Below are 121,896 nucleotides of genomic sequence, written 5' to 3' on the forward strand. Positions count from 1 at the left end.
TCCATAGGGCTGGCTTTTGGTATTCTTTGGAGAAATAGGAAGGACCTGACATCTGACCCTGTGAGGCAATCAATTCTTTGGTTTTCTTTTCACATTATGACACAAATCCAGATGTACCATAGATAAATCAGGACCTCAAATCATTGTAATATCAATAGCTGACACGTATTGAGGGCTGCCTACATGCCAGGCGCTATTCCAACGGCTCTACCTATATTAAATAATTTAATTCTGACAACACTAAGAGGTAGATATCTGGTGGTTTCCATTTACAGATGGAGATACTGAGGCACAGAGAAATTAAGTAACTTGCCAAGGTCACTAGGTTTGAACAGGGTAGAAACAGGCTCTGAACTCAGGCAGTCTAATGCCAGAAGCCATTCTCTTGGTGCTTCCACTGTGGCTGTGTGAAATGAAAACACTGTGGCCTCATTGCTGTTGACTATTCCTCAATACAGCATACATAAAGGGCTCTCCCTTATCAAATTTTATGTGACCTTTTAAAAAAAGTTTTCATTATAGAAAAACGTGTCTTATTTAAATGAGTCAGGGAACACTGTGAATAAAGGTCACTTTCTTTATTGACAAGCTTTCCAAAAAAGAAATTTGCATTTCTGATAATAAAAACTGTATCACAGATACAGATGATTGTCCACAGTTTCAGCAAATAAGTGTGGGGTGCCAAGCTAAGCTTAGCAATGGAAATCTGGGCTTTCCTCACTCTTTGAAGACCAATATTTCCCCTACTGTCTCAGGGATGCCTACAGACAATCTTGAAAAAGGTACATGAGTCTAGAAAATGTGTTCTTATCTATATAAAAAAAAGATCAGTCAGTCCTTATCTTTTTGGATATAGTATCTAAGAATTGTCTTTCCTATACAAATAAGGGGTTCTGGTTGCTGTGGCCTTCAGCACCTGGAAAAAGCAAAACATGATTTAAAAATAACCTTTGAAAAGTTTTAGATCCCCTTCACCATTCCTGCTATGACTAATTTGCCTTAGACCCTACTCCCTAACCCCCAAGTCCCAAGATCCAACTCCAACTTAGGTACTGTTATAATAACACTTGAATATCAGTAGATGAACCCACTAGTCACTTATTTCCCACTAATATCATGTCCAATGCCAGGGCTCTTGCTCAGCAGGAGGCCTTCAATAACCTCCCATCTTGAGCTAGGCCCTTGGGGTCTAGGAATGAAGAAAGAGACCCGGTAGAAGGCACATTTGCTTCTTAACCACGTCAGCCCAGAAGTGAAAAATATATTTCCACTCCCATTTTATTGATAACAAGGAGTCAAATGGCCACCCCCGAAGGCCTTGAAAACGGACTCCCTAGCTGGGCAGCTGCTTTCCAGCCACAGCTCTACATCATGGAGGGGAAGGTCGGTCCTGGTAGAAGATGCTCTGTGGAAGGATAGAGCACTGATCCTATGTTCTCTGCTGATGTGGATCACAAGTTCCCAGGCTGTCAGTGGCTACCAAAGTGAGGAGAGAGCTATCTTTCCATGCACTGAGTATAGAGATCCTAGGAGAAATCATGGTCCCAGATGGTTTGATCATAAAATGAGCACAAAATAAGAAAAGGAGTTTTAATGTGGCATGTAGAACAAATACGTATAAGCGGGGAGGTGGGATGGTTCATCTACAGGCACTGACTTAGTGAGCAGCATAAAAACTTCTTGATATTTTAGAACCAAAACCAAAAAAACAGATGCTTTCTAACCACGTGGCCTTGTATATGACATTTGACCATTCTGGGTCTTAGTCTATGCAAAAATGATGATGTTGGCCTAATTGTTTCAAAAGTGTCTTCTATGATCCTATAACCTACCAACTACAGAATGTTAATGAGAACTTCCGGAGTCTTCAGAAAAGCCTCCTGTTACATATCTTGATCTGGCTGGTAGTTACACAAATGTGTTTACTTTGCAAGAATTCATTGAGCTGTATACTTAGGATTTGTGTACTTGCTTTTATGTGTGTTATTCTTCAATTTAAATCATTTACAAAGGGGGAGAAAAGCTTATCACCTTATCCACCTCTCTTCAAAAATGGAGGCTAATGTAGTTTTCAAAGTCTAAGAGTCATCAAAATGGTAGAGCCCAGGAAAGACAGCAATGAAGCCATAAGCTGCTAATGAAGAGGCCCTCCCCCAATACCATTCCAGCTCCTGTGAGGCCACCCATGCTGCCATTCTTGCTTTTCCTTCTAGATATAAGCACAAGATCAAGATTACTCTTTTATTTAATCTCTTAGTTACCCCATCCATAAATCAAGGATAATAATAATGCCTACTTCTCATTGTTTTATAAAGATTAAATACATTAATACATGTAGAACACTTGGAATAGTGTCTTGCACATAGCTTTTCAATAAATATTTGTCAAATTGGTAGTGAAGAAGATGATTATTCTCACATGTGCTCTTGCCACAAGACCCAAGGCAACCAAGAGTGATTTTCTGTTATTTTCAAACAAAAGAGCCGAATTATTTTAACTGGTTATTTTTAATTCCAAAGTATATGAATATGTATCAATTCCACTCTGGCCTTTCCTCCACTCATAACTTTGCTTCTAAACATAGTCCAGTGTCCTCCTTGGAGCTGTCCTCTAAAATAGTTGATTATCTAGTGTTGTGACTATTAAGGCCTTCACCATCATATGAAGGTAGCCTATAGATATTTTAGGAATTAGAGAATTTGTGGCAAGCTAGAGGCATAGGAACCAAGCAGTAAAGAAGGAAGACATGCTAGATATATGGATTTAAATTTGGAATGTGAAAATAACTTTTAACCCAAGTGGTAAGCTGGAAAATGTGCACTCAATTGACACAATATACTAATGTATGTCCTCCTCAACCGAAGCCCTGACATCTTGAAGCCTGCCAAAATGCTAAGTTGCCAGGACTTCTGGTAGAAGATAATTGTCTTAGACTGGGTTCCTCCAGACGCTAACTCAGAAAAAAGGACTTAAGTACATGTGGCTGATTTGAGAGTTGGTCCAAGGAATCACCATAGAGGAACAGGAAAATGAAACAAGGAAGAGAAGGCAGCCAGTGAAGAGAATGGTATCAAGCCAATTATCACTGTGGGCAACTGGTGTTCATTCCCCAGCACTTCTGACCTGCTGCATGACAGGGTTGAGCAGCCTTCAGGGGCCAGAAAAGACAAAGAAATGCAGGATCTGGCAGGTGGAAGTCAGGCTGGAGGCACTAAAGTGGTAAGGACAAAGGGACACAGCAAAACCCTGACGGTGTCTGTTACAATAGACCAGACCTCCTTTGAAGATGTGGTTATGTCTGCACTTCCGGGGACCAGGCTGACAAGCTGCAATGTGTCATTTTACACGTCATTTGGGTTGAGACAAATGTGGTGTTTCTCCTAAAATGGTAATTGCATTTTCCTGGAAATCAACACACGTTTGTTTATATACCACTTGTATGTTGCAGCACATAACACATGCAGATCTTGAACATTTTGAAAATGCAGTACAAGACCCCAGCATAAGTCTGTTCATAGACCTGCCTGGACAACACCAAATGGTATGTTATTTCCTCCTTTCAACTGCATGTCACCAGCAAAGAAACCCTGCATGCTGGAAGTGATGCATTTGGAGATCTCGCAGCAGGCTACAGATGTGAGATTTATGTCAGTGGAAGGTCTGGCATACTTTCTGCAGTGTGTCAGTGGGGTGGATCAACACTCAGGACCAAGAAGGTTGCTATTTTAATTTACATGCCATTGTTACCGATTTTGGCTGGAATACCCAGAATGCCCCAGATACCTATTTGAACAGGAAGTATTCCATATTTGTAAAACAGACCATCTTGTAGAAATTGGTGTTTTGTCACTTTCCTGAACAGTGTGAAGTTAAGAAAATGGCTTGTAAAAAAAAAAAAAAGAAAATGGCTTGTGTGTTTTGTTTGTGTTATAGAATTCTAGCATTTTTTTCTCCCTTTTTTTCTTATCAGCATTTTTCTCAAGGGAGTTAAGTCAAAGGATCCTTTTTACCATTTTTCAGAACCCACAAAGCATAAAAAAGATAACCTGTTATACTTTAATAATTGTTTGCAAAAAAACTATCAATAGTTTAAAGCCATGATTTCTATACATTATCAAAATTGCTTGGTAGTGCCCTGGATGGTGTAGCTCAGCAGATTAAGCACAGGCTGTGAACCAAAGGGTCACAGGCTCAGTTCCCAGCCAGGGCACATGCCTGGGTTGCAGGCCAGGTCCCTTGTGGGGGCCATGTGAGAGGCAACCACATAGTGATGTTTCTCTCTTGCTCTTTCTCCCTCCATTACCCTCTCTCTAAAAGTGAATAGATAAAATCTTTTAAAAAATTGCTTGGTAGTAATTTGAAAGATATCAAAACCATTTTCGTTTTTGAGAATTTCTTGTTTTTATTTTTCTCTTGGAATATTGCTATATTAAATAAAAGTTGTCCTTTGTCAAAGGCCCAGTATAATGGTCTGATTTAGATGTTTACTCTTAGAAGCCATATAATTTCTTTTGTGTTCTAACTATTATTTTGTAACATATTTGTAGGCATTATTGAATTATCACATTCACAGTTTATTTTTGCACAAGGAAGTTTGTTTATAAAACACTTAAATTGCCATATATAATATACACCCTTATTTACAATGATAAAGAGAAGCATTCAAAATTCCAACACAAGTCTCATATAATTGTGGCAATGTAGTAGAATATAATGCAATAAAAAAGTAATTTATCCCAAGAAAAATTTTGGCAAAATGCAAAGGTCACTGTTTTCTGACCCTAATTTTCAAGCTACTGTCTGACATTTACATTGTATATCATTAACAGCATACACACATATATCATGTCTTTTTGAGGATAACTTTACATAAATTATGTGCCTCTATGATTTGTTTGCATGATAGGATATTCTGTCTATATTAGGAATGTCATGTAGATCATCCCCCAAGCCAGTCCCCCATCACAAGAATGTTGGAAGTAAATCAGAGAAAAGAAACACTAGAGAGTTCTTCTTAGACATTCTAGAAAGAATCAAGAGCGGACTACTTTCAGCAATAAGACAGACTGAGCTTATGAGTAAGACCTCTCATTACTAACACACAGAAATGCTGGAGGGAAAAAAAAACATATCACAGAATTAAAATATGTAAATGAGCTCAGAAAAGGGTAAGAGGGGAATTCCCAATGCCAGACATGAAGAAAGGAATAGATGGAGGCATAGGTAGACACACTGTGCCTCCTCGCACAAACAAAAGAAGAAGAACAACAATTTAAAAACAAAAAGCAATCAGAACTGACAGAAAATCGAACTGTATGGAAGTCTGACAACCAAGGAGTTAAAGAAGAAACATTCATCGAGACTGGTAGGAGGGGTGGAGACAGACAACTGGGCAAGAGGACTCGTGGCAAGGTGGTGGCTGGAGGTCCAGGGCAGGCAAGGTGGTGGCTGGCAGACCTAGTGAGGTGGCGGATTGTGGAGCGGGACATGCAAGGCTGCAGCTGGCCGGCAAGGCAGCAGCAGGCAGACCCAGCAAGGTGGCAGATTGTGGATTAGGCAGCCCCACATTCCTGTGCAGATAAACCAGGAGAAATAACTTGGGAGTGAGAGAGACCGAGCAACCCAGGACCCCAGTGCAGAGCAATAAAGCCTCAAACCACTGATTGCAAACACCTATGGGAGTTGCGGAAGCGGAGAAACTCCCAGCCTCGCAGGAGAGTTCACTGGAGAGACCCACAGGGTCCTAGAATGTACACCAACACACCCACCCGGGAATCAGCACCAGAAGGGCCCAATTTGCTTGTGGGAAGCGGGAGAAGTGACTGAAAGCTGGCAGAGAGTGGAGCAAGTGCCATTGTTCCCTCTCAGACCCCTCCCCCATATAAAGTGTCCCAGCCCAGTGACATGGGCTACCCCACCCAGGTGAACACCTAAGGCTCCACCCCTCACTACATAACAGGTGCATCAAGACAAAAAAAAATAATGGCCCAAATGAAAGAACAAATCAAAGCTCCAGAAAAAATACAACTAAGCAACGAAGAGATAGCCAAACTATCAGATGCACAGTTCAAAACACTGGTAATCAGGATGCTCACAGAAATGGTTGAATTTGGTAGCAAATTAGATGAAAAAATAAAGGCTACACTAAGTGAAGTAAAGGAAAATATACAGGGAACCAATAGTGATGGGAAGGAAACTGGGACTCAAATCAACGGTGTGACTAGAAGGAAGAAAGAAACATCTAACCAGAAAAGAATGAAGAACCCTGGCTGGCGTAGCTCAGTGGATTGAGCGCGGGCTGGGATCCAAAGTGTCCCAGGTTCGATTCCCAACCAGGGTACATTCCTGGGTTGCAGGCCAGAACCCCCAGCAACCGCACATCGTTGTCTCTCTCTCTCTCTCTCTCTCTCTCTCTCTCTCTCTCTCTCTCTCTCTCCGCCCCCCTCCCTCCCTTCCATCTCTAAAAAAAAAATAAATAAAATTAATTAATTAATTAATTAATTAATGCTTAAAAAAAGATTTAAAAAAAAGAAAAGAATGAAGAAACAAGAATTCAGAAAAATGAGCAGAGGCTTAGGAACCTCCAGGACATCATTAAATGTTCCAACATCCAAATTATAGGGGTACAAGGAGAAAAGGAAGAGCAACAAGAGGAAAAGTTGTTTGAACAAATAATGAAGGAGAATTTCCCCAGTCTGGCAAAGGAAATAGACTTCCAGGAAGTCCAGGAAGCTCAAAGTCCCAAAGAAGTTGGACCCAAGGAACAACACACCAAGACACATCATAATTACATTACCCAAGATTAAAATTAAGGAGAGAATCCTAGAAGCAGCAAGAGAAATGGAGCCAGTTACCTACAAAGGAGTTCCCATAAGACTGTCAGCTGATTTCTCAAAAGAAACCTTACAGGCAAGAAGGAGCTGGAAAGAAGTATTCCAAGTCATGAAAGGCAAGGACCTACATCCAAGATTGCTCTATCCAGCAAAGCTTTCATTTAGAATGGAAGGGCAGATAAAGTGCTTCTCAGATAAGGTCAAGTTCAAGGAGTTCATCATCACCAAGCCCTTATTTTATGAAATGTTAAAGGCGCTTATCTAAGAAAAAGAAGATAAAAAACATGTATAGTAAAATGACAGCAAACTCACAATCATTAACAACCACACCTAAAACAAAAACAAAAGCAAACTAAGCAAGCAACTAGAACAGGAACAGAACCACATAAATAGAGATCACATGGAGGGTTAGCAACAGGGGAGTGGGAAGGGGAGAGAAGGGGAAAAGGTACAGAGAATAAGTAGCATAGATGGCAGGTAGAAAATAGACAGGGGGAAGGCAAGAATAGTATAGGAAATGTAGAAGCCAAAGAACTTATATGTATGACCCATGGACATGAACTAAAGGTGGGGAATGTGGGTGGGAGGAGGTGTGCAGGGCAGAGGAGAGTGAAGGGGGGAAATGGGACAACTGTAATAGCATAATCAATAAAATATATATTTTTTAAAATGTCAGAGCAGTAACACTGAACAGGTACCACAGGACCATGAAGATTTCACACCCAGGGTTCTAATACCTGTGTAGTATAGGAAAACAGGCTCTAGACCTTGATGATGCAGGGAAGCAGGCATCTCAGACAGCCCTCCCATCAGGTTCTGAAAAGGGGACTGGAAAGATTGCTAAGGAAGCAACTGTGGCCTGGGGAAGCTACGAGAGGGCTGGTGTCTGGGCCTTTGGGTGGAAAGAAGTCATCTATAGGAAATGATAAACCCAGGACTTTACCCCACTCAATGTGGAATTCAAATCCATGCTATCCGTATGGCACAGGAAACCCAAGCAAAATAGCTAACACAAAAATTGTTCTAGAACTTTTGAAACTTCCAGAATTCCCAGTTGAAACAAATGCAAAACCACTCTTCAGGTCCATTTTTACAACTAGTGGCTCACAAGACTCTAGGGGGAAAAAGGAACCTGCTAAAGAGAAATTCACAATAAAAGATTATAAATGTATAAAATAATGCATCCATTGTGAGGGACAGTTAGAAAACTCAGAAAACAAGACTCAGCACCCCAAAGTGGATACAATAGAATAATCTTACAGACACTTTAAAATAACTATATTTTGAATAGTTGAAGACATAAAACAGAGAGGAGAAACCAAAATGAAAGCCCATAATAATGAGGAAAAAAGCAGAAAGAACTAGAGTTTCTAGTAATGAAAAACAGAGTGATGGAAATCAGTGGACAGGTTAAAAAGCAGTCTAGACTAAGGTGAAAAGAAAATTAGTGAACTAGATGGTATATAGGAAAAAAAATTGCCCCAAATATGTGGTACAGAGTTGGAGGCAGGGGTGGAGAGAGGAAATGAATTATGAAAGTGATTTGGAAGATGTTCTGACATATGTTTAATATAAGTTGCAGGAAAAAAATTAAAGGGAAATGGGGGAGAAGCAATATTTCAAGCAATAATGGCTGAAAATTTTTTGAGAACAGGAAAAAGACTTGAGTTTTTAGACTAAGCAAAGTATACTATGGCTCAAGCAAGATAAAGTAAAATATATCCACACCTAGAAAAATTTAAAACTACAGAACGCTCCAGTAGGAAATAAAATCTCAAAAGAAATCAAAAAGGAAAGTAAATAACTTGTGAAGGAATCATAGAAGTTATTATTCAGTTTTATGAACAAGCCAAACTTGTAAAAGATGCTTGGAAATGTAATCAGACCATGTGTTTGAGAAGACGAGAACATGGTTTTTGGAGACCAGATACCATTTCTACTACAGTACAATTATGATCTTCTGAGTGTTGGGCTCAGACCTATGGGAGGACAAGGAAGGAAGGAGGATGCTCTTGGGAGATGAAGCCTTTCTGACTATTCTCAGGTCACACTGCACAAAGCACTAAACTTTCTTTTCTGATATTATTTTAGCTTTACTGTTTAAATGCTGGTGAAAGAATTCCTGCACCCAGATTTAATATAACATGTTCTAGAAATGTATCTTCTCTAACTTAAACTCACAGAGAAAGGCAAGAATTTGTGTTTGTTCCTCAAACATTGAGCTGGTTGCTCATAGAATAATGAACTTACAAGAGCATGTAAAGATCTCAACGAGTCATCCGGGTTAGCACCTGGACAATGTACCAGGAGTAATGAGAGTCTCATTTACATGTGTCACAAAGCAGAAACTCAGGAGCAGCCTGTTGAATCCATTCATTGATTCTTTAACTCAAAAAACATTGGATGGCCAAACTGAGCCATTGTTCTAGGTCTGCACTGTCCAAAATGGTAGCCATTAGTCATATCTGGCGATTTAAATTTAAATGAACTAAAATGAAATTAAATTAGTTCAGTTCTTCTGTCATACTACCCAATTTCAAGTGCTCAAAAGATACATGTGTCTAGTGACTACCGTATTGGATATCACAGATGTAGAAAGAATATCTGCATTGTCACAGAAAGTTCTACAGGATAGTGCTGTTCTAAATGCTAAAGATACAGTAGTGAACACAACAGACACATTTTCTATGTTCATGAAGCCTAAGAGCTACATCAGATGGTGATTAAACCATGGAGAAAAATTAAGTGAGAATGAAAAATAGAGAGTGAAAATAGAGGGAAAGTCATTGCAATTTAAAATATGGTAGTCTGGGACAGTCTCACTGAGAAGACAACTGTATTAGTTAATGTAATGCTAGCTGATATAACAAGTAAGTCCTGAAATATCAGTGCCTAAACACAATAGTTTATTTCTTGCCCCAGTCTCTGGGTTGTGGGGAGGGACTATAGAATAATTAGGTGAGATCTATTCTATGTAGTTATTCAGGGCCACAGGCTAATGGGGGCTCTGCCATCCACAGCACAGGGCTTCCAAAGTTTGTCTGGGTGTTAACATCAAGCCAGCATATGGGAGAAAAGAAGTAATAGAGGACTGTTCAAGAGATTTCTGTGGTCTATGGGTCAGGCCTAGAAATGCTGTAATCATTTTCAACAGCATTTACTTGGCCAAAACTCAGCTCAGCTGGCCATAATTTGTCTATACAAAAAAGAAATGATGAAGATCTTGGCTAGCTCCTTTAAAATTCAGATACACAGTCTATGGCCTTTCCCTGGTTTGAGTTGAACAGCCTTATCAAAAAAAAAATTAACCAGCAGGAGTTATCAAAGCTTAAACTTTGAGGCCCCTCACCTGCACAGACCCATTCTGAGCCCCTGGAAGGAGCCCTAGCAACATGTCATATGTCATGTATTTTTGCAAATTTTCAAAAATAAGATATTCTAAGCACAATTGGTTAAGTCCTCTGTCTCAAGAACCACTTTCCCTCTGTCATACTTTCCTTCAAATCCGGTGATGTTAAAGTGGCTAGAACACTTTTGAGATCAAGCTGAGGGGAATTTGAGTTGGGGATACACTTAGGTTTAGCTGTAGTGAGAGATATTTATGTGGTTCACAGTGCCTTGTGTGCATAGCTCATTTATTGCTAGCCATCCCAATATGGGTGGCTCTGGAATCTTCCCACTGTGCCAACACATGGCAGCATTATGACACAAAGACTCAGGACACACTATGATTCCTAGCCATATTGAGATATTAACTGGACCTATGGCACCTAAGACCAGAAATACATGGGTAGTGGAGGAGGAAGAAAGTTTGGAAAATATACAACTTGATGTGGAAAATTCTTCCTATCAATAGGCACAAGTGGACAATTTGTGTCTCATTGATGCCTAATCAAAATGGAAAGTCTCCTGGCAGGGATGTGCTGGGTTGAAGACTGTCACCAAATTCATGTCTACCTGGATCCTCAGAATGTGATCTTATTTGGAAATGGGTCCTGGCAAATGCAATCAAGTTAAGGTGAGGTCATTTGATATACAGATGCTCATGCAATGGCAATCTTCTCCAAGCTTCAGAGAGAGGCTTGTTAGGATTGTCATCATGGTGAATTTTGCCTATTATCTGTCATATGGGGGATGCAATGATTTTAGGGATTGAGATAAACCATTTTGGCTTTGGTGCAATAGCATTCCAGAAAGACAGACTACCTGAGATAAACACACAGGGGTGATCCAATCCTACATGGTAAAATTCTGTTCCATATCTGCAAAACCAACATCTGGTTCTGGTTCCAAACCACTGAGTTCTGGTATGTACCTAGACTGTGCCAGCTCAGAGAGTTGGAAGGTGATGGATACCACTTTGTTTATGTTTAAAAATGCCATACCCTGCACTTGCACTTGTGTATTGTATAACTCCAAGATTAATGAGGTGTACCTGCACCAATGGTTTGAGTTTTCCCAGCCCAGATGCCAGACTATGTGAATGAGTGAGCTTTCAGATTTCAACCTCAGCCACCTGCATCCATCTGAGAGATCCCAGGCCAAAACCTGCCCAACCAAGCTAATCTCAAGTTCCTGACCCATTGAAACTGTGAGAGATAATAAATTATTATTATTGTTTGAAGCCACCAAGTTTATGGGTGATTTGTTAGGCATTAATGAATAACTAGAACAGGTACCCACGTGCTATCTCAACAGAGTATCTAGTAATCAATGCTTTTTATGAGTTACAACTTCAAGGGAGAGCTCAATGCTGAAAACAATAGTGTGGGGAGAATATGAATGTACACGGTGGTTAAAAGGGGCTGAAGATGAAACCAGAGGTCAATACATCCATGAAAAGGGTCAGAGAAGGACAGTTAGAGAGTTAAGCCTTGGTTTTCCAAACCCTGATGTCTTATAGCTCTACTCTTTCTCACTGGCCATGGCTTCCAAGTCTTTGATGCTTTCTTCTCATTTATTTGGCCTCTAAAGTATGGAGTCCCAGAACTCAGATTCAGGCTGCTTCTCTCCTATTTATATTACCTAGGCAATATTATCTAAACTCATGACAAAATAGTATCCATGTGCTGATGCCCCCTCACTTTGATTCTCCAGATCTAATCTCTCTTTCTAATGCACATGTGCCCAACTGTCTGCTCTACATCTCCACTTGGAGGCTTACTAGGAATCTCTAACTGAACATATCCAGCACCAAACTCACAACTTTCCCCAAAACATGCTCCACTTTCAGTCTTTCCCATTTCAGTAAATAACGAATCTGTCATTCAGATGGCTCAAGACAAATTTGGAGTCATGTTTGGATCCGTCCAATCATTTTTCATGTTTCATCCATTAGCAAACCCTTTTGGTTCTACTTTCAAAATAGACCCAGAAACTGCTCACTTCTCATGATTTCCACACTCCTTCCTCAGTCAAAGTCACTAGTGAACCTTATCTGGTAGATGACAATGATGAAGAGCGAGTGGTACAGCCAGAATATAATGATTCAAAACATGTTTATTTTTATGTTTTTACTAAATTAAATTTTTTATTTAAGATAATTTTAGATTTCCATGCAGTTAAAAATAATACAGAGAGTTCTAGTGTTTTCTCCAGTGGTAACACTTTGTGAAGCTATAGTACAATATCACAGTAAGGATATAGATATTGATATGGTCAAGATACAGAACATTTCCATCACCACCAAGATCCCTCCATTGACCTTTGATAATCACATCCACCTTTCTTCCACCCCACCCCTCACACTGGCAACCATTACTCTGTTCTCCACTTCTAAAATTTTGTCATTTCAAAAATATTATGTAAATGTTATCATAAAGTTTGTAATTTGGAGGACTGGCTTTTTTTTCACTCAGCATAATTCCCTAAAGATTCACCCAAGGTTTTTTTTTTCTTCAGTATATGTGTCTCAATATTTCATGCCTTTTTATTGCTGAGTAGTACCATAGCTTTTTAAACCATTCATCTGTGGTAGGACATCTGGGTTGTTTTGAGTTTGGGGCTATTATGAATAAAGCACTTACGGATATTCCCATACAGGTTTTTGTGTGAACATATGTTTTCCTTTTTCTGAGATAAATACCTACTAGTACAATTGCTTAATTATGTGATAGTTGCATGTTGCATTTTTTAAAATAATTGACAAACTATTTTACTAAGTAGCTGTGCCATTTTAGAGTCCCATCAATAGTTTATGTCATCCATTTTCTCTGCATCCTTGCCAGCATTTGGTGTTGTCAGTATTTTTTATATTAGCTGTTCTGAAGGTGTAGTGATATCTCACTGAGGTTTCATTTTGCATTTTCCCAATGGTTCATGATGTTGAGCAGGTTTTCCTGTGTTTATTTGCCTTCTATACATCCTCTTCAGTAAAATGTCTGTTCAAGTCTTTTGCCCATATTCTAATTGGATTGTTTGTATTTTACTATTGAGTTTTGAGAGTTCTTTATATGTTCTAGATAGTAGCACTTTGTGGGTATTTAGGTTGTAAATATTTTCTCCCAGTCTGTAGCTTTCATCTGCATGCTCCTGCAGGGTGCAAAATTAAGAGCAAAAGTTCTTAATTTTGATAAAGTCTAATATATCAGTATTTCTTTTTATGAGTCATGGTTTTGCTGTCAAGTCTAAGAATTTCTTGTCTAGCTCTAGCAGAGATATTCTGCTATGCATTTTGCTAAAATGTCTTATGGCTTTACATTTTGCATTTAAGTTTGTAATCCAGCACCAATTCTTTTAAAAACTATCCTTCTTTTGAATTGTATGTGTACCTTTGTAAAGAATCATTTGGGCATATTTATATGGATTGATTTCTGGGTCCCCTATTATGTTCCATTGATCTATGTGTCCATTTCTCTGTCAACCACACTGTTCTGATTATGGTAGTTATTTATTAAGCATTAATATTATATAGTATTCTTTCTCCCATTTTATTCTTCTTTTCCCAGAATGTTCTAGTTATTCTAGTTCCTTCACATTTCTACATATATCTATATCTATAAAAATCTTGCTGGGATTTTAATAGGAATTGCATTAAACCTATATATCAATTTGGTGAGCACTGACATTTTTTCTATATTGAATTTTTCAATTCATGGGTAAGGTATTTCTCTCCATTTATGTGTATTTTTTAATTTCTTTCATCATTGTTGTGTAGTTTTCAGCATACAAGCCCCACACATTTTGTTAGATTTGCACATAAGCATTTATTTTAAGGATTGTAAATGATAGTGTATTTTTAATTTAAGTGTTCATATCTTCATTGCTAGTATACAGAAATGTGAATGACTTGCATGTTAATTTTCTATCCTGCCACCTTGCTGAGCTCACTTACTCATTCTAAGAGTATTTTGTAGATTTCTTAGGATTTTCTACATAAACAATCATGTCATCTGCAAATAGAGACATTTTCATTTCTTTCTTTTCAAGCTCTCTATGACTTTTATTTCTTTTACCTTACTTATTACACTGGCTAGAAATTCCATACTGTGTTGAATAAGAATGGTAAGAGCAAACATCCTTACCTTCTTCCTGATCATAAGGGGAAAGCAGTCAGTTTTTCATCATTAATATAATGTTAACTGAGGTTTTTTGCTGGATGTTCTTTATCAAGCTGAGGAAGTTCTCCTTTATTACCAATTCTGAGATTTTTCTTTTATTATGAATGGGTGTTGAATTTTGCCAAAGGCTTTTTCTGCATCAATCGATATGATCATATGATTTTTATTTTTAGCCTGTTATTATGGCGGATTACATTGATTGCATTTGAACAAGCCTTGCTTCCATAGAATAAGCCCCACTTAGTCACAGTGTATAATTATTTTTGTATATTGGAAAATTTATTTGCTAAGATTGTTGAAGATTTTTGTATCTATATTTATGAGAGATATACCTTTTTGGTACTGTCTTTGGTACTGTCTCAGGCTAATAATTATAGTTTAAACTATAATACTATAGGTTAATAAAATGAACTCAGAAGTGTTCCCCTTTTACTTTCTGGAAGAGATTGTGTAGAATTTGTATTAACTCTTCTTAAAACATTTGGCAGGATTCTCCAAGGAAACCATCTGGGCCCGGAGATTTCTTTTTAGGGAGTTTTAAAAACTAGATTCAATTTCTTTAATGGTTACAGAACTATTCAAATTACTTATTTCTTTTTGGGTGAGTTGTACTGGTTTTCATTTTTTGAGGACTTGGTCCATTTCATATAAGTTGTTAAATTTATGTGTGTAGAGTTTTCAACATTTCCTTATTATCCTTTTGATACCTGCAGAGGGCATTGTGATAACCTGTTTAATTCCTGATATTGGTAATTTGTGTCTTCACTCTTTTATTTGTCAGTCTTGCTAGAGTTTGGTCAATTTTATTGATTTGTTTTTCAAAAAACCAGCTTTTTGCCTCATTGATTTTTCTCTATTGCTTTTCTGTTGCCAATTTAATTGATTTTTGTTCTTATTATTTCCTTATTTCTGCTTGCTTTGGGTTTCTTTTGCTCTTCTTTTTCTAGGTTCTTGAGGTGTGTGTTTATATTATTAATTTGAGACTTTTTGTCTTTTCTAATATAAACATTTTGTGCCAAAAATTTCGCTCTCACCTTTAGCTGAGTTTCACATATTTTGATATATATATTTTAATTTTTATTCAGTTCAATATTTTTTTTAAATTTCCCTTGAGACTTCCTCCTTAAACATAGCTCATTTAGAAGTGTGTTTAATTTCCGGACTTCCGGCAAGATGGAGGAATAGGTGCACGCACCGTGCCTCCTCGCACAACCAAGATTAGAACAACAATAATTTACAGATAGAATATCACTCAGAACTGATAGGATTTATCTGAATGGAAGTCAGACAGCCAAGAAGTTGAAGTAGACCCGTACATCCAGACCGGTAGGAGACAACGAGCCGGGCGGGCGTGGGGCTGGCGCAGGTCCGTGGCGTGCGGAGGTCAGGGAAAATTTGGCGCGAAATCGATGTGACAGCCATCCGGGGTGCAAGAACGCAGCGGTGATCCCTGAATACGCAAGCTGCGGCTGGCGGACCTGTGGGGCAGCGATTGTGGACCAGGGCAGAGCTCGCAGCCCAGGATCCCAAGGAAGGGCCTGAGCCCAGGAGAACAGAACCACCGCCATTGTTCCCTCCCACTCCCGCCCCCGCCCACACATAAACGTCACAATCTAGCGACCAGGGTGCCCAGCCCCGTTGAACACCTAAGGCTCCATCCCCCACTGTAACAGGAGCGACCAGAGACAGGGAAAGACATAAGACATGTTTACAACAGAACAGATCAGTCCCCCAGGACTCATCCTTTTGAGCGACTAAGAAATAGCCAATCTATCAGATGCACAGTTTAAAACACTGGTGATCAGAAAGCTCACAGAATTGGTTGATTTTGGGCACAATTTAGATGAAAGGATGCAGGTTACCATAAAAGAGATGCAGGAAGATATGCAGAGGAGAGCCAATAGTGAAAGGAAGGAATCTGAGTCTCAAAACAATACAGTGGACCAGAGGGAAGATAGAATCAACCAAGCAGGAAAGCATGATGAAATAAGAATTCAAAAAATCGAGGAAAAGCTTAAGAGCATCCAGAACACCTTTAAACGTTCCAACATCCGAATTATAGGGGTATCAGAACAGGAAGGAGAAAAGCAACAGATGGAGCACGTATTTGAACAAATAATAAAGGAGAACTTCCCCAATCTGGCAAAGGGAACAGTCTTCCAAGAAATCCAAGAAGCTCAGAGAGCCCCCAAAGAAGTTGGACCCAAGAAGAAACACACCAAGGCACATCATAATTACATTAGCCAAGGTAAAAACGAAGGAGAGAATCCTAGAAGCAGCAAGAGATAAGGGGACAGTAACCTACAAAGGAGTTCCCATCAGACTGTCAGCTGATTTCTCCAAAGAGACCTTACAGGCAAGAAGGGGCTGGAAAGAAATATTCCAAGTCATGAAAGACAAGGACCTACATCCCAGATTGCTCTACCCAGCAAAGCTCTCATTTAGAATGGAAGGGCAGATAAAGTGCTTCTCAAATAAGGTCAAGTTAAAGGAGTTCATCATCACCAAGCCCTTATTTTATGAAATGCTAAAGGGACTTATCTAAGAAAAGAAGATAAAGAAAAGACATGTATAGTAAAAGGACAGCAAACTCACAATTATGAACAACCACACCTAAAGCAAAACCAAAAGAAACTAAGTAAACAACTAGAACAAGAACAGAACCACAGAAATGGAGGGCACATGGAGAGCTAGCAGCAGGGGGGTGGGAGGAGGAGAGAGGGGGGAAAGGTATAGAGAATAAGTAGTATAGAATGTAGGTTGAAAATAGATAGGGGGAGGGCAAGAATAGTATGGGAAATGTAGAAGCTAAAGAACTCATAAGAATGACACATGGACATGAACTAAAGGTGGGGAACGTGGGTGGGAGAGGGGGTACAGGGTGGAGGGGAGAGAAGGGGGTAAATGGGACAACTGTAATAGCATAATCAATAAAAGACATTAAAAAAAAAGAAGTGTGTTTAATTTCCAACTGTTTAGAGATGTCCTGTTATCTTACAGTCATTGATTTCTAGCTTGGATACATTATGGTTGAGAACGTACTTTCTGTTATCCTAATTCTTTTAAGTAAATTAAGGTTTGTTTTATGGAAAGATATGGTTTATCTTGGTATATTATTGTGGGCACTTGAAAAGAATATCTATTCTTCTGTCGTTGTATGGGGTGTTGTATAACTATATATTAGGTCTTATTGGTTGGTAGTGGTGTTGAGTTCTCCTACATCCTTCCTTATTTCCTGTCTAGATGTTCTATCAATTGTTGAAAGAGGGGTATTTTAGTCTCTCATTATCATTATGGATTTTTCTATTTCTCCTTTCAGTTATATCATGTTATTGCTTCACAGAACTTGCAGCTCTGTGATTAGATGTACACACATTTAGGATTATTATGGTGCTTAAGGGTTGACTCTTTTATTGTTATCTAAAGTCCCCCTCTGTCTCTTTGCTCTGAAGTCTACTTTATCTAATATGTTAATATAGCCACTTCTGCTTTATTTTGACTGTTTGCAATATACATATTTTTCATTATATTTAAAGTTAATTTCTCATAGACACCATATAGTTTGTGCCTTGATTTTTAATCCACTATGCTGATTTCATTCTTTTAATTGATATATTTAGACCAGTTACATTTAATGTAATTATTACTATGGTAAAGCTTAGGCCTGCCACTTTATAATATTTTTTCTATTTGTTCTCTGTGTTTATCATCTCTGTTTTTTTCTGTTTTCCTATGGGTTACTTGAACATTTTTTAAATTCAATTTTGAGTTATCTGTAGTGTTTTTGAGTGTATCCCTGTATAGATTTTTAGTAGTTGCTCTAGGCATTACATTATATATACACATTTTACCAGTTCTAGTGAAGTACAGAAACCTTACCTTTCTTTACTGTCATTACTTTATAAGATAATTGTCTTAAAGATTTCCTTTGTATACATTTAGAAACACATCAAACAGTAAATTTTTTTTTGCTGTAATCAATGAAACAAAGCTTAGAAGACTGAAAAGAAGGAACATGTATTTCCTATATTTTTACTCTTTCTGTTTTTCTTCCTTCCATCCTGATATTCGAAGGCTCCTTTTTCATTTCCTTTCTGTTTGAAGAACTTCCTTTAGCCATTCTTTTAAGGTAGGTCTGCTGGTGACAAATTCTTTGTTTTTCTTTATCTGAGAATGTCTCCATTTCTTCTTCATTCCTAAAGGATATTTTCACTGGATATAAAATTCTGGTTTGACAGTTCTTTTTTCTGGTAGCACCTAAAAAATATTGTTCCACTTTATTCTGGCCTCTATGATTTCTGATGAGATATCTGCTGTTATTTGAATTGTTTCTACCTATAGAAAATGTTTTTCTCTCTCTCTGCTTTCACAGTTTATCTTTGACTTTAGTTTTCAGAAGTTGGACTATTTTAACTTAATATGGTTTTTTTTTTTAGTTTTCCTATTCAGGGTTTGCTCAGTTTTTGTTTTCTGTTGGTTCATGAATTTTTACCAGATTTGGAGAATTTTCAGCCATTATTTATTTGAGCACTTTTCCAGCTGCATTTTCTTTCTTTTCTTCTGGTGTCTCAAATCATACAGCTATTAAATCATTTGTTATACACAGTTCCTTGAAACTGTTCATGTTTTTTAGTCTATTTTTTCCATTGTTCAGATTGGGTAATTTTTATTGTTTTTATTTTTCTTAAAGTTCACTGATTTTGTCCTCTATTCTCTCCATTCTGCTATTAAGTTGATCCACTGATTTTTTTTATTTTGTTATTGTATTTTCAGTTCTACAATTTCCATTTTGACTCTTCTTTATATCTTCTCTTTTGTGAGACTTCCTATTTCTTTGCTGAGAATTGCTACCTTTTCATTTGTTTCAATCATGTTTGTAATAGCTCACTGAAACATTTTTATGATGGATGCTTTTAAGCTTTTATCATATTATTCTAATATCTTTGCTATCTCTGTGTTGGCATCCATTGATTGTTTTTTTCATTCAAAGTGAGATTTTGCAGGTTATTTGTATGATGAATGATTTTTTATTGAGATCTCGGCACTTACGTTATGACACTCTGGCTCTTATTTAAACCTTCTCCCTTAACTGACTTCCTCTGACACTGCTCTGCAAGTAAAGTAGGAGTGCCATTTTGTTTCTTCTGTGTGAATATAGAAATCCAGGTTCCCCACTCAGCCTCTATTATCATCATACGGGAGTTCCAACACTCCACATAGCCTTCACTGACACCTGTGATGGTTGTCTTGTTACCAGTGTATGATGTTGAAAGTTCTGACTCTCCAGTATGCCTCCACTGAAATAACCCCAGTAAGGAGTAAGAGAGGGAGAGGTTACTCATTACTGCTAGGTGGAGATGGGTATCAAGACCTCCCACATGGTGCCTACCAATGCTACAAAGGGAGTGTGTTTGTTACCACCCAGCAAAGATGAAAGACATAGTTCTGTACTCAGCCTCCTGTGACACCACCTTTGTGATGGGTGGGTGTCACAGCCATGCAATGCTGTAAGCCTAGATTACAGTTCATTCTGTACTGTTTGGCTTGAATAAACTGGTTGTTTTCTAAAGGTTTTGTCTTGTTGGCATGTCCCTTTCCTAGTACTTTGGCTGGAGAAAGCAGACTTTTGTTTGGACTTCTTTGGTGCACACCGATTTGTATTCCAGACTGTCAGTTCTAATTCTCTAATATAGGAGGCAGCTCCAATTATGTAATATAAGAGGTAAAAAAATTCAGTGAATTTCCCCCCCTATTGTTTCTCAGGTCCTGAGGTCCCTAACCAGTCTGCCTTCCTTGATCCACTTTTCAGAGTCTTCTTAAGTTTCTTATATATATAATATCTAGGGTTTTTAGTTGTACTAAGTGGGAAGAATAGAGAAAAATACATCCACTCTATCTTTCTGAAAGTGGAAGTTCCCCAGAAGGATTTTATATAAAGGCAGAGTAACAACAGTTTGGAGGGAGGGCAGGTGGGTGATGATGATAATCTCCATGAAACCCAGTTGGATAAACACCATCTACCTACAGGAGCTTTGGGAAGTAGAGCTTTATGGAAGAGCCAGATAACAATTAGCACTAGGTGATGGAGGAATGACCATGCACAGGACTACTTCCTCTGTAAGAGGGTATTGGGTTTCTAGTAGACACTTGTAAATGATTGGGAGGGATAGGAAGAGCAAGAGAGCTGAAAAGCTGAGCAAAAATTCCTTAGCTGATAGTATAAGAGGAAAGAAAAGGCCCTCAGGGGGTGACAGAGCTGGGACAAGCAGAAGCAACTCCCTTAACAGTCACAGATAAATTTGGTGCCTTGTCAGAATCCAAGTACACTCTTGGCCTCTTAACAACTATGAAATGGCTCTTGCTACAATGAAGTACAGGTAGGTAGGAGTAGGAATGGTCCCTCCAGCATTTGGGGTCCATATTCTCATAGGCACTACCAGCCCAGATACAAATAACCTAAAATGAAAGGTTTAATTTCCACAATGTTCTGGAAGAGTGGTGGACCACCCATTAACTCAATCCCCACCCCTTAGTTTCTCATTCTAATAAGGTTCTCCAGCAAATCAGTATTATTACTTGGTATAAATTTTGGAAAAATTGAATATTGAGGTTGTCACTTTAAAATAAATTGTTGTTGCTCCAGCAGCAACAACAATAATAAATTTATTGAGTGCTTGTTAGATGTCAAGTACTGTTCTAAGTGCTTGACATGTTTTAAGTCATTTAATCCTTGCAAGTATCCTATAAGGTAGATACTAATTATTGTATTAGCTCCATTTTATGCATGAGGAAACTGGGAATGTGGAAAAGGACTTAGAAGTATGTTCAAAACCTCTATTGAATTAAAAACTGGCATAGCCATCTTCTCTGTTACCACATTCATCATATGAGACTCACAAGGAATGATGTTTTCCAGCACTTTCCCAAATAATTAATATAATACAGTTCTTGTATTTATTTCAGTTGTTGAGATAAAAAGTAATAGGTGCTAATCTCATTTATTTCATCCCTGGCAAATCACTTGATCCATTTTCCCTACTTTTTTCTGTCTTTAAAATTGGGGCATTCATAGCAGGGCACCACCCCTCTAGCCAAAGAGAACAAAAGCCATAAGATTTTATTGCAAAACATTTTGAAAAAATGACCTTGTATTAAATTATCATTCAACCTACAGGGAGCTGGGTGGTAGCTAAAAAAGGAGAAAAGCATAAAATGGGAGAAAAACCACAGAAGAAAAGAAGGGTTGCCTAGTAAGGTGGAACCCAGGAGAACAAAGGTACAGGGACATTTTGAGATGCCAGGGGTTTGTTTTCAACCATCCCCAGCCCCACATTGCCTCACCTTGGGGCCTCACAGTTGGCTACATCAATGTTAAATAATGACTTGAGTCATTGAAAGTGCTTTCTTGGACTATTTCCCAAGTCTTCACCCTTGTGTCTCATCTCTTCTTTCATCTACCTTTCCAAAAGTTCCCAACAGATGGTTTTAAGGTTGGCCTGTACTGATTTTGCTTCATCAGAAATGTGCCCAAGCATCTCAGAGCAGAACTCCTGACTGATGCTTAGTGGGATGCACATGTGTGTCCTCAGAGCACAGTTCTCTTGCCTGATGTAGAATCAGTCTCTGATTGCATTTATCTTCACAGAGGCAAAAAAGGAAGAAACTTTCAATGTGATCTTATTATAAACCATTTTTAAACATTGAAAATTCCCCCTTAGTGATGCACTGCCAGGGTGTGGCAAATTTGGATCTTTTTTGAGTCAAGACTATAAACAGAAAATTCCTCACTCCTGGGTTGAAGGCCACCATGAATCAACTTACTGCTTGAAAATCAGCAGATTCTCCTATCAGATTGGCATAGATTCCAAGCAGACTTGAGGATTTCCATGCTGTCGTCTTTTAGGAAAACTTGAATAATGGAAGACCAAATTTCAAATTCCATTTATTTGCCCCTGTCTTCATTTCTAAGAGGAATACTGGCCCAAGCTTCTCACCAAAATTCAACACCCCCCCCCCCCAAAAGAAGCACTTTTTTCTTTACCTCAATTTAGGAAAACAGATATATAAAATAGACTTTAAACAATTTAAATAAATTCATAAGCTCTTATATGTCTTTTTTTTTGCATTTATCTCTTTCCATCTCCCCCTGCTCCACAGCATGGAATATATTACAAACAGATTAAAGTCCTAAAATAAGGTTCTCATCATGTGATGTCACTACTCAAACACATTCAATGATCCCAGTTAAATTGAACTTGTTCTGAATACAGATCACTCCCAGTTAAAAATCCCAGGATAGTTCCAAAATTTTCAGGTAGATCTTTACATTATTTTCTCCCACTATTCAGTTATGCAGTCCCTTCACTTCAAAATCCTAAATCTGTCTTTCACTTTTCCCAGCCTTATTCCTCTTAACACTTCCTTATCTCAGCCCTTGACAGCTCTTTCCCTTCTACATATCTAAGGTCCTTCAGAGAAGTGGTTCTCAAAGTGTAGTCCTTGGACCAGCAGCATCAGCATCACCTGGCAACTTGTTAGAAATGCAAATGCTCAGGTTGCACCACAAACCTACTGAATCTGAATCTCTGGGGGACCCTGCAATCTGATTTAATAGTCCAGTTCTGGAGTACATTCAAGTTTTAGAATAATTTTTATCTCAGATCTCACCTCTTTCTGGATACTTACCTGATCACCATGGCTTTGATCTTAGCTCTCATAATGTCTCCATTATGAGACATTTGCCTGTTTGTCTGCTTCATTTGGCAATCACCATGCACAGCGTTGTCTAAGGTTAGCTACCATTGAAGGAAGTCAAGGATGGTTTCTCCCCCTCTCTCCTTCCTTCCCTCCCTCCAGCCCTTTCTAACTTAATACAGGCCCTAGCACAATCAGTCAGCAATTGTTGATTGAGGTTAGATGGCTGAGCAGAGTTCATATGTTTTGGTAATACTGTTTCAGCTTTGAAGTCTGTGAGAAAGACATAATCTTACAAAACCTGTCCTTTGGCTTTCCTGGCAAGAACAGAATACTAGGACAAATATCTCGTGGTCCTGACTCTTCCAGCACTTCTTGAAGCTTAATATTCTGGAGACATTATAAATGGTTGATACAGACCATTGATGTGTCAACTACCAATGGATAAAATGGATCCCAGAAAACTCTTGATTTAGCAAACTTTGTTGGCTCAGTTTTGGCTACCTAGGACAAAAGGTGGGTCTATTTGGGGAGAACTGCAAATGAAGGTAATTGTTAATAACATGTTTTAAATTATATCCTTGACAATTTATATTTTAAACAATCTGATTAGTATTCATTACTTTATGTAATATGGCTGATACTGAGCTACTACTAGAGTGGGAGGATTGTCAGCTCTGCCATTTTTCTATACTTTCATGAGCTTGAATTAATGGTAGTATCTTGATCTGTTTTTTAGAAGGATTTTTAAAGTTACTTGCCAAATTTTGAGAGAGTTATTAATTAAAACTAGATAACATAATTTGTAATGTAATCTAACCAGGGACATATAAACTGTAATACTTTGCAATGTGCTGAAAGGGATGATCACATGAGGGATCCACTGTTAACTATTCCCAGTATGGAACAAGGTCTCCAGGACATTTTGAAAAACACATAGGGCATATGACCTTCTTGTATAGACTGAGAGAGGGCACTGGTGGCAATCTATCGATTAAATATTATAGTACTAAAACTGAGACTATCTCTCTGTTCCTTCTAACAATTGCTCCCTATACCCCAATATATTATCTCACTCACCCCGGGTGTGATCACTATATTTTGAAAATCACTGCTCTAAAGAATATAAGGCCATGTCTAAATAACCAAAACCAAATGGAAGATTGGGGCCAATAAACAATACTCTATCTCACAGAAAATCACTTACCTCTGGGGCAGAGGGGGTGTGGTAGTGTGGGCAGTATTTCTCTGAATTGATGTCCATGAGTCCTTGAGTTCTTGAGATCTGTGTCTGAAAGAAAAAAGAAAAGGAGAGCCCTGGCTGGCGTTGCTCAGTGGATTGAGCGCAGGCTGCAAACCAAAGTGTCACAGTCAGGGCACATGCTTGGGTTGCAGGCCACGACCCCCAGCAACCGCACATTGATGTTTCTCTCTCTCTCTCTCCCTCCCTTCCCTCTCTAAAAATAAATAAATAAAATCTTTAAAAAAAGGAGATACATGCATAAAGTGTGCATGTAGAGAAGGGCGGAGAAATTGGAAATGAGGAAAAGAGAGTAGAAGGGATTTTTGTTCTTGCCTGGTTTGTCAGAATGGTTTTGAGCCTCAGTGGAGAGAGGTAACATTAACATCTAAAATAAAAGGAGGCATTTTATGATCCATTCTAACATGATTGAACTCAAGTATTTTTGCTTTGGGGCTCAGGTGACAAAGAATATCACAGTGGAGAAGTGAGAGATTCTCTGGACAGTGGCCCAAAACAGAAGGTCTCATTGTTATTGCATCATGGACCATTTTAAGAGCAAAGCAAGAGAGGGCATTTGGCAGAGAAGTTGGGATTCTCACCATGTGCAGTACCACTGGGACTCTAAGATCCTCACTCCACTTTTGAGCAAATGACACTGACAAGGGGAAACCGTTGCAGGAGAGGAGGAAAACTTGATCATAGTAGATGAGTGGGGCCTACAGCTGCCATGCTGGTTCATGCACTCCCTGTGAAATACCTTCAGGGACAACCAGGAATATTTGGTTGGGAGGAGGCTTTTTAAGAAAGCTGTCTGTATGGGCTACTATAACAAAAATAACAGGAACTAGGAGGCTTATAAATAACAGAAATCTATTTGTCACAGTTCTGGAGGCTGAGAAGTCCAAAATTAGGGTGCCAACATGGTCCAGTTCTAGAGGCCTATTTACATGTTACAGACTTCTTACTTCTCTCTGGAGGGGTAAGGGACTAGGGAGTTCTCTGGGTTCTCTTACAAAAGCACTAATACCATCAGGAAGGCTCTGCTCTCATGACTTAATCACTTCCCAAAGGCCCCACTTCCTAATACCATCATGTTGGGGATTAGGATTTCAACATATGAATTTTGGGAAGACATAAACATTCCAACCATAGCACTGGTGACTCAAATACCAGGTGGAGTTAAGAGCCAAGATTTTTGGATTAATTTAACCTCATTCATATACTCCAGGAGACATTCAGGTCATGGTAATGATTTTGGTTCTTTACTGTGAAATAGCCAAACTATTATTTAACATCAAATACTCATTTTTCCACTTTGCTTTGGCACTGCAGAGCCAGCCACACTGCAGAGAAAGTAACAATGACTTTTCACCTGTTCAGTTCACATAAGGGCAGTATTGAGTGTAGGGGAATATTCTTAAGCATCAGTTGATGATATAATATTAAGGAACAAATGGAGAGAACAAATAATAGTAGTGCTTCTTCTAAGCAGGTTTGTGAGGGCAGATTCACTTCCTGCTGTCCTGAGTTGCAGAATTATAGATGTTAAAACCTGTCCTATAAATAATGAGTGCATTACTCTTCTGTGTGAATCATTTGTACATCATATAAATGATATTTTATGACTATAATACTTAGATTCTTGCAAGTTGAATAATAATTTTTACTGTTGGATGAACTCTTGCACCTGTAACTTATAAGCCTGATCAATTCTACCCAAATCCTTGTCATTTCACCTTTTCATAGATTCATGATTTAATATCTCTGATTTGAGGCAAGGTCTCAAATTACTAAAGCATTGTAATTTTCACCACAAATACTCTAAGACATGTAGGAGGAAGCTAAGACCTCTGAAACCAGTTGCACCTCAAGTATGAGTGACAGCTAACTGGAAGATGGACACTTTGGGAAACTTGGTTCACTTTTTCAGTATGCTAGGAAGCCATTTAGTGTGCTGGAGGAAATTTTTGGGTGGGTGAGATGGCATCTCAATGTCTTCAAAGTATTAAGAGATCTTCTAAAGATACGTTAATCTATTTCCAGTGAATAGTTTCCTAAGGATCAATATAATAAATAGTCAGAGTGCAATTGCACTTGCAAAAATATGTAGACTTTTTGTACTGAGCAGTGAAAGTCTAATTTTCATCCAGGATGTTCTCTGCAGTTTAGTTTCATTTGGGGGATATTGGGAGTAAGGAGGTCTCTTATCTTGAGCTTCCTTTTAAAAAATTGTCTCTTTGGAAAAAGTGTAAGTAATTTATATCATATATAAATATGTTTTTATACATAAATCATATATAAATGTCTTTCATTAAATTTCTAAATATTGACCCTGAAAAAGGCAGGGATATAGATATCATTATATGGAGATATCTAATGAAAGACTCAAACACATTTCATGAGAAAGTGGTCAACTTTTATCTGAATTCCTGTGTATACTATTAGGAACAAAAGTTTAGCTTATAAGGAAGTGACCATGGGCAAATGAAACTCAGAGAAAAGTGACATATAAGAAATTTGTATGGATAAATTCTACAAGTCAGAAGTTTAAAGAAAGAAGTAAGAAATGGTTTCACACACTTATCCAAATGCCAAATATAATTTAATACTCTCCCTCTAGGAGTAAGCACTTTATTGGTTATTATCTTGAAGTGAATTTATGAACATTAATTAAGCCCCCTCCAAGCAGGATGATTAAGAGAGAATTAATAACAGATATTCCCTACTAGTCAAATTTAGTAAATATTTGTTTCTATTGAAATTTTTTGTTCATTTGCCAGTTAGGCAAAAGTTACTTGACTATTATATATATCTTCCAGCAAATGTTGTGCCTAGAGTTTGAAAGCAGTACCCTGGGAAACAGTGTGCTGTTACCATGGTCTTGGAATGTCATAATCCTGAATTCTGCAACCATGCTGCAGTCAAATGCCAAAGCAATTTTGGACAAGCAATCTAATGCTTCAGATCCTCTGGTTTCTAATCCCATCAAAAAACAAAAGTAATAATAACCTCTCTCAGCTTCTTAACACTCTTTCTACCCTTGGCTCCAAGGCCCTGCTTAACAATCTTTCTAATCTCTCCTTTCACTTTGTTCATTCTCAATGGCATAGCTAGTATATTTGACACCTGGAGCAGATCATTTTTTAAAATGCCCTTTATTTCTGTGCCAAAATTATTTTTTGTATCAATCACATAACTGCAATGATTTTTCAACTATTCTTTAGTTTTAAAATTAAAAAGTACAAATTTTAAAGAAATTTTGGTCTGCACAAGATGGCTTAGACCATTTTCCCTGCTCTCCCCTGCTAAGTACAACTGTAAACACTGTAAAGAACTTAAGAGGCAACCAAAGGAGCACTCTGAAAGGTAGGGAGAGGAAAGCAAGCTGGTTTGGGATCCCGAGACAGAATGACACTACAGCAGGATGTCTTATATGCACCTACCCAACAAATTTCCAGACCCCCAACCTAACAACACAGGGCTGCTCAGGTAGGTTTATTCTTCTACCAGATCAAGCATTTAGCTCTCAGACACCAGGTGAGCCTGACAGTGCTTATAAGGGGAATGGATCATGAACCCCACTAAAAACAGGCAGCTAAAGGAAGTGCTCTCCTCCTTGCCAGACCTGAGACTCCCTTCCTTTACTGGGAGACACTGAGTGGCAGGCTGACACTGGCAAGAGAGATTCTGCCACACATAAGAAGCTGCCTAGTCCAGGAAACAATCTTTATCCCTATGAACCGGAGACTGCTTTCTTCTCCCTAGAGACATCAGTTGGCCCTCTCTAGGGAAACCCCTTAGGTAGTTTCACCAGGGACCAGTGGGGGTCCCAGTAGCACCAGATAAACCAAGCACACCAAAAAAATACTGTAAAAGCTCTGAAAAATAAGTTATTATTCAAACCATACTACACAAAAGTAGGTTAGGACCTGCATGCTAAACCTAAACTGGTGACTACCTGCTAAAATAAAAGATTTAAATAGGACCTAGAGTCTCAAACATAATAGTAAAAATGGCCAGGATACAACTGAAAATCAAAAGTAAGGAACATCACAACTTCAATGAAAAAACACAATAAACTGATGCCAACACAAAGATGAATCAGATGAATCAGATGTTGGAATTACCTGACAAGGAGTTCAAAGTAAGCCATAACAAAAAACTCTCAACAAGCAATAACAAATTCTTGTGAAATAAATGAAAATATAGAAAAATCTCAGAAAAATATGAGGTATGAAAACAATGAAATGGAAATCTTCTAACCAAAGCATATAATACCCAAAACTTTAAACCTGCTCAATGGACTCAATAGTAGAGTAATTTTGTCAGCAGATAGAATCAATGAACTTGTGGACATATAAACAAAATTTAACCAATTTGAAAAAGACAGAAAAGAGATAAGAAAAAAATGAACAAACTTTCTGGGTCCTGTGGAACAATAAGAAAAGATTCTTATCATTGGAGTCCCAGAAAAAAAGAAAGAGATTGGGGCTGAAAAGATATTAGAAGAAATAATAATGTAAAACAATCCAAATTAGTCAAAACAAAATGCATAGGTACATGAATTTCAGCAAAGCCCAACCAGGAAATATCAAATAAATTCTTACCAACACATCATAATTAAACCTCTGGAAACTAAAGGCAAAGATAAAATCTTAAAATCAGCCAGGGAAAAATGATGCATTACTTAAGAGAGAACATCAATTCTAATGACAATGGATTTCTCATCTGAAACCATAGAACACAAAAGGAAGTGGTACAATATTCTGCAACCTCTGAAAGAACTGACAACCCAGAGTATCGTTTAGGTGTAGAGGGGAATCAAGACATTTGTAAATGAAAAACTGAGAGAATTTGTTGCTACCAGACCTAAATATTGGCTAAAGAAAGTTCTTAAAGCAGAAAGGAAGGTATAAAAAGAAGGAATCTTGAAGCATCAACAAGGGAGAATGGCCCAAATCTGGTACACTGACAACACCAAATTCTGGGAGGATGTGTTCATTGCTGGTGTGAATCAGAATGGTACAGTCACTTTGGAACATTGTTTGATGGTTTCTTGCAAAACTAAATATATTCTTACCATAGGATCCAGCCATCATACTCCTTGGTATTTACCCAAAGGAACTATAAAGTTGTGTCCACCCAAAAACCTGCACAACAATATTTATAGCAGCTTAAAAAACTTACAAGCAACCCCCTGGCTGGTGTAGCTCAGTGGATGGAGTGCCGGACTGCGAACCAACGGGTCGCCAGTTCAATTCCCAGTCTGGGCACATGCCTGGATTGTGGACCAGTCCCAGTGGCAGGCAGGAGAGGCAACCACGCATTGATGTTTCTCACCCTCTCTTTATCCTTCCCTTCCCTTCTCTCTAAAAATAAATTTTAAAAAAACTTACAAGCAACCAAGATGCCCATCAGTAATTAAATGGGTAAATAGTGGTACATTCAGACAATGCAATATCATTTAGCACTAAAAAGGAGTGACATATGAGGCTATGAAAAGACATAGAGGACACTTAAATGGATATTACTAAGTGAAAGAAGCCAATCACTTCATGATTTCAACTATATGCCATTCTGCAAGAAATAAAACTATGGACATAGTAAAAAGATGAGTGGTTGCCAAGAGTTGGGCGTCAGAGGAGGGATGAATAGGTGGAGCACAGAGGATTTTTAGGGCAGTGAGAATACTCTATATGATATTATAATGATAGATCATGTCATTATACATTTGTCACATCAGGAGTGAAACTTATGATAAACCACAGGATTTGTGTCATTATGATGTGTTAGTGTAGACTCATCAACTGTAGCAAATGCACCACTTTGGTGGGGATGTTGAATATGGTGGAAGCTATGCATATGTGGGGACACTGCGTATATGGGGATGAGAAAGTGTCTCCTTTGTTAGGTGGTTGTGAAGATGGCCTGAGAGTAACTCATGCAAAAACAGTGTATCATGAGCACTCAATATTATCTTTACTATTGTGAAACCTTTAAGGATCCAGAAAAGGCTTGGGAAACTCATAGTTCTGACACCTGAATAGGCCCTAGATGATCACAGGGATTAATTGGTCAGGAAATCAAGTTCTGGGACATCACCTAGGTAGAAGGAACAGTCAGTGGCCTGGCTGAGGCAGGCATGATCTGCAGTCTGACATGTTGGAGGGAGTCAGCAAGGTCTGAGGGCTCCTTCACCCTGCTTTGCATGGCCAAGCATGGTCAAGCAGTACAGGTGCTCCAGAGCCCCAGCTATACACTTAACAGGCAGTGTTGCTTGGTCAGGGAAGAAACTGAGGTACCTGAAAGGAAAGAATTGTATTAGCTAATTATGGGAGCAATATCCAATAATAATACCACCTTACATTTGCATAATGGTCTACAAAGGATCTTTGCAAATGTTACCTCACTTAATCCCTTGATATGTAAAATGGGGCCAAGAAATCTTATCTCATTATCCCCATCTGCATTAACCACTCTGAGAGGCTGACTTGACCAAGGGTAGAGGGAAGGTAACACAATGAGTCAAAGCTATTGGTGTGACAGGGTATTTGCTAAGGTAATAACAGCTACTCTAAAGACACCAAAATGTCAGGGACATCATACACCAGCAAGTGTTTCTGGGTTCCAGAATAATCCAATGTAGGTATATCCCTGTTCACTGAGGAAATCAGGGGTCCATGTGTGGTGATTCAGGGATCTGGGTGCTTGACACTTTGTGGCTCTACCACCAACACATGGCTTGTCTGCATGAAGGAAAAAGAGTGTGACAGAAAATATGTGACAAGTTTCTATGAGTCAGGCCTAGAAGTATTACATAAAATTTCTGCTCACTGTCTGCTGGCCAGAACTCAGAGATATAGCCACACCTAACTATAAGAGAGCCTAGAAAATGAAGACTAGCTGTGTGCCCAAGAAGAAGAAAAAGGAGGTGTGATGAACAACATTGGCCCATCTCTGTCACAGCCAGGAATCCACACCACCTGAATCCGAGCCCAGAGTTATTGCTATTAAAGTAGGCTCACACGGCAATGGGTTTTTAATGAACTAACAGATGTACATGGCACAATTCAAGGCAGAAGGGACACCTCTGTGTTAGGTTGGAGTCGCTCAAGAAACCAGATGGACGCAGAGAGCTAAGGAGCAGGGTTTATTAGAGGGGAATGAGAAGAAAAGTGGAGCCAACCTAGGGAGGTTGGGACTTGCAGGGGAAAGTGGGGAAAGTGGAGCCAACCAAGGGAAGTTAAGACTTGTGGGGGAAAGTGAGGCCAACCTAGGGAGGTTGGAGAGCCAACCAAGAGAGGTTAAAACTAGCTCGGTTGTTCTTAGGACAGGATTTTTAAGCCCAAAAACCCTCAAAGGGTAACTGGTTGGGGTGTCAGAGTCTGATTGGCTAGAGCTGGTTGCTGGGTGCCATTTCTGCTAACCATTGTTTTTGATACAGCTTGTCAGGCTCAAGTTAAAGCTGCATCCTGTTATGCCAGATAGGCCGACCCCAGACCCTAATCTTAGCCGGGCATCTGTCTGTTCTGGGTAGGGTCAGCAGGCAGTTTCCCAGGCAGGCATTTTTCCCAGGCTACAGTTTCCCAAGGTACAGTTTTCTTGACTGGTGATTTTCCATTCGTCTAGGCCTGCCTAGGTCTGTCACTCTGCAGACTCTAATACAAAGATGCATTGAAAGTTGGGAGATCCCTGGCTAGTGTGGCTCAGTGGATTGAGTGCCAGCCTGCAAACCAAAGGGTTGCCAGTTCGATTCCCAGTCAGGGCACATGCCTGGGTTGTGGGCCAGGTCCCCAGTAGGGGGCACATGAGAGGCAACCACACATTGGTGTTTCTCTCCCTCTCTTTTTCCTTCCTTTCCCCTCTCTCTAAAAGTAAATAAATTGAACCTTAAAAAGAAAAAGAAAGTTGGGAGAATGCAGACTAAAAATGTCAGTAGCAGGTTGAAGACATGGTAATGGCTTATGCCAGCCCTGAAAGAAGCCTTCTTAGTTCCCAGGAGTTTTTGGAAACACACTTATATGTGATGTCAATAATGTTGGGTCAACAGGTTAAGGCAAGAGTCACAAAATTACCATAAGGTAATCTCTCTGCCTTATCACCACCTAAATTAGGACAAAATGTGAAGTGATGTCATTAGGCAAGAGGTAAATAGGCTCTGGCTTTTGAGTCAGAATATCAGGTTCTAATAAGCTCCCTGAGGTCAAGGATGAGGTCTTTAATCCTTCAAACTTTAACACTTTGCACACAGCCCACATAAAGTAGCTTCTCAATAGCATTCTGTTGAGTGAATGACAGAAGGCAGAAATAAGTGAACATTTAAGTTTATTTTGTTTCTGTGTTCCATTTTATCAGACACAGCACTCCACTTCTGAATCAGTGAAAATGCTTGAATTCTTACTAGTGTCAGTGAGTGGGTACCATCCAAGTCCATTTAACAAATGACTGAGAATTAACAATGATCCCAGTCAACGGTGCTGTATCATAAAATGAACTTTTCATGTTTTGATAAGTGCAATTTAATGTGGATTATTTATTATATTTTGTGGTGCATTTTGTAAAAGTAATGAAGATTTAGCAATGTGAGTTACTGCCAGCTGAGTGCTGGTAAATGCTGTTCCATGACTGTGCACTCCCTCCATCACTGACTTTTACATGCCTGACTGAGGGACAGCCATGTGCAGAGACAAAAGGTAAATACTGGAGTACAAGGACTAGAATGGCAAAGTCAGAAGGAAGTGACCCACCCTAAGGACTGTTTACTGTGTTGACTTCTACTCCACATCGTGTACTTGAAAAGTGATTTTTGTAATCTATGTTAATAAAGGTACAATGGTAAAAATCTCACTAAAATGAGTCTCCTTGGAACCCACCCATGGTACTTTGTGGCAGGAGAATTTTTCACTAATGACTGAACTGTTTGAAAATCACAGTCTAAAAATATAGTCTTTTAAAAAAATCAGTGCAATATATCTTATCAACAGAGTAAAGAAGAAAAATTAGAGAATTAATGTTAATTGATGCAGAAAACAGTTCACAAAATTCAACACTCATTCATGATGAAAACTCTCTGATTTGTTCTTTGTTCTCAAGATATCTTTGGCTATTTTTGGCCTTTCATGGTTCCATATGAATTTGAGGATTTTTATCTATTTCTATGAAAAATGCCATTGGAATTTTGATAGGGATTTCACTGAATTTGTAGATAACTTTAGGTGGTATGGACATTTTAACAATATTAATTCTTCCAATCCAAGAACATAAGATATCTTTCTATTTATTTGTGTCTTCTCCAATTTCTTTTCATCACTGTCTTACAGTTTTCAGTATATAGATCACTCATCTCCTTGGTTAAATTTATTCCTAAGTGCTTTATTCTTTTTGATGCTATTGTAACTAGGGTTGTTTCCTCATTTTCAGATAATTCATTGTTAGCATATAGAAACACAGCTGATTTTTCTATATTGATTTTGTATCTTGCAACTTTACTAAATTTGTTTATTAGTTCTAACAGTTTTTTTGTGGAGTATTTAAGGTTTTCTATATACTGTACCATGTTATCTGCAAACAGAGACAATTTCTTCCTCCTGGTTTTGGATGACTTTTATTTATTTTATTTTATTTTATTCGTTTATTTTTAAAGAGAGGGAAACATCAATATGTGGTTGCCTCTCATGAACCACCTACTGTGGACCTGGCCTGAAACCTAGGCACGTGCCCTGACCAGGAATCAAACTGGCAACCCTTTGGTTCACAGGCCAGCACTCAATCCACTGAGCCACACCAGCCAGGGCGTAGGTGACTTTTTTTTCTTTTTCTTGCCTAATTGCTCTAGGTAGGACTTCCAGTAGTATGTTAAATAGAAGTAGTGAGAGTGGGCACCCTCATGTTGTCCCTAATCATGCACTGTTGCATATGATATTAGCTGTGCACTTGTCATATATGACTTTCATTATGTTGACATACATTCTTTTTATACCTAATTTGTTGAGAGAATTTATCAAAAAACAGTGTTAAGTTTTGTCAAATACTTTTTCTACATCTATTGACATAATACATGGTTTTTATCTTTCATCCTGTTAATGAGATGTATCACATTTGTTGATTTCTGCATGTTGAAGCATCCTTGCATCACAAGGATAAATGGATCCCAAATACCCAAAAGACTCAAAATAGCCAAAATGATTTTGAACAAGAAGAACAAGGCTGGAGGCATGATACTTCATGATTTCAAACTATATTTCAAAGCTACAGTAATCAAACAGTATGGTACTGGCATAAAAACACATAGACCAATGTAACTTAATAGAGAGGCCAGGCATAAACCCACACATATACAGACAACTAATCTCTGACAAGGGCACCAGGAATACATATAGGGAGATGATATTCTCTTCAATAAACAGTATTGGGAAAACTGGATATCCACACGTAAAAGGATAAAAATCTTACATTACACACACAACTTGTCTCAAAACAGATTAAAGAGTTAAATACAAGATCTGAAACTGTAAAACTCCTAGAAGAAAACATAGGGGAAAAGTTCCTTGACATTGGTCTCAGCAATGATTTTTTGTATGTGACATCAAAAGCACAAGCACCAAAAGCAAAAATAAACAAATGGGACTACATCAAACTAAAACATTTCTAGCCAGCAAAAAAAGCAACCAATAAAATGAAAAGGCAACCTATGGAAAGGAAGAAAAATATTGCCAAACCACCTATCGAAGGTATATAATATAAGAGGTTAATATCCAAAATATATAAGGAATTTATACAACTCAATAGAAAAACCCACAAATAACCCAATTTTAAAGTGGGCATAAAGACCTGAAAAGGCATTTTTCCAAAGAAGACATACAAGTAGCCAATAGGTATATGAAAAAATACTCAACATCACTAATCATCAAAGAAATGCAAATCAAACCACAACAAGAGGCCTGTCTGGTGTGGCTCAGTGGACTGAGTGCCGGCCTGCAAACCAAAGGCTCACCAGTTTGATTTCCAGTCAGGGTACATGCCTGGGTTACAGGCTGGTCTCTAGTTGGGAGCATGTAGGAGGCAACCACACTTGATATTTTCTCTGTCTCTTTCTCCCTCCCCTCCCTTCTCTACAAAAATAAATAAATAAAATCTTTTAAAAAAACACAGTAAGATATCACCTCACATCTGTTAAAATGGGTATTATAAAAAGATAACAAATATTGGCTAGGTTGTAGACAAAAGGGAACCCTCCATGCTGTTGGTAGGAATGTAAATTGGTACAAAGAGTATGGAAAACAGTATGGAGGTTTCTCAGAAAATTAAAAATAGAACTATCATATGATCCAGTAATCCTGTTTCTGAGATTTATATGTTGCTATTATGATATACACTAATTTTGTATTAAATAAAAGACACATAAATAAAATGCAAACGCTATGATTTAATTAAGTGAATGAAAGCAATAAACTACCAACTCTCTTAAGTAAGCAAGTAGAAAGCACACAAATAAGACCTGCCTCCCTAAGTCATTAGTGAAATATAGTTTAATAGAAAATGAGAAATATTTTGGTCTAGGCTGATGAATATCCATAAGGAGAGTATTGTCAGAGCTCCTGTTTGGAGTTGTAAGTGGAACATCCTTTTTAAAATCAGATTGGAAACATGTAAATGTTTCCATGTCTACCCCAGAAATATTACAGCTGTGTATTTATTTTGAGAAATAATTATTAGTGGAGAACATTAATATACACAAAGTTAGGAATTGCAGAGTTCTTTACAACAGAAGAATTGGAAAATAGCCCACACTTTCAACAGGAGGGGAAAAGCTAAGTATATGGTGATGAATCCACTTAATATAATTGTTTATTGAACCATTGAAAATGTTTACTCTTATCATGTAATATTATTAGAATGCTATAGGAAGTGCTTATTACTTGAAGATATTAAGAGATAAAAGCAGGACTAAAATCATAGGTAATATTATTTCATTGGGGTAAAAGCTATAAGGAGAAAAACTTGAAGGGAATATACAGATCACTGAAAGTGGTTATGACTGAATGTTTATCCTGAAGACAGAATAGCCTTTACTCCTATATTTAATTTTTAACCAAATTTAACTATAATGAAAAATCCTTTTGAAAAGAATAAATTATGTGTATTATACAGTATTTCTAAAGCAATAATGTTGTAGTTTTGAAAAGGTCACCTGTATTTGCAAGTAAAATGTTTGTACTTGAAAAAAACAGTCATTATAAACCTTGAACAAGGACCTATCTAACAGAAGGGGTAGAAGACATTGAAAGAGATAATCCAGGATGGCACAGGTTGGCATTTATATAACAGTCCTGTCAAGTTTTGTGACAGTCCCTTTTTAAGGCAGGGCTTCAGTGAATGAGAAACCATGCAGAGTGCAAAGTGAGTTTCACAGATTGATGGAGACACTTGGTAAGTGGGTTTAGGTGGTGGAACTACATTTCCAAAGGAAGGTGTGAGAGCTATGAAGAGAAACAAACCCAGAACCTTACACCTAGGGCTGGGCCAATGTGGGAGAGGGTCATGGAGAGGACAGCTGGAGAATGCTATGTGGCTAAGTGATGCCTCAGGAACACGAGGAGCTCTATGGGGGGAGGCCAGCTTCATCTCAGATCCAGCACATTGGGTGGCCAGGCTCAGAAATTGGGCGGGGATCATCCTAGGGGTGAAGAGCATCAGGAGCCCCCTGAGAGGGGCTGAGGAAGCAGGGGCTGACAGGGAGCAGTCTCATGAGAGCACTTGGATGTTGACCTGGCAGAGTGAAGCCAGACTTGCAAAGGACAGCAATAAAAACTGCTAGCCATCCTACCAAGAGAGCTTTTGCTCATGCTCTCTTTTCCTCCTATAAAGTTGTTCCAATCATAAAATTCTGAGCAGATTCATAGATATGGGGAACATTTTGATGAATTCCAGATGAGAGGAAGGTTGGGGGAGGGGAGAAAAAGGAATTAAAAAGTACAAGTTGGTAGTTACAGAACAGTCATGGGATATATAGTCAATAATATCCTAATAACTATCTATGGTGCCAAGTGGGTATGAGATTTATCAGGATGATCACTTAGTAACTTATGTAATGTCTAATCTCTGGGGTGTACCCCTGAAATGAATATCATAATGTATGCCAAGTGCAATTGAAAATAAGAATGATTTTAAAATGGCAAAAATAAAATAAAATTCCATAACTTGAGAAATTCTCTTAACTGGAGAAAACTGATTAATATGATTAATGTCCTGTTCAAAAACAGGTGACCTTGCAACTCCTTTCACCTCTAACAGGTATAGCAAGAGAAACCTTGTCCATTACGTGGGAGAAACCTGCTGCCACATGAATCAGGACGAACCTGACCCATCACCCACCCACTGAAGGTTGTGGGAACATGCAGTGCATTTTGTGACACTGACCATTTGTGAAATTGACGACCACATTCTCCTTTGTTTATACACTGCATGCTAGCTAGATCAGATAGGGTGTATCTATGGGAGAGTTAATCATTTCCAGCAGTCCATGGGCTCCATGGCTGAGAAAGTCCTCAGCAGCCCTTCTTCTAAGAGACAACTGCAGAGATAGACTCTTGCCCTCACCCCGTGCCAGGCACAGGGGGGCCGCAGTTTCGGCGATTGGAGATTTGGGGGGGCCACTGCTTGTTGTCCCCTTTAACATTAAGACTCCTGCCTTGGAGTGTCTCTGCAGCTATTTTTAATGTTTGTTTGGGACAACATTCTCATTGTCACTGCTTATTACTCCAGGGCCCGTTTGTGAATGAATTTTTAAGAGAGGAAAAAGTAACCCTGACACCGGGAAAGAGGACAGGACTTGATATGTATAAAAGTGTGTGTGTGTGTGTGTGTGTGCGCACACGTGTGTGTGTGCACCCATGTGTGTGTGTGTGTGTCCAGTTCTTGTGCCCACCCCTCTGTGATCATCATTTTCCCTGTGGGAAGGCTAGGTAGTAGGGGGTCACCTCTGAGTGAGCCTATCTTCAGTCCTTTCTGTGCCCGTATTTCAACCACAATCACGCTGTAGGAGGCAAAATAATTCACCTCTCCAAAACCAAATCTGGGTCTATTTTCCACTTAACCCAAACCTACTGCCTTATTATTTCATGCCCCTGACTCCAAATCTCCCTCCCAGATATACGTTTTGTTTCTAGTCCTTTTTGGTGAGCTGTATGGACTCTACTCTGTTTCATGCAACCTGGCTTCTCACTGGGCTTGTGCAAGGCTCTCCATGGAATTGGACAAAGCCTGATAACCTCAGGCGACAGTCACATGGCTCCAACCCCAAACCCCCTCTGTCCCCATCCTCCCTCCACACAGAAAAGGAAGGTGTGTTTCATGGTTACAAGACTTGAACAAGATAAGGGATATTGAAGCTCCTCGGGAGTAAGAGACCACAGATGTGAGGGCAGATAATCGTGAATTCCACCATTAGTTACTGAGGGCAGGTTCTGTGGGAGATGCACGCCATGGTACAGTCAAGTCAGAAAGACTAGACGCAACATCGGGGGAAGATGGCTGCTGCTGGGATAAGGGTTCCAAGTCCACAGAGAGAAAGAGCTGGTTCAAAGCCACTCAGACAGCAGTGAGAGAGCAGGAGACAGAGACAAATGCCCCTGACTCTGGACTCTGTCAGAGGCAGGAGTGTGCCTCTCCAAGACGCCGATCCAGTGACAACTGCCATGTGCACAGTGGCCTCCAGATTCAGCCCAACCACGTGCTAGTTTAGATGATTTCCTTCACTTGTCTCTAAAGTCAGATTAAAATACAAACCCTGACCTTCTTCCTCCCCCCAACTTGTTTCTGTTACATCTGTTGACTCCAGAAGGCCTTCACTCCATCTGGGACTAAACCAAAACAAAACCAAAAAGCAATCCTGCAACTGCATATACGCCTTAGGATGCTTTTAATTGCAAGCAGTAGAGACCTGACTCAAAGAAGCTTAATCTATAAAGCAGTGTAATAATTTATGTAACAGGAAGTGCAAGTTCAGGTGGCTTCAGAAGTGATTGGTTGTTCTATCAGTTCAATAACATCATCAGAGTTCCAGGTGCCTTGTCTATTTTTGTGGTGCTGCCTTGAGAGCATCAGGTTCCATCTAGGCCTAGCTGCTAGCATCATAGTTATCATCCATCCTGGTTTGCTGGGAAGACCCAGTTTATGGCTTATACCCTTACATAATTAGTAATAGCAACCCCTTTTACCCTCAGTAGTGTCCCAGTTTTGATAATCAAGTGTTAGGGCAGCTGCATTGTGTTTTTACTGCCAGTTCCAAATGAGATTTCATTACCGCCATGTTCATTGGGAAAAGGAGGGTGGTTCTCCTGGAAGAGTAAGAACTTACTCGTAATGCCCCCAGCAAATCTCTCCTCTCATCTATTTGGTCCAAATTATAGCAGGAGAGATGCATCTGCTTCAGATCAAATAGATTCCACTCTAAAACTAGGATCAAATTCTAAGGTCTATGGTTTTGTAGGAAAAGAATGGATACCTGAATGTTGTTGTTCTTCTGTTAGGAAGAAAAATGGAGAATGCAGAATGGAGTAGCCACAGGAAGAACCCTTTATAATGAGCCCACTTCTGACTCTTAACAATTTCTCAATTGTCAAGCATAAGTCAGGGCCAGTACTTTATTACCCTGTGTGTCCCTGCTGCTTGGGATATGCTTGTTGGTTGCCTAACTGAAGTACTAAGGCACATATCCTTTTATTCAGTCTTGCTAAAATTAATGAAGATTTCATATGAATTCTATTATGCCCTTTGCATAAAATCAGGGCATAATATAGTTCACATGAAATCTCTAAAAAAGAATACAGAAGCCCCCATGCCAACCACATCAGAAAAACTGGGACAACTGTAATACCATAAACAATGAAATATAATCAAAACATAAAAATAAAAAAGAAGTTTTTGTTCTATAAAAATAGTTAAAACCTTTCCCTTAACCCATGGGTTCTGACTATTCCTTAGCTAAAAATGTCATTCTTGCTGGACTGTTTCTCTGAATGGTTTCCATCCTTGTTCCCTGAGCCTACCTAGGTTTGATCTCAGTCCTGTGTGTTTTAATTATGCCTTGCATTTTTCCCCCTGTATATATCCCTTTTCACTGTGATTATGTTTTTAAATGCCCAGCTGCATTCAGTCACTCAATAATCTATAAATATGATTGACTACAATATTTTGAAAAAACAGTTTCCATTTTAAATACATTATTCAACGTCAGTCAAATATAGACCCCTTAAGACGTTCATGAAAGCAATGGACCCTTTTCCCCAGATACATTCTGGCATTACAACTTCAGGGCTTCCAGGAACTCCTGGAGAAATTCACAATGATATTTATGCACATCAGATCTGATCAAGTTACGTTGGCTTAGCCAAGGGTAATGAGCTGAGCCATCAACTTAAGTCCCATGTGTCTTCTGCAGAGTTCATCAACACCCACTGGTCAACCAACAACTAGATCCCAACAGCTACCAAATCTAGGTCTCCAGCTTCGCTTTTGATTCCACACCTGCTCTTGCAAATGCCTATTGGACTTCTCTGTGACTAACCAACAGATACTTCCAATCCAAGATGTCCTAACCAGGACTCTCTGTTGCAGACACTGACAATGCTCCACCCATATCCTTTGGATGCTACCATTTCAATGTAATCTGCAGACATCTAAGCTACCAGCCAGTATCCTTTCCCTATACCTCAGAAGGACTCTCTGCCAATGTTGGGTGGCAGATTGAAATTGCCAGAAAATCATCATCCTCTGAGTGGGACAATTTTGAAGTGGGTGTTTGGAGGCAAACATCCAAGAGTTTGCCTGCAGGATTAAGCTCTACTTGCCCATGGTAGTAATTGGCCTTGATTACATACCTCCTGTTGACTGTCAGCCTTCTGTTTCCCTTCCACACACCCCTACTAGTGTTTCCTTCACCTTTCAAATCAACTTTCTGCACTCAAATCCTTGTCTCAGGATCTGCTTCTGAGGGACTGACAGTATTCATCATTTCCAGTTACAAATCTGATCCTCTTCCCAGGGACCTGTAAATCGCTTACACACCCCCACCTACCTTGTCACCTGATTCAGAAAGTGAAGTATCAGTCACCATAACTCCTTCTTGTTTCCTCCATCATCAAGTCCTATTGATTCTGTGTCCTGAGTACCACTTAACTCAAATTCCAACCCTTCCTCTCTGCTGGCATTACCCTGACTCAAACTCTGATCAATGCCATAGTCTCTCTCACATGGTTTTCATACTGCCAATCTCACCTCTCTCCAATCAGTGCTTCCCACCCACCATTGTAGTGATCATTCCTCAACCCAAATCTTCCCTGGTCACTCACTCCCTTGCTTCAAGTCCTTCAATGGCTCCCCATTGACTACAAAAAGCTTCTTTACAGGACAGACCAGGGATCTCAACTGACCCCTACCTTCTTTCTGCCCCCTTTCCCCAATATTCTTCACAGACTCTCCTCTAGGCTCATAAAATATTTGCAGCCTCTTCTATATCCAAGCTTTGGTGCCTGCTATTCCCTTCACTTGTAATGCCTTTACTTTGAAAAACTCCTATCCATCTCTCAGTGTTCAGTTCTTGTTACCCTCTCTGTGCAATCTTTTCTGCTGCCCTGCCCCATGCCATTCCCTACTCCTTCTCAGTACATGAATAGGCCCCTCCTTTGGTGTTCACCTGGTCCATTTTATAACTCCTCATATACCACAGTGTCACATTATATTATTAACACTTTACTTACTGGCCTGTGAGCTCCTTAGGGTCTGCAACCCTCCATTAACCATCTCTCTAACCACAGTCCTTAGCTCAGTGACTGCCATACAGCAGGTGCCTAAAGGATGTTTATTGGGTAAATGACTGAATTGCCCATCTGGCAAGCATATGAAAACTAGATTATGAGGAGATGCTGTATTAGAGAAGCAGGATAGAGATAAAAGAATCAGATCTGAGATAGGCAATTTTTTCAGTCCTTATTTAAAATCAACAAGTGTTAGAATTACAGATCTCAAAAATCACCATGAGCAACTCTGGAAAGTTTTGCTTTTTTTTTTTTTTTTTTTACTCTTTCTTTCTGTTGGGTATGTCCTGTCTTACCTCCATTTTCTTAGCCATCCCTTTAACTGTATGAACATAATTCTTCCATATTCATACCTTATTTCTACCCCAAAAGATCTCCATCCCAACCTAGACCTTGTCTTTCTGAACTCCTTTTCTTTACTCTCTGCAAGGGCAGCCACAATGAAAATACAAAGGGGTGCCACTGTACATTTCTTTGGGAATGGGGATCATGATGACTGTTTATTATGCAGCATTCTGAATCAATTTAATTTTTCCTGAAAACATAAGCACTTCAAAGGGCAGAAAATATGAATCACAATTGTCACTGAGGATCAAACATTAACCCAGGGTTGTGATGAGGCCAACAAAAGAAATAGTCTAGCAATTCCCTTCCAGGTTATCAATCCCTACCTGGTACACACATACCCCATCAATACACACAAAACCTTTATGGACCTTTCATCCATGAACTTGCCCCATTATAATTGTCTGGCTTCATCTTTAGTTGTATTCAAGCTATGTCTTGGTAACTAAGCTCTCACATACCTGATGAGAACAGTTATGGGATTCATAGAGGAAGTCTTTGGTTACTGAAGTGGTTAAAGACATTCATGAACAAATATCTCCACAGGTGTCATTAGTTACACAGAGCTCATTTAAAACTCAAGAGCTTGATTGAAACAAGTAGGAATTGGTCTTTTCTTTTGATATTCATTATTACCAAATCTTCAACTTGCACTGTGTGTATCTCTACCCTTATATTGATTGGGTACTTCTTAATTTAAGTCTTCATTTTTAAAAGAGGAAATTCAGTATTAAGGAATGGTACCATCAGGGCTGACTTCTCTTTTAGAGGCAGTAGGCACAGTGCCTGGAGCCCAGAGTACTTTTAGGGGTCCATGGAAATGTTTTCATTTCTTTTAAAATCAGAAGAAAAAGTGATCTTTTATGTTGAAGAAAATTTTCAATATATAATATTAATATATTCATCTTTACACCAAAGCAATGGAAAAAAATGTAATTTTTACCATTTTTATGAAGGGGTCCACAAAGGTAAAGTGTCCATGAAAGTCATAGTGTGGCCCTGTTTTCTACCATACTATGCTTGTAACACAAGGTTAAAATACAGCCTTTCAATCCCCATACTAATTACAAACTTGCCAGGCTGCTGTCTATGTATTTCTGTTTGACCACCCTAAATTCTGCAAGAGGTTGAGTCATGGTTACTATTCACAGTGCTGAGAAAAGAGGAGGTTTGAACATGCAAAGGACAGCCAGGTTCAGACTGCTCTCTGCTGTGATTAAAGTCATTCCGCTCTGCCATTCTCTCTAAAATATCTTCATCTTGTTTTGATGAGCAGAAAAAATCTTTACAGTTTTAGGGATTAATGAAACCAATGTAGTAACTTCCTTCACACTCAAAACATTTATAGTATTTAGGTGTTTTACTTTGCTTTAAAATGATCAACAGTGCTGCTGATACTATTTATATATACACGGGTTAGTAACCATGTATTCATCATCTCTGTAACTCCAGTTCTTAGGCCACTGTCTGGCAAACACTAGGTGCTTAATAAATGTTAGGTTAATCACCTCTCAAGCAATTATGTGGAAATGAAATGAAATTATGTCCTTGGACTATTTTTGTCTTTAATAATTTCACACCTATCAGAATTGGCATTTTAGAAGGTGATTGCTGGGCCCTTCCCACCTCTCCCACCTCCATCAGCCTGTCACTTCCTCCTGGGCTCTGTTCTCTCTCCTCTCCATCCTGGGATCTGAAATGGTCCCTAGCCTGCCCGGGAGGTGGCAGGGTCTCCGCTCGCTGGCCCTCCGAGGCGTCCTACCACCGACCCCCACACTACGCTGTGGGTGCCCCTTTCTGCGGCTAGCCCTCGCCACCCACTGCCACGCCCTCCCCGTGGGCGAGATCACCTGTCCCTCCTCCGCTGCCGCCTCCTCGGGTACCCTTTCGCCTCCCTCCTGATCCCCCTCCTCTGCCACCTCCCCCAAGCCCTCCCCTTCCCCGCCTCCTCCCACCCCTTGGTGTATATAGTAAAGCCCGGGCGCCGCACGCAGTCACACACTCGCCCGGACAGAGGCGCACACACGCTCACGCACAACCGGCAGTGGCGGCGGCGACAGCAGCTTGGTGACAGCGGCAACGGCGGCTCCCACCGCAGCACACCCCGCTTCAGGAGGTCGGCGGCCAGGCCAAACCTGAGAGTTCCCGTACCCACGACCACCCCCGCGGCTTCCTGGAGGCGGCGGCTGCAATTGCGAGGTAGCGGGCGCGGCGCCCCCATGCGGGCCGGGGTCCCCCCACCCGCCCTCCCGGTGCCGACCTGCCACGGGATGCAGGGGGCGCGCCGGGCTGGGAGTGCCTAGCGGGGCTCGGAGCCCGGGGAGGGGCCTGCTCCCGGGGGCAGGACGGCGCCCTGAAGCCTAGGCCAGGGGGAAGGGCCGGACGGGGGCGGGGACGCTGGCGGAGGCCGCTACCGGTGCGGCGTCTTCGGGCCCCGCTCTCGCTCCCGCTCCTGGCGCCGTGCACTTGCCGGGGGAGCCGGGGACGGCCCAGGAGGCGGCGCCGGCCAGCAGGGCGGGGGCCCCGAAGTGGGTTTCGGGCCGCCACCGGCGCTGGCACCGGGCGCAGAGGGCGGCGCGCGGCGGACTCCGCGCCTGGGCACCGCACGGGGCCGCTTCTGGCTCTGTCGCTCTGCCCGGACCGGGAAAACCCGGCGCCTTCCAGGCCCTTCGAAAGATGGATTCTGTTGACGTATCTGGAGGCCCTGGCGAGCCGGGTGGAAAGTTGGGTTTTGCCAGATCGCGCTGGGTTCGCCTTTGTGACGCTTGGCCAGCCCCGCATCCTCCCGGAGCCGGGTGAGTGTGCGTCGGCGCCCCGAGAGCCCTCTTGCCCCTCAATGCCCACACTCCGGGTGGCCGCACCGGCTCAGGCTTTCTGCCATGTTAGGCACCGAGCTGCGTTCTCGCTGCATTTTTGCGTGCGTTTCCGTGGTGCCTTTTGCTGCAGAGGGAGTTATTGCTTCTCGCCTTGTTGGGTTTTTCGGGGTTGGGGTTGTGCTCTGTGTGTTTGCTTGTTTGCCGTTTAAAGCCCGACTATTGTTCCGGATAAGCTCCGCCTGGGTGGGGAAATGGCATCCCACCACAGTTGCCGGCGAGGGGTAGAAATGTTGCCAAACAGCTGCTGCTTTGTGTTTTCCTATCAGAAGTCCCTGGAATAGATTTGGGGTACGACGGATGGATGGAGAGAGGGATGGGGCACGGAGGAAGAAGGTGGCTTTGGAGGAACGAATTGTCACCCACCCCGTGGCATGCAGTCAGCTTCCTTTTCTGCCTGCCAAACTTTTATGAATATTCCTTTTGTGGCATGGGGAAGCTTAATGAATTCAGCCCAGTTTTCCAGGGAAAAGCAACTCAGCTTTAACAATGGTTTGAGAACTTAATCAATGAGAAAGGCGGGGTGGGGGGACGGGGAGGTACTGACACCATATCGAGGATGTGGCTGCTTCTTGCAGAGTCAGGTGGGGGAGAGGTGGGCAGGGCAGGGCGCAGCGCTGGGGTCCCTGTTCCGGGAACTGTCCATAGCTCCTACCTGTGCCCGCAGGAGCCACCCTTCATCGTTTCCCCAATTCACCGTCTTCCAAACTCGGCGACGGGGCGGTTTGCGGCGGTGCGCGGGCTGGCCTGCCTCATCTGGCATTTTTAAAGATGTGTAAATATTTTGCTGAGGATAAGTGACATCAACAGAATGATATTCCGCAGAGCCCGGGTGTGCAGCGATGATAAATAGATACGGCCGAAGTTTTGATAACCGCGGATTCTCATGGTTCGTTCTGTTTCATCTGGGTCTTTGTTTTTGTTGGTTTAGCATTCTCTCTCATCCTCTGGTGTGATCCCTTTATTTAGCTGATTCTTGGAAGCTTCTCTTTAGAACAGAGAGAAAAGCAACCAGCAGGGAGACGATTCTTAGCATTGCATGCACAGGGCAAGGTTTGCTGTGCTTTGCTGAGGGAATCTTTCCCACCGTTTTCTGGATGCCTGTCTTTCTCCCTTTAAGTCATCAAAATCGTTTGTTGATTGAGCAAGATGAGACTTCTGATAACTTTGAAAATGCGTGCTGCTTTGCCTTTGTTACAGAAGAGGGGTGGCAATGTGGGAGGAAGACAGTGGGGAGGCTAGTGGGTGGGAGTCTGCTCACTAGAGCAGCATTATGCCCCCACCCGATTTTGTCCTTAGCCTTTCTTCTCAAAGGGTAATGTAGGGAGTTGTGCCACCTTTAAAAACTGGGGGTTGGCTCGAATGCACAGATTCATAAGCCCGTTGTCATCCCAATTCTGCCCCTTAGAAGCCCAAAGAAGGCACCCACCCACAACCAAACCTACACCCACCTTACCACGCCCCCCCAACACAATATCCTGCGAATAGTCACTTGTGTCTTACCCTGACAGATGCCCACTAGAGGCATCCACAAGGCGGTCAGGGCACTGTGAATCAAGTCACACTGGAACTTAGGGTACTGGCTGCTTTGATACCAGCACCAATCAGGCATCCAGGGAGGGTCCTTAAAATGCAAAGAAGCCCCAGACCTCCAGCAAGCAGACTCCGCCAGGGATTAAAAGCCAAAACAGCTTTCTAGGTGATACCGGTTGCCACCGTGAGAAGTTGGTTGGTGGGCAGTTGGGTCAGAGTTGTAAAATAAAAAATCTTGTAGTCAGAAAACAAAGCCTCTGAGACAGGGCCTCGGAGAGACAAAAAACAAAAAGAAAAGGGTGGGAAGTGTGTGACCAGGTGTTGATGTGAGTGCTATAGCACCTGGAGACAGATACAGCCCTAGTTACAGTGGTCTCCCCTAATCCACTGGACCCCAGAACTGAGGTATTCTGAATGTGGAGGTACTCACAGATAGTGTGCTGTGAATCTCCAGTCAGAAAATACCAAGTTTCTGTTCTCTGGTTCCTTCCTTAACCTTAGATTTGGGGGAGAAGGGTAGTGGAGGGGGATAAATTGGGAAAGGAATTGACATGTGTTGTTGCCCTGTCTGCCAAGCACTTCACATGTGGGAATCTATGACATGAGAGAAACATTATTTTATAGATAAGGAATAGGAGATTCAGAGAAATTTCTAGCTGCATGTCTGATTCCAGGCATTAGTGGTTATGATTTAAAGGAGCAACATGTCCCTCTATGTCTCTCTCAAGTCTCTTATTTATTTCTCCCAAAGGCCAGAGTCCTCAGATCCTACGCATTCACAAAATATGGCACCTAAGGATGAGGGGAGACTACCAGTGATGCAGCCCAGTCACCCAGGGATTATGTGTCAAGTAGATAGACCCCAAATAGTCCCTAACTATTTCAGGTGGAAAGACTATGCCTTTACATCTTGGAATACCCAATACTCTATTGTTGCTTAATAAATGAGAGTTGAGTGACTAAATGGTGGAGCTGTTGGAGTGAATGGTATTGGGGAGGGAGCTGTAAGTCATTGTCAAGGGAGGCCCAGCAGGGAGAAATCTAGAGCTATGAATGTTTGGTTGGGGACTCAGAGTTCCTCGTGTCATGCTCCAGTTGTAGCCTGGAGTAGTTCTAAGCTGACAAACCCACATGAGACGGGCAATAGCATTCCCACCTTGTGGATGAGGAAACTGAGGTTGAGGTTAAGTAATTATCCAAGGCCCATTGTGGGACCAAAGGGTGGGTAGATATTTCTAACTCTTAACTGTCTCAGATAAATAAACTCTAAATAAAAATGAGCTGGGATCTTGCTATGCAAATGCATTGTCAAAGCTAGTCCCTTAGGCCCATTCCAACCAGATTTCAACCTTAACCCCTAGAAATTCTAGAGCCATTGGAAGAGCAAGGATTTGAATCCATATATGAGGTGTTTTTTACTCTGCTGCCTCCTATATCAGAATTTGAGGGCAACCTCAGAGAAGGAGGCTCTCGAGGGGAGAGGGAGATGGCTAATTGCACCCTGCCCTACACAAAAAAGCCTGTGTGGGATTTTGAAGTAACCTTGATTTAGGGACCAGAGTGACATCCTTACTGTAGAGTTGGCAGCTCTTGTCTTTGGAGAATGCCTCACATTATCACTCCTCTTTTCCATCTAATTGTTTGCCCAGATGCCCATCATCTTATTCTTTCCAGACTCAGGGCATTTCCTTCACGGCTCACAATTTTTGATGAGCCCCTTGATTCTACTGCTCTCTTGTGTTCTTACAGCCACTGATGAGGAGGTGATTTTGGTGTCCATGTTAGTGCTTCTGTATTTCTCCCATGACCCTCCTTCTCTCTTCAGCCAAGAACACACACATGCATGCTCAGGCACAGATGCACATAATTTGATCATGTTTCTGTATCTGCTTCACCAAATTAGATTGCAAACCCAGAATTGTTATTGAAAGAACGTACTTGACTGTGGTGATTTTTCTGTCCCATACCCTGCCTTAAACAGATCAGAAGAGCTAAGATGGAGGCAGCTCGACCAGCTTCAGTAATGGCTATACTCACTATGCAAGCATGGGACCTGGGCCTTTCTGAAAGCTCATTTTATTCTCCACTTAGTGGTCAGGCTAAAGGCTCCTAGAACATCACAATCCTCTCAGTTCCCATTTCTGCTATAATTCTTAGCTCCAATAATTCCACAGTCCATTCTGATGTCACCTGTTACTCTTCTTATCACAGATGGTTTGGTCTTTTAGTACAGCACTATCTAATTAAACTTTCTATGATGATGGAATGTTCTCTGTCTGCTGCTCCATACAGTAGCCACTAGTCACACATGCCTACTGAGCAGTTGAAAGGTGGTTAGTCCAAAGTAGGATGAGGTATAAGGATAATATATGCGTGGAATTTCTATGATTTAGTACAACAAAGTGATGCAGAATACCTCATTGATAGTTTCTATAACAATTGCATGGTGAAATGATAATACTTTGAATATATTGTTTTAAAAACATTTTATTTATTTTTAGAGAGAAGGGAAAACAGGGAGAAGCAGAGGGAGAGAAACATCAATATGCCATTGCTTCTCGCATGCCTCTTACTGAGAACCTGGCCTGCAATCCAGGCATGTGCCCTGATGGAAATGGAACCAGCAACCCTTTGGTTCTCAGGCCGGTGCTCAATCCACTGAACCACACCAGCCAGGGCTAAATATAATGTTTACATAAACCACAATATTAAATTTAATGTCACCTGTTTCTTTTCATCTTTTTAATATGCCTGCTAGAAAATTTAAAATTACATTTGTATTTTTACTACATAGCACTGCTCCAGAGTAAACTACCAACCTGTGCCTTCAACCTCACAGCACCTCCAGATGTTTGGGGGGTGCATAAATTCATTCCATCTCCATGGCAGATGTGAGACATGGGGCTGATGCAGTAGCCACAACAGGCTGTCATCAGGCAACTTAGATTTTTGATGGCTAAAGTGCCATTTTGGGACTTCTGCATCAAGCCTACCAATGAGCATGTTTGCTCAGTCACGTTCAGTTAGAAATGTGGGCTCCTGAAACTTAATGGAGACCAGAGAGCAAGGTGGGGGTGGGGATAGGGCTGGCTTGGAACAAAGTGACCCCTCTCCTTCCCCCAGGCCCATGTTCTTGTCCATTGATGAGTTGTCTCCTGCCTGAGCAACTGATTTCCCTGATACCTGATCAAGTAATGTCCTTCCAAGAGATTTGTGCTTGGAGAATACTGTCCCAAGTAGACACTTTAATACTGAGAGTGGGTTATTCTGGGCTGGGGCCAACCTTAAAGAAGAGAAAGGAAGAAAAGGACACGTAGTCATCTGACAGCTTGATGAAAGCAAGAGCAAGGAGATAAATACAGTTTCTGTGAGAGAGAAATGCAAGGAAGCCCAATTTCACACGTTGTGGTGCTGAAGATGAGGAAACCTGCCCAAGGAACAGTTCAGGGGGTGGGGGTGTGGCAGTGGCACTGTGGGTCTTCCTGGGCCCTTCCCTGGTACTGGGCATGGCCCAAGTAGAGAAAAGGAGCTGGAATAATGAATTCAGGGCTGTGGTGATTTATAGGTTAGGTGCCTGTGTCTCTGGCTCCTAAGGGGGCTGCTCCCACAGGGGGACCCTTGGCTGACCTCCTTGAGCTCCTCGGAAGGACATGGTTTTGTTTCCCATGGCAAAAGCAGGCTGTTTACTGGAGCACAGGAAGAATCTGACATTCTGGCGAAAAATAATTCATTAACAGCCAGGGTATTACCAGTCCCCTGGAAAAGCTCCTCCAGCTGCACTGTAGCAACTGTTCCTTTTCAGAAGCAGAATCAGGCCTTGCTGGCAGCCAAGACTGGGTGTGTTGGGCAATTTGTTGTTGTTGTTGTTATTTTTGCCTTTGTATGTATGACAACTTTGGCTGTATAATTCGGAGAAAAGAATGGTGGCCTGGAAGAGTCAAAATGGTATAGTGTTAGCCATTCTTTCCTTAGCCTGGGAGCTCTAGGCTGACTCCAGGTATATACATTTTTCTTCACCAAAGCCCGTCCTCATGCTGGGGACACGGCAGAGCCACACAGAATGTTCTAGAACCAAAGAAATTTTACAGAATTTCAACACCTGCTCTTAAGACTGTGTGCAAACAACTGGCTGAAGGACTCCCCTCCCCCCCACACAGACACCTCCCCTACAGGCACTCACACCCTCAAACACACACACATGTACACACACCAGGCAGAAAGTCTTGTGTAGCTGTGTGGAATTCTTTGCTTACTATTAATTGGCACAGTGGGGCCAAGGTATGTGATTCATCATCCCAGTTTTGAGGGCATTTGGAAAGCCAGGCAGGCATAACCAAGAGAATGGGCTGCATGTTTTGCTCACTAAAGACTGATTGAATCTACAGTAAATAAAATGGAATGGTTCAGGAAGCCTTTTATGCTCTGGAAAAATCTGCTTTTAAAAAAGGTTTTTGTCTGCTTGTTTATGTTTTAATGCTTCTTGCTCAGGAAAGTGTACCCAGCTAGCAAGAAATGGGAAAGAATGGCATTTCCTTGTTTTAGTTTTTTTTTTAACTGTAATTGCAGGTTAAGTAAGATACAATGTATTGATTTTGGTTTTGTATGGAACATAAGTAGATACTCATTTTATTTTGTGAGATATTAATTTCCATCCATTTAAGCTGATGAAATATGCATTTAAAATGTATGCTACCTACCCCCACCTTGGTCACAGTGTTTCTTTAATGTTCCTAGATTCAGATTGAGACCCTGTTTCATTTATTCTGAAAGAAGTAAATATGTTCTTAGTTGACATATATGTAAGCCAACCTTAGATTTCAAAGACAATTGGATCTTCTTCCTTTGATAACTGCCAAGAATGTTAAAGGCCAAGCATACTTGCCTTTATCTAGAGTACATTTTTTTCTATTTTTTCCTGTGCATTCATTGTAAGATGTTTAGCAGCATCCTTGGCCTGTACCCACTGGATGCCAGTAGCATTACCCCTCCACCCTAGCTATGACAACCAGAAATGTCTCCAGACCTTGCCAAATGTCCCTTCTGGGACAAAATTACCCCTTATTGAGAACCACTGGTCTAGACCAAGATTTAATAAATAAGTTGTGGGTTTTTGAAAATTCAATTTAAAATAATAAAAGACACAACTTCTCCCTCTGACTTTTATATATACAATTCATGGGGGTTATTAATTAACATTTGGAAGTGGGTTATGTGCCTGAGTTAATTCTAAGGTTGGTGGAAGGGTCATTAAGATTGTATGAACAGACTCTTTTTTTAAAGGCAGGCATTGAATAAGTAATAGGTAATTGGGGGGGGTGTTGTAATAACGAATGGCTTCTCTGGTTTTTCATAAAGAGAACAGGTTTATTCCTCCCTAATTTCTTTTTAATATGTACTTTACCCCAGGCATGCTTTCAGAGCCATTAGGCATCTTCCTCCACCTCTGCTCTCTCTCCACTATCATTTCTTCTGTAGCTTCTTAAACTTGAGCCAATTAATCTAGCCCCTTAATGAACTTGAGAGCACTCTGCTCATAACACTGGAATAAACTAATTTCAGAATCTGGGAGCCCACTACCCACCATTAATTTCAGTACTGTTGAGAAAGAAAGTCAATAGTGGCTAAATGGAGTAGTTTTCAAAATGACTGGAAATTCAAATTCAGGTGGTCTCTACCACCCCTCCTGATTTTTACCCCTCTTACACACATTCATTTTCTTGCAGCAATTCTCCTTGGGAGAGATAATGTCAGCAGAGCTTCCTCAGGCACCTCAAACTATAATACCTGCAGTCTGCAGCAACACGTGAAATGCTGCCATCAAGATACGCTCCCAACCATCTTCTTTCTGATGGTCCCTGGAAAAGCAGAAAAGGAGGGGCCTGCATTCACTGGGAAGGTGTCATGGGGTGAACCCTACCCTGCCCATGAATGGAAATGAGATATGGATGCTTAGGGGACAGAGGGAGAACAGAGAGGTAGATCACTCGTTACACAGGACAGTGTCCTGGGGTCAACCCTGACCTTCCAGTCTTTGGAGTGGGATGGGCTGTTTAGGTGTGCTTGAGTGTATGGGCAGATTTCAGTGCACACAACAGTTGGGGACACTTCATTTTGTAGCTTTCCAAGGTAGGCGGGCCTTTTCCCCAAAGAGTGACTTGAAGGAGTTTGGAGCGTCATGTGTAGAAAAATTCCTTTGCAAGCTTTGCAGTGAGGAAAGATGGAAAGGTGAATGTGTAGGGGTTTGCCAAGCCTTCATTGGCAAGCACTAGCCTCATTTGAAGAGTAATTTGACCCTTTCTTGTCATCGGGAAGAAGAAGCAATGGGCTGGCAGACATCCACAGTGAGCTGGGTCCAGTCAGATAAATAATTGATTTGCTGCATGTGACACTTGGTCATTCTAAGTTGCCAGCCCCTTGCAGGCCAGGATTTGGGTGGTGTTTGCAACACTGGGAAAGAAAACAGGATCATAAATCTGGCCTTTGGAGGCCAGTTTCATGGTGCAGAGGCCACTGGGGCCACTTCTGTGTGCTACAGAAACAAACAGACAGGTCCTCATGGTATGTTGTTCCTCAAAATAATGGCAGTGGAAATGGCTGTGAAAAACATTTAGACCCTTGTCATAAAAAGGCAGTCTTCCTGCTATAGGGAAAAGCTAAATAAACTGTATTGCAGCTGTATTAAGTAGAAACAGATTTGAAAATTGGGTGTGTTTTTTTTCCCTAAGACACTTATTTATAGCAGGTTGGGCAAAGGCTGCCACTATCTTTTGCGACTCCGGAAGTGTTTTCCAGATGGTCCGTGCTGTTTTTCTCTTTATTAAGCTTAGCTGAACTTGGCCTTGCTTGGAAAGGTTCATAGAAACGGGTGCTATTTTTTTCAGATTACAGTGGCCATTGATTGGCTAACAAATCAATGGATGGGGATAGATTGAGCCTGTGCTGATGAATTTCCTTTCACATGTTAGAAATAAGAAAAATGTCAAGGAGAGCTCAAAATAAGGGTGCTCTTTCTCCAACCATATATATCAAAGCTTTGAAAATCATACGGGGCCACATTTTCTATTCATTTACATTTTAAAAACATAATGTCCTCCTCTTTGCTAAAACTCTACAATGTTACTGTTCCCATTCCAACATCTAAACAATGTCCAGATACATTTCAGATTGAGCAATTAGCTCTGGCTGCAATTTCCTTTTATGAAAAAAAATCACTAACCCACTAGACTAAATATGAAATTATTGAACGTGAATATATCAATATGAGACCATTTGTTCTAGGATCCTTTGTGACTTATCACTTGCATTTTAAGAAGACTAGTACAGACTGATTGTGCCCTGCCTTTCCATGTTAGACCCATCCCTCAATCCAGAAACCTCAGCTTTGTTTTTGTTCTTAGGAGCTGGCAGTTGGATTTGGGGTCACCAGTGCTGATTCTGACAGCCTAAACCACACAGCGAACTGTTTTGGAATTGTCACATAAACCAGTGGTCCTCACAGACCAGGCTTGCAGACCACTGCCTGCATGGGACAAAATTTCTATCTATTCACAGTGAAATGGAAGACAAGTGAAAATGTAGTGAGTTTCTTTAAGCTAAACATTTTCCATTTTACAGAACTGCTCTTTATTCTAAAATGGGCTTTCCTAATTTTCTTAGTGTTAGAGTCTCTCTTCTGAAGGATTGAGATAGTACATGGCATTTGTAGTTTTACCTCTTTTTTGGACAAAGTCAGAAAATGGAGGCTCCAACAGAGCCTCCATTTAAAAACAAATGTTACTCATCTAGAACATTAGACAATCTGGGATTCACCTGGAAGGCCTGAGTGGATCAGGAGAGGGAGCCTTTGTTATGATTCCTAAGCCAGAAATATCAACATGAGAGTTCTTGCTCCAAGTCCCTTACCCGACTCTTCTGACCCATCACCCACAGAGCTGGCTTTGTCTAAAGCCCATGTGAAGAATGGAATTGCTTTAGCAGAGGACATTGAAGGGGAAAGCTGACCTCTTGGATGTGTCTGAAAATGCAGCCTCAGTGCTGGGAGCCTGGACCCTTTATCCCTGGCTCCTATTTTCAACTCTGCTGACAGTTCACATAGACTTGACCCGCCTTCCTCCTGTGCTCATCTCCACCCACTGCTACCATTAACATAGGCCTCAGCACAGCTCACCTGGGTATTGCCCAAGTCTTCTTACTGCTCCATCTAACTCCTGTCCTTGATGCCCTGATTGCTATTTCTCTCAGTAAAGCAGCTGCCCTAGCTCAAGAACATTCAATGACTCCCTATTTCCTATTTAGAATGAAACACCACACATGAAGCCGTCTTCCCTTTCTCCCCCTTATGACTGGTCACTTGTGTTCATTCTAATTAGGAGGATGTCTCCTCCTAATTATTCTAATAGGGAGGATGTCTCCATATACAATTGCTCTGGGCTAAATTTTGTTTTCTTATATGGGGGAAGGTTTGCAAAGTTATAACATCTCTTGGGCATCTTTCTAGATGAAGAACACTGAAGAGTTGAGCCTAATGTAATGGGCCATCCCAGCAATTATGACAGTTGTGTTTAAAAAAAAAAAGGAATCACTTCCCCCGTCTGCCATAATACTCTCTGACTTCAAGAATTGCAGTCTTATTACAAGTGTTTTACATTCTGCTTCTGGATTAGGATGCTACCTTTCTGGCCTGCTAGCAAATGGGTATTGCTTAGGGATAGCACTGCTGGCTTGTCCTGTTGAAAATAAAACCACTTATATAAGCTCTGGAAATTTGTAATTGAGATGTAGTAGAAGGAGTCCATCCTAGCCAATGTAGACTGTCGATTTCATTAGAAAATGTCTCCAATGGTTGTTCATAAAATCATAATAGCAGTAATATTACCTATCATTTATTGAACCCTTGCTATAGGCTGGAGAGTGGTACCCGGTAGTTACATTTATTGTTTTTTATTTACAGCTCTATAACAATCATATGAGATAAGTGTGTATTATGAGATTCAGTTCATAAAGGAGGAATCAGGCTCAGAGAGAGTTAGTAACTTACACAAGGTCACATAGCTCATAGAAGGTGTAACAGGGATTCTAAACAGCCTGGTTCAATAGAACTTTGTGCAAATATAGAAATGTCTTACTCTGTCCAATATGGTAGCTACTAGCTATAAGCCTCTAATGAGCCCTAGAAATGTGACTAGTGTGAATGAGGTTGACTTTTAAATTTTATTTTTAACTAATTTTATTAAAATTATTTTTCTTAATCATTTAAGTGTACAGTTCAGTGGTATTAAGTACATTCACATTGTTGTGCAACCATCACCATTTACCTCTGAAACTCTTTTTATCTTGCAAACTGAATCTCTGTGCCCATTGAACAATAACCTTGTCACCCTCCGCCCAGTCCCTGGCAGCCACCCTTGTACTTAAATTTTCTTTCTTTTTTAAAATTTCCCTGTTCCCCCCACATCCCAGCCCCTGGTAATCTCCATTCTACTCTTGGTTACTGTAAGTGTGGCTTTTTAAAAATTCCACATTAAAGTGGGATTATACAATATTTGTCTTTGTAGTTTCAATTTTAAATGTACATTGCCATATGTGACTGGTAGCTACCATATTGGACAGTGCATCTCTAGAACACACTTGTTTCCCTGTGTTATTCTGCTTCTCTGCTCCCAGCTTTATATACACCTCCCCTTCAATGCCCATCAGCTTGGCATCTCTCTTCTTCCCTCCTAGCCCAACACAACTCCTCCTTTTCTCAGGGGCCTGTAGACGGGGTGGTTCTCAAGCTTTTAGTGTGCATTAGTATCACCTGGAGGGCTTGTTAAAATACAGATTCCCGGGACCCACCCCTAGGGCAGGTCTAGAGTGGCACCCAAGAATTGACATTTCTAACAAGTTCCCACGTGGTATTCATGTTGTTGGTGCTAGGACCTTCAGTTAATCATTAATCTCCCTGGGTCTAAGGACTAATTCCTGCAGCTTCAAGTAGTGTGGCCTGGGGTTCGCTGTTATCTCCTGGTACACAGAGGGCAGTGATCACTAGCTTACATCAGCTGAGAGAAGCTTCCTTCCTGGGTACCTGGATAGTTCCACATTTATTTGGGTCACAGTTAGGTTTGGTCACTCCCTTGGCAATTGTTCTGGAATGCATTTAAAGTTGGGGTGCCTTGAGAAGGAATGGAGATACAGGCAGGGCGAAGAAAGAGGCACAATCTCTAGGAATTGTCTGACCACCCTGGTGGAGTACCGCAGACCCAGCAGAGAGGCCCATTTGTTGTCTGATCTGCTATTTTCTGCAATGATTAAATGGTGGCAGAAAAGTTAACTAAGAAAGAATAAAAGGCAAAGCACCTGAGGCAGACATATAAGGAAGCTGTGTCCCCTACCCCCTACCCCTGTGTCTTCACCATAATTAAAGTCTTTGTTCTTTTGTAGAGCACAGGATAGATGCCCTGGGCCAGAATTGGAGGCAAAGGGGTAGAGTGGCAAGGGGACCTGGAGAGGTCCTTGGAAAGGGAACTGTAATGTTGGCCACCTTGACTTTTGATCTAGCTTTCATTCATCAGTTCTGAGAATGTTGTTTATTCTTTTTTTTAATGGCGGTGTAAAGAAGTAGCTGAGGTTACTCATGAAAGCAGCAATAAGGTAGCTTTTCTTATGAATATTTCTAAATTAAAAGAGTAGTGTGGAATCATTTTTCCTAACTGTGCACAAACCTGTGTTTTCTTCCATAGAATCTGTGCCTTTTTGTTGTCTCTCTCTGGCTGTTTCTCCCTTTTTGTTTTGTTTGTTTGTTGGTTGGTTTGTTGGTTGGTTTGTTTGTTTTGAGAGCGGAATCATATGTCTTTTTTTAAATGGTTTGGTCTAAAATCAGCATTCATTCTCCTGAGCCAGGCAGCTCTTCCTAAAGTTCATTTTGAGCACCATATATGATAACCCAGACCTCCTTAGCTCCTGGCAATATTCTCTGTAGCACTTAGATACTGATAATATAACATGTTAATAAAAAGTACAAGCACACATTTTTCTCAGTTTCTCTGTTTCCAAAAGCAAATCTTCAAAGGCATGAACTCAAGTCCTCATTCTTGTTTTTACATAGGTTCCACCCCCATTAATCAATGATGAAATGTCACATTCTTGTGTTTTGTGTATTTCCATCTTTCCACTTAGCTCTGTGCCCTCCACCCACAACAGAGCTCAGTAAATCTGAGCACACCAGTGGGACCCCACCCCTGTCCCTCTCATTTCTGTCACCACCACCCATCAGGGGATGAGACCCATCTTCCCCTAATCAACCAGATCCACTTTCAATTCCATTCAGATATTTAGACACAAAGCTCTTCATCTCCCATCCGTGTGGGACACCTCAAATCTGTTGCTTGCCCCCTCTCTCTGTAATTTTCAGTGTCAAATACCTGACCCTTTTTACCACTTCTGCGCATGGGTGAAGCACTCCAAGTTCTCCAAATTCGAGATGGAGCTGAAGCACCTGGCCAGGAATTTAACGTATGTGCTCTCACTTAAACCCACAGTAATGTTTAGAAATAGCTATTAAGCCTTGATAAAGAACTTGGACTTTATCCTGAAGCCAGCGACATTATCTACTTTATGTGTTTGTTTTTTCCCCTAGGGGAGAATGAGCTGGGGCAGGAGTGAAGGAAGACCAAAACAGGCTTTGTTGCAGTAGTCTGGGGAGAGCAATGAATTTGAACTGAAGCAGCATAGTGGATGGGGAGTCGAGTGGTTGGATTCTAGAAGTATTTAGGAGACTGACTCTGTAGGACTTGGTAATGAGGGAGAGATGGAATACTTGGGCCCCACCTTCCCTATATAGCTAAGGTTGAGGCAGCCCAGAATTAGGTGAGTGATTAGAAAATCTTGGCACTGGCCCATATAATCATCTGAGACCCAATTTCAGAAAGGAATGTGATGAAAACGATGAATGGGCCAGAAAAAAGCAGGGAGGGAGAAAACCTGACTGATATAGTTAACAACCAGGAGCATCTTCAGTCAGCAGCTTTAAATACATTTTCCAAATTCATATACTTTAAATAGGTCTGAATTTGTAAGCAGCAGAAGGCATGGGGTAATCCTGGTGCTTCAGGCCTTGACTGGCCCTAGCTAGAGGAGAGGGATTTGGCTGTTGACCTGCCACTGGGGTGACCAACTGTTCTGGTTTGGCTGGGATTGAGGGTGCAGGGTCCTGAGACAAGGGACATTCAGTTTTAAAACCCTGGAAGTCCTGGGCAAACAGAGGAGATGGTCACCCCATGTGCCAGGGCAGGTATCGCAACATGCACACGTGGGCTGGTTGGGGTCAAGGCAATGGAGACTCCAGTTCAGCCTGGGAACTCAGTATAGTGATGCTACCACAGAGCAGAAGGGGAGCTTGGGAATGGAAAAACAAGAACATATTCCAGGCCCTTTCAGATAGCTTTTCTGGGTCTGATGACATGCTTTTCATAAAATAAGGGCCTGAGAACACCATTCTGTTTCCTGGAAACTAATGTGTAGCTCATCTGAAAGAGTCACCCGGATATTTCAGGTGAATTTCAAGTTACTGAATGAATTATTTGGTCTTGCTGGCATCTGGGACCTGCAAGTCCTTAACCAGACTTGGGAATATTTTAAACTGGGTGTTAGATGAGCAAAACAGTTTCTTTACACAGTGTGTTCCTGTTAGAGAACAGCAAAATGCAGACTCATTTATAGCAGTACACTATTCAGATCTTAATTTGCAAATCAACCCTAGCCCTCCATTATTGGAGTAACTCTTTGAGACCAAATGTTTTATCTTCAAAAGCTTCCCTTCCCCACCCCCCACTCCAACTATTTGTCTTGCAAAATCAACCTCAGTAAATAAGCAGACAGCATGTTGTAAGTGGTAGGACAGAGGAGCCCTGGAATTTTTCCTGTGAAGGCCTGGCCTGGCCTGGCACAAACTTTGGGTACATTCAGAAATCCAGAGAGAAATGGAGGATGAGGTGATAGATTCCCTTAACACCAGTGACACCAGTGATAGAAAAAAGTATCAGTCCACTCTCATGCAGCAGCAGGAATAAGGAAGAATTCAGTGTGGGGAAGTAAAAGAGAAAGGGAAAAATAGAGGAAGATGTGAAAAACTGTGAGAATGGGATTCCTCTGGCCATATGGTTCAGATAATGAAAAAGCAAGAAAGACTCCAAGTGGTCTTTCCAAATATCCAGCTCCTATCAAGAGTCTCAGAGTGAAAATGAGCATTGTCATTTCTCTGTGTTCTGTCACATTATGATGAATGGATATTAGTTATAGCAAAATTGCCTACAGTATATTCTTTCTCAAGCATAAAGGGCATGGTGGCTAAAGCTTAAATAATAGTATCAGCATTTAAAAAAGGTTTTCTAGTTGGGATACCACCTCACACCTGTCAGAATGGCCACCATAAACAAATCAACAAACAACCAGTGTTGGAGAGGATGCGGAGAAAAGGGAACCCTAGTGCACTGTTGGTGGGAATGCAGACTGGTGCAGCCACTGTGGAAAACAATATGGGATTTCCTCAGAAAACTAAACATGGAACTGCCTTTTGACCCAGCAATTCCACTGCTGGGATTATACACTAAGAACCCTGAAACACCAATCCAAAAGAACCTATGCACCCCGATGTTCATAGCAGCACAATTTACAATAGCCAAGTGGTGGAGGCAACCTAAGTGCCCATCAGCAAATGACTGGATCAAAAATCTATGGTACATTTACGCAATGGAATTCTATGCAGCAGAAAGAAAGAAGGACCTCCTACCCTTTGTGACAGCATGGATGGAACTGGAGAGCATTATGCTAAGTGAAGTAAGCCAGGGGTGAGGGACAAATACCATATGATCTCACCTTTAACTGGAATATAATCAACAAAAGAAAAAAGCAAACAAAATATAACCAGAGACAATGGAAAGAAGAACAATCTAACAATAGCCAGAGGGGAGGGGGAGGGGACAGTTTTCAGGAACTACTATAAAGGACACATGGACAAAACCAAGGGGGAGGGTGGAAGCAAGGGAGGGAGGTGGGTTTGGCTGGGGGGGAGTGGTGGGGACAAAATGCAGACAATTATAATTAAACAACAATAAAGTAATGAATGACACAAATATATATATATATATTTTTTTGTATGAGAAATTGTATGGCTATTTTTGCTTTATTATATGTATGGTCATTTGTTACATATTAGATCTATTTATTAAAATATATATTTCTTAGTAAAAACTAAATAAAAATAAAAATAAAAAAGTCTTTGTATTTTACATACACTTTCAACAGGTGAGAAGTTTTCAGGGGATATGGTTTATTCTTTTCTTGGTTCTGTTTGATTTTTAAAGCCAGCTATATGGATGGGAGGAGTCTTAAAAATTACCCACCATGGAGTTTTATTTTCAGATTTTGGTCTAAAATCCTAACAGACATACAGAAAGGTGCACACATTATTAAATGTATAACTTGAAAAAAATTCACAAATGCCACACCCATGTCATCAGCACCCTGATGGAGACCAGGGCCATACCACCCTTTCTCCCTGTATCCTCTTCATCACCCCTCACCAACAGTAACCACTATCTTCCAACAGCATGGATTAGTTGTGTCTCACACAAGAATTTTTCAGTTGTAGCTTTGTGTATGAGAACCCCCCAAAAAAGCCCTTGTGATTTTTTTTTTACAGAGGAGGGCAGAGATTTTGTAATGATTTCCTTTCCCTGGCTGCTCTGAGTTAGGCCTGTTAAACAGGAAGTTTCCACTGGTGCAGGGTTTGGGAAAGGCTGGTCTCTGCTGCCCAGAACGATACCCAGACTGCGAGCCAGTAGCCTGCCTTAGGCACCATCTCTGCCAAAAGCAGCCACCAAGCTGGCCATATCTGCTCCATTAAAGCCTCTCTTAGATCTTGCAAAGACACATGTCCTGAAGCATTGACGACAGGACAACAAAATGGCTGAGAGTCCTCTGAAAGTATTGGCCTTCTAGAAAGGAAGGCCAGGCACCACCACTAAAACAGCATATCCAGGGTGCTCATTTCCCCCAGCTTCCAAATGAGAGCATGATTGATTAATATCACTTCCTAGTGGGTTTGGTCGCAGTTTTTGATGTGCTTTCTGCCCCCTTTCCATGTTGCTGTAGGAGGCAAACACGGCAAATGCGGGAATAAAGCTATGGAACATACATCGTAATGTGTCTGGAAAGGCATCAGAAAAGGACTTATTTGTTCTCCTGGGCTGTGTAGTGCCGAGTGATTGAATGCTAGCCAAGCTGTCAGTTTTATGAAACAAATTCTCTAACCCCCTTGGCCCAGAGCTTTGCTCAGCCTGAGATGGAAAAGAAATAACTTTTAATAGAAAACTCATTGCTAAAATCTAAGATAAGATTTCAGAGTTACTTCTCTCTTAAGAATAAAATAAAATACTGAAAAAAGCATTTGACAGGGGACTCTTAGGGAACCTTATTTCTCAGATCTTGGTTAACAAACTGTGTTAATAAAAATATTTAGACCTTCATGAGGCATAATGCATTTTTATTCCTAGTGAGCTGGCCTATTTGTACACACAGATGTTTCCTGTGGTCCTTCTATCATTGCTTCTACTTCTTCTGAAACAATATTTCTAGCAGAAAACAGAATCTTCTGTTAAGAACCCTAAATCCTTCACAGACCCTGTTAATTTCAGGAAGGTATCTCCATTTTTAGATTTGATACGTGATGGGGGAGGGGTGGTGGCAATGTTCTCTTATTGAAAAAACACAGAAAATACTTTTAATAAAAAGATAATGCAATGCATCCACTATATCAAAATGTTATTGGACAATTTTTCCTTGGCTTCTAAATGAGACCTGGCCAATTCATCGGGACACATTTATTGCTGAAGGGCTTTTCAGTCTTCGTTCTCACTGTCAAAGCCACTGTGAGTAATGCCTGCCCTTTCATACGAATGTTAGGTGTGTTCCACTGGGTTTTACGGATTTTCCAAAGCATTGTTCTCACAGAGCTATGTTTCCTTTCCAGCACCAGGAACACTGTAGCAACACAGCTCACCATCCTAGTTTCTCTGCCACTCTTAGTAGCTCATGGAAATCAATTAAAAATAAAATCCATAGGCCAGTGTGCTAAGGAAGGAAATGAGGTTTTACACATCAGCACTTTTCCAAAAAAAAAAAAAAAAGAGATGAAACTGTCTTAATTGAAACATGGCACAATGCCCTAATGAAAAATTAAGCTTCATAATTCAGTCCCTAATATCTCAGTGATGAGTGTATATTTCCTCCTGTGGCTATCCCTGTGAGTGAATTTTGAAATAATCAAGCAGTATGTTGAAATAAGATATCACTCAGCATGAGTAGAGGAGCGAGGCATTGCCCTGGCTGGCTGACTTGTCAGTTACCACGTAAATGCCAGGAGAGGAAGAATCTGGTTGTTTGGAGCTTTAGTTTCTATAACATTTTAGTAAATTTTGTTTCTTTATGATTATAAGAGTAATACACACTTATTTTGGAAAATTTACAAATATAGAAAAATAGTAAGAATAAACATTATTCGTAGCCCTGCCACCCAAAGACCACCACTATCAATGTGTTCAGTCTTATCCTTAAGAGTATTTATGTGTGTGTGTGTGTGTGTGTGTGTCCTTTATCTTCTCCAGATTTGGAAACCATATTGCACAATTGAATGTCTCCTTGTGCTTAAATTGATTCCCCTCCCCCCAAATCGCTAGGATACATTTCTCTAATTATCAATATCAAGCATGAAAAGGCATCTACTTTATTACTTCTCATGTGTAACAAAAATTTGGGGCATATTTACTTCTCACTCTCCCACTACCCTTCCCATCCTGTTCACTGCTATATCACCAGCACCTAGAACAGCGCCTGGCACCTAGCCATGGCTTAATAGTGTTGAATCAGTGAATCAGTGGTGAGAGTCTATTGTCACATTACTTCCAGGAGGTAAGCACTGATTCCTGAGGCCAACCTCTTTCCCCCTTCTTTCACTGCCTCTCACAAGCAGTTTGACTAAGCCATAGGTTCCGCCACTGTCTACTAGGTCTACTTTCCCCTGATCTTTCATGTGGAAAGCTAGTGGGGGGTGGCAGTGAGAAGTACCCAGTCTTTGGGGTCAAACAGACCAGATTCCCAGGCCTGCAGATTACTACATAGTGGGGCAAGTATCTGAATCTCTCTGTGTCTCAGAAATGCCATCTGTAAAGTGGGCGGTGGTGATACCTGCCTGACAATGACAACATAAATAAAGAGCCCTCAGGGCCCCAGAGCATTGTCTTTCTCTTTGTATTTCCAGTCGGTTCATCTAATAAGTATAGGAGACTTTCTGGGGAGTTACTTTATGCTTTTACATCAAGTGAATCAGGAATGGCAAAGAATCAATGGCCTTTCTTAATAACCTGCCTTCCACTGCTAGTGCACATGCTTCCCCTGAAGCATGGGTCTTGTTGCATTGTAACTGTATGTCCAGTAGCTCATTCCCTCACTAGACAGGAAATAAGCCTTCTATCTTGGTATTCTCAATGTGGAATCCAGTAATTAAGGAATCATTCAAAATATATTATATCTATTGAATGAATGAGTCAATGAATGAATGAATAATATCATGTTGGACACATCTTGCCTCATCCAACCATACCTTTGGGCTTTCTGCAATCTTCTGAATGACAAAGCAAACCAAACTATAGAATTTAATTTCTAGCCTTCTGGCTCTATAATGTAAACTTCTGACAGATACGTAAGTATTTGTTGTGCAGGGTACCCAGTTAAGGAAAAAATCATATTTTCTCTTAATTCCCATGATTAAGTCCATGGATTTTCTGGCTGGCATATAAAGTTCTTTAGAAGAGGAGGAGTGACAATGTATGCACAGTAAAGCACCCATCTGCAGCTTTTACCCTGAGTTATATGTGTGTTGGCATCCCTTGCACACAGAATCTGGTGAGTTGGCATTTATTTTTGACAGCATCTCAAATCTTGTGAAAGTCAAAGCTGGGGCTGGTGTTTTTTGGTAATATCTCAGATGGTGGGCAAGACAGCCTTGATAATAAAAAAGAGCGATTGAGTTCTTTCAGAAAACTAAAAGTTCAGCAAAGAAGAGCTTCGGAACTTCCCACAGCTTGCCTTTTTGCAGACTGGACACAAAATAAACACACAAACACACAGTCACAGGGGTGTGTCTCCCTTCTACAATTCATTGTGGCAGCAATTGCTGATCAGTCAGTCCCTCAAACCTGTTTTGTTTATCTTTCCAGGCACCTGGCCAGACTACATTTCCCAGTCTGCCTTACAGTCAATGTAACTGAGTTCTGACCAATAGGATGTGCATGGAAATGACAAGTGCACCTCTGATCCAATCACAAAAGCTTTCCAGGTTTTCCTTTATACTCTTTTCTCATTCACTGGCTCTCGGGGTTGGAGCAAAGTCCCTGGGTAACCTTGGAAGATGGCAGGGACTTCTCTGCCTGGGGAGGATCACTGCATGAAACAGAAGTGTTTGGTCTGGAGCCCCGACCTTAGACTATTACACAAACAAGAAATAAACTTCCATTAGTGAGCCATTACAAGTGTAATTTCTTAGGCATCCTATCCTACCTTAATTAAGTCATACTCTTTCGGTGTTTAAAGAAAAATACGTGACAGTTTTCAAAGGCCTTTTATGTGCCAGAAATTGTTTACATTAAAACTAATCCCTACAGTCAGCCTGCAAAGTTACCCCGACTTTACAGCTGCAGATACATACAGCTCCAAGTAGGAAATAGATATTTTGTCTTGTCCACCATGATGGCCTCCAGGGTTGGCACAGAGGGTGGCATTGAATAGGCTCTCAGTGAGGCTTATTGATAATGGAGGAAAGGAAGGTTCAAGGAGGCAAAGTCATAAGCCCAGGGCCCACAGCTGGAAAATGGTGGACCCACTATTTATCCAGGTCTGTCTGGGTTAAAGGTCCAGCTGCATCTGAGTATCTGTAACTCACAGCTTTAAAAAGAATGGATAGGGAGCCAATTATGTGTCCTTAGAAAAAAATAACACACGTTTAAAAATGAAAACATAGACATCAAAAACAAAGAAAGGAATGACCCTCTGTAATCTTATCAGAGGAAACTGGTACAAGCTTGGTTTTATTCTTTATGTTCTTAACATATACATACACTAAATAAAAATTACTTCACTTTGTGTATGCAAAATCTATATTCTCTGCCACTACATGGCATTATTTGCATGTGAAGACATACCAATCTGTGTCATCCTTTGCAATAACTGGTAGTAGTCTATGTAATAATATTCAATAATTAACCAGTTTCCTCTTGGTCATTACTTAGGTTGTTCTCAATCTTTATATCACAAAAGAGCCATGACAAATGTGCTTGTGCCTTTCTCTTGGGGATAGAGTCCTAAGAGGGAAAATGTGAGGGCACTGACAGGCATGTTTCCCTGTCTTCCACATGTGGAGATTTATTGTCATAGAAGGTCCACAAGGTCAACAGATATTGAATTGGACTAGATGGACCTAGTTCTTCAAGTTAAGATAAGAAAGAATAGTAAAGGAGAGGGTTTTTAGGATTATGGAATGATGCAGGTATGCTCTAAGCCAGTGGCAAAATTAACAATGAGGAGGCACTGGCATCCCAACTTGACAAAGTGACACCATCACATTGTTGGCTGGTTTCTCTGCAGCTACCTGGTAATAAGATCACTGTTGTCCAGAATGCTGGGGCTGATCTGGGCTCCAGGGAAAATGCTGTCCCTCACTAAGAAGTGAAGCAACACTTCCTTTCAGGGGGCCAGTGACCAGTAGGCCAGAAAGAAAGCAGGGAGAAGGGTGTACAGCCATTGCCCCAAGGTTCTTGCTGGGGCTGAGCTGAAGGTTGCAGGACACTCACTCCTCAGAACCAGGTGTAAATCTGATGTCCCTGGACAGCTTTCAGGGTGAGGAGGCAGCTGCAGGCAGGTGTCTTTGTGGGCACAGCTGTGTGCTCTCTGAGATGTCCTGTCCATAAAGGATGTTTCTGGAATGATGGTGATGATGATAATGATGATGACAGAGTCTTTGGTTGGCAGGAGGAGGGAGGTGATTGCCCAGAGAGTGCTAGAACACTAAGAGCTGAGTCTGCCAGGAGGCCTACCTCCCGTGTGTGTGTGTGTGTGTGTGTGTGTGTGCACATGTGCGCACACATGCTATGAGTATCACCTGTGTTTGTGTATGTGTATCTGTGCACTGTGATGTGGTTTTGTATGTGAACGTAATGTTAATGTGTGGTATGTAGTGAATGTATGCAGTGCTGTGTGTGTGACTGTATATGGATAATTGGTATGTCACAGTGGTAGTATGTGAGTGTACTGTGTGTGGATATGTTTGAGGGGACACCAGTTAAATCCCCTGAGGCACTTATATGACATACTAAAGGCTTCACACTGCTCACTTTGAGTTTTTCCTCCTGTCTTCCCTGTTTCCTGTGGCAAAAGTGCCATCCTCATCCAAGAGAAGCCTCTAGACCATTTTCTCCCTTAGGAAGCTAAGCTCTAGGGAAGCACTTATGTTTCTGCTCTTCATAGCATTACCTGGCAGAGATAGAGAGAGGAAGTCAGTGTTCTCTAGAGCTATCTTATTTTGTTTTATTATTCCTTAAAAATGTTATTCTATTTTACCTTTTTTGTTAGGTATATATAACAATACAGTAAAGTGCATGGACTGCACAAATCTTAAGTGCTGATGGATTTTTACATGTATCTGTACCCATGTAACCACCCCTCAGATCCAAATTAAATCAATTTCCAGCACCGCATAAAGCTCCCTTGAGCCCTTTCCCAGTCAATATCCCTCAAAGGCAACCATGATTCTGACTTCTGTCTCCAGAGATTAATTTTGTCTGTTCTACAATTTCATAGAGATGGAATCAGGCAGTATATAGTCTTTTGTGTCTGGCTGCTTTCACATAGCACACTGCTTTTGAGATCCATCCATGTTGCCACGTGTATCAGCAGCTCATGTCTTCTTATTGCAGTGTAGTATCTTATTATACAGATGCATCTGAGTATCTGTTCTCCTACTATCGGACATGTGGGTGGTTTCCAGTTTGGGGCTATTGGAAATAAAGTTGCTACAAACATTCTTCAGCATGTCTTTTGGTGCTCATGTATAGAGCTGTCTTGATGTTGTCTGTGATAGCATTTGACAAAGCTAGAGCTTGCAAAAATCAAACAACAGCAGCAAAGCCACCAATTTACTCCAGCAGGTTTCCCAAGAAGAATGAAGCAGTAGACTTGCATGTGGCTTGTCTTGAATCTGACTATTTCTGTGCCTTTGGGAGAAGAGAGGGTCACGTGGGAGAGTGGCAGGCTCTCTGGGACTCAGAGGTCTACTGAGAAACAGACATCATCTAGGAAGATTACAGTGTTTATGGAACCAGGTATTACCAGTGTAAAAATTACTCCTTGGGGATTTTGGATGGGCCACTGGCTGCTGCAGTCTCTGTGGGCTATCATTTGGGCTCCAATGCCAAGATGTTCTCATTGGGAACCCCTGTAGGGGCTGGGTTCAGCCAACTCCAAAAGATTCACAGCTTACTTTGAGGGAGCTCAGAACTTGAGAAAATCTAGCCTGTTACCTGACCCTGGACCCCAGGAGGGATTTCAGGGAATAAAGAGGAATGACTAGATCCGCACCAACACAGTGGTCATTTTCAGTTATTTTGGTGTGTGCAGCACTTAAATCCTTGATGCTCTGTCTACAGAATAGAGCTTCTGTGTCCCTGGCACTCATTCCACCTACCTGTGAGCTCACTGTCACCCCCTGTGGCTCTGGGCAACAAGACTTCTGTGCTAGCCATGGCAGCATGCTTCACTCAGAGTTGGGCAAACAGAGGTGCTAAAGTTAGTGCCAGTGGGCAGCCCCAAACCAATGCTGCAATGCATTTAGGAGATAGACACCAGAGCTTTTTCTCTACCCCACCTGGGATGGTAGGGGATACCACTAAGGTTAACTCCCATAAGAAGTGAAGCACCTTGGGAGGTCTGTGTACCTTTTCAGGTTCACATTCATGTCTCCACACCAAAGCATTCTGGGGCCTCCCACAAAACAGTCTGCATTTGAGTGTTGCCTTGAGGCCTGCTTTGGCTGTGGGGTGGTTGTGGGGGCAGGGAGGGGCAATCCCAAATGAAACTATGCCCTTCCCTAAGAAAAAGTGATTTCTGGGAAACTCAAAACAGTAATTTGAAAGAACATATACACCCCTGTGTTCATGCAACATTATTTGTAATACCAAGATATGAAGCAACCCAAATGCCCCTCAATAGATAAAAAAAGGTGGTACATAATACAATGGGATATTACTCGGCCATAAAAAGAAAGATATATTACTATTTGTGACAGCATGGATGGACCTAGAGGTTATTATGCTAAGTGAAATAAGACTGAGAAAGACAAATACCATATGATTCACTTATATGTAGACTCTACAGACCGAAAGAAATGAACAACCGAGGTAGAAACAGACTCATAGATACAGAGAACAGACTGATGGTTGCCAGAGGGAAGTGGGGTTGGGTGACTGAGTGAACAAGTTGAAGGGATTAAAAGGTACAGACTGGCAGTTACAGAATAGTCATGGGGATGTCAAGTACAACTGTATTCCATACAGAATAGTCATGGGGATGTCAAGTACAACTGTATTCCATACAGTCAATAATATTCTAATAACTATGTATGGATGTTTCCAGCTGGGCACTGGAAATATCCAGGGACAACACTTTGTAAAGTGCCATTTTTGCTGTGTATAATGTGAACCGTTTTGCCCAAATTTTTGAGGGAAAAATAAGGATGCACATTATACATATAGTACCTGAAATACCTTGTATCTGTGCTTGTGTTTTGTAAATATTTGTTACATAAAATTTCTTGTACCATAATATGTTCAAAAATAAATGCTAAACTTCCTTTATAATATAAAAAACAAGTGTATAAATATACATAAATAAAAATTGAATTAAAAAATTAAAATGAAACATTTTTTTCCTGAACGTTTGGGCCCAAAACATGGGTACACATTAATACAATGGCAAAATATGGTATATGGTTGTCTAACCACAATGTTGTATACCTGAAACTACTACAGAATAATACTGAATGTAAACTGTAATTGAAAAACAAAGTTAAAAAATGCTCTCTGCCAAATACATTAATTTTGTCTGGGAATTTTGCACATTCCATGTACCATCTGCATCACCCACTCTGGGGTTCATCCAAGCCACTGACAGGTATATTTGCTGTGAAGTTTGAGATCAGTGGCTGACCCAAGGGAGGACTGTAATAAATAGTGTTTCATTTTCAAGCTGCAGTAAAGGCAGACAGCCTTCGTCCCATCGCTCTCTCCCTGTCAGTGTCGCTCCCAATACTGTGCACGATGGATGTAACAGTGCAGAAAGGTGTGGGAAAATGGAATCGTTTAAAGCACCCACTGGGCTGGGGGCATATGGGGGTTGGGAAGTGGAATGGGGGTGGGTGTTGCTTATGGAATTCTTAGTCCAATTATGGAACTGGGGAGATGGTGAGGGGGAAATGGAGACATCTGTACTTGAACAGCAATAAAAAATGGAAAAAATAAAATAAGATTGGAATTTATTTGTAGAGAATAATGATCACAAAAAAAAAGCATTCTAAGACTAATGCTTTTGGGGAGAAAAGTCATAATGCACAAAGCACGTTGTCTAGTTTCTTTCTAATCTTTTCTTTGAAGGGTGTTTTTCCACATAACTGAAGAAAGGGAACAGAAAGGAAGGTGGAGTTTGGGGCAGAGAGCTACGTCTATAATGTGATATAATATTGGATTATTTGACTTTGAGTTTGCAGTTCTGGAGGAATAAATACACGGACCTATGTCCATGCAGCTGGGATGATCTGGAGGCATTAGGGAGAGAAGGGCATCACACTGCAGACACAGATAACAATTCATCTGTGGGAGGACATGGAGCAGCAAGGGGGTGTGTGGGAGGGAATTTGAGGGCACAGACACACTCACTACACAAGAGCCAGGCTGATGGAGGAGGACATGTTCTCGGTTCTGAGGGAGTCCCTATTGTCTGGTTCTTGCCATCCCCCACATCTTCAGAAGAAGCATGAAAGCTGTTTAAGTTGCATTCTATTAACCTTTCCCCAGGGCTGTATTTGCCTGGGTTGATCTGGCACAACAACACACACATTTTCTAATCATTTTGCAGTTTCACTGATTGCAGAATTAGAAGCTCCCCTTTCTGGTAAGTATAGGTCAGAGAAGTTACTCTGCTATACTGCTAATAGATTTCTAAATGGCAGCATAGGGGTGTCTGGGTTTTGAGCAGAGCAGTGGTGATCACTCACTGACAGTTTGAGTGGGAGTCACTCTTTTGTCCTATAGGAGCACATACATGTGGGTGAGGCCTCACAGATACAGGTGCTGGTGAAAAGTAAAGGAGGCATGAACTGTTCCTTTGAAAGCCAGTAAGTGCTTTCATCAGGGTTTTATCTCTCCAGGACTCCTCAGCTTGTGTCTCTCTGCCATTTCCCTGTCCCATCACCACTCTCCTTCCTGAAGCAGCAGCAACAATCAGCAACAATCATTTTTCTGTAACTCCTGTGGAATGACCTTAGGCACAGGATCTCCCTCCATTGACCCTGCCTCCCCTCCTGCAAGCTGCCTTGGCAGGGCCAACTCGCCTTCCTTCTTTATCCTCTTGGTATTCAGGCTCATCCCATATGATTTCAGCTTTAGGATACTGTTGGCTTCACAGAAACCATAGAAAATGAAACTGTGTAGACTTAAAATAAAATAGGTAAGCCTTTAGGTTGCCTCCAGGAAAAAGTAATTTGATTCAAATTTTAAAGACCTAGACATTCTGTAATTTGCTAGTGGAGCATTGCTACTGTCAAATAATTTAAATAGGGCATGCTATGGGTGTCATTTTGCTTGCTTTCTCTTCTTTATTTTTTTTTTTATTTTTCACACACAATTTTTGTTTAAGCCGCTTCTTCTAAATCTAGACAATGACAATCATAACCCTTGTCAATCAAAACATATTATCAGTGTGTATTTATTTTTTAATTTGAAAAATGACAACAGTGGTTTCTTTGAAGTCTCATACTCACCCAAAGTTGCCCTACCATTGGCTGTTTTAGAATCCAGAATTTCCTAGAGGAAGATAAAGAATAAATCAATGTAAAAATGATGTAATAAAATCCTCATAAATAACAACCAGGTAGTAAATTAACATATACACGACCTTTGAAATAGTCATGTAGAGGGAAGTTGAATCCAGCAAACAGCTGGCTGGGTGCCTGCCCTTGACTAATAGGCTGAGAGATACAGCCGCTGGAAAGATATTTGAGAGTGAGTCCTAAATGCTGAAAGCTGTCTTTTATTAAAGAAAAGAAAAAAATCAAATGCTTAGTTTGACAAACCCTAATTTCATTGAGATTGACAGTGTTGCCTTTGTCGAGCATACATTTAACAAATGAGAGGGAACAACCACCCCACTCGGTTTCATCTAATTTAATTTGACAGCCAAAGCAGGTGGGTAGAAGAATGTATTTACAAAGTGAGTAAGAAAGCTTCCTGGGGGTTAAATGACACTGCTTGCTGGATCACATGTCAGTGAATATCTCTCTTACTTTGCTTTTGTATTTTTGTTGTTTGGTTTTGTTTTAGTTTGTATTGTTTGGTTTTAGATTTTAGCTTTTGGAGGATGGTTTTATATAATAGGGATTACCTTGGCAGAAGTGGGATGCATAGTCACAAATCATTTGCTCTTTTTCCCAAATGTCTTCTTTTATTATTGTTATTCTATTTCAGTTGTCCCAGTTTTCCCCTTTGTCCTCCTCTGTCCAGCCCACACTGTTTTAGTTTAATTTACATATTAAGTATGTTAAGTGAGCCTACCCTAAATGTACAGCTTCATAAACATTTGCCATTGTATAGATTTGAATAACCACCATCCATCACTTCCCAATCAATATAACACCCCTCTCCTGCCCTCAAGGTAACCACTACCCTGACTTCTATCAGTTTTTGAAAATCATCACCTGGTTTTGAATGTCATACAAAGTCCTTTGGTGTCTGTTTTCTTTCACTCAATGTGAAATTCCTCCAGGTTGTTGCATGTTTTGGTAATTCATTCTCTGTTATTGCCCTGTAATATTCCATTATGAGAATATAGCACAGTTTATGCTCTTGCCTTCAGTTTTAACTTATATCTCTAGATAGTCTATAGATGAGCATCTGAGAGCAGGAATGGTATGCCCCAGGTGAACTTCCAAATTGGTGGCAAAATCCACTCACCATCACATAAGCAAGTGTGCTATATATCTTGAAGGCCAGGACTGTCTTGGGTTATCTTTCCCCTAAAAATAAAGCCAGCTCCATGTTCTCTTATTGCATCCCCCACAGAATTGTGGGACAAATAGGCTGCTTCATTGCCTCACCTCCTTTAAGCCTGAGATAGAAGAGAGGGAGGTGAGCAGGGCCTCAGCCAGTCATATTGAGATAGCTTAGCAAACAGATTGGAAGGTGGGGCTCAGGGTGGGCTTAACGGCAGCTAGGAGTGGAGCCGTTTCTCATCTAGAGTGCCTGTGCATCTGGCACCACATCCCTCTTTGGGTAGACTTAGAGATGTAGCAGAAATTTGGGTATGTGACACCTTCCAATTTTCTGAATCTGGGAAATAAAGAAACTTCTTATCATCTCTCAAAGACTGACCAGGCAGCACAGCTAGGGTAGGCATTTGTCACTGGGCAGAAAAGGGGCACAAAAGCATGTCATCTTAGAAGCTAGAAGGCTTCCTCTAGCTGATGGGTAAACTGAGCAGCTGCACAGATAGGTTTGGCAGGCTTGGGAACTCCCAGGAGGGGTGGGTCTACAAGCTGGAAACAAAGGGAGAGCATAAGCCATTTAATGGTCCTGGTTTGCCTGGGACTGTTGCCAGATGAGCACAGAAAGTTTGAGGTCCTGAGAAGCCCCCCAGTCCAGGATGGTTGATCACCCTAGCTTTTCACTCACTTTTCTGAGCATTCAGTTAACAAATATTATTGAACTTATTACACATCATGCACCTTGCAAGGTTTGGGGGGATAGAGTAGTAATCAACAAGGCACAAGTGATCCCTCTCCTCTTCCAGACTGCTTCCTCTAGAGAGAAAGGTGGGGTTTAAAGAATGATTACAATGCAGAGCAACAGCTTGTTTTGATAGAGATAAGGCAATGAGTGCTTTGGGAAATTACCAGAGGAGATGAAGCAGGTGGGGAACAATGCACTACCGGTTCTTTATGGCCTTAGCATATCAACAGAGTTCTAGAACTGCTCAGAAAAGCAATTTACAGCAAACTCTGATGCATTCAAAATGGCTGTGGAACCAAGCCAGTGGGCATGGGGATTGCAAGAAAGTAGACAGATTTAGGTCTATTGATGGAATTCTTTGTGGTGCTCAGACCCCCAGTTGTGCCTTCTACTCAGAAGGCACACTACGAGGTGGTATGAAGTAGCCAGTTGTGGGCTGAGCAGAAGATCTTGGAGTTGTCTGTGCCCATGAATTCATATTTAGAAGCATGCCCTGGCAAATCTTCTGCACTTTTTGGATCATGTAGATAAAATGTGGTAGGGGAGGCAGAGCTGATGTACTGGGGTTAATAGTGCAGTATGTTTGTAAATACGGCTCTAGGAGTAAAAGTTAGTGCCAGATTCTCTGTTGTGTTACAACAGAACAGCATGTACTCATGTGTTCTTGCTTAAGAGGCCCAGTTATTGTTAAAAGAAAAACTCATTTAATGCATTAGAAATATATGGCAGCTGTTTTAAGATCTGAAAGGCTAACCCAATGAAGTTTCTTTCTTTCTTTCTTTTCTTCCTTCTGGCCTTCCTTCGTTTCTTTCTTTCTTTTCTCTTTTATTTTCTTTTCCTCTCCCTTCCTCCCTCCCTCCCACCTTCTCTCTCTCTCTCTCTTTCTTTCTCTCTCTCTCTTTCTTTCTTTCTTTCTTTCTTTCCTCTCTTCTCTTTTCCCTCCCTCCCTTCCCTTCCTTCCTTCCTTCCTTCCTTCCTTCCTTCCTTCCTTCCTTCCTTCCTTCCTTCCTTCCCCTCCCCTGAATATTTTGCTTTCCACCCAGCCATCACATACATCAAACAAAACAAAACAAATCCTCCCAAACTAAAGCCCTTATCTCTATGGGATGATCCAAACATATAGTCCAGTGTCAAAGACAGCCAAATAGTATGGCTCTTGAATTTTAGAGTCTCTTTTGTTAGAGTCACACACTGGACTCTGTGCATCCCTGCTTAATGACAGGGATACATACTGAGAAATGTGTCAATAGGTGATTTTATTACTATGTGAACATCATAGAGTGGACTTACACATACCTTGATGGTATGTAGCCTATTGCACACCTAGGCTTTGTGGTACAGGCTGCTGCTACTAGGCTATAAGCCTGTACAGCATGTTACTCTACTGAATACTGTAGGCAACTGTAACACAAGGGTAAGTATTTGTTTAATGTGTTGTGCTATGATATCACTATACAATAGGAATTTTTCAGCTGCATTATAATCTTATGGGACCACTTCATACAGGTGGGTCTGTGGTTGACCAAAATATCATTATGTGGCCATTACTGTATTCCTCAGCCTAGAGGGTGTCAATGGTGCTTTTATAAGGGATGTCCTTTTACTGATATCTGTAGAAAAGATAGGGTTGGAAGGTTTTTCTAGAGAAGAGTTTTTGTTGTTTTCATCATGTGTTACGAACAGTGTACAAATGTTGGGTTAGAGTTTTCTTTGTTTATTTGTTTTTTGTTTCTTCTTTTCCTACCTGTGCCATTGTACAATTAAAACAGAGATCCTTTGGGGGAATCGCTTTGTAAAGTATGTGATTGTCTAACCACTATGCTGTACACCTGAAACTAATACAAAATAGTATTGAATGTAAACTGCAATGGAAAATTTTGAAAAAGAGAGATCCTTCCAAATCATTCATTTTCTCACATGGGAAGCAACATACCCCCTACCTGCTCTCAGTACTGACCCTTTGGGCTTCCCAATTATCATGCAGCTCTTTCTAGTCTAGATTGTGAAAACTTAGGGAGGGATGGTAACACCCTCTCCTAGATACCTCCCAGTTTTCTTTTGTAAGGAAGCAATAACAGAGACAGCCATGAGAAAACAAGTGCCTCTTCCCTTTTTCAGTTTGACGATGCTTTCCTTTGTAGCTTGTTCAGCAAGCTAGTGCTGATTTATGATTTTTTGCCATCTGCTTTATTTCTCTTGTTGTTTTGTATTGTTTTAAATATGCTCAAGGCCATCTTTCAGTCTTTCCTTTAAAAAAACAAATTAAAAAAAGAAAATCATGTGAGTGTCATTTGAAGGTTAAGGATGAAAGCGAAGTTTAAATAGGACTGGGATCTTCCATGTGAAGTTCAGTAACTAAAAATAAAGTTCTTTTTTACTTTGTTGATTACATAACAGAACATGTTCTCAGATGTGAATGCTGTGGAATATCTCAGTTCTTCAGAGAATTCTTGTTTGGGTTTTCATAAAAGGAGAGGCCAGACTTTCATCAAATAGTTTGAATTCATTCTGTTTGTGATTGAGCACCTACTGCATGCTAGCCGCTGTTAATGAATCTTTGTGATATCAGTGAGTTTTAATCTGAGAGCAGGACTTGCTTTTCACTTGGTCTAAACTCAGTTTTCATCCTTTTAAGCCAGGTCACACTTTCTAAAGAAAACTTTGGGAAAAGGGAGTGGGGAAGGAGTCCTTTTGTAAGAGCAAAGGGTGGAGATGTGTGCGGGCAGTCTTTGTTTTAAAAAGAGAAGGTACACTGAAGGGATTAAACAAACAAACAAACAAAAAAACCTCATAGACTAAGACAACAGTATGGTGACTACCAGAGGGGAAGCCAGAGGGAAAGCAGGTGGGGGAAGTAGAGGAGGGTAAAGGGGGGATAAATGGTGGCAGAAGGAGACTTGACTTAGGGTAGTGAACACACAGTACAATATACAGATAATGTGTTTGTAGAATTGTGCACCTGAAACCTATATAATTTTATTAACCAATGTCACCCCAATACATTGAATAAAAAATAAAAGTAAAAATAAAATAAAAAAAGAGAGTGTATTCTGGGTGCTGTGCTGCCTGTGTTCTGGGAAGTCATGAAGTCTCAGTGACCTGGATAACTGTGTTTTAACCATGTTCTTATTAAAACCAGCAGTCCTGGCTTTCCCAGTCAAAGAAATTCTGAAACACTTTTGGAAATACATTCACAAGAGTGGAATTCACAAATGGAACTGTACAGCCGTCCGCTGCACTATTTAGACATAAAGTTGGATGAGCAGAGGGGTTTTTTACAAGTATGGATTGAAAGTGTTTAAATGAACTTGCCTAATTGGTAGTACTGATGTAGAGCATCTTGCTGGGAGGAAAACAAATCTTGTATCTAGAAAACCTTCTCTTAGATATAAAAGCAAAGGCAGGTTCAAATAATGCTTGGGAAATATCTTTTTTAAGGATTTTGGGAATGATTTAAGGATCATGGCTTAGTGTGTGGTACTTGGTAAATTGCTCCACACAATTTAAAAACCTCATGAAGATGTTCCTAAATCCAATCTGGCTGACCTTAGGATCCCTTGAGGAGAGTTTGGAACCTGCAGGGTCCTGGACCCCATCAAATGCATTGGGTCAGGCTTTGGGGGGTCTGACAGAAACTGTACATGCTGAGAGAGCTCACCTACAGGATTTTGATGATTAACTCAGTTTGAGAACTGCTGGCCTGGTCTATTTCTCTGGACCAGATTTTATCCATACCATCCCAGACAATTCTTTTGCCAAACAGATGGCCATCAAATAGCATCTTGGCAAATGCCATGCACTCCAGATTATACGTTTATTCATTAGCTGAAGCCCAATTTTAAAATCCAATGAACTACATGATTCCCTCAAATGCCTTCAAATCAGGTCACATGTAGTACTTCTGAAGGTTTATTCTTGTTATTCTACTGAGTGCTCAGGACATCTGACTGCTCCTGGGTTGGTGGGCTACAGACATAAATAGCTTCTGGATCCTTTACAGCATCCTCTGTTTACCCTTACAATATATTTATGGGGATGTTGTGCATCCCATTTCAGAAGTGGGAGAGGTAAAGTGTTTATCCCAGGTCACAGAGCTTAAGTCTTCAGAATTTACCATGTTACCTACTCCCTTCTACCATAAGTCAGATCCTGAGTTTTCTTCTTATCATGTATAAAGGGCATTTTAAACTTACTTGGGCACTGCTCTGGGGTCCAGCTTGGAGATCTGGTTCAGTCACAGCTTGGCTCATCAAGGTGCATTTGCTTGGACAGAGACCTCCATAATCTCTTTGGAGGGGCAGTACCTTTCTGTTCTGATCTGGCATGTTTGAGAGCAATCAAAGGTAGAATCATTCATTTCTGAATTACATACACATAGGTTTCCCCTATCTCCAGAATGTAATCAACAAAAAGGGCTCGAGGAGTACCAAATTGCACACAGATCTCCCTTCATCTCTAGAATGTAATTAAGAAAAAGGGCTCGAGGAATACCTAATTCTAAGCCAAGGGTCTTATGAAGCTGCCAAAGGAAGTGGGTATTAAGCAGCTTCTGCTGTGTGCCATGTGGGCCAAGGGCTGCTATTAGCTTCTGGGCAGGAAGGAGTGGCTGTGGTGCCAGGAGACAGCAGAGAAAGGCAGGCAAACAGGAAGGCTTCTACCCTTCAGGTTTTATAGAGGTGAAGCAGGATCCAGGCTGGCCTTTCATTTCCAGACGGAGCCTTCTTTTGCTGGCCTTACTACCATTTTCATTAATTTTCTGAAAGGTGGTGGTGTCTGGACCACCAGGGTTACTCACTCTTAGCACCATTGACATTTGGGGTGGGATCGTCCTTTGTCAGGAGTGTTCTGTGTACTGTTGGACATTTAGCAGCACCCCTGACCTGTGCTCACTAGATGACCAAAGAACCTCGACCCACAACTCCTGACAACAAAATATATTCCCACACATGGCCAAATGTCCCCTTGGCAACAGGGACAGAATGGCACCAGGTTGATAACCATTGGCCTAGACCTATAGTAGATACAGGAAAGGGAAAGAGATCTGCTGCAGGGTAGAAAATGCTGGCAAGACTTCCCCCTCTCCACCTTCTCTCAGGTATATAAAGTGTGGGAGACTTCACTATCCAGGGCCCAGCTTTCCTCTTTTCCCTTTTTCCATGTTGCCCTCCCTCCTGCCTCACCTTGGTACACAGTGCTGCAGCCCAAGTTCAAATCCCAGCTCTGCCACCACCAAGTAGCAAGTACCCTATACCTTTCATGTCCCAGTTTCCTTATCTGTAAACTGGTGATGATAATAGCACCCGCTTTGTAGGGTTGTTTGTGAGGACTGAATATTTGTAAACATTTAGAAGAATAGCAGCATCAGCACACAATAAACACTTTATATAAGTGTTTTGTGAATAAAACATCAATTGTCTGAATGAAGAACCTTTGTTAAATACAGCCATTAAACAAATGTTTACTGGGTACTAAACAAAGCCCTACCCATACCTTCCACTTGCTCTGAGTTTGGCCTGCAAGGGTGGGATGGGAGGTTGAGGGCAGTGCTCCCTTCCTTTCTCTCCTCTCTAGGCAGCACTGTGGTGGCAGAGCCCACTGCCCTGGTGGTGCTGTTCTATCTAATCACTAGGGAAGGTCCTCAGTATCCCAATGGGCAGGCCTTCAGGCCTTAGAACCCATTCAGTGCTTTTTACCCATCCAAAGTCGAACACTACTTCATCATGGATCAGCTTAACATCTCACTGATAGCAGCTGAACTCTATATGGCCTCAGCTATTCAATATATCTGAAATCAATGGAACCATTATTCAAAATTTAGGGGTACTTCTCTGAGGAATTTGAGCTATGCTAGTCATTGGGCACACTAGTTGGGAACACTGTCTTTCCCCTCTCTCTCTCTCTCTCTCTCTGTCTCTCTTCCATTCTCCTCCTTCTGCTCTCCCTTCTTGCATCCAAATGAATAATTGTCTTTAAGAAGCCTGCTTTGATTTGAAACTTTTAAAGGCTTGAGAAGGAACCAGCTGCAAGAAGGACAGTCCAAGCTGAGAAAACAGCCTGTGCAAAGGCCCTGAGGCAGGAAAAAGTGAGGTAGCTTCTAGGAAAACAAGTATAATGATGGAGGAAGAAGGTAATAGGAGATGAGATTGGAGGGGTTAAAGTGGAGCAGGTCCCATAGAGCTTACCATTGGAGAGTTTTATGCAGTTGAGTGAAACAATTTAATTTATTGTTTGAAGAGAAGGAAAGAAGGGAAGGAAGGAATGGTCAACTATGTGGAACACTGCTGAGATGGTAATATGAGGGCCAACAGACTGTTTCAGTGTATCTGGCCATGTGGACGTCAACATAACCTAAACCATTGCCATTGCAGTGGAGAAGAACACAGCAGCTGAGCTCCCTGTCTTTTTGTTTTATTTTTTATAAGATTTTATTTCTTTATTTTTAGAGAAAGGGGAAGGGAAGGAGAAAGAGAGGGAGAGAAACATCAATGTGTGGCTGCCTCTTGCGTGCCTCCCACCAGGGACCTGGCCTGCAACCCAGGCATGTGCCCTGACTGGGAATCGAACTAGTGACCCTTTGCTTCGTAGTTCAGTGCTCAGTCCACTGAGCCACACCAGCTAGGGCCTGTCTTTTTGTTTTAGAACATACAGTCTCACAAAGCGATGGGTGTCACATTTGAAGGGATCAATAATTCGATAATATTTCTTAACACTACTTTGGTCAGTTTTGAAGGAACTGGTTTTACTCTCTCTTTAGTAAGAGACTTACTGCAATGGTCACAGTGAGAGTGTTGGTGGTGATGTCACCCTTGATACCTAAGATATCACTGCATGCCCACCATCAACCTTCCTGTGATTTTCCAGTTGTGGGACAGTGCTGGCCCAGCCACATGCAGCCCCTGAGCCCCCATGCAATTCATGACCCATGCTCATTGCAGTATGGGCAGTCAAGGCTGGGGCTGCTTATGACATGGGAGAACTACCCATGCTCCTTCTAAGTGGGCCATGCAGGGCTCAAAGGGGTGACCTCAGCATCCTTAGTGCAGTGTTCTGTCCTCTGTGTATCTTGCACTTCCAAAGTCCACCCACCTCCTTAACCTTGCCTGAATTTTTAAGCCCAAGAATGATAGGAAATTCCTCAGAATAAATCCTTAAAGAAGCATTCAACAAAGCATATATAAAGTCACACTCGGTGAAAAGTGTAGAAAAAAAGTGTTTAGCACAAGCTTAAATACTACTGTGCTTTTTATGCGGGCTCCCACAGCATTTTGGAGCTCTGACGTTTTTCCTGACTGATCATTCCCTTTGATTTTTTCCCCTCTACTGCTTTGATTTTGTAACACAAGAATAATATTTTTTCTGGACTAAACTTCTTCTAAGTGGTCTTACTCAGGGAATGTTTTTAAATTTAAAGATGAGTCTATTTTCTCTTAAGAAGTACATACACATGTAAACCCATTTAAAAGCTTCAGATGGGATAATTTGACTTTTTTAAAGGCATACTTGCAAAAATTGTTCCTCTTGATTCCAGCCCGTCATTCAAAGCCCCATCATTTTAACACATTGCATACACAGTAGAGGAGGCCCCCCATTACCCTCAAGGGACAGAACTGAAGGGTAGGCCTTTGTTTTTGACAAATGGATTCACCCTGATGTATAGTGCCTTCAGGATGGACTCAAAAGCAAATTTATCCCATTCTCAGAAAAGGAAGGTTGTTAACTTCCCCAAGTTAAATACTCATCTTTAGTGTGTTGGCATAATGCCTTTGTTCACAGCAGCTGGCAGGATTGAATCACCACATTCACTACCTGAAAGCACAGTTTTCAGTTTACTTATCCTGGGTGGGGAGACTGATAGAGGGTTGCTCTGCTCAAAACCAGACATCAGACCCTGCCTTGCTGTGATTTTTTTAATGGCTTAGGTAACTGGTTGTCAGGACCCTCCTATAATCTTTCACATATCTAGTAAAGTCTCCTTTGTGCTTAGGCTGCTGAACTCTGGGGTCTAAGCTGAGTTCTTATCTGAAATTCTGTGCAAATCTCAAACCTTAATGGAAGAAACAAAAAAAAATTGGCCTTGTCTGAGGGTGCCCTTCTTTCACCCACAGATCTCTCTTTAATCAGAACTGTAGGCAGTTGGGAGAAAATCCAGCCAGAGTCTGCATTACCTTGGGGCAATTCCAAGAAGTGGATTTTCTTGGTCAGTGGGTATGAATCCTTTTAAGTTGTCCTCCAGAAAGTTTTTAACCAATTTTACTTCCATATCAGCATGCATTTGCTGTGGCACTGTATTCATTCATCATTCATCATTCATTCATTCATCCACGTGTCTGTTCAGTAACTTACTGATTCAGAACCAAGACTATCAAAGGCACTGTGGACACATACACAAATCCTAATCAATTCTTGCTCTGGTTGAGGATTCATGGATGTCTCTGTCCCTGTGAAGAGGACTAAAACTGTGTGTCTGGGTCTCTTGAGTACCAAGTGGAATAAGCACTCATTCATGTCAGGAGAAGGGGTATCCAGACCTGGAACATGGTGGTTGGGGGTGGGGGTCATACACTGGAATCATCCAAAGAGCTTCAATAAATCCTAATGCCCATGCAACCATGAAAAATTCTGATTTCATTGGTGTCGGTGTGGCCTGGTTATCTGGATCTTTCAAAGTGCCCCAGCTGAGTTTCTGATGCAGCCTGAGCTGAGTGTCCATTCCACCCTTTATCCTGAGGAGTCTAGCCTAATGAAAACCCTCCACTAGGTTCCCACTGCCTCAGTTCTTGACCTTAACTTGTCACTTCAGATTTGATGGCAATTGCTGTTCCTCTGTGCACCTTGCCCACTGTGGGCCATGGAAGGCCAGTGCCAAGCCAGGCTTAAAACAACTGAAAGGAAAAAGCATCTCCTTTTCATCTTATTCATTGTATTTTTATAGTTTAAAATGAAATTCACACCTTATTTATTTACTGTTTCACAGTGAGTGTCCTTTAGCTCCCTATATTACAATAACAGTAGCTAACCCCTACAGAGTACTTAACTGTGTGCCAGGAACTATTCTAAGTGTTTTTGATGTTACCTCATTCCCCTTAAAAACCCTGCAGCATATCCGAAGTCTGTCTGGAAAAAGTCCAACCATTGTTAATATAATAACAGTTTCCATGACATGGATGTAACGCAGCAGTCAAGCAGAGTGGACTGGAATGCACATGTGTGAGCAATGATGACTTCACTGTACTAGTCAGTGGGGGTGATAGACACCGTTGAGTGAGCATGTGTAGTGTGTGGCTGTCACATTCAAAATGACATAGCAAGTAGAGTAATGAATCTGCACCCAGTTTTGGAGTAAGCTTGAACATTCCTCTGTGAAAACTACTTGGATGATTCAGAAGGCCACAGCTACAGGCAACTGGTGATTGGCAGCTTCATCATGACAATGCACCCACTCATGCATCATGTCTAGTAGTGAGTTTTTAATTGAAACATCAAATCACCCAGGTGACTCAGCCCCACTATAGCCCAGATTTGGTGCCCTGTGGCTTCTCGCTTTTTCCAAAACTAAAATCATCTTTGAAAGGGGAGAGATTTCAGACCGTCAGTGAAAGTCAGGAAAATAGGACAGGACAGCTGACGGCGACTGGAACTGTATGAGGTCTCAAGGTGCCTACTTTGAAGGGGACTGAGGTATTGTTGTCCTATGTACAATGTTTCTTGTATCTGCAATAAATGTCTCTATTTTTTATATTACATGATTAGATACCTTCTAGACAGACCTCGTATACTGCCATCAGCTCCATTGTACAGATGAAGACACCAAGGCGTAGAGAGGTTAAGGAACTTGCTCCTGTTCCAACAGCCAGTCTGTGACTGAGCCGAGCATGTATTTCATTAAGTATGGCTCTTTTGTACAAGTCAGAAAGGTTTATCTTGGATTTGTTCTGCTTCTGCATTGTATTTTTTATTCAGGTTAGAACTATGGGCTGTGAGTGAGGGTGCACCTGTGAGCTCTATCATGGCCCCATTACTTTCACAATGGCAAGGAATGGCTTAAGATGGAGAGCTCAGCAAAGGGGACTGTCAACAGCTTGTCAGCCAACAGTTGGAGTCACTTTAGTTACATGCACTGGACCAAGTTGTCTTGGTCTTGTGGAGACATAGTTTCAGTAACTAAGAGCAGACGGTTCTTACTTGGTCCAAAAGATGTCAGGTCTCTCTGCCATTGGCATTGTTATATCTGTACACTTTCGAAATTCTCCTCTGAAGAAAAATGAGAGGTGGAGAAAAGCCTGGGTGTGATTCAGGAACAGCCTGACTTCATCTCTCTGAAAATCCATAGAACTTTTCATCTGCTTGTTCTCCTGGGAGAGTCAGAGGCTCTTGGAAGTCAGTGATTGTGGCCTCTAAAGTCATTTCTGCAGTTGTATCAGATCTTATTGTGGGGACACAGATGCAAACAGCACGTGGCTCTATGGCCATAAAGGAGGCACAGAATAGAGGGCTGAAATCTCCCCCTGGAAGGAAGGGATTAGCCAGTCCAGGAGGAAAACAGATTTTAGAAATCCATTTACCTGGTTTAAGAGGGAATGCAGGTCAGTTACTCTAGTGTCTTTCCACACTCTCCTGGTTTTATCTTGTACCCAGCTCAGAGTTTCAAAGAAAGAAGGGGAAAGGTCAGCCTTTAAACCCCAACGTTAACATTTCTGTGCACAAGAGTAAGTATTCTTGTTATTTATTGAACTGAAGGAATGACATTAAAATGTGTGTAAAATTATTAATCTACTACTTGTATATTTCTAAGTTATTTATAGGTTATTAAGAAAAATTCTTGTTTCTGTTTATATCATCATAGCACCCAACTCAAATTTCAAAGAATGTCACTAGCATATCCTTGATTTTTCTCTTGAGAATAAGTATCACCCATTATCAGAAAATAACTTGGAAATATTCATATAGATTTTCACATGGCTGTAGGGTCATTAAATAATGTCAGAATCCTAAACATTCTTTAAATAATCTTGTTTGCTAGAAAGAACTTTTGCCTGTAGGAACACCATTCCTATATACTATTTGTCACTTCAGTACTTGAAAACCATTTGGAGGCATTGCGTGGAAATCTTAACATTTGGGGGAGCAGCATATTGTTATGGAAGATATATACAGCCTTGAACAAAGGAGACTCATAACCATAATCTTGCCCCTAACTGGGGCAAGATGCTAGCCTGGTGCAAATCATTTTTGCTGAGCCTTTGTTTCCTCATCTGAAAAACATATTGTACTAGATGGTGTTTGTAAAATGACAAATAGGCCATATGGATCTATTCCCCTGCCTTTCTTTTCTGAAGGGGCAGAGCCAGGGTCTGTGGCCAGCCTTATTCACAAGCTCATGCCAGTGCCCTGAGCTGTTTGGGGGCTGAATAGGTGAATGGGTGGGACTGCTAGACCTCTTACTAGGAAAATATAAGATTCCTGTCAACCCTGTGAAATAGGAGACCTTTGCCCCTAAGGAACTTTGAACTTCTGCTCCAGCCGGGGCTTTCCTAGGTTCCCCACCCCAGTGACCCACGGAGGAGGTTTCAGTAGCAGCACTTTGAAGCCTCCCCTACAGAGCCCCTTAGTTGGGCAGCAATTGTCCAAAGACCAATGCGTTTTGGCTCTTACTGCCCTTAATACTCCCTCCCCTTTCCCAAACACAAAAATATTGCCATTTCCTGGAAAGTGGTTTTGGCTCAAAGCCTGATAGCTATCCCACACGCTTGGGCCAGCTTTCCTTGGAGCCTCTGTTTTTTATTTCATTGAGGGTTTGTTTGTTTGGGGGCTGACTGTGCTGCCTCCTTCATTTGTAGCTGAGGTAAAGGGTCCCTGGCAGGTGCCCTGGGAGGTGCCTGCACCCCCTCACCACCAGCAGCCCTCTGCTTCCTTCCCTTCACTGCACTCAGAATTGATCACAGTTCGCAATACAGACACATAGAACCACTTGGGTATTTTCTTTTTTGCAGCTTGATGACATTTTCAATGTCTCTTTTTCTTAAATCAGGGGATAATTAACAAAATCAAATGATCCTTAAGTGGTTAGATGGATCAGTTTTGACAATTGTGTGCACCTGTGTAAGCACCACCTGAAAGAGGCAATAAAAGATTCCCATCACCCCCAGAAAAGCCCTTTCCTGCCCCCTCCCCAGAGCAAGCATTCTGTGATTTCTATCATTATACATTTTTTGGCCTGTTTCTGGATTTTGCCTCAATGAAAAGTTATAGCATGTATAATTTGTATCTGGCTTCTTTCATTTGACACAGTGTTTTCGAGACTCATCTGTGTCATTGCATGTGGCAGGAGTTCACTGATTTTTTTGCTGCATAGAAGTCCACTCATTGGTGGGTGTCATGTAGCATGTTAGCTGTTCACCTGTTGACAAACATTTGGGTTGTTTCCAGTTTGTGGCTCTTAAGACTGCACTGCTATGAACACCTGGGTACAAGTTTTTGTGAATATATTTTCATTTCTCTTGGGAAGATACCTAGGAGTGGAATTGCTGAGCTACAGGGTGGGCAGTTGTTTAACTTCATTGGAAACTGCCAGACAAGTCCCCTTTTTATCAGCACGTACCAGCTAGGGTTCCAGTTGTTCTACATCCTCGCTGACTTTTGCTGTTACAGTCTTTTTAATTTTAGTTCTAATGGATTTGGTGTGATCCCTTACTTTTTTTTATTTTAAAGACACTTTTAAGAATTTCAAGCATGCCAGTCAATGCCAGCTGAGACACTGAAAAAGTCCTATGGGAGAGGAAGCCAAGTGTTACATTTTTCCAGACAAAAGGTTTCTGCTCATCATCCTGTCCCTGAAGTAGAGTCTTTGCAGCCCCTAGGGCTATCTACGGGTTGCTTCAGGGCAACCTCAAAGCTAGAGCTCCAGAGGGCTCGGGCTGGGCACGAGAAGGAGGCGGGCCAGAGCCTTAGAGTGGAGAGGGGAGGGGCTTCTCCTGCGTGGGGAGATCAGAATCACACTGACAGCCAGTCTCAGCACAAATTGTGGTGCACACATGCAGACATGGATGAAAATCTGACATGTAGGTAGCCAGCAGGCACAGACCTGTTCATAGGCCTGTGCTAGGATAAGTTCCAGCCTGCTGTCCTTTCAGCTGCTGTTGACCACACATGGTATGAAAGTTCCACTCAACACAGATATGCCAATATTCCCAACAGAATTTTGCTACCTCCTAGGTGATATAGGCAACCAGAGATACTCCAAAACCAGTTAGTTGCCAGGCATGGGACCAGTTAGGTGGCAAGTTTTGAAATAATCCTTGGTCTGCTCGCTACAGGCTTTCCTAGATTCTACAACCCTATGCATACAAAATGGGAAGTGCCTCTAAAATATTTTAGCTATCCATATATCTTCAGTATTGTTAATTTTATGCATTTCTTATAGTCATTGTGCTAATTAGCAAGCCATTCATTTCACCACCCAAAGAACATTTATCATATTCCCCGTGTTCTGTAGCCAAGCCTCAGGTATTTATGGAAATGAAGTGATAACTGGAGCTCTGCTGGCTGAGTGGGTTAGAGCTTCACCTAAGGCATGGGCAGCAAATGTTCCCACTGTAGTTGCTGGCACCCCTACTATGTAGAAAGTGTTATGATCAGTTCACTCCAATGTAGCAATGACCCAAAGTCTTTAGATGGGTTGGTGTTTTGCAAAGGAACCCAGAAAGAGGGCAATAATGTTGGACACAAGGCAAGAGCTTGCTTGTAGTGAAACTTCAGTGGTTGGTGGAAGGGGAGGATACTATTGAATGGACAGTCCTTTGCCTAGAAAATTAATTATATAGGGCACCAAGGGAAAGCTGGCCCAGGCCCTTGAGCCATAGGTGGTGAGCTCCCCTAAGGGAAAATCCACAGGGACTGTTCCTAGGAGGATTCCAGTGTGGCTGGGAAAAGAGCAGAAATTCCAGGCCTCCCTGCAAAACAAGAAAATATCCAAGGATATAAAGAGAGAGGGGGGTGTTCTGGTCCTAGCAGTTTCCTCTGGCTAGATGCCAGGCATGCCACTCCCTGGGTTCTATTTGCCTGTGTTGTGCCAGGGCTGCTTCTCCCTCAATGCACCCCCACCCACTCACAGGGATGAGGGCCACCTGCAGAGTTCTGGAGGGAGGAGAGGCTGTTAGCAGGTCTGCCTCCTCCCATTCTGTGAATTCAGGTCCACACTCCCTGCACTCTCCCAACCCTGCCAGCTCTGAATGACAATGAAATAACCTCAGTGGATATTTATGCAGGAACCAAGAGAATGGTCTCAAACCTGCATTAATAAATCCATTCAAGTCAGAAGGAACAGCCAAGGATGTTAGTGCTTTTAGTGCAAAGAAGTTAGCTCATGGAAGTTCAGAATTGGGCTCAGGCACTCGGGGTGCTAATGCAGTCTGGTTTTCAGTTAGTGGGGTGCAGGATGGTCTGAGGCTGCAAGTCAGTGTGCCCCAGCACTCACTGTGCACAGTGTGTCAGTTAAGGTAATGCTAGCTGCTGTTGCAAACAAATCGGAAGTGTACCACAGCTCAAAAGCAATGGAAGTTTATTCTTCATTCACATAAAGCCCCAAATGGGTGTTCCTGATGGCCAGTGACTCTCCTTCACACCATGATCAGACATGTAGGACTTTCCTTCTTGTGGCTATACTATCTCCAACAGGTGGCTATTAAGAGGTCCCTGTGCATCAAGGTGAGGGAAGAGTAGATTAGAATACCATGGAAGGAAGATTTGCAGGAGCCAGGCCTGGAAGAGGTGCACATCACTTCCACCCATACTCTGTTGTTTGAATTCAGGCATATGGCCACCACTAACTGCAAGGGAGGCTGGGAAATGTAGTGCAGGCAGGAGAGGCAATTCGTATGTTGAATAGGCAGCCAGACAGCCACAGATCAAATACAGAGTGTGGCAAAAGTGGGTTTACAGTCGTGAGTATGTGAAACAGAGCTTATTCCTGTATTATTATTATTCATTAATTATTGCACTAATTTCCGTACAAAAAACTGTAAATCTACCTTTGTCCCACCATCCCAGAAATACCTGGGATGGCTGGAAGGGAAGCCCTGACTGGGATGCAAGCTGGTCTGGAGGGGTAGGAAGAGAGACTTGGGCTCCACAAAGAAATGAGAATACTTGTGTCCATCTAGGAGCATTAATGGCTGGCTGCTGTCCTAATGATGGAGGGGGAAGTTCAGGGCTAGGCCTGCCCCAGGTGCACAAGGTCAAGGAATTCTAGGCTCTGGTCAGAGGTTAGAAGACACTTCCTCCTTCCTCCTCCCTTCCTGCCTTCCCCATCCCCACCTGCCCCCACATGTGGAGCCAGGAACCTTTGCCCTATCTTTTCCTCACCTCCCCCAGACCTGCCTTCCCTGCACTGAATGTTGTTCACATTCTAGAAAAGTCTTTTCCTCCCTTCCATCAAAACAACCATTCCCTGGGGACTCACAGCTCTGTTCCTGGAAAAACAGAAGAAGAAAAAACCAACAAGCCAATTCACAGCAAGGTGGTACTGATCTGCTGGGGTTGCTGAGAAACTGAGATGAGAAAATGAATGTAAAATACCTAGCAGGGTGCCTGGCACATAATAAGTAAATCTTAATAAATAGTTTATTAATATCATCTGGTGGGTATGTGAGAAAGGTAGAGAGAGAAGGGGGAGCTAGCATAGCCCTGCCAATTAGTGTCCTTTCTCTTCCAACCTTCCTTAGTACTGTATCCTGACCTCCTCAGGGCCTGTAAAGACGTCAAGATTGTGTTGGTTGAGTTTTCTATCCTTTGGGGCACAAGTTTCACTGTTGAGGGGCACCTTTTTAACATGCTTTGGAAGGGCCAGACACCCCTCTAATATTCACAGCATCCTGTCTCTCCATCAAGCTCCCCCAAGCCCTGTGCTCCAGCTGCCTAGCCTGCTGGCCAGTCTCCACACCTTTCCTCTTGAGCCTTTCCTCCTGCACTTCTGCACCTCCCCCATTCCATCATCTCTGCTGAACTCCTCCCTATGTGGCCAGGCCCAGTTCACATGTCATCCAAGACTAAAGGTTTAATAACTGAACTCAGAGGTAGAGCAGGTAAGAACAAAGGAGAATCAGCATGAATCTTGCTTTGGGGATCTGCCTCAAATGTTACAGGGACAAGGGGTGGCCTCCTTTCTGCTCATCCACCATGGGAAGCAGTGTGTGTGTGTGTGTGTGTGTGTGTGTGTGTGTGTGTGTAAACACACAAATTCCAGGAGAACTCTTGGAATCCCCCTAAAGAAAATAGGAAACAGCACCTATAATCTTTATTGTCAACTAGCCAGATGTTACACAGCAGCTTTTTCCTTGCCCCACCTCAACCTTGCACTGTTTGTGCTATATTAGCTGCAACCACCATACTTGCTTTAAGGTAATAAATATAGTGCATTTATTGGATTCAAAAGACTCACCGACTTTAAGATTCTTCAGAGTACATTGTTCTGCTTTTGAGAAAGCTCACTTCCAGGCAGAGGGGTACTTTTGACAAAACAATTCCAGAAAGCAGGCTCCCTGTTTCAAAGATGAGCACTCTCCACCCTCTTCTTCCTGCATAGTCTAGTACTACTGGGGTCGAGGTGGTTATTGTTATTATTTTTAGGTGGTATGCAGCTGATGAAGAGAAGTGGCATTTGTTTATTTATTGTTTTTTTGGTCCCTGAGTTAGAACACAAGATCACCAGAAGAGAAACTCCCTCTGTGAGTCATCCCAGGAACATCTTGCATTCCAGCCAGCACAAATATGATTAAAAGAACTTTCTTGAAGCCCCAGTTATGGTCTAACAAAGGAACACAATAGCCAAGCTTCCCACCTCCAGACCATTTTGCTTTTGGAAACAGAACCATCCCTGGCCTGTTTATGTGCCTGGCTGTTTATGAGATTTCAAAGCATACTTGTTGTGAGCTGATTCCTCTCTTCACACACCAGGAACCTCAGGAGTATGTGCCTCCAGGGTCCAGAGATTTTAGCAGTATCCAGAATTGTCCTTACATCATGGTACTTCATGCTCTTTACTTACCCTGTTACTGAACTAGCTACCTCCTGCAACTCTGGTTTCTTTTTTTTTTTAAGATTTTATTTATTTATTTTTAGAGAGGGAAGGGAGGGAGAAAGAGAGAGAGAGAGAGAGAAACATCCATGTGTGGCTGCTGGGGGTCATGGCCTGCAACCCAGGCATGTACCCTGACTGGGAATCGAACCTGCAACACTTTGATTCGCAGCCCGCGCTCAGTCCACTGAGCTACGCCAGCCAGGGCGCCACTCTGGTTTCTGTCTTAGCAGATTTCTATGCAGAAGTTAGGGGCCTTCAAAAGATTGTGCACCCCCTTCCCCCTCCTCCATGCACAATGTGCTATTGCAGTGCTACAGCCACAATGCAAACTTAACGACCATCAGCAATAGTGGTACACATGGTGGGGCGGGTAAAAGAAGGAAGTTCGGTATTTTTTTGTGAACCCAACTGGCTAGTTATTTTAGTGGGGTTTACCCAAAAACAGACCCATTTGACTGAAAGTAGTTTATCTGGGAGAAGATCGCAGAAAACACCAGTGGAGGAGTGAAGCATTGAGACAGGAAAAGGGCTCAGTTCCACTGGGGATGTTGGGAGACAGTGGAGAACAAATGCCTTGGAGTTGGTGGGTTTAATCACCAACCCTCATCCATTACTGATCAAGGGCCACTCCTGGAATGTGTGTTAATTCCTTAGCACTTCCAGCTAGCCCTGCATGCAGGCCTAGTGTGCTTCTGAGGAAAAAAAAAGTTCTCAGAGAGTCACAGGTATTTGCAGTACATAGTCTTTGGGGTATAGAGGCCAGCCAGTCTGATGGGACACAGGGGCAGAGCACCAACCATGTCTGCTTTACACCAGCCATGCCCTGCAAAGTTCCAGTGCTTATTATGTGAAGACACAATGTCATGAATTCAGGCCACCATGACCAGGTGTTTCCCCAACAGCTGACACTTTCAATGACCCCTGTGAAGAAGACATTCTGTTATGATAATCTCCAAGCTTGGTAAAACAGAAACCAGAGTCACAGGAGGTAGCCAGTTCAGTAACAGGGTAAGTAAGGAGCATGAAGTACCATGACATAAGGACAATGCTGGATACTGCTAAAAATCTCTGGACCCTGGAGGCACATACTCCTGAGGCTCCTGGTGTGTGAACAGTGTTTGTGGATTGAGTCTATAAGGAATGAAGAATTGACTTGCATTCACTTCCTCTCTTAGCTGTGAGTGCCTAAAGGTTGAGGCTATGACCCACCCCCATTTCGAACCTCAATGCCTTTTAAGATAGCCAGCCACCTTGATCATAATTTCAGACTCTTGACTGTGTAGAGAGATTTCAAGACAATTAGGAAGGTCCCTCCCCATGATGGGTATATGAAATCCCTCAATTAGAGTTTAATTTCTTTGTCCATAGTTTTATCACTGAATTATGTTTATTATACCAATAAAGGAAACATAATTCTCGAACCTGTCAGTCATAGACCTCAGTGAGTGAGTTTTTCAGCTTCTTTACTGAAAACCCAATTTTGATGGGAGAAACTCAATTCTAACTTCCCAAGGAGGGGTGAGAGGTAAACAAAAATGATTAGTCACCAAAAGATAAATCTGTTTTTTCCCTAGGACTGACAGCACAACCAAGTCACAAATGAATGTGCTTGGTGGTTTTAAAGCTCGGATAAGGGGACGCTTTCCTCAAATTTGGATTATCTTCCTTACATATACCTCTATCTAGTACTCGTGAACAATTTCGTATCTTCTCCACGTTCTCATTGTACTAAGAAGCTCCAGTCCCAGCTTTCTGTCCACCACAGTGTGCGGTAACCAAGCTGTTGTAGGTCAGCAGCGCCCCCTTGTGGCCAGCTGAATAATGCTCATTGAATGCTTTCCTGTTTCTGATTTATCACTTGCAGCTGAGCAGCCTCTTTCTCATAGGTTTTAATTTTCTCCCCACCCTTTCTTTCCTTCAACTCCTGCCCAGTTATATTAGAAAATCTCTTTGCTTTCTGTTTCCCTCTTGTTCTTACTCTTCTCCCTCTCCTCTTCTGTCCCTCCCTTGTTTTTGTTCTTCTTGTGAGTGAAGAAATGACCCTAATCCCACTGCTGAGCAGGAGAGGAGAGCTACTTAGTCCTTTGTGCCAACAACCAGAAGGAAAACTGTAGAATCTGAACTGAAATTATATATCATATCCAATCAATAGTAAGCATACTGCTGAACCTTATAAATGCTTATGGAGGTGGAAAAATGCTTTCTCTTCAACCCTTAGTTCTTTTGGCTGGTCTAATAATCAAATTAACATGAGACAGATTATTAACAGGAGAAAATGACAAACTTTTATTACATATGTGCATATGTAGGCTCCCTAAAAATATGGTACCCCAGGATACATTAGGTAGTTGAGGCTTATATGCCATTCTGCACTAAGGAGAAGGAGGCAGGGGTCTGGGACTTCAAAGGGAAAGTAGGCAATTCTAGAAAGAGCAAACATTTGGTACACAAATTCTTGCCGGGCAGCCCAGAAACAATGGTGCACAGGGGAATCTAACAAACAGACTTGCTTGGGCCCTCCCTGTCTGCCACACTTAGTTCCTATGTGCTGAGGTGAGTATGCTGAGGTTCCCTTCCTGAAACAGGCTCTCCTGTCTGAATTCCTTAGGCAAGTAAATGGGGAGGGGGAAAAAGTCTTCTTGAGCTTGTTGGGCATTAATGTTTTCAGTTGCAAATAGTCTGCAATTCATGGTGGCACATTCTGGGGAGACTTGTTCCAGAACTCTACATGCTCATGAGTCTGTATTCAAAATACTAAAGGCTCTGGCCACCTCTTCTTGGTGCTCAGCCTTTTCAGCCCAAATGAGAAATAGATTTTTGTATGTATTTAATTGTGTTCCCATTGTCTTTCATTTCCAATACTGCAACAGCATGGCTTTCTATATTCAATGCGAATGTTCAATATGTGTATTCTAGCCATGTTGGAGGTTAAGTGAGTTTTTGTGGAAACCTCACCATCAGGTGTAACATTAATTCTCTAGTAAATGCCTTCCCAGTTCTTAGCAGCTGATTTTAAAATGAATCTTTGAACAAACGGCGTTTTAACTTGGAAACTGAATGTGCAAACCTATTGGGAGAATTTGTAATGCTACTTAAGATGCTCAGAGGAAATTTGAGTAGTGGATCTGATAATGATGACAGTGACTCTGGTGACAAGATGACAACAATGATGATGATGGTGGTAGTGACAATGGTCATGTTTCATTGAGCACTTTCCATGTGCCAGGCACTGTGCCAAGTAGTTTACATGGATTATTTCCTACAATTGTTATAACCATCCCAGGTCTTTTTTTATCCCCATTTTGCACAGAGGGAAACTGAAGCTTAGAACTAACTTGTCCAAGGTCACACAGCTAGTAAATGTAGACAGCTTAAATTTGAACTTAAGCTTGTCTGAGTTCAAAACTAGTACTTCTGACCACTCTCACGGGGTATCCAGTACTCAGGGTGAGGCTGGTACTGTTTCTGTGCCAGCGATTGGTGAGGGGCCCACATGCACCAGAAGAAAGGGAAAATCTGAACTCCAGTCCTTTCTACTTCACAAATCTACACCCCTTCCTTCCAGTGACCCTTTAGAGGGTCTATTTCTGGCACACTAGTCTCTGGAAAATGTCCTGCTAATGACATGGGATTATAAACAGCCCTTTTCCCAGAACAAAAATTTAACCTTTGTATCTCAATCTAATTAGAAGTATTTTCTCATCCAGAGGCAGGTTTCACCCTACTCTTTGTTTCATATTTAAGAGGTTTCCTTTTTGAAAAAAAAAGACATAGTTTTTTTAACATGACAGACCCTGGCCTGAGACCTTAAACATGACCTGTGCTCCTACTGTACAAGATAGCTGCTCCGGCAGCAGCACCTGGTGATGTTTGGGGTTCTGTGTGTGCAGCTGTAGGCTGTGGGGCCTTGGCTGGACACAGGAATAGATCCTCACTGACTCTCACAGCCCACTGCCACCAACAGCAGCTCTTTATAATTTTCTCCTATGATTCTGAGGTGTGCTTCTCACCTTCCACTGAGGTTCATCAGGACTTGGGGAGGGCACTTCTTTCCTCTTCATTTCAGAGGCAGTTCTCTCAAGAGAATAAGCATTTCTTCTCTACTGTAAAGAAGTCGTTGCACCAACATCTTTTTCCACTGCTGCCTAGGGACTGACATTTTTCTTTAAAGACTTATTCCTTTATCTCTGCAAGAAATGTGGGTCTTGAAGGAGCCCTGTTAGAAGCAGATAACCCTGGCAGAATATCAATTGGTTAATCATTTGGGAATTGAGCCAAGAGAGAAGGCAACAGGCCTATGGAGAAAACAGTGCCAGAGTGGAGGGACAGGAAGTGCCTCCTTAACACAGAGTAGGTGCTCAGATAGGTTTTTTCGTTTTAATCCTCACCCAAGGACATGTTTTCATTGCTTTTAGGAAAGGGGAGAAAGAAACATTAATTCGAGAGAGAAACATGAGTCAGTTGCCTCTCATACATGCTCAGACTAGGGATTGTATGAGCCCCGGCCAGGGATTGAACCCATAACCTAGGTATATGCCCTGACCAGGAATCAAACCTACAACCTTTTGATTATGGGATGATGCTCCAAACAACTGAATCACACTTGCCAGGGCTCAGATAGTTTTTGAAAGAATAAAAAAATGAGTGGATGTAAACATGGTTCCCTGTTCCAGCCCTGCACCCAGGTTTACAAGGCCCTGGAGCTGCCATAGGTCCTTTGTGAGCAGGCTAGAGGTGACAGGGAATATAAATGAGCATGAAAGTGCAAAGTCAGCTGACACTCTCCACCTGGGTGAGAAAGGAGGCAGGACGGTCTCCCAGATCCCTCTTGTGATCTGGTGGAACCCAGTCAAAGCCACCAACACAAAACCAGGCCTGTGAGCTGTTGCTTCTAAGCATGAAGTTTTCCCTGAACTCTTCAGATTTGTCCAGATTTACTATCTGTCTTTTCAGCCAGGTCTGTACAAACCTGTTTACTTGGCAAGGCCCAGCCCTAACCTGAGACCCAGCAGGGACCACATAGTAGGCATGTTTCGCACATAGTGGGATCTTTGCCAGTGTTCTGATGTCTTTAGTCCACAGAGACTGCCCTGCTATAGGAAGTTCAGTCCCAAGAGAAACAAATCATGGTCAGACTGAAGCTGAAGAAGTTTTCTTACCTTCTCCCTTCCTGTCAGACTTTACTCCCCCTGGCCTGGTTTAAAGGTGAACCAGAACTCCCAGAAGAACCCACCTCGGTTCTCAATGTCTCCCTTTTTACAATTCCTGGTCCCTCCCTTCAAGGTGCTCCCCTAAGCTCCCTGTGGCCTTCTCTTTAGAATTGGGAGGGTAGGGAGTAGAGTCTTCTCAGTGGTCATGGGAGTGGCTCAGACAGACCCACCCCAGTTTTGCCCTTTCCTTCTTCCTTCCAGTTCTCCCAGAAGCCCACAATTACCCATCCTTCATGGCCCACAGCAATTCCTAGAAGGCCAGGTTTGACTCCTCAGCAGACACTACTCACTCCTGAGAAGCCTGAATTAACTTTCCACCCCACGATGAGAATGGGGCAGTACCCCCAGGTTACAGAAGAAGAAACTGATTCTCAGGGACACAAAATGTCTTTCTTACTGTCATAAAAAGTTCATGTGTATGTGTGTCATGAATTTCATCTCTTCTGTTTCAATCACTTGTCTATTAGGTATTGCAGACTCAAAGGTTGTTTCATCTTTTTTTTTTAAATCAAGAATCTCACCCATCAAACTCTGTTTGACATTTTGATGGTTGAATCAGACCATCTGAAATACTTTGGTGTTCAATGCTGGTAAAGATAGAGATATAGCAAGGGACCCCTTGGGCACAAGTGAAATTTGAAACCAAATCCATGGGTGAGGGACTGGTCTTTTGAAGGAACACAGGTCTGGGAGTTGGTGAACTCTACAACCTTTGAGCCTCACTTAACCCCTGAACCTTAGTTTCCTGCTCTGAAAAATGGGGGAGGGGGTGAATTGGGCCAGTGACCCTAAAACTTGTTCAGACGGAGGGACCCTGGAACTCTCACTGGCACTTTAGAATGTCATTTCTCCAGCTGAGCCAGAACTTCATTCTTATTAGAAAAAAAAATTGAACATACCCTCAACACACACATTATTAGAGTATATATGTCTTCCTGTATTTATTTATTACATATGCTACAAAATAGAAAATGAGAGTAAAAAGAATAAGATGATAAAATGAACATAACTAAGTTTTATGGCACCCCCTGACTACCTTACCCCACTCTCTGGGAAGACCTTGGTGTTCCCTGGTGTCGATGACTAGTTTATGACACTCAGGTCCACCACTTCCTCTGACTTGCCCACCTTTTCCATTTTCCATCAATATCATATCAAAGCTAAGATTTACACTCTGTTCTCTCTGGCAGAACTTCCCCACAGCCACTAGCCATCTTCATGAAGGTGAGACTACATGGCCACCATTGTTTTAATATATTAAGTAACATGTTGGGGTGCTCATTTTCAAAGCAAACCTAGGTAGTCATATTCCTTTTGGAAGGCTGTGTTGATGTCTGAGTGTAAAAGGCAATTGGGCATAAGGTGAGTGACTGGTTTGTGTATTCTTTGTATTTTAAACAATTTGGGGAGACAATTTGTGTGGTAATTATGTTCACAGCTTCAGCAGAAAGGCCCTGTGCTGATGTTTAAAGCTCAGAAAATTTAATCACCGGCGCAAGTGATTACCATATTTTTCAAACTATAAGACGCACCCCCACACACACAAATTTGGGAAGAAAGGGGGTGTGTCTTATAGTCTAAATGTAGCTTACCTGGATCACTGCCAGGGGGTGGCCTATGTTATTTATGTTATTAAATATTTTACCACATTTTTGCTTCAAAAATTTTTTTCCTATTTTCCTCCTCTAAAACCTAGGTGCATCTTATGGTCTGGTGCATCTTACAGTCCAAAAAATTCGGTAACAATTATTATATCCTATCAGGAGAGGAAAACCATGTTTTACCCAGTTGGAATTACCTCTTATATATTTAGTTCATATCAGGCCCTGAATGGTGAAACAATATCCACGTTGTACTAAAGGATGAAATTTATGCTTTGCCTGTTTAACTAGTAAATGGTTAGTGATTTCTATATAGAATTTGATCAGTTGTTGAGGGTATAGCTGAACCTACTTACTGGATGGAAAACATCCTCAGAATAGGGTGCAGTTGGAAGGGGTTAGGTTTCTTAGCAGAGAGTCCCTGGGAAGTCAGCCTTGAAGAAAAAAAAGACATCTCATCTTGTCCTGGGGGTGGGGGAACATGGGGAGACGCTGTGAGGCTGGGGGGAACTTGAGGGAGTTCAGGGTTCATGCCTTTTGCCTTTTCTGTGAAGCAAGGAGCAAGGTCTGCCACAAAGAAGGTTGGCTGACCAGCTGCCTTATTCTCTGGCCTTTCGATGAAGGGTTCCCAACTTGACTACACATTAGAATCACCCAGGGACTTTTAAAAAACCCCAATGCTCGGAAAAACTCCCATGCCCCAGCTGCACCCCAGACCAATTAAATCAGAGTCTTGGTGGTGGGCCCAGGCATCAGCATTTTTGAAAGTTCCCAGACAATTCTAATGTGTAGCCAAGTTTGAGAACTCTAAGCCAGTACTTGTCAGATTTTAACTTGCACATAAATCACCTGGAGTTTGTTGAGATGCAGATTCTGATTCAGGAGGTTTGGGCAGGGCCTAAGAATCCACATGTTTAGCCAGCTCTCAGGGGATGCTGCTGCTGATACAAGGATGCCACTTTGAGCCACAAGGACACAGACCACCTGGTTTTGACATGGAAAGATTGATAACTGCCTACAGGCTCCACAAAAAGCAAAGCTGTCGAGAATCTACACTTGGGAAACACATTTCTTCAAAGAATTATCAGAATTTTTTTTTAAATGAATGCTTTGAGGAAGAAATTTCTCTTGCTAGGCACAACATACATGAGGCTTATTTCACTAGAAGAGGAAAGCAGGCCACATCCATATGCCACTGGTGCTGAAGGGGACATGCCCAGGAGCAGGGCCTGTACCTCATTCTTTCCAGATTTCCAGCATTGAGACAGAGACCAGAAGAGGAGACTTCAAAGCTCACACTGGAGCAGCTGGGTCCTGAGGTGGAATCTGTCCAGTGTAGCCCAAATCACTAAGATGACTTCCATTGAGGCTGAGTTCACCTTCCAGAGACCTCACTCTGGTAGTCATAGGGTCCTTACAGGGCCCCCAAGGAGGCAATGGCTCCTGCCTTGAATCGCTATGAGGTAACTAACCCCTGCCCATCATACCCAGTACCCAGTCCTAAAACATTTGCTCAGGAGCACTTGGTGCTGTAGACTTCTGGTTCATCTTGATAGTTGCTTCTGTGGTGAAAATGCATTCAATTCACAAAATAAAACCAAGCCCCTGTCCCAACATGCCCCAGGGCTATTGTCCATATTTCTGGCTCAAAAACCAGATTTTGCCTCAAGCAGTCTCAGGGACACTGCCTGGGTCAGTGTGGGGTTCACAGTCACATTCTGATATTCCTTCAGTTTCAGTTAGTACATTCACTTCAGGGAACCCTGTGGGATCATATAAGATGTGGCTGAGGGTCTTAGGAATGAGGGCATTAGGTTATTTGTAAGTGAGTGTGCATGTGTGACTTAGTGTTAAATACCCACAGCAAGAAAATAGATGGATTCTGGCACCTGGACAGTAGTCTGAATTATCTCAGTGCTCAAGTGTTTTCACTTTTTAAATTATGCTGTAAGTGAATCCTCATTATAAAGACGTCCATTTGTATGGAAGTCCATAGGGTGAAATGAGTGTTTTGTACAATGCTGTGGAGGCCAGAAGCCTGAGAGGCAGGCACAGAGGGCAAAGACGACTGGTGGGGCGAAGGTGACCGGTAGGGCACAGAAGCAGGCGGGTCACTGTAGTGAGGCCCCAGGTGGCTTCTTCACAAATGTAACTCCTTATAAGGAAAATAGCACACATAAAGCTTTGCTTGGTTTTCTTTTTTCTGGGTGTGTCAGAGAAACACAGGAGCCCAAGATGGATTCATTCACGCTCACCCCCATAGGACTTCTCTGTCCACAAAGTGCTTTTGCATCTACTGTCTTGTTGGAGGCTCCCATTGGCTCGTGAGGGTGGGTGGCTGCCTTGTTACCCTCCATGGCACCTGTGGGGCCTGACCCTCTGCTCTTTCCACAGTGAGAGTGGGGTGACATCTGTAATAAAGGGCCTCAGGCAAGTTTTAGTTAGCCTTTCTGGGTCACAGTTTCCTCAGCTGTAAAGAGAGTCAGGAAGAAGATACAGATGTAAGCTTTAAAGTCTCTTTCAGCCTTAACACACCGTGATTTATCAATGGTGGGAACATAAGGCCCAGAAAGGTTTACATACTCTTTCATGCTCTCCTTCATTCTGAAAGTATTTACTGAGTACCTGCTATTGAGAGATACTGATATAAAGATGAGGTGGTAACAGTTCTTTCCCTCTGAAGATGAGTCAATAAGCATTGCAAGTATGAGAGGAGAATCAGGACTAGACAGGAGTAGATTGTGGTCCCATGGGAGCTCAGTGAGTGGGGGGGTTCTCAGAGGATGAGACCCCAAAGTCTAACAGGTGAGCAGGAGTTGACTGGCTGAGGGAAAAAGCCTAAGAAGATTCCAGCCTGAGGGGCTGATCCTAAAATAATCTGCCTCTGGTGCACTCAGTTCATAGTGATAGTGAGATGAGGGGTTCAGAGTTCAGATAACAAGTTTGTGACCCCACAGGCCTCTGAGCCCAACTGCTGCCCCAGACAGTTCCTCCCCACCTCCCCATCTGCCCTGAGCCCTGAGGCTTTTCCCCAGAGTTTCCATCCATAGGTAGTAGGGCATGGAGACCTACACTGGACTGGACCCCAAACTCCAGTCCCCAGAACTCCAACCCCAGCCAAGGGCCAAGAGGGTGAGGATCTCCTACAACCCACATCTCCCACTTTGCACTGGCCACACTGCCTTGTTCACTGACCTGCCCCATACCCCCAGTAATGATGGCTGCAAGGGAATGGGTTGGTAACCTCATTTCAATATATTTGCAAACAATGTTTCGAAAACCCAAACAAAAAGTTCCCTGTGGCCTCCGAAAAAAATCACTGCCCCCTCTGCTGGAGCACTAGTTGGAGTCTCCTGAGACACTGCTGCATTTGACTAAGTTTTCAGTGCACCCTTCACTCCACTGCCAACCAGGAGGACAGGCGTCCTCCTTCTCTCCAGTATTATCTGATTTCATGGCTCATCCTGAGGGAGAGAGACTTACCCTTTGAACCCTCATCCCTGAGCTGATGGCTGCTTTCAGGGCATGCTCTACCCACAGTGGGTGCACTCAGGCCCCCCAGCTGCTCACCTCTAGTTAAGATGCCTGCTGGCAGGGTGAATGACAGGGATGGTGGAAGAGAGAGAGAAAGAGAGGGAGAGCCTTTCTGGATGGTGGGAGGAGGGTACAAGACAAAGGCAGGCCCCTGCTTCCTTTGCTGGTTTAGTCCCAGCTCCACCCAGTACCTAATGGAGAGCTGGGACTCAGTGCTGGAGGAAAGGCACTCTCAGCATGTGGTGGCTCTGCAGGGAAGGAGCTGGGGTGCTTACAGGGCCTTTGTTGGCTGCGGCACCAGGCAAGACCAAAGCTGTCGTGTGGGAGGAGGTGGAAGTGAGATTTTGGGCCTTTGCCCCTGATATGCTGTACACTGCTCACCCCCACTCCATCGTGCCCTGTTCTGCGTCCTATCTGGTGCAGCCCTGTGTACAGAGATGTGAGGCCCCAGCAGAGGGGCTGATGGCCTCCCTGTAACTCATGGGTGCTGATGTGCCCTCCCACCCACATGACCTCTGACTTAGTAAGGGTGGGAGAGGTGGGTAACTGGAAGGAGGCTGAGAGTATAGAGGCCTCCTACCCATCTAGTAACAGAACCAAAGCCACTTTGGGCTGCATTTACTCCCAAAGGATAGGAATTCTGGGGACCCCTTCAGCTCTTTCCCTGGTGAAAGGGACAGAGGAGGTCCCTGGTTGAAAAACTAGAATGAGAAAATAGTTCAATGACTTTTTGGAAAGGACCTGGCCACCACTTTGAAGAAATGTTATTCTCAACACTCTCCCACACACCTCTGCAGGCCCCTTGCACTCAGTGTTAAACAGGAGTCTGTAGGGGACTCTCTGCCAAATAATGAAATGCATGGGGAGGTGTTTGTGGCCTTCACAGCTCCCACAGGGAGGAGACTGGGATTGACCCTGAACTCTAATCCCAGCCTCTGTGTATCCTTAACCTATTTATCTAACCTTCCTGTGGAATCATCATCAATGAAATGGGCATAATTATTGAACTCATCTCATAGGGTTGTTCTGAGGATTAAATGAGGCAATACACGGAAAGTTCTCAGCATTCTCAGCAGAGGGCCTGGCTGATAGCAAATGCTCAGTGAGTTTGAGCTCTGCCATCTGTGGGAAGAACAGGGGCCTGTGGGAGGTGCCCTGCCCTGGTGAGGTCCCCTCTTCACACTCTGAGCAGGAAGGTTCCAAGGAAGTACCAGGCCTAGAACCAGAGCCAGGCAGGGAGAGGAGTGAGGTTTTGCAGGAAGAGATGAAAGCTGGCACCTGAAGGTATGTTGCAGAAGCAAGGGCAGGAAGCATTGAGGAGTTTGCCATCTCTCCCTTGGTGGGGGTGGGGGGGAGGGGTATTGAGGAATGCAGAGAGGGAGGGAGGCTACCATGTCTGGAAGTGTGGACAGGTACAGCCCATTATGAGAATAACAGTCTCATTGCTGGATAATCCTGAACTCACAGGAAGCACAGAACATGACTTCTCCCAGTGACTGGCCATCAGAAGCTACCTCAGATGGGTGGCCATGGGTATCTTCTCTGACTATTGCTGTCTTTGTCCTCAACAGCCCCACCCCAGCTTCCTGTCAGCCTTTTCTCATGACTCCCTGAGAGTTCTGGCCAGTGAGAGGGACAAGGTAGACCCTTCCAGAAGAGACCTTAGGTTCTCAGGGCTTTCACAAGACTGCTAGCAAGTGGCCAACAAAACTTTGTCCTGCTGATGTTGCTGCCACTTGTGTCATAACTTTAATGCCCTCTCATGCTAATGAATCTCTGTCTAATCAAAGGCATGTGCCCATACTAGACTATAATCTCCTTGAAAGCAGGAACCTTGTGTGGACCACCACAGCATCTCTATCCCCCAGCAAAGTGCTTGCATATAGTAGGCATTCAGCAAATTAATTGGTTGGATGAGTGAATGAATGATATGTTGGGTGTATGGTGTTGTTTGGACAAAATCAGGGAACATTCTTCTCAAGAAAAATTCAGGCCCTGTAGTTAGGGCAAGCCCCCTCAGATTCCTAGGGGAAGGCTGCCTCCCTGCTCTGCCCCAGGGGCATTATTGACCAGCATGCTGGGTCACCTCATGGTTTCCAGAGGGCCCCCTGGCCCTAGGGAGCCAGTCTCTGAAGCCCTGTCTACAGTGTACTATAGTGCCTACTGCCAAGGACATCACCCACCTGTCTTTCTGCACAAAGTGATGCTTTGCACAGCATCCTTCCTCTTGCCCTCCCCTCCTCCTGCTTCAGAGAAACTCCTTGTTCCATGCATTTGACACATCTGAATTATCTAGAAATATCACAGAGTTGCTCATTTGTTAAAGCTGCCTTCCTGTAGCGATGTGTCATTTGTTTATTTCTAATCCCATGGAGTTCTGGCCCGTCTGTCTTGCTTGTTTTGGAGGCTGTGTTGATAATTTGGTGGTGAGCAGAGCAGGACTAGATGACCTCAGGACTAAAGTCTAGACAACTCAGACAGGTAAAGTCAAAAATCAGAGATGCCCAGCAAGACTGAGGATTATTGAATTATTATTGATCCCAACCAGACTGCAAGGCTGCACAGATCCTGGAGTTAGACATGGTGCCTGCCTTCTCCATGGTAACCAGGCTAAATATGGATACGTTTCCATGGAGAGCCATATTGGCAGCTACAGTCCTGCTTCCTCCAGGAAGCACCTGTGCTGTGTTCCTTTGGCCTCTCTGAAGGTGGGCAGAGGTTTTGTGGACATCAAGAGAGTGTATCTCACCTTTGAGGATGCATGTTTCCAACAAGTGCTCCATTTTCCCAGCCCTAGAGTGATCAGCATCCCTTTCTCTTGACAGTTAAAAATTTGGAGCCCTGACTGGTGTGGCTCAGTAGATTGAACACAGGCTGCGATCCAAAGGGTCACCAGTTCAATTCCCAGTCAGGGCACATGCCTGGGTTGCAGGCTAGGTTCCCAGTGTGGGGCACGTGAGAGGCAACCACACATTGATGTTTCTCTCCTTTTTCTCCCTCCCATCCCCTCTCTCTAAAAATAAATAACATATTTTTTAAAAGAAATTTGGAGAGGTCACAGGTCAGACAAAGGAGCTGATTGGGGAAAGTGACGCTGGACCTAATAAGCATTCATGGAAGTGATTGTATTTGCACTGGTAGAGAGCTGGGAGGAAAGGGTATGTAATTGGTTGGAGGGAGACAGTGAAACAACTGTAATGACCACCTTGTGTAAAGCACTGCTGTTCCTGTTATTAAGCCTCTTTCAGAAGAATTATTGCTGGATAGTTTTTTGTTTTAATTTTAAAAATTTTTTTTCAGTTGCAGTTTGGGGAATGGCCCCCTTCCATTTTCATAGAATATTTTAACATGACAGGTGTTTTTTTTTTCCTAAAAGGAAAGTTTCTGCTGCCTATTTGAATGTGAAAGAGTCAAATCTCTGCATATCTTACCTGTCTGATATAGCACTGTGGAATAAATCTTTGTGTCTGTTGAAGTCTAAACACATAAGCTGAGTATTAGGCTTAAAAACACTCTTTTTAACCCCACTTGGCTATTTAGTCATTACACATCTGTGTTTATATCAAAATCATCTGTTAAATTTGGGGCTCTTCACACACAGCTGATCACATGGGTGTGTTCGTATGTATTAGGGAATGTCTGTAATGTGCATGTATACATAGAGAGATGGGTATGCTCCCTGGTTAACTAAGATGTAGAAACTTTAAAAAGATGTGAAGAGAGCTCTTAAGGCAATTATAAATTGTCTGCAAAGGAAGATTCATTCATATTGTGTGTTCTATGTTGCAGGTTGAGTGGCATCAGAGGCGAGTGATGGACGATCTGCAGTCACAGAACCTCTCCATGGACATGACCAACTCCTCTCCTGCCTTGCCCAGTAACAGACTGGAGAATGGTATGGCCCAGCTGATCACCACAGAGGCCTGGAACATCAACTCCACAGACCTGGTAAAGAAGGCCCTGGTGACGGTGCCAGCCCCATCCATTCTGAACCCCCCAGCTGAGTCCCAGAGCGGCATGGCTCTAAAGGTGGCTGCCACTGTGTTGCAGCCCCTGTGCCTTGGGGAGAGCCCAGTGGTGATGCCCATTCACATGCAGGTGGAGGGAAGCTCTGCACCGGAGCTCAGCCCTAACAGCAATGCCACCTATGTTATGACCACGCAGGGCCCCGTGCAGCTGCCTGTGGTGCTGGAGCAGCATGTCTTTCAGCACCTCAACTCCCCTCTAGTCCTGCCACAAGAGGCCCCATGCTCCTCCAATGCCATCCACAACAACCTCTTCCAGGCAGCCGAGGACCCTGAGACCCAGCCTCAGCTTCTGGACTTGCGCATCCCCAGCCAGCCGCAGGAGCCCACGTTGCCATTTGAAACTGTGCTCCAGAATTTGTTTCCTGCACAGGGCACTCTTGGTCCTCCACCCTGTCAGCCTCCTCCTGGATATGCCCCTGTTCCCCCTCAGCCCTTTAACTCCCCCTTGTCCCCCCTGGTCCCGCCAGCCACCCTCTTGGTGCCCTACCCTGTGATTGTCCCTTTGCCTGTGCCCATCCCAATTCCCATCCCCATCCCAGTGCCTCAGAGTTCTGAGTCCAAGTTCAGCCCCACTTTATCCAAGCCACCATCTTCCTTTGGCCTGCACCCCTTTAAAAGCACCCACACCCCTCTGGAGAAGGAGGAACTGAAGCCCTTTGACATCCTCCAGCCCAAGGAGTATTTCCAGCTCAGCCGCCACACAGTCATAAAGATGGGGGGTGAGAATGAGGCCCTGGATCTCTCCATGAAGTCGGTGCCCTGGCTCAAGGCTGGAGAAGTCAGTCCCCCAATCTGCCAGGAGGATGCAGCCCTTGATCTATCGCTGGCAGCCCACCGGAAATCTGAGCCTCCCCCTGAGACTCTGTATAACAGCAGCAGGTCAGTGGACAGCCCACGTCACACAGTGATGGACAAACTGCCCAGAGGCATGGAAATGCCCTTTGCTCCTGCCACACCCTGTGAGGCCTCAGCCATGATGGATAGCCACACAGGCAGCAATGCTGCTCAGCTGCCCAGCCAGCCCAGCCAGCCCAGCCAGCCCAGCCAGCCCAGCCAGCCCAGTGGCGAGGTCAAGGCTGAAAATAACATTGAGATGGTGAGCAACTCCCAGGCGGCCAAGGTGATTGTCTCTGTGGAAGACGCCATGCCAACTATCTTCTGTGGCAAAATCAAAGGTCTCTCGGGTGTGTCCACCAAAAACTTCTCCTTCAAAAGAGAAGACTCCGTGTTTCAGGGCTACAACATCAACAGCCAAGAAGAATCCATGGGAAACACAGAGCTCCTTAGGAAACCTGTCAAAAGCCGAAACATAAAGTTCAAGAAAGTGAACTCCCAGGAAATACACATGCTCCCAATCAAAAAACAACGGCTGGCCACCTTTTTTCCAAGAAAATAAATAATGGCTTTTTAAAATTTTTATGATTATAATATGGGGAAAGGTGCATTGGTTTTATAAAAAGGCATTTAAAACAAATTATCTTTGTTAATTATTTTGGGGAGTAGTTAGAAAGCAGGAAGGTGAGTTGGCTCTAGAGGCCCTGTAAGCTAGTATCATTTTCTTTTTTAATTTTTGACTTTTCACAAATGAGTAAATAAGAGCAACCTATTTTTCAAGCAGATTGCACATTTTTTGCAGCTTTAATGGAATATTGGGTGAATCAGAGGGGTAAAAAAGCTATTTTCATTGCCACAAAGTGCTTTGATGATGTAATGCCTAATAAAGGGTAGGATGAATATTTCACAATAAATGTTTGTTTGCACTAATTGATTGCAGCATTCTATCATTTTTAAAATTTGTATTCCTTAACTGGCATGGTTTAGCCCAAACTGTCACATGTAAAGCATTACAAGTTCTCTGTGTTTAGAAACCTAAGCTCTTCAGGCGTATTGGGCAAAGAAGAATTATATTGGCCAAATAGAACTAGGAGTATGTATGACCTTGAGCAAGTCACTTGCCCCTCTAGGCCTCTAGGTTTCTTCATTTGTAAAAATGTGGCAAAGGGGGTAGGGTAGGAGGAGATGAGTTTCAAGTACCCGAGGCCCAAATTTCAGTTCACAGAGACACTGGTGTGTAGAATTCTGTGTCTGAACTTTCCATAGACTAAAACAAATATCTCTAAAAGGATGATTTACTTGTTTTCTTCCTGCCTCCATCCCAGAATTTAGCTGGAAAGGACCTATTTTCATAGGTAATAAATTCTGAATAATTGGAAGTCTTACAAGTCGAAAGTATTACCAAAGGCCACTCAGAAAGAGAAGAAAGTTTGTTGCTGGTGGATGGGGAGATGTCTGTCTTGTCAGTGTTCTAGGCCCTGGATAGATATTTGGAAGTGGGGTCTGGGAGGGAAGAGAAAGACATTTCTTATCAGTTTAGCACAGTGGTTCTTACCTAGAAGTGATCATGCCCCCCAGGGAACATCTGGCAATGCCTGAAAACACTTTGGGTTGTCACAGCTAGGGGAGAAGGTGCTACTGGCATCTGGTGGGTAGCATCCCACAATGCACAGTACAGCACCCACCAGAGAGAGAGTAATCCAGCCCAAATGTCACTAGTGCCGAGGCTGAGAACTGCTGTGTAAGCCACTTCTTGGTGGATGGAAGGGATGTACCTGGGAGGAGGGAACAGCACATTGCTCTCCTAGGACAGCTTCACAAGTGAAGAACTGTGAGTGTGCATTTCAAACAGACCTGCTAGGTGCCACCTCACACTTCTGTCTGAAACCATGCCGGTGAGAGATTGATCATGGCATGCCTGCTTTTAAACTTAAAGCTCTTTCTTTCGCTTCTTGCAATTAGTATGTATCCAGCTGTTACTGTGAACACGAACAGGAGGCAAAGCAGTTGCGAGACTGTTCTTTTATTACCAGGCCCTCTGTGTATAAGATTACAGCTTTAGCTGGTCCTGAATGCACCATACACCCAGAATGGCTTTTCTTTTTCCTGCTCTTTTCCTGTGTTGTTAAAATTTCTTTTTCAAAGTGGGACACGATGGTAAATAACCAAATAGCTGTTTCTTGTTAGGCTAACTAGTTGGTTCTTTTGCCCTAGCCAAACTCCATTCCTCAGCTTTGACGTGGTGCAGACTTTTTCCATTTTTACTCCCACTGTGGGTTTCCTGAGCATGGTATGTGTATCCTAGTTTCAAATACAACCATCACAAGTGTGCCTAGGGACTAGCACTTCCCATCTGCCTGAGATCTTTTATCACCATATTGTGGCTGTTTCTGCTGCCCCCATAGTAGGGCCCCTGGCTTCACAGAGTACTGGCAAGAATGCTTCTCCTCCAGATTTGAGGGAAGAGAATCCCCAATTTGCCCTTTAGAAGCATGTGCTTAAACATGAGTGGCATACAGGTGGAAAGGAAGGCATTGGTAGGCTATAATTACATTATAAAACTTCAAGCTACAGATTTCTCTTTGTTGTATCTGGCAATGCCCTCTTGTCTTCAGTTGTCAGCTCCAGCTGGGTGCAAAATGTTGGCTTCACAGCCAAACCTGGGTGTTGAGCCGCTGTGGGTTATCCCCCAGCCCTGAGACAGGTTCCTGCTATAGGCCTCCACACCAACCCCAGCTGCTCCCATCCATAGCCCTTGCATTTATCCCTGGGGGCCTCGGGAGAGAAGGTGTTGTGGTAGCATTGGGAGACTTGCCCTTTGAGATCTGTGAAGGCTATATCCATAGTATTGAGTTGGGAGTAGGGTTGTGCTACTGAGGTAGGGACATCTTCTGTCTGACCCCCTTCCTAGCATTTGATGGAAACTGGAATCCACTTGGCTACATGTAGGCCAGGGAATCAGGAGAAGGGCAAAAGCTTGCTGTGGCAGAGTGAGCTTAGGGTTCCCTAATGGTTTGATGCCATTCTCCCACTTCATTCAGAAATTTGTAGCCTTTCCACACAAACCCTAAGTGAGAACCATCAGCCTGGCACCTTGGTGCCTGGTCTGAGGCATGTGATTCCCACATGGCTCACAGAGTGGGCCACTAGCAAACTCTCAGGAGCCATCATTTTTTCTGCTTGATGCAAGCAGCTATAGTGACTCATATGTCCTCACCCCTCACAACTGTCTCCAGCTAACCTGCTTGCAGGTTTCAACCATGTAGGATTTCCATCAGACTTTTTCTCATGACTTGATTTCCCATCTTGTTACAAAAGAGAAATATTTGGGCCAACTAACCTAAAGAACAGCCTTTCAGGGTCATTTAGAAAATAGGATTAGTCTCCAGGAATGCTGATATTTGTTCAGACTTGTCAAGATGGCTTTAGCTGGCTTCAGTTCAGAAATGATTAACAACTTAGAACAAGTTACAAAGTTTCATATTTAGGAGCACTGATCTTCTTGATAAAGTAAAAACTAGTTGATCTAGAGGAAAAAAAGATTTAAAGTGAGTACAGTTAGCCTTGGCTGGTGTGGCTCAGTGGATTGAGTGCCAGCCTATGAGCCAAAACATTGCTGGTTCAATTCCTGGTCAGAGCACATGCCTGGGTTGTGAGCCAGGTCCCAGGTTGAAGGCTTGTGAGAAGCAACTGACCCATGTTTCTCTTGCACATCAATGTTTCCCTCCCTCTCTTCCTCTCTCTCCAAAAACAAAAAAATAATAACTAAAGGGGATACAGTTAAGCATAAAAATATATGTCCTCAATGGTGAAGACTCTAAACAAAAGGAAGGAGGGAGGGAGGGGAGAGGAAGGTAGCCAGTTACTGACAGACTCTGTCAATATGGTCATGAATAGTCATAAATAGCATAATTAATAAAACAACAGGAAAGGATTTAAAGTCTATTTTACAAATGAGGAAATAGAGGCTCAGAAGAGTTTTCTGCTTTCAGTTTTTAAGCATCAACAACTCAAAAGTATGTACTTTGCAATGATTCTTAAATATTGGGTTTGAAGCCCAATGAACCCACAGGAATTTGTGTCCTTTGGGGGCAAAAGCCAGTATAAATTAGTGAAGAGTCTGAATTACAGATTTTTTTTCAATTATTTTCAGGACCATTCTAGTTAACTAGAATGCCCACAGCACTTGGCACAATGGTAAAGGGGGGGTTTCAAGCTGGAGGATGGGGGTGCCAGGCCTCTAAAAACCACACTTGAGAGCTGCTAAGCTGAAAACTTGAACAGCAGGGGAAAAGCATTAGAGGTCATTCAGGCAGGCTTTACTCCTCATTAAATAAAAGAGGCAATTTTCCAGAACAGCTCACTATCACCAGGTCAAATAACTGACCTCCCACATCAGTGAAACAAAATAGAGTGTATTTGAGGCCCTTAGGGTGCCATTTTTATAAATTGGTATTTGATTTTAATTAATATATTGGTTGATTTTATAGTAAGCAGTATATACGAGTGCTTGAAATACTAGTTCCAAAATATTGCAAATAATACATCTGCAACTGTTATTAAACCAGGGGATTTCTAAGCAAAGTGAGATTTCAGCAATGCGCTGCTGAAATTACAAACAAGTTCAAGTTAAAAAAAAAAGAACTGTGGAGGTGTACTATAAAATCCCAACTAATAGGTTATTTTCCACTCAACTATAGTGTGTATATATATACATTCAAATAAGAGTGTAGGCTCACTCTGCTGATAAAGATGATAAAGCTCAATTCATACTGCCCTCCCCTCTGTTATTTTTTTTTTAAATCTAAGGTTTGATAACCCAGTCTATTAGTAAGAATGTAATGAGCCCTTTTACATGGAGAGCAGCATGCTATCAGTCCCAAATGGTATTGGGAAATTTGGTTTTAGGTATAATTGCTTAAAATATGGAATTTGAAGTCTCTTTTTCTTTTTTTTAAGATTTTATTTATCTATTTTTAGGGAGGGAGAAAGAGAGAGAGAGAAACATCAATGTGCGGTTGCTGGGGGTCATGGCCTGCAACCCAGGCATGTACCCTGACTGGGAATCGAACCTGCGACACTTTGGTTCACAGCCCTCACTCAATCCACCGAGTTACGCCAGCCAGGGCTGAAGTCTCTTTTTCAATGCAGCAAGTTTCAGTAGCACACATTTCAAGCCATATTAAGAAGCACCACAATGAACAGACCAAATTCTTTGAGAGCGGGGACTGAATCTTAATTTTTTTATCTCAAGGTTTCTCCACCTCAACACTATTGACATTTGGGACTGAATGATTCTCTATTGAGGGGCACTGTCCTGTGCACTGTAGGGTATTTAACAGCATCTCTGGTCTCTACCCTCTACTCTCTAATATGCCAGGAGCAATCTCCACAACCTGCCCGATTATGAACAAAGATGTCTCCAGACATTGCCAACAGTCCACTGGGAAGCAAAGTCACCCCGGGTTAAAAACCACTGCTTTATCTCTAAGGTCTCTCTCACACCTGGCCCACAACAGGAGCTCAAAATTCTTTGAAGAATGAATTTCACCAAGAAATAAGGAGATAGATCTATAGCTGTGGTCTCTAGTGCCCCTGATGTATTTTCTGGTTTACTTTCACAAGGCTGATATGACCAGGAAAATATTATTTGGAACTGTATTCATCCATCCAGAGAGCCATCACTCATCTATCATGTAACAGGGCTCTCTAGAAGCTTCTTCCTGGTGAATGGAGTTCAGCAGGACTGCACCTCATTGAAAGGCAGGCATTCATCTAGCCAGTTCTGAAGGGATGCCTTATTATTTACCAACACCGTGAAACCTGAAGAACCCATTATTCAAAACTCACCCCGTGATAACTGTTCATCGGTCTTATTTCCAATGGCAGCATAACCCAGGAATTTACAAATATTGCCAGGAAGTTGAGTGGTTTTTTTTTCCCTCATGTTTTACCTAAATCCTCTTGCTGTAATTGAGCCCAGTTTTTTGTTTGTCCTTAGTGGAAACATAGGCCAAATCTCCTTTTAGTACTTCCCTATTTTAAACACCAGATCTTTCCAGAACCTCCTTCCCTAGGACTTAAGAGTCCCATCTCCTCTTGTGCCCTCTGAGGTCCTAGTTTATAGACCTCTCATCATCTTGGTTGCTCTTTCCCCAATTTCTACATTTACTCTGTAGAATCAAGAACCCCAGGTAGGTGATGATAATGTTTTTAAATTGGTTGTAGTGATGGTTGTACAACTCTGTGAATATACTAAAAAAAAATACTTTACATGGGTAAATTGTACATGTGAATTATATCTTAATAAAGCTGTTACTTTTTAAAAAATAATAAAAGAATACCAGACAGAAATTAAGAACTGACTGTGGGTTCCAGCAAAGCATGCTAGAACTGAGTACTTACTTCCCATCTTTGATCAGTTATATCCCTGTTAGTATAGCCCTACTTCCCATTGGGCCCCTCTCTCTTTGGCTAGTTATATACCTGTTGATACATCCTAACTTCCCTTTGGACCCCACCTATGTGAGTTTCTCAGGTTTCTCCTTATGGTCCAAACTTTGCTTGAAATATCAGCCTCCATGTCTCATTTCTTAGAATCTGGAAACTCTTTCTCCAAGTGCTTTGCCCTGAACAGGCCTTCCCAAACCTTCAGGTGGTTCCTCACCATATTTCTCTACCAGAGTTCAAACTATATTTGGCCACAGGCCTCTTAATTCAAACAAAATCACATGAATGACCAGTATAAAAAAAAGTCACAGAACATCAGCTCCTCTGGTCTGGAGTCTGACCTGACTGTCCCCTCGTCCTACATGGCTTGCACACATGGTTGTCAAAAGCTACTGCATAATGGTGGCACCAAACATGCCCCAGCAATGCAGCTTTTGCCATCCCACTCAACACCTTCTCTATCAGGACTTTGGATACTGGGGTAGTGTGTCTTCTATTTTATCTTAAATTTTATCCAGGCATAAAGGGAGCATTCAGGGGACATATCATCTAATGACATCTGAACTCAGAATTAGGTGACCAGGTTCCCAATCATCATTTTTTCCTTCAGAAGTGGGGTTGGGGTCCCAGGGCAGAGAAACAGTCAGGATGTAAGCACTGTCCTCACACTCGGCCCCTGATTACAGGATATCAGTAAGTATCAGTCCCCAAGGTGGCCACAATGACAATGGAGACCACTGAAATGCCCTGGGCAATTCAGCCTTCCTGGAGGCAAGACCAGCACACAATGGTAACTGGTTTTGCTGTTTTTGTTGTTGTAAGAAATGTTTTTTTATGCAGCTTTATGATTTCAAGTACTTTACTAATAGAAACTAGCTAACAAGGTCTTGTCTGGCAGAAGTCCTTGGTGAAATGGTGGTGACTCAGGGATTATGTTATTTACAAAGAGTGCATCAGCTGTTTATAAGTGAATAGGTGCTCCAAAGGTACTTGAGGGTGGATAAGAACTGTATATTTGCTTTGTGTGGCTGGGGAATGTGACTAGGCAGGCAGTGGGAGAGCCAGGGTAATTCTTTAACCTCCGAGACCTTTCATTGCAATGATTTTCAGTGGAAATCTTTTCAAAATGCATTAAGCATCTTACCAGAGAAAACCTTTCCTTGAGTCTGTCATCACAACAGGCATTGGTGGCTGGCCTGGGCTGGAATGATGTGATGCCCTGCAGGCCATCCAGAGAAGGGAAGGCTGTTTGTCTGTAGGTGGTGTGGGCTCTCCTGTCTCCAGTGCCCATTCCATACTGATACCTCCTCCTTCTCCTCTTCTTCTTCTCCTCCTCCTCCCTCCTCTTCCCCTTCCCCTAACCCTCCACTTCCCCTCCTCCTCCTTTTTCTTTCTTCTTTTCTTCTTCAAAAATCTCTTCCAATTGTGTCCCTTTGCAGCCTCCATGACAGCAGGGCATGCCAGCCATCTCTGGCCAACTCTCTTTCATTCATAACCTAATCAAGAACAGGAAATGGTACCCACTCCCCTGGCAAGGGCCTTCTCAGTAACCTGCAAGGCTCAGCTTCAGTGCTACCTCTGGGAACATCCTCCCTAGCTCCTTTCCTCCTGCAGGGGAGTGATGCTGCAATCGGAGGCCTCTCCCATCTTATTGAGCGAGTCTCCAGTGCTTCAGCTGTAAGCTCTCTGAGACAGGCCCCTGTAGAAGTGATTGTTGTATCCTCAGATTTTGGTCCACAGGGTAGTGTAGCTAGGGAAGTGTCAACAACTGCTTATTGAATTGAAGTACAGACTGCCTTTTTTACTTTTCATATATCACTTCTTGGCTGTATGACCCCTGCCTTGAGCTCAGCCACTGTCAGGTCCTTCTGCCTTGGACCTCTTCTGGATGCTGGTCAAGGGTGATTTATGTAAGAACTAGATGGACAGGACAATGTTTTAGACATTTCACTTACAGCCTGATTGCCCTATTTGTTTACTTTTTAGACCCTTTGTTCCTATCATGAAGGTTAAAATCCAACAGAGCCCATTTGAGTCGTTGCAAACTTCCAAATTGATGAAGTTTTAATCAGTGTTTTACTGAAGCTCCTTTCTTTCTTTATCCTTTCCTCTTTCTTTCCTCTTCTTTTTTTAAAACTCCCAGAGGTGCTGCTTCTGTTTAATTTTACAAGTGACAGTCTTTAGCCAGGGAGCTATGGTTGCCTCTCAGGTCTCATTCTCCTGACCCCTTTGAGGTATAGGATGTGTCCCCTCTCTTCCTCCTTAGGTCTCCTGGTCATCTGTCTGCATTCTCCTATCTCTCTCATTGCCCCTTCCTTTTGCATCCTCAGATGCTGCTGCTGCGACCCCTGTTTCTTTCTCTCTCCATAGCAGACAGTGCCTCAGGCATACAGTTCTCATTCCATGTGCTCTCCTAGGATGACCTCATCTGCTGTTCTCATTGTTTCCAATATCTTTATTATGTTTATTCCTCTCTATCTCCAACCCTGACTCCCTCCTCCTCTTCTCTTTCTTCAGACCCAAATCCCAAGGTGCAAACTGCCATCTTCACAAGGTGGTCCTTTTAGGTACTTCAGACTCATCTCACTAAAACTGAACTCAGCATCTCCCTTCCTCCCCCCGATCTAGATCCAAGCATCTGGCACTTTCTCTACTCCATCCTCTTCCCGATTGCCCAAGCAAGAAATGTAGAGCTATTCTTCATGACTTCTGCCTTGCTTTTCTCCCCACACCCTCTGCTTTGCTGACTTTGCCTCCTTGATATTCCTCAAATCCATTATTCCTTTCCTCCACACCTACTGTCCTTGATCCAACCCATATCATCCCCTGCCTAGACTTTCAAAATGGCTTCCAAATTGGGTGGACACCATGCTTTCATTTTAGTGCCACCCCCCCACCAAATCTGCCTTTTATACTTCTACCAGAATAGTTTTGATAAAAGCCAGGTCTTATCATGTCATTCTACTGCATAAAAGGTATTGGTGTTGGATATATCCCATATATTGCAAAGGCCTCCCATGTCAGGCCTTCTCAGATTAGGCCCCAGATCACCTCTTTGGCTGTAACTCCCTGCTTTACCCCCACATGTAAGCTCCAAGAACACAGAAGGTTCACAGTTCCCAGTACAAGCCTCTGTGGTTCCACCCTTGAGTGCTCTGATGCTCTTGCTCACTTTCTTAGTCTGGGTAATCTTTTAAGATTTAGCTAAAAATAATACCTTCAAAAAGCTCTCCATGACTGTCCAGCAAAAGCTAGAGTCATCTCCTGCCCTCCCATAGCAACATGTGTATACTTATATCATCTTGTCCACCATTCAATTTGAGGTCATGTCTCTGTCCATCCTACTATGCCATAAAGTCCTACAGGGTCAAGGTCAAAGCCATTTATTTCACATGTGTAGCACAGTGCTTGGTATTTACAGGGCCCTCAATAAATGTGTGTGGACTAAACCGAGCCCATGGAGAAAACATAAGGATGCCCCTCTTAGCCAGACCTGTATAGCACATGGATATACAGACGCACAAAACAGAAATATCTGGAATTATAATTCACTTTGCAAAAAAGATGTATTGATTGGTTCTTTTAAATCATATGGTTCACTATGCTTCAAAACAAGATGGATTTCTCAAAAGTACTTTCTACATTCATATAAATATACTTAGAATACAAAACAAACAATAGTCAAAGTCTCATTGGTGGTATACAAGGAAAATGTTTTTGCATGTACCTCCTTAGAGTTTGTGGATTTATTTATAATGTATATGCATGGATTATAAATGCATAGATTATAAAATATGTGCAAAAATCAAAATTTTGAAAGAATGAAACAAATATAAAATGGTTCAATATTTTCTTTCTGTGCTTCAATTCATCATCTTATATACCCTGCTGGGTTATAATGAAACAAGAATATTCTAACTCAACTGACGGAATGGACCTTTAAATCCTCCTATAGTTTCAGGTATCCTTCTGTCATGAAATGTGGAAAATACCCAAGTACAAGATGTTTCTGCGTCAGAACTAGGAACAGTGTGTGTCACTGTACCTAAGTGGCTATGGACCCTGGGTAGAAGTTTGGAGTTGTTGGCTTTAGAGCTACAGAGTCTGGGTTACTGCCTACCTCTACTCCTTTCTAGCTGTGTGACTTTGGGCAAGTCACTTAACCTCTTTGTCACAATTTCATCATCTGTAAAATGGGAGTAATAAAATATCTGTGAGCACATCAGTTAGAATATTTGAGGCACCAAGGAGAGAGTGCTCAATAAATTAGTTTGTATTATGCTTTGTTTATGGATAGTAATAGGGAGCAAGGCCAAGAAAGGTCATGGAAACTCCTGATTTTACAAAGCCTTAAATTTCAGCTAGCATATTTTTCAGATTCAACTTTGTTCCACAAAAGTGAGTTTCTAACGAAGCACCTCTATGCTGTCCTGCAGACTACTGACTAATATTTGAAGCAACATAGTATTACCTTATTTTCCTTTCTTTTGGCCCAAGAGAGGCATTCATCACGTTGCCATTATTAAGAAAATTGACTAGTAACAAGAGGAGAAAAAGAGACATGAACTGGTATTTAAAAATCTCAAATGCAAGACTGGCCATTGACCCAAAGTGGTACATGTTCCTAAACCTCGCTCTGCTTTGGATTCTCCATCTGTGAAACTGTAACTCAGCTGCCTTTCTCATGGGGATTGATGGCATAACACATTCATCCAGCTGCACACAGGCCACCATTCCCTTCCTCCTCTGCAGTGGGTAGTCCCCTAGGGCAGGCATGGGGCTCTTAGGGACCCCCAGAAATAGGACTGTCCAGGGACCACTGCCCTGTCCATGCCCCACTGAAGGCCATACCCAGGGGAGGCTCTGTAGTGGCCTCATGGAGATATACAGCATCAGAAGCCTGCAACCTGGTGAGCAGGGCAATGAGGACATTCTCAGATGTAAACATGTAAAGGTGTCAAAGCTGTCTTATAAATATCTGATGTCTGAGAGCATATAGATATACCTTTATTTGAATTTGAAATACAAATTCACTTTACAAGAGATAACAGCAGTTTCTTCTTTCAATGGTAGAGCTTTCTTAAGTACCCTTCAAACATAATCTAGACTGTGGGCAGCCTCTTAGGAACACAGCTAGTGATAAATTGGGGCCAACTGTATTTGAAAGTGTATTTGAAAAGGGTTTGTCAGGTGATTGTGGAAAAGAAATATCCTTTGTTCACCCCATATAAGAGCTGCTGACCTCTCTACCACTAGTAGTGGGGCCTTTACAGCAAAAGAATTTTTAAAAAATCACAACAGCCACTCCTGCTCCACCAGCCTGGCTGCGGAGTAACCACTCCTTATCCACTCCTTTTGAGCTGGGGGGACAGAGCCCCCTGCTGGCAGCCACAGGGACAAACACAGGACACTCCTGCACATAGTGGTCCTGACAGAGGCACTGGCTGGTGACCTTGGTCTCTGATGAAAGCTAGCTCAGGAGCATCCCATATCTGGGGAAAGATAGAGATTGAAAATCCTTGAGGGCCCAAGGTTTCAGAAAGGTGCCTGCTTGCCTTTGGTAATGGAAAACCGCTGGCTGGTGAGAGAGGCTGGGGGCCCTGGCATTTGCAGCAGCTTCCTGACCTCAGGAGTTAAGATACCAGCTGGGAAACTTCCCATGCTAAAGTGTATGCAGATGAAATGACAGCATCGCTTTGGAGGAGACAAGAAAAACAGGGCAGGGAAAGGTTGGTGGCGTTCTTGGAGTGGAACAAAGGGAAGGAAGGAAGGTGTGGTCCCCAAGGGAGCTGCAACGGCAGAGGCGAGGCGGGCGGGCTGGCGAGCACAGGGCCCAGGCTCCGGCCACTTCTGGTGGCTTTGTGGGCCCCTGAGGAGGGCAAGCCAGGGGCCCGGCTGTGTAATGACTAGAGTTGGTCACTAGAATCTTCTAGACGCCTGTTCCCAACCCTGGCTGCACCCGGAATCATCAGGGAAACTGCAAGAACCCCTGGACCTCAGGACTGGCCCCTGAGATTCCCAAGTTATGGGTCAGAGGGGTGGACACTGGGCTTGAAAAGTTCCAGGGCATGGTCATGGGCATTAGGCTGAGGTGCACTGCTCTGAATGCCACAGGGGGTCGGTCACAGGATCATCACATTTCATTCTCACATCGCCTGGGCAGGTTCATGTTACTGAGCTGTACAGTGGAAGTGAGCCAGCCGGGCCCACGGTACTTTAATGCAGCCTACAGCACCACCACACACTGCCCACAAGACACAGAACTGTATGGACCCTTACCGCATGCCACACACTCTGATGGTTTCTGTTTGGCCTCATTAAATGCACTGAAACCCTGGGGCTGGATTTCACAAGGCACCGCTAGTGGCCAGTGCCCACATGAAATGCTGGGGGGCTGCAGAACCCAGGTGTGAAGCCCCACGCTTGACTAAGACCCATGTCCTTGTGCCCCCCACCCAGAGGCCACAATGGGCTTCTTGGCTCCAAGGCCTTAAGAACACTCTCAGGGGAAGGGCCGAGAACACAGGAGCAAGTTTGAGAAACATGTTTTCTTTGCAGAAACAGGGAAAAGCCCAGAAGAGGCAGCGTCCTGAGGGGGAGGGGGGCGGGTTCCATGGGCTCATGAAGAGCCAGAGAGGAGGTGTGCATAAGTATGCGTGTGTGTGTGTGGGAGAGACAGTGTGTGTGTATGAGACAGAGACAGGGAAGATGGGGTGGCGGTGGTGCCCCCAAAACAGGAAAGAACCTGGGAAGGGGTCTGGTAAATAAAAGCAACCACCTCCCCATTGTTATAAGTAAGTAAGTGGCCTCGGAGAATTGCATCTGATTGAGGCTAGTGTGTCTCCCAGACCGAGCCCGGGCCTGCAGAGGCAAAGTGACCTGGGAACGGCAGGTGGCTCAGGTCTGGGAGCAGGTGACAATGAGTTTGCCACTGGCTGCCACCTTGTCCTGCCCCATTTGACGACAATGACTGACAGGTGCAGAACTCAGGACCTCTCCTTGCTGACCTTTGAGGTGATGACCTGAGCCCATGTCATTTCCTGGCAGTGGTGCCTGACTCCTGGGGCCTGGGTTGGGTGGTGGACTCGTCCACACCTCATCACCATTCGCACCTGAAGGAGTGGCTGCAGGGCACAAGGCCTTCCCACCAGGCCTAGAACTTTCTGCCCCTGAGCATGGGGCACAGGGGTCTGCAGCCTGGAATGTAGGTCGCAGATGGTCAAGGCCTCTGCTTGCCTCTCTGTGTTCTTTTTTTAAAAAAAAATTGTTGTTATTCTATTACAGTTGTCCCAATTTTCCCCTCCTTGCCTTCCTGCACCCAGCCCACTCCCTGCTCTCACAGTCAATCCCCCACACTGCTGTGGAACTGCCTTTTGCCTCCCTGTGTTCTTAACCTGACATTTCGATACTGAGAAAGCAAAGGGGAGAGACTGTTGTCCATGGGCTCTGCCCGAAAGTTCATCTAAGCCCCCTGCAAAAAGCAGGGCTCCCCAGACCTCAGGCAATCTTTACAGTAGCTGCTTCTACCATTTGAAAGGGAAAGGTGGTTGCACTTGACCATTGCTGGCTATAATTAATGCAACAACCCTAGGGCCACCCTCAGAGGGTTACCTATTCTTCTGACAACAGCCTGAAAAAGGTAGAATGAAATTGTTAGAGTCACGCCCAAGGGAAATACCTGGATGGGATCACGTGGAAGGTGCTGTGCAGAGCGGGTGATGGGTGCCATTGCCTGACAGCTCTCCTCCCTGTCTCCAGCAGCTGGCAGAATGCTATGTCCAGGATGCAGGTTTAGCTATGTGGACTGCCCCTCCCCATTTATAACCCTTTCCTTGCTTCCCAAAGCTCACCCAAGGACCTTCCTGTTCCAGGCCTTCTTCAGCTCTCCAAGCCCATAAGGAGTACCCAAACACCATCCCGTGTTTCCATTCCTCTCAACACTTCATGGAGTCCCAAAGGCCTCAAGAGTACACAGCCTGGCAATGACCCGGAATGCAGGGAAGCTGTTGTCCTTTGACTGTGGCCCCCAAGGGCTCCAGTGGCCAGCTGAGCATGGCGTAGTGCAAGGTGAGGATTTGAACCCGAACCAAGGCCTGAACTTGAGGGAATGCTCACAGGCAGAGCCAAGATTCTTCTTAGAAACTTTGGGGTTAGCTCTACCACACACATAAATAAAGGGCCATTGAAGATCCAAGTTCCTACTCCAGAGAGCTGAGATCTGACGCTGATAGCACGTAGGTCAAATTTGGCCTGCAAATACATTTGGTTTGGCTTATGTTGTCATATACTTAAGTCTACACTTTTCAACTGGGAGACGTTAGTCCTGGCCAAGTGGGTCAGCTGCTTGGAGCACTGTCCCATAAACCAAAAGATCACAAGTTCGATTCCTGGTCAGGGTACATGCCTGGGTTGCTGTTTTGCCCTGGTTGGTGTCACTCAGTGGATTGAGCACTCGCCTACAACCCAAAGAGTTGCCAGTTCAATTCCCAGTCAGGGCACATGCCTGGGTTGCAGACAAGTCCCCGGTAGGGGGCACTCGAGAGGCAACCACACATGGATGTTTCTCTCCTCTCTTCCTCCCTCCCTTCCCCTCTCTAAAAAATAAGTAAATAAAATCTTTTAAAAATAAAATAAAACCAGGACATTTTACATTAAAATCTGCAATTCTACTTACTTCTGAAGGATTGGAAGATCCGTAACGTAAGACTCAAAAAATCTTGCAGGACAACAAATGCAAGGATTACTACCCTCCTTGGAAGCAACAGGTGGGATCCACCCAAAGACAGCCCCCTCTAGTAACCTGTGCACACCTATGCACTACACCCAACCAGTTTCTCTTTTTGGCCACCAGCTAGCTTGGCACAGCCCCAAAGCATGTCTACAGCCATTTTCACTTGAAACTAATGTGTAAAGCTTCACAGTGGAAACGATGCTGTGTGTTCGCCAAATCTTCCACTTACTTCCCCTCTTCCTGGGCAAACCAGTCTACTTAACTCTTTTGTGCTTAAGCAGGGCCCCGTGACAAGTTCTACCAGTGGGCCCTGAGTAGAAGTGCCACAGGTCACCTCTGGGCTGGGACGACAAAAAGAGTCTTGGAGCCCATGTGTTACATGGGCAGGGCCACATGAAAACAGCAGCAGCTATGGGGAATCATATTTTGCCTGGGACAAAAAACAGGCCACT

General features: G+C 42.4%; 1 protein-coding gene across 3 annotated transcripts; it reads left to right on the forward strand.

Annotated features, from left to right (window-relative positions):
• The first annotated feature begins 44,499 nt into the window (after positions 1-44,499).
• Positions 44,500-107,187, forward strand: RAI2 (retinoic acid induced 2). Of its 3 annotated transcripts, XM_045855972.1 has the most exons (3): positions 44,960-45,285; positions 105,191-105,349; positions 105,566-107,187. In XM_045855972.1, the coding sequence occupies exons 2-3, from the start codon at positions 105,215-105,217 to the stop codon at positions 106,823-106,825; spliced, it is 1,395 nt and encodes a 464-aa protein (XP_045711928.1). In that variant the 5' UTR covers positions 44,960-45,285; positions 105,191-105,214; the 3' UTR covers positions 106,826-107,187. The 3 variants fall into 3 exon arrangements, with proteins under 3 accessions (XP_045711927.1, XP_045711928.1, XP_045711926.1); XM_045855971.1 differs by lacking the exon at positions 44,960-45,285 and adding an exon at positions 44,500-44,689 and having other exon boundaries at positions 105,191-107,187; XM_045855970.1 differs by having other exon boundaries at positions 44,963-45,285; positions 105,191-107,187.
• Positions 107,188-121,896: the final 14,709 nt, after the last annotated feature.

This window comes from Phyllostomus hastatus, unplaced genomic scaffold, assembly GCF_019186645.2.
Source record: "Phyllostomus hastatus isolate PE091 unplaced genomic scaffold, TTU_PhHast_1.1 phas_scaffold_12, whole genome shotgun sequence".
Classification (NCBI taxonomy): Eukaryota; Metazoa; Chordata; class Mammalia; order Chiroptera; family Phyllostomidae; genus Phyllostomus; species Phyllostomus hastatus.

Excerpts from the sequence above, each read along its gene's own strand:
- RAI2 (XM_045855971.1), top strand. The coding sequence starts at position 105,215 with ATGGACGATCTGCAGTCACAGAACCTCTCCATGGACATGACCAACTCC.